This window comes from Phocoena phocoena, chromosome 10 (assembly GCF_963924675.1).
Source record: "Phocoena phocoena chromosome 10, mPhoPho1.1, whole genome shotgun sequence".
Lineage (NCBI taxonomy): Eukaryota > Metazoa > Chordata > Mammalia > Artiodactyla > Phocoenidae > Phocoena > Phocoena phocoena.
The window spans coordinates 91873877-92018055 of record NC_089228.1 but is presented as its reverse complement, the minus strand read 5'-3'; the positions used below and the strand labels follow the sequence as shown (position 1 = coordinate 92018055).

The window sequence follows — 144179 nt, the reverse complement described above, 5'->3', positions numbered from 1 at the left end:
GGGTAGCCCCATTGGGCATCCGTCACATAGCAGACAGGTGCTCTGTGAGATGGAATTAGTTAAGGGAAGAATTCAGGCACCGGCTTAAGACTCAAGAGGCTTAAGACCCTCCAAACTAGTGAATTATTTCTTAGAGAATTTCCCTGTCTCCTATCTTTTTCCAATCCTAGTCAACATCACCAAATTAACTGTTGTTATCATGATTCTGCTTCAAAACTGTCACAATCCCCCAGTGCCTGCCCCTTAGGGTTCAAACAACTTAGGCTAAGATTGAAGGCCTCCATCTGCTGGGACCTATCCTTTCCTCCCAGATCTGGGTCGCACAGCTTTCCATTCCAGCAAAGCTCACCCACTGTCCTTCATACATGTCCCATCCTTTATCACCTCTCCATCTTTATCCCTGCTGTCCTTTCATCTTGAGTGCCCTTCCCCCACTGCCCATTCTTATTGTCATTTCTGCTTGAAGACTCAACTCTTAATTCCACCAGGATGCATTCTCTGGTCCCCAGCACTAGAAGCAACCTGCCTCTTCTGCACATCCACAAACTTTGTTCATATTTCTCTTAGGACATGTTTTATATAGTCTTTCTTACACTGTAGTTATTTTTATACTCTCTTCATCATCTTACTATCTTATAAACCTAAGGGGAGGATTTGTGCCTCATTCACCTTTATACTCCATAATACTTTATACTCCAGTGCAAAATAGACTTAACTGAACGAAGTGCTCTATTAATGATTGCTGAAGTTAATGCTAGAGAAAAATAAGTCACGTTAGACTGGATGCTTGGAAGTTTCCTTTGAACCTGTAAAAATTGGTTCTTAAGGATATATTATTTTTGGCATCCCTGGAACATAAATGTATATATATAATTTCATTCATTCATTCTTCAGTATAAATGTATTAATTACCTACCAAATGCAAGGCATGTGCATGATAGGGACAGCACTGGCCCTGGATATTTGCAGTGTATGCATTCATTTAGCAATGTTATCAGTGACATAAGCAATGTCATTTTGTTTCCCTTTTTTCCAGACAAAGGGGAGCAAAGAGGCACTCCTTATCACCACTGTTGGACAAGAGCAATGTGTGATAGGAAAAACCTTCATTTAAGTTGTGACCTGTGGTGTTAGAATAAGCCTTGTAATGCACAGAACCAAATTAACGTGCAATTTAAACACTGACAGAAAATATTGGCTTTTTAGATACTCATCCTAGTGTTTGTTTGGAAATATTGCTTTAAGAAGTATCGATTACACCCACCCCTTCTCTCTTCTCTGTAATTATTTTCCTAGCATTCATTCAATGAAGAGCTTTAAGTCTACTTTTTCAGATGGAAATAAACTAATGAAAATTGAAAATCAATGTTTTCCTTCTAACAGTGTTAACAAAAAAGTAAAAATCTCCAATTTTGTAATTACAGTCAACTTATAAATAGGAATGGCCACAAATACGCACAATAAAAATAATTGGTTTAGGGTACATTTATTTTTAAACAATCAGGCAATTTTTTAAAAAGATGTATGTAAAGTGCATTTCAAAATATATTTTTAAAATGTCGTTACAAAATATGAGTGCATCTCAGCTTGATGTCTAGCTAAAGCGTCGCTTGTCCACCTCCCTCTCCAGCCAGGACCTTTATCCCTATCCTGGGGTTGGGGAACACACAGGCCCGTCTCTTGCTTCTTAAGGACCCATCATTTCTCCGCACAAGTGTTTGAGGATCCAATCTGTGGCTCTTTCAGCCAGGAGCCTCCCGGATCTTTCCAGACTTCTTTGCAATGCCGCCTGATGCAGCGAATTCATTTCTTTCAGAGCCTGCCGCCCTCTGCCTTCCTCATCTCCCTCTCTTTTCTCCCACGGCCCATCTGCCCCTCCCTTCCTCCATTCCCCTCTCCTCTCCGCTCCCCTTTATTTGCACTCCCCACCCGCGGAGCTTGGCTCTCCTCCCTTCCTCCCTCTCCCTCTCTCTCCCCCTCGGCTTGCCTGTATTTGGAGCTCCCGGAAGCCGCCGGCCACTCTCCCCAGGAGCGGCGTGACTGACACCGACTCCTACTCAGGGGGGAGGAGGAGGGGAGGAGGGCAGGCGGGAGGAGGGCGCGAGGGGCCGAGAAACGGATCGGCATCGCCCAGGACCAGACCGCAGGACCCCCAAGCAGGTAATCCGGAGCAGCCGGGCCGGGAGGGGCCGGCGGGCAGGTGCGGGGGGCGCTCCGCGGCCGCGCTCGGAAGTTGCGCTCAATGGGTGGGGTGCAGAGGGGCCGGGGCGGGCGGCGCGCGAGGAATAAAGACCGGGCTGGTGCCTGAGGGGCCACGTTGCCGGGGACGCGGGCGAACGCGGGGCCTTGGTGCCGGGGACCCGGGCGCGGGCGTGCGGGCGCGTGCGGGCGCCCCATCTGGGTCAGCGCAGCGGCGCTCCCTGCCCCCGCCGCCTGCCCCGGCGCGCGCTGGCCTGACCGGAAGGCGGTGCGGGCGCGGAGCGGGCTTGGGGCTGGACGGATGGCCAAGGCCTTGCGGCCACGCTCCAGGCTGGTCTAACTTTGGGGCTTCTCGTCAGTTTGGCTCTGAGCCTCAGAGGGGTGCAGGGTCGTTGGGGGGAGGGCTGTCATTGGACTGAATTTGACCCTAGCCAGGAAGTGCTGGAAAGGAACGGATCTGGCTTCACTGCAGAAACTGACTTGAGGCCATGAGTCACTTTAAAAAAATGCGAAGGCCACTGAGGCATTGAGGGACAGCTCCAAAGAGGTCACCTCACAGCTGGGTCTCTGTCTCCTTTGGGTAGAGGGTTGTTTGTGGAAGTAGCCTCGTTGTCATCACTTTGGGGACTAATAATCACATATGCAAACGGCCTTGCTTTCATTGCCATCAGAGTGGTATCCTGCAACACAGATAGGTTTGCAAGTTTCAGCGATGTTTGAATTGGTGCGTTCTCTAAAATGATTGAATATGGGTGACTACATTTAGTATATTGAACTAGGATTAGGTCCAAACGGCCAAAGCGGAGATGAACACAGCAAAAAAGATCAAGAAGCTTTGATTATATGGTCATGGGAATGCAAAAGTTATGGGACTTAAACCACCAGAGTTTACCAGAATTGTTTGCAGAGTACTATTTCTTTACTGCTTATATAAGACTTCTTTTTTATTTAAGGAACATAGCTTAGAATTCTTGGTAAAATTTCTAAGATCCCTTAATGTAAGATTCAACTGTGGAGTGATCTTTGGGGAAATTGTTCTTACAGTTACTAGAGTCTAATTAGACTGTAAGCCTCTTGAGGGCAAGCATGGGGTTTTGGGTAGTTTTTTACTGCACCAAGAAGTATTTGACTCACAGCATGCAATGAGCAGGCAATAAAAGTTTGTTAAAATGATTAACCCAATAGTTTGAGTGTGGCTGGATCATGACTTTTTGAAGATACCACATTATTTTACAAGGAAAGACTACGATCCCCAAATGTAAAAATCCTTAATAAAATTAGAATCGAAGTACTGTATAAATATTTATTAAAGTTAAAGAGAAAAAATTGAGAAATCAAGAGGATGACTGTCAAGGTGGTCTTGGCTAGTAGGAAATAGGTTTTTTGCTATTCATTGTAAAAGTGAGAAGTAATTTAACTTGTTGATATAGTAAGGTTTGGCAAACGTTTTGAGTAAAAGGCCGGATAGTAAACTTGTAGGTTTTCTTGGCTATGTGGTCTCTTTAGTAACTTCTCGTCTGTGTTGTTGTAGCTTAAAAGCAGCCATAGACAATACTTAAAGGAATGGTGTGGCTGTATTTCCCTTTATTCATGGACACTGAAATTTGAAGTTCGTATAATTTTCGCTAGTAATGAAGTAGTCTTCTTTTTTTTTCAGGCATTAAAAAATGTGAAATTCATTTTTAGCTTGGGAGAGGAGGGGGAGACACAAAAACAGGAGGGGAGAGGGGGCAGGTTTGTCCTGTTGTTAGTAGTTTGCTACTCTCCCCTACCATGTGGTAGAGTTTGGAGAGGAACCTTTTGGGAGAATTAATGGGCCAGATTCTCCGGGTGCCTAAGTCATACCCAGGCATTAAGTTAATGTCTTCAAGAGTAGCATTAACTTATTTTGAGCATTACAGCATTTTGTTTTGTGTTAAATATTTCCTAACAGATATCTTTATGCGTGAGGTTAGTTTTATTTATTTATTTATTAACATCTTTATTGGAGTATACTTGCTTTACAATGGTGTGTTTCTGCTTTATAACAAAGTGAATCAGTTATACATATACACATGTTCCCATTTTTCTTCCCTCCTGCGTCTCCCTCCCTCCCACCCTCCCTATCCCACCCCTCTAGGCGGTCAGAAACCACCTAGCTGATCTCCCTGTGCTATGCGGTTGCTTCCTAGTAGCTATCCACTTTACGCTTGGTAGTGTATATATGTCCATGCCACTCTCTCACCTCGTCACAGCCTCCCCCTCCCCCTCCCCATATCCTCAAGTCCATGCTCTAGTAGGTCTGTGTCTTTATTCCCGTCTTAACCCAGGTTCTTCATGACCTTTTTTTCCCTTAGATTCCATATATACGTGTTAGCGTAGGATATTTATTTTTCTCTTTCTGACTTACTTCACTCTGTATGACAGACTCTAGGTACATCCACCTCACTACAAATAACTCAATTTCATTTCTTTTTATGGCTGAGTAATATTCTATTGTATATATGTGCCACATCTTCTTTATCCATTCATCTGTTGATGGACACTTAGGTTGCTTCCACGTCCTGGCTATTGTAAATAGAGCTGCAATGAACATTTTGGTACATGACTCTTTTTGAATTATGGTTTTCTCAGGGTATGTGCCCAGTAGTGGGATTACTGGGTCGTATGGTAGTTCTATTTGTAGTTTTTTAAGGAACCTCCATACTGTTCTCCATAGTTGCTGTATCAATTTACATTCCCACCAACAGTGCAAGAGGGTTCCCTTTTCTCCACAACCTCTCCGACATTTATTGTTTCTAGGTTTTTTGATGATGGCCATTCTGACCAGTGTGAGGTGATAATCTCATTGCAGTTTTGATTTGCATTTCTCTAATGATTAATGATATTGAGCATTCTTTCATGTGTTTGTTGGCAATCTGTATATCTTCTTGGGAGAAATGTCTATTTAGGTCTTCTGCCCATTTTTGGATTGGGTTGTTTGTTTTTTTGATATTGAGCTGCCTGAGCTGCTTGTAAATTTTGGAGATTAATCCTTTGTCAGTTGCTTCATTTGCTAATATTTTCTCCCATTCTGAGGGTTGTCTTTTGGTCTTGTTTATGATTTCCTTGGCTGTGCAAAAGCTTTTAAGTTTCATTAGGTCCCATTTGTTTATTTTTATTTCCATTTCTCTAGGAGGTGGGTCAGAAAGGATCTTGCTGTGATTTATGTCATAGAGTGTTTTGCCTATGTTTTTCTCTAAAAGTTTGATAGTGTCTGGCCTTACATTTAGGCCTTTAATCCATTTTGAGTTTATTTTTGTGTATGGTGTTAGGGTGTGTTCTAATTTCATACTTTTACATGTAGCTGTCCAGTTTTCCCAGCACCACTTATTGAAGAGACTGTCTTTTCCCCACTGTTTGTTCTTGCCTCCTTTGTCATAAATTAGGTGACCATAGGTGCGTGGGTTTATCTCTGGGCTTTCTATCCTGTTCCATTGATCTATATTTCTGTTTTTGTGCCAGTACCATATTGTCTTGATTACTGTAGCTTTGTAGTATAGTCTAAAGTCAGGGAGCCTGATTCCTCCAGCTCCATTTTTTGTTCTCAAGATTGCCTTGGCTATTCAGGGTCTTTTGTGTTTCCATACAAATTGTGAAATGTTTTGTTCTCGTTCTGTGAAAAATGCCAATGGTAGTTTGATAGGGATTGCATTGAATCTGTAGATTGCTTTGGGTAGTAGAGTCATTTTCACAACGCTGATTCTTCCAATCCAAGAACATGGTATATCTCTCCATCTATTTGTATCATCTTTAATTTCTTTCATCACTGTCTCATAATTTTCTGCATACGGGTCTTTTGTCTCCTTAGGTAGGTTTATTCCTAAATAATTTATTCTTTTTGTTGCAATGGTAAATGGGAGTGTTTTCTTAATTTCACTTTCAGATTTTTCATCATTAGTGTATAAGAATGCCAGAGATTTCTGTGCATTAATTTTGTATCCTGCTACTTCACCAAATTCATTGATTAGCTCTAGTAGTTTTCTGGTAGCATCTTTAGGATTCTCTATGTATAGTATCATGTCATCTGCGAACAGTGACAGCTTTACTTCTTTTCCGATTTGGATTCCTTTTATTTCTTTTTCTTCTCTGATTGTGGTGGCTAGAACTTCCAAAACTTTGTTGAATAATAGTGGTGAGAGTGGGCAACCTTGTCTTGTTCCTGATCTTAGTGGAAATGGTTTCAGTTTTTAACCATTGAGGACGATGTTGGCTTTGGGTTTGTCATATATGGCCTTTATTATGTTGAAGAAAGTTCCCTCTATGCCTACTTTCTGGAGGGTTTTTATCATAAATGGGTGTTGAATTTTGTCGAAAGCTTTCTCTGCATCTATTGAGATGATCATATGGTTTTTCTCCTTCAGTTTCTTAATATGGTGTATCCTGTTAATTGATTTGCATATATTGAAGAATCCTTGCATTCCTGGAATAAACCCCACTTGATCATGGTGTATGATCCTTTTAATGTGCTGTTGGATTCTGTTTGCTAGTATTTTGTTGAGGATTTTTGCATCTATGTTCATCGGTGATATTGGCCTGTAGTTTTCTTTCTTTGTGACATCTTTGTCTGGTTTTGGTATCAGGGTGATGCTAACCTTGTAGAATGAGTTTGGGAGTGTTCCTCCCTCTGCTATATTTTGGAAGAGTTTGAGAAGGATAGGTGTTAGCTCGTCTCTAAATGTTTGATAGAATTCGCCTGTGAAGCCATCTGGTCCTGGGCTTTTGTTTGTTGGAAGATTTTTAATCACAGTTTCAATTTCAGTGCTTGTGATTGGTCTGCTCATATTTTCTATTTCTTCCTGGTTCAGTCTCGGCAGGTTGTGTATTTCTAAGAGTTTTTCCATTTCTTCCAGGTTGTCCATTTTATTGGCATAGAGTTGCTTGTAGTAATCTCTCATGATCTTTTTTATTTCTGCAGTGTCAGTTGTTACTTCTCCTTTTTCATTTCTAATTCTATTGATTTGAGTCTTCTCCCTTTTTTTCTTGATGAGTCTGGCTAATGGTTTATCAATTTTGTTTGTCTTCTCAAAGAACCAGCTTTTAGTTTTATTGATTTTTGCTATCATTTCCTTCATTTCTTTTTCATTTATTTCTGATCTGATCTGATCTCTATGATTTCTATCTCTATCTGATCTGATCTGATCTCTATGATTTCTTTCCTTCTGCTAACTTTGGGGTGTTTTTGTTCTTCCTTCTATAATTGCTTTAGGTGCAAGGTTAGGTTGTTTATTTGAGATGTTTCCTGTTGCTTAAGGTAGGATTGTATTGCTACAAACGTCCCTCTTAGAACTGCTTTTGCTGCATCCTATAGGTTTTGGTTCATCGTGTCTCCATTGTCATTTGTTTCTGGGTATTTTTTTATTTCCTCTTTGATTTCTTCAGTGATCACTTTGTTATTAAGTAGTGTATTGTTTAGCCTCCGTGTCTTTGTATTTTTTACAGATCTTTTCCTGTAATTGATATCTAGTCTCATAGCGTTGTGGTCGGAAAAGATACTTGATACGATTTCAATTTTCTTAAATTTACCAAGGCTAAATTTGTGACCCACGATATGATCTATCCTGGAGACTGTTCCATGAGCACTTGAGAAAAATGTGTATTCTGTTGTTTTGGGATGGAATGTCCTATAAATATCAATTTAGTCCATCTTGTTTAATATATCATTTAAAGCTTATGTGTCCTTTTTTATTTTCATTTTGGATGATCTGTCCATCGGTGAAAGTGGGGTGTTAAAGTCCCCTACTATGAATGTGTTACTGTTGATTTCCCCTTTTATGGCTGTTAGTATTTGCCTTATGTATTGAGGTGCTCCTATGTTGGGTGCATAAATATTTACAATTGTTATATCTTCTTGGATTGATCCCTTGATCATTATGTAGTGTCCTTCTTTTTCTCTTGTAATAGTCTTTATTTTAAAGTCTATTTTGTCTGATACGAGAATTGCTACTCCAGCTTTCTTCTGATTTCCACTTGCATGGAATTTCTTTTTCCTTCCCCTCACTTTCAGTCTGTATGTGTCCCTAGGTCTGAAGTGAGTGTCTTGTAAACAGCATATATATGGGTCTTGTTTTTGTATCCATTCAGCCAGTCTGTGTCTTTTGGTGGGAGCGTTTAATCCATTTACATTTAAGGTAATTATATGTATGTTCCTATTCTCATTTTCTTAATTGTTTTGGTTTCGTTATTGTAGGTCTTTTCCTTCTTTTGTGTTTCTTGCCCAGAGAACTTCCTTTACCAGTTGTTGTAAAGCTGGTTTGGTGGTGCTGAACTCTCCCAGCTTTTGCTTGTCTGTAAAGGTTTTAATATCTCTATCAAATTTGAATGAGATCCTTGCTGGGTAGAGTAATCTTGGCTGCAGGTTTTTCTCCTTCATCACTTTAAATATGTCCTGCCACTCCCTTCAGGCTTGCAGAATTTCTGCTGAAAGATCAGGTGTTAACCTTATGGGGATTCCTTTGTGTGTTATTTGTTGTTTTTCCCTTGCTGCTTTTAATATGTTTTCTTTGTATTTAATTTTTGATAGTTTGATTAATATGTGTCTTGGCGTGTTTCTCCTTGGATTTATCCTGTATGGGACTCTCTGTGCTTCTTGGACTTGATCAATTATATTTCCTTTCCCATATTAGGGAAGTTTTCAACTATAATCTCTTCAAATGTTTTCTCAGTCCCTTTCTTTTTCTCTTCTTCTTCTGGGACCCCTATAATTTGAATGTTGGTGCGTTTGATGTTGCCCCAGAGGTCTCTGAGAGTGTCCTCAGTTCTTTTCATTCTTTTTTCTTTATTCTGGTCTGCAGTAGTTATTTCCACTATTTTATCTTCCAGGTCACTTATCCGTTCTTCTGCCTCAGTTATTCTGCTATTGATCCCTTCTAGAGTATTTTTAATTTCATTTATTGTGGTGTTCATCGTTGCTTGTTTCCTCTTTAGTTCTTCTAGGTGCTTGTTAAATGTTTCTTGCGTTTTCTCTATTCTATTTCCAAGATTTTGGATCGTCTTTACTATCATTATTCTGAATTCTTTTTCAGGTAGACTGCCTATTTCCTCTTCATTTGTTAGGTCTGATGGGTTTTTGCCTTGCTCCTTCATCTGCTGTGTGTTTTTCTGACTTTTCATTTTGCTTATCTTACTGTGTTTGGGATCTCCTTTTCACAGGCTGCAGGTTCGTGGTTCCCGTTGATTTTGGTGTCTGTCCCCAGTGGCTAAGGTTGGTTCAGTGAGTTGTGTAGGTTTCCTGTTGGAGGGGACTAGTGCCTGTGTTCTGGTGGTGAGGCTGGTGGATCTTGTCTTTCTGATGGGCAGGTCCACGTCTGGTGGTGTGTTTTGGGGTGTCTGTGGCCTTATTATGATTTTAGGCAGCCTCTCTGCTAATGGGCGAGGTTGTGTTCCTGTCTTGCTAGTTGTTTGGCATAGGATGTCCAGCACTGTAGCTTGCTGTCGTTGAGTGAAGCTGGGTGCTGGTGTTGAGATGGAGATCTCTGGGAGATTTTCACCGTTTGATATGTGGAGCTGGGAGGTCTCTTGTGGACCAGTGTCCTGAAGTTGGCTCTCCCACCTCAGTGGCACAGCCCTGACGCCTGGCTGGAGCGCCAAGAGTCTGTCCGACACACAGCTCAGATGTGTAGCACAGGGAACTCTACTCAGTACTCTGGAATGACCTACAAAGGAACAGGATAAGCATTCTCTTCAGAAACCCTGCTAGTGTTGGAGGGTCTCCTGCAGAGGTGGGGGGCGGCTGAGGCTCACCGTGAGGACACGGACACGGGCAGCACGAGGTTTTATTTTTAATTCATTAATTATGTAATATACATAAGAATAATTTGCTAAGTTTATGTAAGCTATAAACATTATATTCAATGACCACCTGTAACCCTGTCACAGCTTTAAAAACTAGGGCGTAAGAACTAGATAATTGTGAAAAGGTAACCCACAAAATGGGAGAATATGTTTTAAAATCCTATATCTGGTAAGGAACTTGTATCCAAAATATATGAAGAGTTCTTACAACTCAACAATAAAAAGATAAATAACCCAATATAAAAATGGTCAAGATATCTGAATGGCTGTTTCTCCCAAGAAGATATACAAATGGCCAATAAGCATATGAAAAGATGTTCAATATCATTATTCATTAGAGAAATGCAAATCAAAACTACAATGAGATACCACTTCACACCCACTAGGATGGCTAGAATCAAAAAGTGAGTTAATAAGTGTTGGTGAGGATGTGAAGGAATTGGAACCCTTATACATTGCTGGTGGGAATATCATCTGGTGTAGCTTCTTTGGAAAACAATTTGGCAGTTCCTCAAAAGTTAAACAGAGTTACCATGTGATACAGCAGTTTCACTCTAAGTATATATATCCAAGAGAAATGAAAGCATATGTCCACACAAAAACTATACACAGATGTTTATACTGACAACATTCATAACAACCAAAAGGTAGAAACAATCCAAATGTCCATCAACTGATGAATGGATAAATATAATATGGTATATCCATACAATGGGATATTATTTGGCCATAAAAAGAATGAAATACTGATACATGCTACAACAAGTATGTACATTGAAAACATTATTCTGAGTAAAAGAAGTTAGTCACAAAAGACCACACACTGTATGATTTTCTGTTCATATGGAAATATTCAGACCAGGGCAGTGAATAGAGACAGAAAGTAGATTAGTGGTTTCTTAGGGATGGGGGTTGATGTGAGGGGTGGGTGGTAATAGTTAAAGGGTATAGCGTTTCTTTTTGAGCTGACAAAATGTACTAAAATTAACTGGTGTTGGTTTTGAACATCATCATATTGTACACTTCACATGGGTGAATTGTATCATATGTGAGTTGTATCTCAATAAAGCCATTAAAGAAAATAAACAGAAGGCTAGAAAAAAAGAACTAGATTGTTACCTATACTGTTGTATCTTTCTTTATGCCCTTCTCCTATGCCATTCCTTGTGCCCCTCCCAACCCTGGATTTTGTGTTAACCATTACCCGATTTTATCGTAAAATAATTTTATGACATATGTAAGTATTCCTACATAATTTTGTTTACCTTTGCTTGTTTTTTTGATTTATAAAAAGGGTATATATAGCCTCACTTTTACAAAACTCGAAATTAAGTTTTAAAGAATTATCCCTATTACTGTATGTAACTGTATATTATTTGTTGGCAAATATTCCACGGTTTGTTTATCCATTCTCTTATTGTTGAGCATTAGGGTTGGTTCCTATGTTTTGCTGCTTTGGAGACTCTTTTTCCATGTGTCTTGACACATGTGCAAGTTCTTCTGTGTGAATGTGAATATGCCATGTATTTTAATGACCAAAAGCGAAGTTGATTCTCCTTCTGACTTATACATTAATGGTATATCCCCAGCTTATTCATTCCCCCCAAACCACCAAGTGATTAGAACTGATATCCTGACTTCTCATCCCATTTAAATTCTAGTTGTAATATCTATTTTCTCATGTCCTCAGAGGTGTGGAAAAATACTATTCTAAAATTTTACAACTGAATTTCACAGCAGCCTCACTTAACCCAGTCACTTACAGGCATCTTCATCCTCTTATGTCACCTGGATTTAGGATAGGACAGAGGACAACTTTATTAAATCCAAGGGATATTATTTTAAGCGAGGTACATAAGTGGTTACTCAATTTCACTAACATTTTTCTTTGGATGTGTATAGTTCTGGGTGCTCTAGTGTTCCTTTTCTTTTAAAAAAAAAAAGATTTATTATTGTATTTATTTTTGGCTGCTTTGGGTCTTAGTTGCGGGCACACGCAATCTTCACTGAGGCATGCAGGATCTTTCGTTGCAGCATGTGGGCTTTTCTCTAGTTGTGGCATGCGGGTTTTCTCTTCTCTAGTTGTGGCACGGGCTCCAGGGTGCCTGGGCTCTGTAGTTATGGTGCGTGGGTTCCAGAGCGTGTGGGCTCTGTAGTTTGCGGCACACGGGCTCTCTAGTTGAGGCGCACAAGCTCAGTCATTGTAGCACACAGGCTTAGTTGCCCGATGGCATGTGGGATCTTAGTTCCCTGACCAGGGATCAAACCCTCATCCCCTGCATTGTAAGGTGGATTCTTTACCACTGGACCACCAGGGAAGTCCCTGGTCTAGTGTTTCTAACATGATTTAGTTTGGTTATCCTGGTAAAAATAAGCCAATTGGAAATGCGGTGTTTTAGTCTTGGGCTCTTTCTAGGTCTGCCCTGATTCAGGCTATGAGCTTTTGCTGTTCATTCAGGAGATTTCTACTTGTACTTGGAAGGGGGCAAGCACCCTAAGGTCAGAACAGGCTGTTGTAAAAGAGTTTTAGAGTTGTGTTTTTTTTATTGTGGTAAAACATACATAACGTAAAAAGTTACCACTTTAACATATACAATTAATTCAGTGGCATTAGGTACATTCACAAAGTTGTATAACCATCAGCACCATTCATCTCCAGAACTTCTTCATCATCCCAAACTGAAACTCTGTTCCCATTAACGATAACTCCCCACTCCCCTCTTCCTCCAGCCCCTGGCAACCTCCATTCTACTATCTGTCTTTATGAATTTGCCTATTCTAGGTGCCTCATATAAGTGAAATCATGCAGTATTTGTTCTTTTGCATGAGCTTTTATATCCAGGGAAATTCCATCTTGTTTTGTTTTTCTAAAGTACACCCTTTTCCCACTTATGGAAAACATTTTCTTTTACTGAGAAATTATGTAATAATTTATATTATTTCCCTTTCATTATACAGCCCTATATAGGAAGGGACATAGGAAGCTGTCTAAAACAAGAAGAAGAAATTTCAGTTATTACAGATGTGACCTTCATCTGCCCTGTCTACTTAATTAGACATCTAATAATCCTCGCTTCTTATTGACCACTTAGCCAAAAGGAGAAGGTGTAATAGTCCCCACTTTTTAAAATTTTGCACCTATGTGATGAATGGATGAATTAGGTAACCTTTGAGGTTCGTAATGGCTCCCAGCTTCCCAAAATTGAAAGGCCATTCTGCAATATAAAAGTCTAATCTAAAATAATTCTTGTTTTGTAAGAAGGGTATTAAAGAGCAGGAGAGTGGGAGACTGAAAACAGAAGTGTGGTGGTCCAAATGGTAGTGTTGAAGAGGAGGATGGTCCCGGAGGAGCTGGATGCTTCTACTCACCTCTGTCCAGGGGCAGAAAGCTCAGATATCTGACATAGTGAGTAGGTTGATGGAAATGTCCATTTAATTAGTTGCTGGCATTAGGTAGACTCAGTGCAGAAGTCTTTCCCCTGGCATCATCTTCTAGCATGAGAGAAGCAGTGGCGAGAGATTTTCGGGGGTTCAGTGCAGGTTCACACATATTTAGGCAAAATTTTTAAAGTTTGAGTATTGATCCCCCCTCTGTTTTCGTTTCTTATTTGTTTCTTAGTACTCTCATGGTGCCCTCTGACTGTTCAGAATTCCCGCTGACAACCCTCTATTCCCTCTCCTTCCGCCCTGCTTCCAATGGCCTCTCTCTTCATTAGGACTCCTCTCAGTGTCTCTTGTGAATGGAAGGTGGATGATTATCTAAATAAAGTTCTTCAGTAACTGAAACTTTAAAAAAGAAGTTTGTTAATGCAAATGAGTCTCTACGTATACAGAATTAGGGGTGAGGTTCATTTTTATGCTTCTTACTTTAGGCTGAGAGTCTTCAAACTGGGTGCATTTACTATATGCAAAGACTTCTCTAAGGTCCATGCACATGAGTGTTTGAAGAAAATAAATTTACAAATCTTCATCTTTCACAAGTGCTTTTTACCTAAGACTGATCTTCTAGAGAGTGGGTTTGTAACGGAGATGCAGGTTCCCTTTCACGCCTCCTTTTCTTTTACAGATCTTGTGTTTTCTAAATCTTTGTTAAAACAAAACAAAACAAACAAAAATAACCAACTGAAAGTTCAATCTAATTAAATTGTAAACTGATGTTAAAGGATAAATTTTAAAAGACAATGAAATCATGATTCTCATACATATAAAAAAATTAACATTTAAAAAAACATCTTAAAAAATGAGAGAGCCAGAAAGGTCTTACAATCAGTTGAAAGGAGACCATTGATGGGAATGCTAAAATAAATTTGCTTAATAGATGTAAACAAGCTTCCACCACAGTGGGAGAGGGAAGTCCAATGAAGTTCCACAGGATAAGTTGTATTTGCATGCCTATAGACAGTTATTACTTGCTTTACTATCAGTTTTCTGTAAGTTAACTTTTTAAAAATTAATTAATTTTTGGCTGTGTCAGGTCTTAGTTGCAGCATGCAGGATCTTTCATTGTGGCATGCGGGCTTCTCTCTAGCTGTGGCACACGAGCTGCAGAGCACATGGGCTCTGTAGTTGTGGCACATGGGCTCACTAGTTGTGGCACGTGGGCTCAGTAGTTGTGGCACGCAGGCTTAGTTGCCCCACGGCATATGGGATCTTAGTTCCCTCACCAGGGATCGAACCCACATCCCCTGCATTGGAAGGCAGATTCCCAACCACTGGACCACCAGGGAAGTCCCTACAAGTTAACTTTTATCTCTACAGAGTTGTAAAACAGCCTAGTCGTAGACAACAAATGGCTGAAATAACTCAGATGGATGAGTAGTTAGCATACTCACTAAATTTCAGTCTTCCCCAATTTTTTCTTACACTGGTGATTTAAATGATTTTGATATTTCATCACCATGTGATGTTTAGAATATAACTCAAGGAGTTCAAAAAATTGAATGATATTTCTATTACAAAATTTCATCCATTTGCATCTCAGTTCCAGCATTTACATTGATAAAAACAAAAATTGAGAATCGATGTTCAAGCTTGACTCATTCTAGCAATAAGTATACTCATCCACATATGCATGAGATAACTGAAAAATAAAAGAGCTCAAAAGAGAGGTTTCCAATTTTAAAAAAATGCTTTTTATCGACATTTACTAAATATTTGTCAACATTTGTAATATTTGTGTTGTTTTGATAAGTTCATTCTAATAAGAGTTACAGTGGTAACAATTAGAAGAGCACTCTTTTTACCATTGAATTTAAATAAATAAATATATATATATGCTTTTGATGCAGAAAAGTATGATAGGGTAATGAATAAAAGACATTAAAGCATAAACTATATAAAACTAGGATAAACTCTTATAAGGCAAAAAGAATGGAAATGTAAATTAAAGGAGAAATATAATCATGCAAAAATTTTTGACTGTCAGAGAGCAGCCTGTTTATGTATTCTTTTAAAATGAATGATGATGAATTTCAGTGGATGTATTTCAGCAAGTGATAAAATAGTTTTACATGTCAACATTTACAGAGTACTGGAAATTACATTCTTCACAATAATAAACATTTTGGTGAAAGTTTTTACATGTCAACCTAAAAATGTGCAAGAGGGATTTACAGATTTCTTTTAGGTTATATACAAGTAAGAATTTGAAAATCCCTTTGAGGCTCATCCTGCCTCTATTTTCTGACCAAAAATAAGAGTCTGATGTGACAAACCATTTCTGCAAGTTTAGTATTGATATATGAACCAATTCACTGATTGATACGGTGAATTCTTGTTCTACTAGATTTAGAGAAGACATCTAAGAACTAAAGTTCGGGGCTTCCCTAGTGCCGGAGTGGTTAAGAATCCGCCTGCCAATGCAGGGGACACCGGTTCAAGCCCTGGTCCAGGAAAATCCCACATGCTGTGGACCAGCTAAGCCCGTGCACTACAACTACTGAGCCTATGCTCTAGAGCCTGCGAGCCACAACTACTGAGCCTGTGTGCCACAACTACTGAAGCCCATGCACCTAGAGCCCATGCTCCACAACAAGAGAAGTCACTGCGGTACGCCCACGCACTGCAAGGAAGAGTAGCCCCCGCTCGCCACAACTAGAGAAAACCTGCACGCAGCAACCAAGACCCAACGCAGCCAAAAATAAAGAAATAAATTTATTTTTTAAAAAAAGAGAAAAGAACTAAAGTTCTTAATACTTGTGACAGCTCTCCAAAGAGAATGATAGCCCATCACATTTTATTTATTTCTTTTTAGGCAGTTATATCTTTACTCATTTTTCTTGTTCTTCTCTTGGAGGCAGCTCACTGTAATACATTACGTGTTTATGTGTATAATAACCAGACAGATAGCACTCTTTGGGTCTGTAAATGTATAGTTTTCACCAAGTTTGGGAAGTTTTTGGCCATTTTTTCTTCGAGTACGTTTCCTACCTCAGTCTCTTTGTCCTCTCCTGGAATTCCAGTGACATTAATATTAAACCTTTTAATGTTGTCCCACAGGCTTTTTAGGCTCTGTTCACTTTTTCCTTCAACCTTTTTTCTCTCTGTTCTTTAGACTGGATAATATCTACGTCAACTTTATTGATATTTTCCTTTGTCATCTATGTTCTGTTATTGAGCCCATCCCATGCATTTTTTACTGTTTATTGTATTTTTCAGTCCTAAAACGTTCACTTGTTTCTCTTTTATAGGTTCTGTGTCTCTGCTGAGAACTTCTGTCTTTCCATTCATTTCAAGAGTGGTTACCATTATTTCCTGGAGCGTAGTTAAAACAGCTCCTATAAATCTATCGGATAATTCCAACACCTGTGTCATCTTGGGGTTGGCATGTGTTAATTTTCTTTTCCTTTGAGGATTGATCACATTTCCCTGGTCTCTTGCATGTTAGATATTTTTTTATTGAATTCTGGACATTTTGAGTATTATGCTGTGAGAATCAGGTCCTTTCGAAATGCGCAGTTTTTTGTTTTACCAGGCAGTCAACCCAGTTCTGTCTTGCATTCTGTGGGCAGTGGTTCCAACATCATTTCATTTTTCAAAGCCTTTGTTCTGCTGCCTTGGGTCCCATGGAAGCACTGTTTAGGGGTTAGCATGGGACTTGAGCAGTGGGACTTGAGCAGAACTTACGTTGTAGTTCAGTTCTCAAAGCCTTTGAATCTGTCCCACGCATGCACAGCTCGGGTGAGACTGGGGTTTGCACTGGTTCATGCACAGCATCAAGGGACCCCCTTCTTTAGCTCTCTCCTTTCTGGGATTCTTCCCACACTCTCCTGCCCCTGTGAGCCTTTTTTTCCTGGTCTTCTGGCCAGAAAGACTGGGTTTCTTTTGAGGTTTTAGCTGCTCACGCTGCTGCAGTATGGTTTCCCCAAGACAGGGGCCATTCTCAGAGCAAAGCACTGAGAGAAAAGTAAGAGGGAAAAATGACAGGGTTCTGCCTACACTCTTTGGATCACAAAGGTTCCTTTTCCCTGCTCCTCTGGCAATAAGACCAGGTTTTTCTTGGAGAAATTTTAGCTGTCTGTGCTGCTGCTTGCTCTTCTACCATGCAGTTCTGTGACTGCAGCCACTCTTGGAAAAGAAAAATGGAAACAACAAAAACAAAAACAAGAAAACAAATAACCCAGACTTCCCTTCACATTCTTCCACTTATAGGGACCCCCTTTCTAAGTCTTCTGGCTGAGAAGAAGAGGGTTCTCGTGGAGTTTGTGGCTTGCACCCCCTGTGCAGTTCCAACCTCAAGTCAAATCTGAAGAGAAAAGAGGAGAAAGCCCAGAAATGCACTCCCAAATGGGTTCCTTTTTCAAGTTTTGATTGCCCTCCTCAATCCTCCTGCTGTTGTTCATTCTTCAGAGCCAGGAGTTTCTTCTTGCATTTTGAACACAGTTTAGAGATAGGTGGTAGTGAGCTTACTACTTCTGGACTGGCACTGGTAGCCCCTTCTCCTTCCTTATTCCCTTTCCCCTCTGTTTTCCCTGCACCCCACCATTCTTTCCTTTCTTCTTTGCCTTTTTTCACTCTTTCCTCTTTACTTTGGGCTCCCAGGTCCAAAGAGCAAAAAGGAAGAACTTCAGGCTTCCCTGGTGGCGCAGTGGTTGAGAGTCCGCCTGCCGATGCAGGGGACATGGGTTTGTGCCCCTGTCCGGGAGGATCCCACATGCCACGGAGCGGCTGGGCCCGTGAGCCATGGCCGCTGAGCCTGTGCGTCCGGAGCCTGTGCTCCACAACGGGAGAGGCCACAACAGTGAGAGGCCCGCATACCACAAAAAAAAAAAAAAAAAAAAGAAGAAGAACTTATAGTCTTTTGGTGGTCCACAGGTCTAGTTGAAAACTCTGATTTTGTCACAAGTAATAAATCAAAGTCAAGTATGGAAGTAGACCCAGGAGGCTGGAGACACATGAAATAGCAAAAAAAAAAAGTGTTGAAGGAGAGCTCTTGGGCCAAATTCATCACCTGGCTGTTTGAAATCAAATGATCCCACTTGCATTTGTTGAAAATATCCAGGTATAAAATGGGCCCAGCACTTAAGAACTGATTCTCAGAGTTACTGGATCTGTTATTCAGTTGTATGTAAATCCTACAGTGAATGCTAGAATTTTGAGTTTAGAAGGAATTTCAGCAAACCTAGTACCTTCATTATTCCAGAGAGACATGGCATTCTTTTTTTTTTTTTTTTTTTTAACATCTTTATTGGGGTATAATTGCTTTACAATAGTGTGTTAGTTTCTGATTTATAACAAAGTGAATCAGCTATACATATACATGTGCTCCCATGTGTCTTCCCTCTTGCGTCTCCCAACCACCCACTCTCCCCCTCCCACCCCTCCAGGCTGTCCCAAAGCCCCGAACTAATATCCCTGTGCCTTGCGGCTGCTTCCCCCTAGCTATCTACCTTACTGCGTTTGTTAGTGTGTATATGTCCATGACTCTTTCTCGCCCTGTCAAAACTCACCCTGCCCCCTCCCCATATCCTCAAGTCCGTTCTCCAGTAGGTCTGCGCCTCTATTCCTGTCTTATCCCTAGGTTCTTCATGACATTTTTTCCCCTTAAATTCCATATATATGTGTTAGCATACGGTATTTGTCTTTGTCTTTCTGACTTACTTCACTCTGTATGACAGACTCTAGGTCTATCCATCTCATTACAAATAACTCAATTTCATTTCTTTTTAAGGCTGAGTAATATTCCATTGTGTATATGTGCCACATCTTCTTTATCCATTCGTCCGATGATGGGCGCTTAGGTTCTTTCCATCTCCGGGCTATTGTAAATAGAGCTGCAATGAACATTTTGGTACATGACTCTTTTTGAATTTTGGTTTTCTCAGGGTATATGCCCAGTAGTGGGATTGCTGGGTCATATGGTAATTCTATTTGTAGTTTTTTAAGGAACCTCCATACTGTTCTCCATAGTGGCTGAACCAATTCACATTCCCACCAGCAGTGCAAGAGTGTCCCCTTTTCTCCACACCCTCTCCAGCATTTATTGTTTCTAGATTTTTTGCTGATGGCCATTCTGACTGGTGTGAGATGATATCTCATTGTAGTTTTGATTTGCATTTCTCTAATGATTAATGATGTTGAGCATTCTTTCATGTGTTTGTTGGCATTCTGTATATCTTCTTTGGAGAAATGTCTGTTTAGGTCTTCTGCCCATTTTTGGATTGGGTTGTTTGTTTTTTTGTTATTGAGCTGCATGAGCTGCTTGTAAATTTTGGAGATTAATCCTTTGTCAGTTGCTTCATTTGCAAATGTTTTCTCCCATTCTGAGGGTTGTCTTTTGGTCTTTATTATGGTTTCCTTTGCTGTGCAAAAGCTCTGAAGTTTCATTAGGTCCCATTTGTTTATTTTTGTTTTTATTTCCATTACTCTAGGAGGTGGGTCAGAAAGGATCTTGCTGTGATTTATGTCATAGAGTGTTCTTCCTATGTTTTCCTCTAAGAGTTTGATAGTTTCTGGCCTTACATTTAGGTCTTTAATCCATTTTGAGCTTATTTTTGTGTATGGTGTTAGGGAGTGATCTAATCTCATACTTTTACATGTACCTGTCCAGTTTTCCCAGCACCATTTATTGAAGAGGCTGTCCTTTCTCCACTGTACATTCCTGCCTCCTTTATCAAAGATAAGGTGTCCATATGTGCGTGGGTTTATCTCTGGGCTTTCTATCCTGTTCCACTGATCTATCTTTCTGTTTTTGTGCCAGTACCATACTGTCTTGATTACTGTTGCTTTGTAGTATAGTCTGAAGTCAGGGAGCCTTATTCCTCCAGCTCCTTTTTTCGTTCTCAAGATTGCTTTGGCTATTCGGGGTCTTTTGTGTTTCCATACAAATTGCGAAATTTTTTGTTCTAGTTTTGTGAAAAATGCCAGTGGTAGTTTGACAGGGATTGCATTGAATCTGTAGATTGCTTTGGGTAGTAGAGTCATTTTCACAATGTTGATTCTTCCCATCCAAGAACATGGTATATCTCTCCATCTATTTGTATCATCTTTAATTTCTTTCATCAGTGTCTTATAATTTTCTGCATACAGGTCTTTCGTATCCTTAGGTAGGTTTATTCCTAGATATTTTATTCTTTTTGTTGCAGTGGTAAATGGGAGTGTTTTCTTGATTTCACTTTCAGATTTTTCATCATTAGTATATAGGAATGCCAGAGATTTCTGTGCATTAATTTTGTATCCTGCTACTTTACCAAATTCATTGATTAGCTCTAGTAGTTTTCTGGTAGCATCTTTAGGATTCTCTATGTATAGTATCATGTCATCTGCAAACAGTGACAGCTTTACTTCTTCTTTTCCGATGTGGATTCCTTTTATTTCCTTTTCTTCTCTGATTGCTGTGGCTAAAACTTCCAAAACTATGTTGAATAAGAGTGGTGAGAGTGGGCAACCTTGTCTTGTTCCTGATCTTAGTGGAAATGCTTTCAGTTTTTCACCATTGAGGATGATGTTTGCTGTGGGCTTGTCATATATGGCCTTTATTATGTTGAGGAAAGTTCCCTCTATGCCTACTTTCTGGAGGGTTTTTATCATAAATGGGTGTTGAATTTTGTCGAAAGCTTTTTCTGCATCTATTGAGATGATCATATGGTTTTTCTCCTTCAATTTGTTAATATGGTTTATCACATTGATAGATTTGCGTATATTGAAGAATCCTTGCATTCCTGGAATAAACCCCACTTGATCATGGTGTATGATCCTTTTAATGTGCTGTTGGATTCTGTTTGCTAGTATTTTGTTGAGGATTTTTGCATCTATGTTCATCAGTGATATTGGCCTGTAGTTTTCTTTCTTTGTGACATCCTTGTCTGGTTTTGGTATCAAGGTGATGGTGGCCTCGTAGAAGGAATTTGGGAGTGTTCCTCCCTCTGCTATATTTTGGAAGAGTTCGAGAAGGATAGGTGTTAGCTCTTCTCTAAACGTTTGATAGAATTCACCTGTGAAGCCATCTGGTCCTGGGCTTTTGTTTGTTGGAAGATTTTTAATCACAGTTTCAATTTCAGTGCTTGTGATTGGTCTGTTCATATTTTCTATTTCTTCCTGATTCAGTCTTGGCAGGTTGTGCATTTCTACGAATTTGTCCATTTCTTCCAGATTGTCCATTTTATTGGCATAGAGTTGCTTGTAGTAATCTCTCATGATTTTTTTTATTTCTGCAGTGTCAGTTGTTATTTCTCCTTTCTCATTTCTAATTCTATTGATTTGAGTCTTCTCCCTTTTTTTCTTGATGAGTCTGGCTAGTGGTTTATCTATTTTGTTTATCTTCTCAAAGAACCAGCTTTTAGTTTTATTGATCTTTGCTATCGTTTCCTTCGTTTCTTTTTCATTTATTTCTGATCTGATTTTTATGATTTCTTTCCTTCTGCTAGCTTTGGGGCTTTTTTGTTCTTCTTTCTCTAATTGCTTGAGGTGCAAGGTTAGGTTGTTTATTCGAGATGTTTCCTGCTTCTTAAGGTGGGCTTGTATTGCTATAAACTTCCCCCTTAGAACTGCTTTTGCTGCATCCCATAGGTTTTGGGTCGTTGTGTCTCCATTGTCATTTGTTTCTAGGTATTTTTTTATTTCCTCTTTGATTTCTTCAGTGATCACTTCATTATTAAGTAGTGTATTGTTTAGCCTCCATGTGTTTGTATATTTTACAGATCTTTTCCTGTAATTGATATCTAGTCTCATGGCGTTGTGGTCAGAAAAGATACTTGATACAATTTCAATTTTCTTAAATTTACCAAGGCTTGATTTGTGACCCAAGATATGATCTATCCTGGAGAATGTTCCATGAGCACTTGAGAAAAATGTGTATTCTGTTGTTTTTGGATGGAGTGTCCTATAAATATCAATTAAGTCCATCTTGTTTAATGTATCATTTAAAGCTTGTGTTTCCTTATTTATTTTCATTTTGGATGATCTGTCCATGGGTGAAAGTGGGGTGTTAAAGTCCCCTACTATGAATGTGTTACTGTCAATTTCCCCTTTTATGGCTGTTAGTATTTGCCTTACGTATTGAGGTGCTCCTATGTTGGGTGCATAAATATTTACAATTGTTATATCTTCTTCTTGGATCGATCCCTTGATCATTATGTAGTGTCCTTCTTTATCCCTTTTAATAGTCCTTATTTTAAAGTCTATTTTGTCTGATATGAGAATTGCTACTCCAGCTTTCTTTTGGTTTCGAGACATGGCATTCTTAATGCAGAAATGCCAGTTTAATAAAGTAAAACATTTCTAGTCATGTTATGAGAAACAACTGACTATATGAAATGATATCCCCTTTTATGCTTTCAGTCAGTAGTGTTTCTGCAGTTTATTTGCTCTGTGGCATGGTCTTAGAAGTATAATGTTTGAGATGTTACCATCATTGTGTTTGGGGGACAGGAGAGGTGGTAACACATGCAGTAACAGTTCACGGTTGGGCACTCACTGGGTACAGATCACAGTGATAAATGCTGTAGAGCTTTCAGAGATAAATTATAAGAATGATACCTGGGCATCACTTTGTAATTCACAAAGTTCACTTTATCACCTCCTTTAATCTTCCCAAGCATCCTGAGGAAGGTGTTATTATTATTAGGTAGAGCTTCAGGTCCCTACTTGAAGCTGCCAGCTATCATCTCATATCACTGTCTGCATTTCAAACTCAGATGTCGAGAACTGAGCTCCCATCTTCATTAGCTGCCTTCACTCCCTGTCTCCATTTTTATTGGTACCACCCTATCCCGAAGCAAGACATCTAAGACATCCTACCTTCTCCCTTTCCCTCTCAACCTCATTTAATCCATTTAATCCTTTCTCAGATCTTGCCTAGTCTATACCTCAGATCTTCTTCAATCCACTGTCACGTTCACGGTGAATTCCCAAGTCTCTTCCCAGCTTTATCTACCACTCATTCTAACTACTCATCAATCCCTTGTTCCTTGTGCTTTCTTAGGTAGCTCCTGGCACATAGTGAGTGCTCAAGAAGTACTTTCTGGCTGTAATGCTTCCATATGGTTGCATATGCTGGGCATGGCCCAGGAATGCCTTCCTTACCTTTCTTCTGAACACCACCTCCTCATCCTTTGAGATTTCGTTTAGCCTCCCTACTTCCCAGGGCTCAGTGAGTACCCACCCTTCTCGACCCCCCGCACACATTCCCACGTGCGCCTGTAACATTCCTGTGCAACTCTATTGTAGTGTTTCCCAAAGCATGGGTCCTTGTACTCTGAAGTGTGCTGCTTAAAAATGTGTATTCCTGAGAATACCCAGAACCACTGAATTAGTATTGCTGGGAGGAGCCCAGGAATCTGCATTTAGGAAGCTCCATTTCTCCCCAGTGATTCTGATGCGCAGAAGAGAGAGGAGCAGTGAGAACTGTGCTCTATTCTGTCACCTATCTTGGCCTGTACAGCTGGTTCCGGGAGCGAGGGGTGCGGCCATTCAGAGCAACCTCTGGTTAAGTTTAATTACCACCTATGACTTTGTTGGGAGATAAGACTGGCAAAGTCCCTCAGACTTAACCGATTTTCAACCATATCTTTATAAAGAGGAACAGTACCTATTTTTGTTTGTTTTTCATAACTTATTAAGGTACAATTTTGCATACCATATAATTTGCCCATTTTAAGTGCACAATTCAATAATTATTAGTACGTAATGCATCTGCCACCACAATCCTATTTTAAATCATTTCCATCTCTTCAAATAGAAATTTTGTGCCTATTTGCTGTAACTCTCCATGCTTCTCCCCAGCCCTAGGCAACCACTAATCTACTTTCTGTCTCTATGCTTTTTCTAGATAGTCATATAAATGGAATCATAGAACACATGGTCTTCTGGTCTGGTTCTTTCACTTAGCATAGTGATCTTGAGGTTCGTCCATGTGGCAGCATGTGTCTGTGCTTCATTCCTTTTTATTGATGAATAATATTCCACTGTATGGATAGAGACCACATTTTGTTTATTCATTCATCAGTTGATGGACATTTGGGTTGTTGCCTGTGTGTGTGTGTGTGTGTGTGTGTGTGGCTGTTGTGAATGATGCTGCCATGAACATTTGTGTACAAGTCTTTGTGTGTGTGGAAATATGCTTTTATTCCTATTGAGTAGGTAACTACAAGTGGAATGGCTGGACAGCATGGTAAATATGTGGTTGACTTTTTAAGAAACTTCCAACCTTTTTCCACAGCAGTTGCACCATTTTACATTCCCACCAGCAATGTAGAAAGGTTACAGTTTCTTTACATCCTTACCAGCACTTGTTATCATCTGTATTTTTGGTTGCAGCCATTCTGGTGGGTATCTTCCCTTCACGTAGGGAATGTATAACCTGGTGGTTACAGATAGAACAGATAACCTAGTGGGCGTCTCATCGTGGTTTTGATTTGCATTTCCCTGATGACTTGATGTTGAGCATCTTTACGGGCAGTGTTGGCTATTTGCATATGTTCTTTGGAAAAATATCTATTCAAATATTTTACCCATTTTTAAATTGGAATACTTTTCTTCTTGTTGAGTTTTAAGTGTTCTGTACGTATTCTAGATACAAGGTGAGCAATACTTCTACTTTATGGAGGGACAAAAGGCCCATGGAAACCCTACTCAGGCTGTGGTAGCCTGGCCAGCAGGGACTCCATGGTTCTTCTTTTTCCAGTGCCAGGATGTGGCCCTTGAGGAACTCTGGAAGCATCTCTTTGACCTCTGCCTCCTCCACAGCCTAAGCAAGAGCAAAAGGGCAGTGTGGGAGCACAGGAATAGAAAGAGTCCGTAATAGCATATAGGAGTGTAGAAAGGTGGTCGGAAGGGGGAAGGGATGGAGCTCCTTTTCAGTAAAGGGGTCTTACCTCACATTTAGCTAAGAGAGTTCCCACTTCATGATGGGAATGTGACAGGGGTCTGTCCGGGTCCCAGTCAGCATTCAGAGTCTATGATTTTATGTCTTTGTCCTTACCCAGCCTCACCACCCCAAGTCAGGGCACAGCACCAGCCTTCAAGATATACTTAGATGTTCCCTTGGTCTCAGATTCCACTGGACTCTCTTCTGCTGAAATAGACCAGTCCGCTGTGTCCTGGTATCCTATAGCGCTGGCTGTCCCCAACAGCCAAACTGTCTGCTCCTCAAGGAAATCATAGTCCTTGAGAATAGAGTCTGTGTCTCATCCACTTGTGTAGCTCCAGCAACCAGCACAGAACATGGCTCAAAACATATTTGCATACAATTGTCTTAAGTCAGTGAATGAAGAAGAAGGAATGAGTTCATGTATTGGAAGTGAGAAAACTGATACTCAGGTTAAGTGATCTGCCCAGAGTCACACGGTTGTCACTTAAGGGATTGGGTCTCAAATTCAGATTCTCTGATGCCAAAAATGCTTTTCCCACCACATCAAGCTATGAGTCCCAGCCTCTTATCTTCAGAGATTCTAACTTACAGGAGAAATATTTATACTACAAGACTGACCAGGGATGGTTCTGAGGAGTGACGCCACCAGCATGGAGAGGGCAGATGGGATGAGGAGGTAATTTCTATATGTGGTTTGTTTATGTTACCCTTCTGTACTCTACTCTTGATTTGATGGACATGACAGGAAGTAAATACCTCAAGGGAGGTTATCTCTAATTTGTGAGACAAGGGATGACCTCTTGGAGGGTTGGGATTCGGAGAATGGGTGCAGCAGTGTCTAGAAGGGCCCTGGAAGAAGTGGAAATGGCAGAACTGTGGCAGAGAAGAAGGATTGGGGGCCTTCCATTTGGGAAGGGGTGAGTTGTCTCTGTGACGGGCTCTTAGGAACCTGGTGAGGTGTAGAGCTGGGGTGAGGGCCTTTGAAAATCAAGATGAAGTTTGCTTTTTTCTCCACAGTGGAACATAGAGGCTTTATAGGAATCAGTTGTCTAATCAGGATCTCATATATATTTTCTCCAGTTCTGTGAAAAATGGAAAGTGTTCTTTCACTTGTATAACTCTCTGCTCTCTCCTATTCTGATTACACTGTTTCAAAGCTCAGAGACTCTAGAAACTTCTTTGCAGTAAGAAGAAAATGGTGGCTTTTTTTGCTGTTGGTGAGAAGCAGGCACCAGAAATTCCTATAGGAAACTAAGGGAAAGATATGAAGGCGGGTACCTTGGCGATGTGAATGTGTCTCTTAGTGAAATAACTCCCTGGTTTGACTGAGCAGGACCTGCTTCCAGCCCCCTCCCACTACAGCTGGGCAGAATATGTATTTTAATCACTTTTGATTTTCTAGATTGTGAGCATTTGCTTAGCAGATAGTGAGGACTAACTTAATGAAGAAAACAGGCATATTCAAAGAGCCAGTCAATGAACGAATGAATAAATACCATGGTTTGTTTCTTCTGTACTGTATAATATTACCCTAATTAGTAATAGTGGCTCACAGGATCACTCCCCCCAGTGATTGGTAGTTTCCAGAGAAAAGAAAGAAGGTAATTGATATAGTCTCAATAAAGACAAATAACAAACTAGGAAAGTCTGGTATGATGATAGTTTAACAAATATTTATTTTGAATGTGGGTGGACTTATAGAGAAAGTCGTCCATTGTGATTATATTCTGCAGAGAGCTCACATATAAGCCAGCTGCCCCGCCTTACCATGAGACATTCTTCAATTTCCTGTCCTTCAGGTCTATTTTCTATGTAATCTTAGGCTTGTGAATTTTGGAATCGCTTGGATCTGGGTTTCCCTTACAGAACCAGGGGAGAAACTCACCACAATTATTTCTGCACCTTTGGCCTAGTGAGAACTTGAAACCAGCAACCTGGAAGACTTAGCTCTTTTATTAACCTGAAAATGTTACCAAAGGAGCATTTACTAGTTTTATGAATTTGCCATGGGAAATTTACAAAACTCTTTGGACAATGTGGAGTTTTTAAAATTTTTAAATCCTAAAGAAAAAGGAGCTATGGAAAGCCCAAATGTTCACATTAGGGGGAGCAAGGGTGCTCTTTCAGATCACAGGAGGAAGCCACTGAGGGTTTCAGTGGGAAAAACTAATCTAGTATCTCGTTTAATTTTTTTTATTTTTAAATTTTTAAAAAAATTTATTTATTTGTTTTTATTTTTGGCTGTGTTGGGTCTTCGTTGCTGCGCACGGGCTTTCTCTAGTTGCAGTGAGCGGGGGCTACTCTTCGTTTGTGGTGCGTGGGCTTCTCATTGTCCTGGCTTCTCTTGTTGCAGAGCACAGGCTGTAGAGCGCAGGCTCAGTAGTTGTGGCGCACGGGCTTAGTTGCTCCACGGCATGTGGGATCTTCCTGGGCCAGGGCTTGAACCCGTGTCCCCTGCATTGGCAGGCGGATTCTTAACCACTGCGCCATCACGGAAGCCCTAGTATCTCCTTTTAAATGGAAATTTCTCCTACGAAAATCTGGCTTTCCGCCTGATCTAGGATTATGTCGGTGAGTGGGCAGGTGAGGGAAAGGCAGTGAGTGGTAGCCAATTAATTAGTCAATCAAAAAATATTTATAGAATTCTCCATGTGTGCAGCAGCATGCAGACTCAATGGGAGATACAAAGAAAGTAAGATACAGCCTCAGCCCATGAAAAGCTAGGACAGGTCTTCTTGGGAGGCAAGGTGTGCATGTGCTAGCAGAAAAGATGGCACAAGGCAGTATTTTAATTGGGCAGTCTGTCTTGTAGATAGCAAGTGTGTAATACAAATAGGCTGTTATTCTGGACTTATCACCATTTATTCTGTGCCGTGGTGTGCCAACTGTTCAAAAGCAGCTATGAAAGCTGCTTTTATAACTGGTTGGACTGAGGAGTTAGGGCCTTAGCAGACCCCCTATCACTGAGCCTAAGATGGTTTGGTTGAGAAAGTATGAAGGATGAAGGAGTGTTTTTTTCCAAAAATGGCTCCACAGAGATTATGCTTGTGTCCTTCTCAGAGGACTATTTAAAAGCAAAAGAGTCATTATAAAAATGTTCAGGGGGGGAACTTTGTGACTACAAAATTACTAATTACCTAGCAAAATTTTTATTTTATAGTAACCATTACACACGGACTTGAGAAAACTCTTTTCGAAATGTTGGAGGAATAAGTACATGGAAGAGGAAAGTGAAATGTTGAAAAAAATAATAATAAGGGTGTACTGACCTGAAGTTTTCAGCTAGTCATTTACATTGGCCAGATCTAGATGATTGCTTAATATTTCAAGTACACGAAAACTTGATGTAGGGGTGTGTAGACCTAACTATTCCCATAAGAGCAATGCAAGATGGGATATCTTCATGACAGTAGCTAACATGTTTGTCACTGACCACGTGCCAGATTTTTTATGTTTTTACATGCATATTTATAGCAATCCTATGTATAGGTAGTACAAAGCAAAACAAAATCAGGCTCTTTTCCCAAAGCCCCCCTAGCTAGTAATTCCAAAGCCGGGGCCTCTCGATACTACCCCAGTTAAATATAAGCAAAGCAATTGAGACCTTATAAAAAAGGTTTGAAAGTGTGGGGAACTCTCCCTTTCTGAAAACTGCTGTGAAAAAGGATAGAAATACTGTTTCTCTTCAGGCTTTAAGTGTAGTCATTGGACATTGGACATAAAATTGGACAACGTTAGGGACTAAATATCTGTAATTTAACAATGGGTTTTATAAGATGGCCAGTGAAGCAAAAAAAAAATTTTTTTTAAACAATGACAGCTACCTTTTTTCCCAGGAAATTGTTTCTAGAACACCTTATTATTACAAGACAGTATATGAGAAAATACTGATTGGCAATATTCTTATTGAAGTGTATGAAGTTTTTGTAAATGTATGCAGTTGATGTGAAGAAGTTTGAATTCTAAATATTTAGAATGCTAACTTCTTTATTTGAAAGAAACAAACTTGTTTTATAAACTCATCCACAGACAAACAATATGCAATTGCCCATTCTCCAATCTTTTCTACATGCTTGAAAATCACTTATAAGAAAATATTTGATCAAAAACAAAACATATTACCATGAAAGTTCAGAACATTGGGGATAAAGAGAAGATCCCCAAAACTGGGAATAAAGAGAAGATCCTCCAGAGAGGAAAACACAGGTTACATCTAAAGGTTGAAGAATCAGAGTGGCTTTGAACTTCTCAACAGTTGCCTAGGAAGATAGAAGAAAATGGAGTGAAGCCTTTTAAATTCTGAGGAAAATATCCAGCCTAGAATTCTACACTCAGCCAAACCAGCAGTCAAAATATAGATATTTTCAGACTTGTAAGGTCTCAAAAAAATTGACCTTTCGTGTACCTTTTTTCAGAGGACAGTACTCTTCCCGGTTAAAGTGCCCCAAGAAAGAGGATGATATAGAATCGAAGAAACAGGTGATCCCACACAGGAGGGAGGGCAGGTGGAGGCAGAGCCCAGGTGACAGGTGTGCAGCAGGCCTGCAGAGCAGTCTTGCAGTTGGAGTGATTCTCCAGAAGAGATGCCTCTGAGAAGAAAAAGCTAAGAGAATTCCAAATGTGTTTGGCCCTTTGGAAAGGAGACTTATAGAACTGGGGGAAGAACTTGGAGATGAGTAATTATTTAAGTACAAAGAAAACCGAGAAGCTGAACGACACGGCTCTAGGAAAACAGGTTGTGCAAAACATGGAAGACAATCGTAGCACACCTCGTGACTCAGCTGTGAATAATCGTAATTATGTTAACTGATGATCGGTCACACAAAAATTGTGATATAACGCTATTGGCGGGGGGGGGGGGGGCGGTGGACAAGAGGAAATATGCATTAATGTGCTGGTGGCGATTGGGCAATAGAAAAGTATACCCTCATGTTTTTGGTGCGAACTCAGTGGATAATGCCTAAAACTGAAGAAAATAAACAAGACAGAGATAGAACCATGCTATTCAGAGATAAGGAGGTAATTACTAAAAGAAACAGCTGAAATAATTGAACATGGTTGACGCTCAAGACAAAGAATGAAAGGAGTCAGGGGACTGTCGTGTTTTTGTGATAAGCCTTGTAGAACTATTGACTGTAAATTCTTTGCATTGTTTGATTTAAAAAAAACTTTAAAAATGAAAGGGGGAAATTCAAATAAGAAAAAAATGACAAGGATGAGTTACACTTCCCGTTAGAAAGAAACTCAAAATACTCAAAAATTAATACAAAACAAGGAATTAAGATTAATCTCAAGTATAATTTCCTAAAACATTAAAAAGAGAAAGTCATGAAATTCTACGTTCCTCTCCCTTTTTCTTTCCACCCATCCTCACACTCTGGTCAAATGTTTGTTTATTCTCGATTAGCTGTAGATTATAGGGGAACCTCAGCTTGGGGTTGCCTTCTACTTGAATAGGACGACGAGGAAATCTGGAGGCCAAGTTTGAGCTGCATCATCTAACCCAGTCTCTTGATTCTCTAGCTGTGTATCTGGCTTCTCTTTGCTTCTCCTCAGATTCTTAGAATTTCTTACATCCAGCCATCCTGCCATATCCCCCTCCTCTGTTGGCTTCCTGATCCAAGCTCATCTGTCTGTCCACCTGGCCCTGACTTATTCCTTAGCCTGACCTTGCTGCCTACATTTGCTTTGACTGCCCTATCCATTTCCTCAGCCTAATTCTTAATTCCTGGCTCCCACCTCCTCATCCAAACTTGGCTAAATCCACTTTGGAAAACCAAGGCGAATGGAACTGCCTGGGAAGAATTTGGAGAATCCACAGCTCTGTCCTTTCTTCATTCTTGAGAGCCTGGCTGGCAGCTGAGGGCACATGTGGGGGGAAGTGTGTGTGTGTGTGTGTGTGTGTGTGTGTGTGTGTGTGTGTGTGTGTGTGTGTTGGGAGAAGAGGGCACAGCTGTCTTGGACTGTGTCATTTTCCCTGGGAATGCTAATGTGTATTTTTGATATCCTGGTATAGTCTTTCTTTTATTTGTTCTTCCGTGTCTCTTAGAAACTGTTCTAAAGTTTAAAACCCAGAGGCATCTTTCCAACTTGCATGAGTTGTATTTTGACCTCTTAAGAGGCTGTTGCCAGACTTTAGCTCCTGGTGATTTTACATGAAGTGACATCTGATTCGCTTTTAGACTGCATTCCACACCAATCTGCCCAGCCCTGCAGTTTATGGGCTCACTCCTGCTGTCTTTCAACATATGGAGCACTATTAGATAGTGTGAGTTTGAGTCTTGTCAGGGAGGCTGATTAAGCCACAGTCAGGGACAGCAGTCCTATGTGTGAAATGTACCAGGCCTTGCTGAACAGCTCTGGGAGTCGCTGGAGGTGGTTGGTGCTTCTCTGTTGGGGGACAGGGAGCTTGCTAAAAAAGCAAACACATTTTTTTCTATCGCGGGCTAGGTCTATGGTGGTAACATTTGGCACGTTGAGTAACAGGGAACATAGATAACTGTGAACAGATGGGCAACTATTAAAAGATTTGAGGGGCTTTTATCATTTCTCAATTGGCCTTCACCTACCTACAGGATACCCAGTTCCCTTGTAAGATTACGTAAAGAATTCAATTAAATTTCTTCTTCCTTTTTTTTTTTTTTTTTCAATTGCGATGGAAGCAAAAGCTCTGACGTTAAGAGGAAAAGAATAGATGAGAAACTTCTAATTTTGAATCCCCTTGGGATTAGCTGCTGATTTCAGCTGCGGGCAGAGAACACTGCCCCATATTTTGAAAGAATAGCTGCTGGCAATTTCAGAGGAGATGACTTTCCAAAATAGACAGTGAACTCCCCCATCCGTATCTGGTGACCATCTGACATTTGGACATAGAAGTACAGAGCCATCCACATGTCTTGATATGTATAACCTTGCTTTTAAAAATGGCAATGGCAAGTCATTATTATGCTTAAGCTCAAAACTAGCGGAATACAAAAGAGAAATGCATTACCTTGTTCCCAGCAGCAACAGAAAATATTTACACATCTTAGAGCAATAAAATTGCTCCATACTCTGGGGCAGTGTTGTCTCTGGTGCAGGAGCACGCGAGTCCTCTTTGGCTCAGAATGATACCAGGAAAGTTCATAAGGGTGAGAAGGACTCCGGACACTGATTAAGATGAGGCATGTTTCCCTCTCTGGAGCAGCAGCCTGATTTGGCCCAAACCAGTCATAGGTTGGTATGGTCAGAGTTATGGTACCTGTACACTGGATCTCATGAACCTGGCCAAATTCGATTGGGTTCCATTCATCAGAGGTGGCCTTAATAATATTACAATCGAGGGCCAATAATTTTAAAGTACTTGTCCTCAAGCTACTCAGTGTAGCTATATATAATAAAATCTGTTTGGAAGCAGGAAGGATAGATACCCAGCCCCACTTTTATTCTCAGTCCCTTAGCTTCAAAACCCATTTATCCCAGCCAAGAGTGCTGGGTAAATGAAGATCCCTGTGTCCAAAAACAACCCCACCTAAGACTAAATTTTTTCTAGAAAGAACTAGCAACAAAGGGAAATAGCCATTTTTATTATTTTAAATTAAAACTTCTACCATTCAGAAGAATTGTAATTTAAAATAATTCATCAACAAAAATGCTGGAACAAATTATAATAAGTAGAAGACAGCTCTTGGAGGGGCTGGTCTCTGTTGCCTGCTAAATGATGCAGTTTGATAAACTCATACATCTGTGCTAGGCTCTTTGGTTTAAGGTAATTGAGTAAACAAGAATTATCAGTGGGTTTAGCATCCCCTGGAGAATGATACTTTAACAGAAAGAATTATTGGAAGTAGTTAAAATATGCTGTCACCATTTAGCAGAAACGTTGGTAATATATGTTCAGAGGCTTTTAAGTAAATACTATGTATAAATTGTATCATAGAACAAAGAAGCATCCAAGGAGACACTTGATCATGGTGTAAAGAGAATGAATATTTGTGTATTGCAATATGAGGCTTGTAAACATCACTGAAGCAAATAGAAAATAAGCTCAATATAATTTGTTATTTTTTTTCTGCCCCAAGTTTTATGGGTTTTTGTTTTGCATTTCACCTATTTTCCTGACATGTAGAAGTGCTCTCTAGGTAATTAAAGCCGTAGCCATTCCGAATAATTTCTGTTTTCCTTCCTGCTGATGGTAAGTTTAATGGTGTCAGCTTGCTAATCCTTCCTGATGCTCACATGGCCTCCATTTGTGCCGGTGTTTTCCTAGGATGGCAGAGATGCAGGGGCTTATGGAAAGACTGGAGCAGGCCGTCGGTCGACTGGAGTCGCTGTCTGCAGGGTTACACCGGCCTCCTGGGGACTGTGGGGAAATTAACGGTGTCAGCGGAGGTAGGGCCACCAACTGTTGTCATTACTGATCTCTATGTGGGTCAGTTAATTTTGTCCCCATCATATAGTTCTCATGAATTATTTCTGTCAACTTTAACTCCCGTACTCCTTCCTTTATATGTGACCGTGACATTAACCAGATGCAAGCGATCCCTGAAAAAGAGAAAGAGAAAAAGAAAAAAGTCTCAACCCACAAGCCACAAAAATTTCCTGTATCTGCGCATGTTAAGAGCATAATCCATGAGCCAAATGTCATTATTCTTTCGTTTTAATGTTTATGCTGCTCTTCCACACTCAGTAACTAAATATATTATCTAAGTAATTATCAAAAAGAAACTAATGTTCCTTATTAGAATGTAAATTGGAAGGAATTATCATTCTGCACATTTTAATTTTAAAGAGAACAAGTCATTAAATTTAAGAACTGCAGTTTTAAAGGAAGAGAGTCTGATGTGAAGCCAAATACTACTTCGATGTAACATGACCACATCACATTGTTTTACTTTTGCCTATTCCTTACCAAACACGTTTTTTAAATTATATGCTAATACCACAATTTTTAAAAAAGATTTTAAAAATTATGTGATCAAACTTATAAAAAGTTAACTACTTCTTTAAAAAAAAATACCATGCACAGCCAGCTCTCTAAGTTATCTACAGTAATTTTTCCAACTTCTTCTTCTCTAAGGTTGCAGATTTAGCAAATAAAAATACAGGATATCCAGTTAAATTTGCATTTCAGATAAACTACATTCTTTTTTTTCTTTTTGATTAGAAGTGTGTTCCGAATACTGTGTGGGATATACTGCATGATACACACTTATTCAGAAATTTATTCACAATTTATTTGAAATTTAAATTTAACCAGGCGATCTGTATTTAATTTGTCAACTCTATTCTTGTCTCACACACATTTCCTTATCTGACCCATTTTGAATTTTGTCAGGCTTTTGGGGCTTGAGAAAAGCCTTGGGGAGGAGGGGGCTTCAAAAAAAGCTTTCACCAGGCAAGAGCCACATTGGTGCTTCTAGAATTTCAGGCGTATTTGGAGCTGTGCCTTGTATTACGTGCCCTGGGACAAAAATTACTGTGTGAGCACAAATGCACAGGCTGGTTTTTTTTTTCTCCCCCCACTCCGAACATAATGCTTTGAATGAATTGAAAGGGGGTGTTGTCTAAAGGAAAGCTGCCAGGGGCCTGTAAATTTTTTCCGCATCAAATGAGACATATCTATGATTTCATTTTAAGCCTCTTTTTGTTAACTATGGAGTTGGTATATGAGATTCAGTAGACTTTATTTGTAAGAAAATATTTTCATGTTCTCTTTAGTAACTTTGTTTCCTTATGCCTTTGGCATCAGGTGATCAAAAGACATTTCTCTGAGATTGCTGCCCACAAATATAAAGCCTGTGAACACATAAAGTTAAAATCCAACTCCCAGGAGACTGTGTAGTGTTGCTGAGTAAAAGGAAAAAAAAAAAAACTCCAATAATTTGAACCTCACTTACACAAAGAGGTAAAGACACTCTGTACTTTCTTCAAAAAAAAAAAAAAAGAAAATTAATAAGCTAAGCAAAATTGGAAGGCATATAATTAAATTAGTTAAGTATTTAAACATATATTTTCTAATATAACAAACAATTTCAAACCAGTTATTAAAGTAAGTTATCTTAAAACAGCTTAGCCAGCAATTTATTATCCTATTGATAATATGAAATGAAGAAGGATAATTAGTAAAATGTCTGAATGGTATTCATTCTAAAACCTTTTACTTATCCTAAACAACATCACTTCCGTTTCTTCTTAATTAGTCAGTTTTGGTGATTTCCTAAATTCTATTTTTAACAAATCCTTAAGGACAACCTCTCACCTTAAATGTAAACATCACCATTACAATGATGTTGTAACTAAAGTTAATTTTTTTTTTAATTTAAAAAGAAACTTTTAGAAGGAACCCAATCCATTACAAATCCATAGTATGCACAGACCAAAGAACTGCCTTATGAGACTGTTGTTATGATGTGTTTTATAATGTGTTTTTCCCCCACCCTGACAGCCAGGTGAGTTTGACTCAACAGTTGAAGAAATATTTTCATGCCTGCCAGTTGACAAGCACTATGACAGGTGCAGGGGAATCTATGATGAATTATACAGAGTCCTAATCCTCCAGAATCTTTGGTCTCAATGCATTACTATTCAGGGCCTCAAAAGCTTTGATTAAGAGTTGCCCAAAGGATGCAGGCTGGGGAGGAAGACAGGTCATTAAAGGCTGCCCGGAGGAGGTGTGAGCAGAGCTGAGTGATGAAAGGCAACTGATATTCCCTTTTATCATTGTCCATTCTGCTATGTAGAGGCCTCCATCACATTTGAAGAGCTTTCTCCCACTTTAAACACCCAGCAGAGACCTCTCAGACCTCTCCCATGGCAACAAGCAGGTTTATCTGTTTCCAAATGGATTCATAAGGAATCTTTGGGTTTACACCCCTTTTATGTTATAGGAGTTGGTACATACAGCATTTTGAACTTTAGGATAAGTCAGCTTCAATATCCTGCTTAGAAGTTAGACCGTAGGTGCAGAGAACTGTAAACAACTGTTTCTATCACTCTTTTGGCCTGTGGATATGGGCAAGTGGGAACCAGGGAAGAAGAAGGAAGCTTTGTCCTACGCATTTATGAGCATGGATATTCCTGTCCAGTATAAGAAAGGGACTCCTAAGTTTGGGTTTGGATTTTAATAGCCTGTACTGCTGAATTTCTCAATATTACCTTTCTCAGTATTAGGGATATGCAATCAGGGACTTAAGACAAAAAATTTTTTTGTTAATTAAAAAGCAGGGAAAGAAATGCAGAGCACACCAGGTTGGGCCATAGTCAATTCAGCTTTTGTAGTAATTTGGCAGATCAACATTCACTATGGATTAGCTCACCAGGCATTTTTGTGCCCACCTTTGCTGTCTGTCCCTCCCCTTGGGAAGTGAAGAAGGAGCAAAATGTGTGAAATCAGCTTGCTTTTCCTACTTGCCCAGACTTCATCATTACCTTTTAATTGTCCTGAATAATCTTGGTAACTATTTGCAAGGTGATTATAGCACCTGCACAGGTCGGTATAGAAGAACGTACACTGGCTTTGGATTCATAAGGCATGTTCAGTTTTTGGATCTGCCGCTTGTTTGGTATAGAGCTTTTAACAAGTCGTGTTCTGTTTGCATCTTCATTTCCTCATCAGTCAAAGTGTGACAGTGCTACTTACCTCATAGGTTTGGGGGGAGAATCAAATGAAATTATGTAGGTGAAAGTGCTTACTCTGAAGGATGGAAAATAGGAAAACACTGTTTTCTTGAGCCATTGAGAAGTGTTTAATAAGTACATATTGGGTGAATGAATGACTTAGTGAATAGGAAGAGAATGATATGAATGACATTAAACTTCCGTACTACTTATGGCAAAGCAGTACCAGCTTTTCACTAAACTACCGGGGAATAACAGAATGTTCTTTTTCCAAAGGTGTGGCGCCCTCGGTGGAGGCCTTTGATAAGCTGATGAACAGCATGGTGGCTGAGTTTTTAAAGAAGAGTAGGATCCTGGCTGGTGACGTTGAGACTCATGTGAGTACTTTCCTCCCCCATTCTCTGTGGAAAAGATGACTGCTATTAAAATTTTTTAAAAATAATGATCATAACAAGGGTTGGTGAGGGAATGGAGAGATTGGGACCCTTGTGCACTGCTGGTGGGAATGTAAAAGGTGCAGCCAGCATGGAAAAGAATATGGCGATTCTATAAAAAATTAAACATGGACCTATCATATGGTCCATCAAGTTTACTTCTGGATATATACCCAAAAGAATTGAAAGCAAGATCTCAAAGAGATACTTGTATACCCATGTTCATAGTAGCATTGTTCACAATAGCTGAAAGGTGGAAGCCACCCAAGTTTCTGTTGACAGATGAATGGATCAACAAAATGTGGTTTGTACATACAAAGGAATATTATTCAGCCACAAAAAAGGAAATTCTGACACATAGGAAAACATGGATGAACCTTGAGGACATTGTGCTGAGTAAATTAAGCCAGTCACAAAAAGATGCTGTATGATCTCATTTATCTGAGGCATCAAGAGCAGTCAAACTCATAGAAACAGAAAGTAGAAGGGTGCTTGCTGGGGCCTAGGGAGAGGGAGAAAAATGGGAACTTGTTTAACAGGTATAGAGTTTTAGTTTTTCGATGCAAACTAAACTCCAGAAAGAATTCTGGGGATCTGATGCACAGCAATGTGAATATACCTGACACCACTGAACTGTACACTTAAAAACGGTTAATATGGTACATTTTATGTTGTGTGTATTTTACCACAATTTTTTAAAAAAGTGCAGCCTGAGGAAAAACAAAGTCATAGAATTCGATAATCTCTGGATTGGTAGAGACTTTTAATGATATCTAGGCCAGCCTCCCAGTTTTAGACACCTTTTATGCATTTAAAAATGTTTAGCATCCTCCCTGAGGCTAGTTGTTATTTGCATGCATTTTATGAAAATCTAAAGTAAAAGCCAAACCGATTAAAAACCTAAAAGAGATTTATGACCAGGTTTTTCTTATTTATTTACCTTTGTTTCTTGCAAAGGATTGAATTCCACATCCATCTGCTTGTAGATTTCTCAGCAATGAGAGAGTCCCAGCAAAATCATTTTCAGTATAGACTCACGGAAAATCTGATTCTTGAATAAAGTTGTGGTTTGTGGTTAAAAACAAACAAACAAACAACAACAACAAAAACTTATAAAGGGATTCTCCTTCCCCAATTAGACTTTATATGCAACACTCAACACCAGTCTTCCAGGGGGTCTGGTGACTCAGGTTATACCATCGGTTCCAGATTTGTAATTAAATAGGTGCTTATCTCATCACATTTGCAATGTGTTTGTTCACCACATCTAAGAAAAATGAAGATTCTTCTCATGGCCTCCATTTTTATTAAACATACCTGCTGAAATACTCATTGGCAAAAGAGAGGAAGCGCTGATGTACAGGAGTTCTAGAAAAGTCTGTGTAGTAAGACATATTCACTCCTAATGTATCACAGAGCTCTAGAATTGCTCTGGTCTATTCCTGAGCTTGATGTTTTTGTTTACAGAAACCTGGTCTGTTGTCGTAAGGTAGTGGCTGAGCTTCTTATACTGTCATGATAGTACCTGCAAGCTAACATATAAAATGGAGTATTACCCCCAGTACACTAAATGAGATTCTTGAATGATTAAAGAACAGTTTACTCTCTCGAACACTATTACAATAATTATTATATCACTATTATAACCATTAATATTGTCATTACGCTTCTGAGGTACATAGTACATTATAATTCTTATTAGTAATAGCTCACAAAATTCTATAATTATTTTTACTGGGGAATAATGAAGCCTGTAAATATGTATATTTAACTTTGCATTTAAAAAATTGTAGGGTTTGCATACTAAGTAAGTCTCTTTAAGTTACATAGTAAACAGTTCCTTTAAATTCCTTTTAGAACAAAGTGAGTTATAAATAAAGTGTAGCTTGATTTATATTAAGTTTTTTCTTCTCTCCACTCATTAGCCTGAGAACAGTATGACTCGAAGGAATATTCTAATAATGAATATGTAATGCTCAAAGAAATTTATGTTTTTCACTAATTAGTTTTTTAAAAAGGAAGGAAGGAAGGTGGGGAAAGAAAAGGGAAGGAAGGAAAGAAAGAGAAAAAGAGAGAAAAACACTTGTCATCCAAAAATGTAGACTCTGTTTCTACAACACAAAGAAAAGTACAGGCAGCTATCATCCATCTGCCCATTACTTTAATACATTAAACAAGTAGTTTATTTTTTCTCTCTTATAGAACCATGTGTCACTGACATTAAGCTTGCAGCTGCTGCCTCTCACATAAGCCAGAAGTGAGGGTTGAACTTTGTTCCGAGAACACACCTGTTGCCTAGGAAAAAAACCCCCACATACCTGATTGTACAGTATGGAAATTTGAGAATGACACAAATGTGCATCATGTTAAATCCTGTCCCTCTGCTTAAAAGCTATTTCACAGATACTAATAATGAATAAGGGCAGCCGAACTATGATTTAACGTCTGTCTTGATGTGTTGGCTGCTGGTTGGGCTTAATTTACTGAACACTCAATAGTCTATTGACAGAACAGACCACAAAAAAGGGGAACTAATAGCTACAATTAGGAAGCTCTGCTGAACCGAAGAACATAACAGGTTTAGAAAAGATTAGATCTTGTAAAGCCTTCTTGTATGCAACATAAACCGAAGGGCTTATTTAAATTACCCTCCAACCCAGGAACACTGACGCAGCTTGGGCCCTTTTTAAGAAATAATAAACAATGCATACTTTTATAATAGATGTTTAGGGTAAATATAGTCCTCAATGTCAAAGGAAAGGATCCCCTAGAAACTGGGCCTACAGAATTCTAAGCCCTTGGTCAGCCATCATTTACCCTTAAATGGATGACTGTGTTTTTTTTGTTTTTTTACAAAGCTGTCCTGTTGCTATTCATGGTATATGGAACTAATCTTGGGTCTATTTCTAAATGATTTGACAGTCATGAAACAACTGCAAATCATATAGCTCTTCCTACCTCAAGCCCTTTTTGGAGATTTATAGAATTTACATTTTAATGTTTGTAAATGTCTGGAACATTTATTTCTTATCATGATTAAAATTGATAAAAAAGAAATATTCTTTTATTAATCAATAAAAATGAGAGAAACACATTTTTAACAAAAGGGCGATAAAATTCAATGAAAAAGTATAACACGCTACACGTGGTAGGGTTAAACGCTCCGCACAATATTATGTCCTTGAGTTCCTGAACTTTATAAAGGATGAACCTATTTAGACAATTATTATAGCTGTACTTTTGATGGGTCGTGATTACTCTTCTAGATGTTCCTAGGGTTTGTTATATACTTAAATCATCTACAAAATGTCTTGTTCATTTTATGCCACGCTGGTTGGGTGACATGTCCAAAGGGTGGGAAAGTAAGAATGATCTCTTCTTGTTTGTATTTGGATTTTAGAGCTGGCTCTTACTTTTTATAGAATGACCTTAAACTAGTCGCTTACCCTTCTCAGTAATGAGACTGGACGACATCATTTCCAAGGGCTCTCAGAGCCCCTTTGAGTGACTCACCCGTTGTCTCATGTAAAAAGCATGAGGGAGTTACTCAGTTGCCAGATGAAGAGCTTGAGATAGAACAGCATCATCACCATTAAAAAAAAGAATCCTGAGCCGTGCCAGGGAAAGTACCTCAATCATCTGAACTTGCAAGACAAGCCGAAGGAAGCATGTCAGAAAAAGGATACACAGAACACTAAGGACTGCTTTATGATGATATAGAAAAAAATCAGACTCCTTCGTTTAAAAAGACCTTGCGGCCTCCATGAGTCTGTCCTTCTTGGTCTTACAGGTTGTCACTTCTTCCTTTATGTGGACCTATCTCTAGAATAAATAATGAAAAAATGTCTACATATTTATTTTACTATTTGTATCCATATTCTTCCTTGATTTTAGAAGACTTTTGTGGGTAATTTGTACTCACTTAAAAAATGACCATTTGCATTTTTGGTGCTTTATAATCTGGGTCTATATAGAAACCCTCCTGTCCCCACCAAAAAAACAAAAAAATGATCAGAAGCACAAGTTTGGAGTTGACTCAATGAAACAGCCCATTCCGTACAGATCCTCCTCACTGTCCTGCTTGCCTTTGGCCAAGTTGGTCCTCCCATTAACGAGTTTCTTGCTAATAGCTTTAATCTGAACATTTATTTTTATTATAATTAGACATGAATACTTTGGCAATCTCAAGTCCAAAGGATCTGTACATCTTTCACATTCTCCAAATGGCAGACAAAAAAAATTGACTTGTACAAAGAATTCTGCATCTAGATTTCATGAAACAGGCTTTATATCAGGGATCTTGCATCTTACAGTCTTGGCCAGTTATGTTAGTCAGGATTATTAGAGAAGGAAATACCTTATAAATCATCCATTCCAATATACATCCTCATTTTTTTCTTTTTTTAAAATTTATTATTATTTTTGGCTGCATTGGGTCTTCGTTCCTGCGTGCAGGCTTTCTCTAGTTGTGGCGAGCAGGGGCTACTCTTCGTTGCGGTGCACGGGCTTCTCATTGCGGTGGCTTCTCTGGTTGCGGAGCACGGGCTCTAGGCACACGGGCTCAGTAGCACTTGGGCTTAGTTGCTCCGCAGCATGTGGGATCTTCCTGGACCAGGGCTCGAACCCGTGTCCCTTGCGTTGACAGGCAGATTCTTAACCACTGCTCCACCAGGGAAGCCCCTCTTTTTCTTTCTTTGTCGTTCTGCCGTCCTTACTCTCTCCCTCCCTCCCTCTCATCCTCCTTCCTTCCTTCCCTACCTTCTTTTCTTCGTTTCTCTTTTTTTTTTTTTTTTTTGCGGTACGCAGGCCTCTCGCTGCTGTGGCCTCTCCCGTTGCGGAGCACAGGCTCCGGACGCGCGCAGGCTCAGCGGCCATGGCTCACAGGCCCAGCCGCTCCGCGGCATGTGGGATCGTCCCTGACCGGGGCACGAACCCGCGTCCCCTGCATCGGCAGGCGGACTGTCAACCACTGCGCCACCAGGGAAGCCCCGTTTCTCTTTCTTTCTTCTTTTTCTCTTTCTTTCTTCAGAGAAGGAAACTACAACTTAGCGAGGTAGGAGATGTAGATGATGTGTCGAATGCAGCACCATGACCCTATGGCAGAGCCAGAAATCTGGTCTCCAAAGTCTCCATCCATGGTTTGGGAGATGCCAGGCTTAGACCCCCTGGGCTGCTGTCTTCCACTGCCTTTGTAGGCACCTGGATCGCTAGTGAGAAGCAATAGCACTTATCTGCCACCTCCTCCTGCCCTCTGCACTCTACAGCTATTACAGTTTGCCCTACTGAATTTCCACAATATATGGAAAGGTCATGACGAAGGTGGGCTCAGGCACAACGGGTGAGGAGAGGGTGGAACATCAGTGTGACTCATGTCTTTCACGTGTCTCCTCAGAGTAGCACTGAGTGAGGTGACAGGGAGAACAGTGACCTCCAGGATGGATGAACTGTGTCCCTTGTGGGTCTTCGCTTCTCCCCCATCACACTAGCCTTGTCTCAGCCTGGTCATCACTCACTGTGCTGTTGACACCAAATTTGCAGAATTCAGAAAGGTCACAGATAGATCCAGCTCTGTCATTATTTCTTCCCAAGAAGGCAGGGAATTTTTATTCTCAGCCTTGAACACACATTTTGCTATCCTACATATGCGTTGACTCACAGCCTATTCCTATTAAGTCACCAGCCTTAGTCGGACATCCCTGTGACTGCTTTTTTTTTTTCTTTTTTTTTAACGGTACGCGGGCCTCTCACTGTTGTGGCCTCTCCCATTGCGGAGCACAGGCTCCGGACGCGCAGGCTCAGCAGCCATGGCCCACGGGCCCAGCCGCTCCGCGGCATGTGGGATCTTCCCGGACCGGGGCACAAACCCGCGTCCCCTGCATCGGCAGGCGGACTCTCAACCACTGCGCCACCGGGGAAGCTCCCCTGTGACTGCTTTTTAATTCAAGGATGTTTGCGTTTAGAACATCTGATCCCTGTCTCTTTCCTTGAAAATTCTAGTTTCATAGCACATTCAGAGCCGTGGAGAGGCTCTAAATAAGGAACTGGACTTGGAATCTAAGCATCTCTTGAAGGGCCGCAGGCATCACTAACCTCCAGGATCTCCCTGTTTACTCCACCAAAAATAAAATACGTTACCAGAGTATTTTGCTGAAACAATGAACTAGGTTCCATGAATCTCTCAGGTTAAGATGAGATCTGTGCTTTTCTTTCTGCTTCTTAAAGGAAACCTTCTAAGAAAGCCTGTGGAGTGCCTGTCCTGATTATCCTCTTCTGTTCTGTGTTCACTGGCATTAGCGAAACTTCAGAAGAGCCAAAATATGCAGGGATGTGTTCTGATCGTGCTCAGGCTGCTGTGGTTGGGGGTGAGCTATGTCACCCACCAGCTGGGCCCTCTGGGCCTACACCTGGGGATAGGTGATTGGGTCTCATGAGAATGGTGTTGCTCTACTTAAAAGCATAGCAAGAATCTGCAACTTAGTCTGTGTCAGGACTTCCTGAGGGTGACCAGCAACTGTTCTCCAAACATTTTTCCCCTCAGTAATACCCTTTCAGAAGATTGTTTCCCACATCAGAGTTTAATCATGTTACCTAGTACTGCAAAATAGAGGCCCTTTTCCTTTTTTTTTGCCTTTTCCTTTTTTCCCCCCCTGTATTTCCTTCTTTCTAAAACTATGCCAATAATGGGAACATTTGCTGTTGTTTTCTTTCTAGACTTCAGGATAGTTGAATTGTTTGCCTGGAGGCTGCTTCAGCATCTAAAAATTAATACTTTGTCTACAAGTAATGACCTGATTTCATTTAGATTATCTTGTTATTTCTGTTCAAGCAACGATCCCCACAGAACACACCACACTCACAGACATGCCCACACACACATGTATATCCACTATTCACCTAAGAATTCGTTATAATTCTGTAATTACTACACATAAGAAAAAACAGTCTTGGTCAAATATATGGGTGTTCTGACCCAAGAGTCACTCTAACTGCAGGATATGTGTTTTCAGATTTCTTAGTGTGCATGAGGCAAGTACAAAACATGCTTTTTTACCATTAGTATGTTTTTCCCTTTCCAGTTGTATTTAGATTATGGTTTAACATGGTAAGTTTTAAAATATAACAGTTTATACATTCTATAACTCATTACCAGCCAATTCTTTTTAATATATCAAGTATAAGATGTTTTGGTGATGTAAAAAAAACAAACAGGGTATTCAGTGAATTAATAATTTATCACTTATATGTGTTTGCAATAGAAATCCTTTCCCTTTCAGAAAACGCTTTGCAAAATAAATATTTTAAATGGCAAGGTACTGGGAATGCTGATAGTTGACTTGCAATTGCTTTGATTAAACAGCTTAATATACAGAATAGGTGGTCTGATTTATCCCTTTGGGCCCACCTGTTGAGTGTTGGGATCTATTTCAAGGTTCCAGAAATATGCTGTTTTCCTCTTGCCCTCTCAGTGTCTAGCATAGTAGGTGGTTAATAAATTTTTGCTAAATGAATGATTGAAAATGAATCAAATCCTTAACAAATTATTGAATCAATGAATAGATGAATGTACTGTGGCTGGCAATTTGGATCAAGCAATATCCCAGATGAGGAGTTAAAAGAAAATCAAGGCCAGGTTTTATGTCCTGAATTAGCAAGTGAAATATTGGAGAAACATAGATTCTATAGATTTTTGTTTATTGTGTGTACACACGCACGTACACACACACACACACACACACACACACACACACACACACGTCCTGGTTTTGTCATAGCCCTGACAATGTATGTAGTACCCTCCTCATTCCCTTTATTCTCATTCCTCTTTTATAGTTGAGGAAAGTGAGCCATTGAAAGACTAGAGCTCTAAGGCACCTTAAGAAAGCTAGATGAGAGTTCATAAGTAATAGGAAAATCCATCAGTATAGTGACTTGTAGCCCAATAGAAATCTCATGAGTGCTATGTGTGACAGGATATTTTTGTGAACCTTACTGTAAGTATTTTAAACTGAAGGTCAGATTTAGAAAAGAAATAGGATTTTGTTTGGTTTTTCTGTTTGCATTGGGTTTGGGCATGTTGCTTTCCCCTTCAATCATTAACATTAAAATGATAGCCATCAGGCAAGAAATAACTTTGGAGTCTAAAAAGAAAATTGAATTTTTGTCCAGGACTTCTTGGCATATTTCCAATAACCAGCTCTCCCTGGTTTCAAGAGTCTTTAGTTTTATTTATATAATTTTAAATATCTGGGTGAAAAGTGAAAAACTCAGTAGATTGTCTCAATATGTCCAGTTCAGACAGTCCCAAATTTTAAATGGGGACTCCCACCCCAAAGTTTATCTGCAAGTTAGTTCTTAGAAACTTGGAAGACACTTGCCCACAGACTTAATGTAAGGGTTGGGTGGTTCGTTTTCTATGCAGAGATGCAGAAGAGTATTACTCCGTGTGTAGTGCACAGACCACCACCATCTGCAAATTCTGCTAATGGTCTGCTATGAGATGAGTACAAAAATTGTGAGTAAGACGTTGAACACTTTTATAACAATCCAACAGAGTAATTTTAAGGCTGCTAAGTCTGGTAGTTTAAAAGACTTGGACTTATGCTTTGTGTGTCTGGTTTTTATTCATTTTTCTAGTAAGGCTCTTTTATTTATTTTACAAAACTATCACTCCGTGATAGATGAGAAATTAAAAAGAAGATCTTCACCGAAGGTTTTTGGAGTAGCACTAGGTAATGTAAAATGTTAGGAAAAACTCTTCCACTATGCTTTTAGTTAAATGAAGCAGGAAAACAATCACATTAAATGAAAAGCAGTCATTTGTTATGAATGCTGATACCTAGGCGAGTGTGAATTTAATTAGAGAAGGACTTAGAACTAGATAGGGATTTCTATGCAGATGATGCATACTTTCAGCTGATGTTGGGCTTGGTTCCTTCTTCCTTTCTCTACCAAGCACAGAATTTTTCTTTTTCTTTATATGAGTGTATAATTACTCTCCTTTGATTATAAGAATAACTTTGGAATTGACAAATGGGACCCAAAAAAGGCAGGAAAAGAGATTTTCTAAGGATAATGGAGCAGGAATTGAAAGGAAGGTGTAAAGAGGTGATATATACACTTAAAGATTTGCCTTATTGAAAATAAAGTCTGGAAGGATACTTCTTGAATTTTTAGGGGGTAAACTTACCAAAAGCTTTTGCTTCCTAAACATCCATGTCTTTTGAACTTTTTATAACAAGCATGTATAAACTGTTTTCATCAGAAGGGGAAAGGAATATTTGGCATTTTAAGAAAAAGATCTTGGAATCGAGGTATTGCCTGGAAGGGATTTCACTGAGCAGCAAAAGACAAGTGAGAAAATGTGGGCACCAAATGGTGTTAATCCCACACAGCCTGGCTGCAGGGTGACCTCGTGGTCAGGAGTCCAAGATGCCTGGGAATCCATAGGGATTCTGGGAACCAGCGTTCAGCAAGGACTTTCCTAGGTTGAGTGTTCATAGTGAGATCTTAGTGTAGATGGACTGATGTCGGGTCTATATGGTTGACAAATGAGCAAAATCTGATTTGTAGCTAAATTTTATAGTCACTAGAGATCGACTTCATTTCCCTGACTTATTTAAGTTTTCTATGTTAGTGACAGAGGCAATTGTAAAGAAGGGGAAAGAGAACTAGCATTTATTGAGGACCTGGTATGTTAGGCACTTCGTGTAGCTGCCAACAGACATTGCTTTACTTGATCACTAGGAGAACCTGTTAAGGTACGTAAATTCGAGACAAAGAAGCCCAGTCTCAGTAAGGTTGGGTAACTTGCTTATAGCCATGCATTTAGCAATGAGCAGCATTGGATTCTGTCTAAGGCCTATCTGAAGATTTAAGCTCACAGTTTCTCTGCTCTACCACACTGCTTTCCAATAATTTCAGTCATTCATTATTTAGCGGTAGTTACTGAGCTTCTGGTGTAATAAAGGCCCTTCTACATCTGCACCCAGTGGCCTAGTCTTCAAGAGCCTATTGCCTACTTGGAGACCCAAGGCATGTACATATGCATGAAAGTTAAATAAGAGTATGGCTTAAATAGTACAGAATGAAAGGACAATGTTTAGCATTATAGTGCATTCTAGAATAAGGAGTACTTGTTGCCTCTAATTTTTCTGATTCATTAGAGCAGCCAAGTATCCTTTACTTGTATAGACCCAAAATTCATCAACTGTGAAGCAGTTCTGGCTTCCTGAGTCAAAAGATTTAGTTTAAACATGTTGATAAAATGCTTTAGATTCCTTAAATGTTAGAAAAGCAAGTTAGAGAATTCAAAGAAGGGCCAATCTGCCAAGTGTTTTGTAGCTACACAGTGATTGAATTTGAAGATGAAGTTTATTTCAGAGAATAGTTTTGTTCAGATTACAAACTTGTAACAATATTCTACCTGTAAGAAAAGCAAGCAGATTTAAATATACAATAGTGTTTTCTTTTTTTTTTTCCCTAGTCCAATGCCTTAAGAAATACTCACTGTTTTATTTATTTATTTGGCCGCATCGGGTCTTCGTTGTGGCATGCGGGCTTCTCTCTAATTACGGCATGTGGGTTTTCTCTCTCTAGGTGTGGCGTGTGGGCTGTGTAGTTTGCGGCACACAGCCTCTCTAGTTGAGGCACCCAGGCTCAGTAGTTGTGGTACGCGGGCTTAGTTGCCCTGCAGCATGTGGGATCTTAGTTCCCCGACCAGGGATCGAACCTTCATCCCCTGCATTAGAAGGGGGATTCTTCACCACTGGACCACCAGGGAAGTCCCAAGAAATACTCACTGGTTTTAATTATTTCAAATATTTCATTTTTAAAAATATAATTTACAATTAATTATTTAGAAAAGTTCTATGTTGGGTTTTTAAAATTACACTGATTGGTTTTATATTATAGATTTTGACAACTTTCTACACATTCTATTTTTGTGGCCTGCTTGTTTAACTTAGACCCTGTGCTCTGGGGCTCTTTCCATGTCAGTAAGTTGAGGTCTATACTATCACTTTTTAGTGACTACATAGTATTTCATTGTATGGTTACACTATAATTGATGTAAACAATCAAAATTGTATGTAGGGGAAATAATATGTACAAGAATGCAGAGCCCAAACGTGGGTGAGATGAGTGAGGTCCTAGGGTGTGACTCTGAGAGGGCGCACACCTGGGCTCCCCACCAGCCTCACCTGGTCCCTTCCCTGCAAGGATGGTCATCTAGTGGTATTTATAATCATTTTAAAAATTAGTGATGTTTGACTTATTTTCAGTTTTTCCCCTATTAGAAGTGAAATTACAGTGCATGTCCTTGTACAAATGCTATTTTATAATTGTACAATTATTTCTTAAGGAAAATTCCAAGCATTGGAAGTGATAGGTCAATGGTAAATGCTCCCTAATATTTATCGTCCCCCGTGCCCTTCCTCCCCACCACACACATTGTACTGATTCATACCCTCAGTGTCTAAAAGTACTTTAGGCTGTTTGGTGATAATTACAAACTAGGAAAATAAGAATTTTAGGGACACAATGCATGATTTGAACGCACATTATTATTCATGGAATCAATTTTTTCAAAATACTTTGCCCTCCATTGCACAAACAAGAAGATAAAAAACAAAGCTATATGTCCTCCTATAAAACATTCTTTTTGCAAAAGAAGACCATTTATCAGTTCTACCTTTTATCTATTTGACATGCCAGGAAAATTGTTTAAATTGCTTCTTTGGGGCTGGATGTGACATGTTCTGGATGGGGTTGGTTGGGTGTTACTTTAATGGTAACTGATAATGCAGCTGAGCTGTATAATAGACGATCTCAGGCATGGATATAGAAAGGACACATTGGAGCTGTTCCTTAGTGTCAGAACTGTGCACCGTGGCTGATGCAAATACTTATGTGAGCTGGAGGTTGTCAAGGCAACAGTCCTATTAATGAAGAATGAACCTCTTTTATTATCAGTGCCTGGATGATTATTTTTTTTTTAATAAAATGTGCCTAGTAGTCTCACATTGACATTTTCAATCTACCTACTCATCTTTCCTTTCTAGGCTGCAAAACTATTTAGCTCTGTTCAGTAAGCATGCATCTTTTCTCTGCCAATGAAAGTGGAATCACTGAAAAAAAAAATAGTCAACTGTAAGGGCAGTAAAAATACTAGTTTATAACAATTATCTAATATAAAATTATTGCCCTTTTGATATATGCTTTGGCTAAGATAGAGCCTGAAATTGACAGGGACTTAGTTGGTATGTGAGCAGGCCAGAGTCTTTAAATTCACATGTCTTTATGATTTAATGGAGTACTGCCAACATATTTATAAGTAAGTGGAGTGTGGCATGACTGCTTCCTTCTCCTAGTCAGACTGTAAATTTAGACTCCATTTTATTGTGTGCACACTGGATACTTTAAAAAAAAAAAAAAAAAGCTGTGGTTGAATTGTAGGCTTTAGGGAACGCTGTTGTCTTGAAGAGCCAGAGAGACATGTTAAGAGGAACGATGGTTAGAAATGTCTGAGTACCGAGCATTGTGCTTCCTGGGTTCTAGAGAGAAGGAAATCGTTTCTTTAAAAAAAAAAAAAAACTTTTCCTTTTTTTATGAGACTACTTCTTGTGTTTTGTCAAGCTAACTAAATGGGAAAACTTACCTTTTCGATCATGGTTATCAGCAATCCATTCCTTTCAAAATCAGATGTTTGTTGTCTGTTCCACACAACTGGTACCTTGTAGCTTGTTACTCACAGTCACTAGTCGTTCTCTGGGTTCATGACTTGTTTCCCCTGATTTATACCTCGTAGCACCTAGCAACATAGTAGGTACTCAGAAATTACTTTCTGTTTATGAAATTAAATAATAATCTTCTATTGTATTCAGTCATATCTTTTAAATAATTTTTTCTTATAATAAAATTTAAATGTTTGATGTAGAAATTTTGACAAATGTATGAAGAAGAAAATAGAAACCACTCATAATCCCACTACTCAGAGTTAACCACCATTGATATCATGGCATATTTATTTCTTCAGGACATTGTTCAAAATCCTGTTTCCTCCTTGATAAGATAGAATCAACACTGATCTGTGCAGGTCATATGTATAAGGACAAGTGACACATGCCAAGAAGGGTACAGGTAGTCCAGGGGAGATATTAAGATGCAAATTGAAATTAAGGGGACAGTTGTAGTCCAAGCAAAACTTGGCCCTTTTCCAGTGTCACTGTGGCAATTTTAGGGTCAACAACAAGTAGCAGTCAATCTGATTTCTCATTTCTTAACTTCTATCTTTAGACTACATTACTGACAAAACAGATTTTGCCCTCAGAACAAGTTTTAGCACAAGCAGATGTACAGTTTTCTTTGTTGATGGTAATCCTGGCTTGCTTCTTTGTGCCTTTTCCTATTGGCACATAGGGAAGAGAGAGCCGTTTCCCAAACTTACGCAAAATAGGTGAAAGTCCATGGGAACTAAAGATGTCATAGTGAAGAGACATTGTGTACTTGTATGTTTTTTTCTTGGCAGTGATGGGCCAGTTTGGGTGTTGCTTTAGTCCCCTTACAAGCATCTCCAGATAAATATGATAAAAATAACAATAATAAGAACAGAGAATAACGTCTCATGCACTGAGGATAAAAGCACATTTAGAGAACTTTGCTATTTTTTTTTTTTTTTTTTTTTTTGTGGTACACGGGCCTCTCACTGTTGTGGCCTCTCCCATTGCGGAGCACAGGCTCCGGACGCGCAGGCTCAGCGGCCATGGCTCACGGGCCCAGCCGCTCCGTGGCATGTGGGATCTTCCCGGACCGGGGCACGAACCCGCGTCGCCTGCATCGGCAGGCGGACTCTCAACCACTGCGCCACCAGGGAAGCCCTGGACAGTGTTTTTTATCGCTAGCATTTCTCTGGTACTTTCTTAGAATTTGTATCTCTCTGCTTATATTGCTCATCTGTTCATGCATGCTTTTTTTACTGTGTAGCTGATTCACTTTGTTATAAAACAGAAACTAACAAACCATTTTAAAGCAATTATACTCCAATGAAGATGTTAAAAATAAAAATAAATAAAATTACACTGGCCAAAATGAAAACAACAACAACAACAACACTGTAACAGAAATGAAGAATGGCTTTGATAGGCTTATTAGTAGACTGTACACAGCTGAGGAAAGAACCTCTGAATTAGAGGATATATTAATAGGATCTTCATAAACCAAAAAACAAAGAGAACAAAGACTGGGGAAGAAAACAGAACAGAATATCAAAGGACTGTGGGACAACTACAAAAGATGTAGCATCTGTATAATGGGAATACTAGAGGAAAAGAAAGAGAGAGAGGAACAGAAGATATTGAAACAATAATAACTGAGAATTTTCCCCAAATTACTGTCAGACACCAAACCACAGATCCAGGAAGCTTAGAGAACACCAAGCAGCATAAATGCCAAAAAAACTACACCTCAGCATATCACTTTCAAATTACAGGAAATCACATTTTTCTCAAGCTCACATGCAACATTCACCAAGATAAATCACATTCTGTGATAAAACACACCTTAACAAATTTAAAAGAATAGAAATCATATAATATCTGCCCTCAGACCACAGTGGAATAAACTGAAAATCAGTAACAGAAAGGTAACTGGAAAATCCCCAGATATGTGGAAATTAAGCAACACACTTCTAAAGGACTCATAGGTCAAAGAAGAAATTTTAAAAGTATTTTGAACTTAGGTATTAATTAGACTTATTGTGGTGATCATTTCACACTATATACAAATATTGAATTATTATGTCATATATCTGAAACTAATACAGTGTTACATGTCAATTATACCTCAATTGAAAAATATATTTTGGGGCTTCCCTGGTGGCGCAGTGGTTGAGAGTCGGCCTGCCGACGCAGGGGACATGGGTTCGTGCCCCGGTCCGGGAAGATCCCACATGCCGCAGAGCGGCTGGGCCCATGAGCCATGGCCACTGAGCCTGTGCGACCGGAGCCTGTGCTCCACAACAGGAGAGGCCACAACAGTGAGAGGCCCACGTACCGCAAAAAAAAATATATATATATATTTTGAACTAAATAAAAGGGAAAATTTAGGGGATACAGTGAAAGTTGTGTTGAAAGGGAAATTTGTAGTATTGAATGAATATATTAGAAACAAAGATCTAAAATCAATAATCTAAGTTCTCACCTTAGGAAACTAGAAAAAGAAGAAAAGAAGAAGAATTAGAGCAAAAATCAATGAAGTTGAAAACAGGAAATCAGTAGAGAAAAATCAACAAAATCAAAAGCTTGTTCTTTGAAAAGATCAATAAAATTGATAAGCCTCTAGCCAGGCTAATAACAAAAAAGAGAGAGGGGACATCACTACAGATACCATGGAAACTAAAAGGATAATAAAAGAATACTATGAACAATTCTATGCCCACAAATTTGATAAGCTAGATGAAATAAACTGATTCCTTGAAAGGCGAATCTGTCAAAACTCACACAAGAAGAAACAACCAATCTGAATAGGCCTGTATCTATTTTAAAAATTGGATTAATAATGAATAACCTTCAAAAATAGAAAACACCAGGCCCGGATTTGTTCACTGGTGACTTTTATCAAACATTTAGGAAAGAAATTATACCAATTCTCTATAATCTCTTTCAGAGGATAGAAGCAGAGGGAATACTTTCTAAGTCATTCTATGAGTCTAGCATTACCCTAATACCAAAATAAAACAAAGACATAAGAAAACTACGGACCTGGGACTTCCCTGATGGCGCAGTGGTTAAGAATCCGCCTGCCAGTGCAGGGGACACAGGTTCGAGCCCTGGTCCGGTAAGATGCCATATGCTGGGGAGCAACTAAGCTTGTGTGCCACAACTACTGAACCTGCACTCTAGAGCCCACGAGCCACGACTACTGAGCCTGCGTGCCACAACTACTGAAGCCCTCATGCCTAAAACCCACGCTCTGCAACAAGAGAAGCCCGTGCACCGCAATGAAGAGTAGCCCCCATCTGCCACAACTAGAGAAAGCCCGCATGCAGCAATGAGGACCAAATGCAGCCAAAAATAAGTAAAATAAAATAAATACATTAAAAAAAGACTACAGACCTGTATCTCTCATGAACATAGATGCAAAAATCTTCAACAAAATATTAGTTAATTAAATCCAAAAAAGTATAAAAAGAATTATACACCATGATCAAATTGGGTTTATCCCAGGTATGCAAGATTAGTTCAATATTCAAAAATCAATTAATGTAATCTATCACATCAGCAGGCTAAAAAAGAACAATCATGTGATCGCGTCAATAGATGCAGAAAAAGTATTTGACAAAATCCAGCACCCAGGGGCTTCCCTGGTGGCGCAGTGGTTGAGAATCTGCCTGCCGGTGCAGGGCACACGGGTTCGAGACCTGGTCCGGGAAGATCCCACATGCCATGGAGCAGCTAGGCCCGTGCGCAGTGGCTGCTGAGCCTGTACTCTGGAGCCCGTGAGCCACAACTGCTGAAGCCCGCATGCCCTGCAGCCCCAGCTCCACAGCGGGAGGGGCCACCGTAGTGAGAGGCCCGCACACCGTGGCGAGGAGTGGCCCCTGCTCGCAGCAAGTAGAGGAAGCCCGTGCGCAGCAACGAGGACCCAACACAGCCAATAAATAAATAAATAAATAAATAAATAATAAAATACATGAAAAAAATATATAACTTAAAAAAAAAATCCAATACCCATTCATGATAAAAACTCAGTAAACTAGGACTAGAGAGGAACTTTCTCAACTTATAAAGACTATCTGCAAGAAATCGACAGCTAATATCATACTTAATAGTGAGAAACTTGAAGCTTTCCCACTAAGATCAGGTACAAGGCGAGGATGTCCCCTCTCACCAATCCTAGAAATCTCTGCTAATGCAGTTAGGCAAGAAAAGGAATTAAAATGCACACAGATAGGGAAGGAAGATATAAAACTGTCTTTTATCACAGATGACATGATCTTTGTCTATGTAGAAAATTCAAAAGAATTGAGAAGAAACTCCTGGAACTAATTAAATGATTATAGCAAGCAGCATTTGTTAGATAATTCGTTAGAAATGTAAATACTTGGGCCCACCCAAACCTGCCGAATTTGAAACCCTGGGGCTGAGACATGACAGTCTGTTTTAACAAACCCTCCAGGTGACTATAATGAAAACTCAAGGTTGAGAATTGCTGGTGTAAGTCTTCTTCATGGCCCTTTATATGTCAACACAGATGACTTCATAATCCAACTTTGTAGGGTCAGTGCTTATGTTTATGTCTACAAAATTAAGCATCTTCAATCTTGTTTTAAGCAAAATCATGAAGTAGGTGAAACTTGTCTTTGGCATCCTATCACCTCTTTTTCTTAGCGCATTTTCCTGTCTTGCTTTCATCTATCAGGTCCCCTTTTACCTCTTCATTGGCTGAAACTCAAGGGGCTTCTCCTTTAGGGTAGATTAGATGGCCCTAAGGAATAAGATCTAAAAATACAATATCTCTAATTGTAAAATGTGGGACATTGGCAGACTCACTGGGGAGGAATGTGAAGATGGCATTGACAGTGACCTTCCCAGGGCCCAAAAATTGTACCTGATGAGCAGATGCCCATTCCCCTGACCTTCAGTCAGAGGAAGAGGATCCCCTTCCCTTGGCTGTCTGGCTGTTAGGAAGAGGGCTGATGCAGTTTCAGAAGATCTGGAAATGCCTTCAGCACAGGCACCCTGGCTGGATGCTTCTTGCATTTCCTCTAAGTATTACCTGTACCCTTTCTCCCAGTTGCACCTGTTCATTTTGCCATCCACATGGTACTTTGTGGCCTGTAGCTTCCCAATGAAACAATGGAAAGCTTTGATGAATATTCAGAGATCAATTGAGCTTCCCCAGTGAGTCAGCTCTCTCCCAAGGGGATTAGATGGAAATAAGTCATAGTAACTGGTGTCTGCTTGTCCCGAGGCTTGCTTTAAACTGATTACTGAAATTCATTCTCCTACTGTCTAGGACCACAGAACAAGATGGTCCACCAACCTATCTAAGAACCCCAGTTGCCTAAGTGATAATTGGCTAGAGTTCAAACAAAATGCACAGCCTTGCCTCTTACCCGAACTGTCCCTTTCCTCTCTGCACACACGTGCTCACAAGCAGATAGATGTGCATGTATACACACAAAGGTCACTGAGGCTCTCTGAGCCTGGCACATGTGTGATAAACTCAGCAAAAACCCTCAATTATTTGTTGTTACTGAAAATCCCTACGTTTGGCTTTTTCTTTCACAATGTTTTGAACTGCCTGAGCGAGCCAAATTCTCTCTTTCAAGTTATCAGAACTCAGCAGGTTCAGTGACATTGGTCCTAAATAGGATGCTGTCTGGTTGAGGGCACTCATGGAAATTTCCAGAAGTAAGAAGCAGGTAGGTCAGAGTATTTCAAAGGTGGAATGAAAATCCTTTGAAACGTGGACTGATGAAGTTAAAAATGAATGTGGTTTAGAGTCTGCTAATCGTGCCCAGAGTTCCAGGGAGCTGAAAGAGGTGCACAGCTGAATCCTCAGAAAGATTTGTCTATATAAGCAAAGCGGTAGGGAGAGTTGAAGCAGATAGCTAGATATTCAACCATTCTGTGCTCCAACCTCCACCTCTGTTGTTGAGTGAAAGGCCATGTGGGGGAAGAGACTAATTAATGAAATTGGCCATCTTGGCTAATCAGACCCGTTGGAAGATTGTTCTGTTAGCAACAGGCTAAATGTTGTTTCTAGGGAAAGTAAAAAAGGCCAGTAAAAAAAAAAAAAAAAAAAAAAAAAAAGGCCAGTGATAGTGTTCATCTTGGGATAACTACAAAATTATTGTTAATGCCACCTCTGAGCTGCAGTTTTAACTGTAGAAGTCAGGCAATCCCAAATTACTGTTTCCACACCAACTATAATTCAGCTGACTCCACAATGCTTGTTGTAGACAAGGACCATACTTCTATATTATCGTTGTTGGGAGAAGTGCAGTTCTTTTATTTATATCCAAGCAGTGGAGAGTTTTATTTCATAATCTTCTTTTGGAAATGTGGTCATTAGAGACTGACAAAAGTCCTTCTGATCCACTGAAAATACACATTTTGATGTATGGATAAACATTCATGTAGCTCAGAGCTTCACATTCATAAGATCATTGTAGCCTCCAGGACAGTAAAATGTGAAAATCCACTATCTCCCTAAGGAATATTCAGAATTTGAGATTTTGAGCAATATAATCCCAGCAATCAGGCTACCAGGACAAAGAGGAGATGGTGTACTCCAAAATGGAAAATTACCCTCATTTAAATATTCATAAGACTTAATCTGTTATGTTGATGGTGATGAATTTGTGATTTTAAATGTAAATGGTCTAGAAACCTTGGTTTGCTTTCAAGCATTTTCTTGTCAGTAGGAAAAAAAACGCTTGGATGAAAAATTATGAGAAAAGTTGAGCACTCCCTTTCCCTATCCCCTGTTCCATCAGGCCTTAGAAGATTAGGTAGAACACTCTTGTTTGAAATGGAAAATAAACCAATCTCTCATATGGTGGCAAAAGACTCAAGGAATCACCCACATGGTGGCTAGAAATAGTGTGTCAGAGAGGAACAGAGCATGCAAAGGAAAGACATGGGCTTGCCCTCAAAGAAAATAAAACAATGAACAGAAACAGATTCTTCACTATGGCTTAATCTTATTAGACTCTTAGACTAATAAGTAACTTAAAATTTAATAAGAGTATAAACATATTTTTTAAATAGCATAAGGTGATAGAACAATAAGAATGAAAGGGAAATTGAAGTCTAACAAATAAAAACCAAAAACAGCATGAATACAGAAATGAAATATAAATTAGAAATGTTCATGTATATGAGACCCTATTGAAAATCTGTTTACCAACAATAGAGAAAACTGTTGATATAATCACAGTAAATACAGATTACAGACAAGGAAATTAAAGGCAGAGAGAGGGAGAGAGAATCTAAATGATATGAAAACATTCAAAATTATACAATATGAGGATAATAATTGGAGTCCCTGAGTAGAGAATCTAACAAATGGAACAAAAGATATTTTGAAAGATATAGTAATATAAGAAAATTTCCCATAAATGAAGAAAGGACCAAATCTATTCCAAGAAATATAACACAGAATGCTCAAAATGCAAACATAACTTAGTAAAGCCGTTAAAATCCAAGGAGAAAGAAATAATTCTTCAGGTGTCAAAATAGAAAAGTCAGTTTCCCACAAGGGAGAAACAAAATCAAGGTGGCTTAGATTTCTGCGTTGCCACATTCACTGCTATGCTGTCTGTACATGGTAAGAGAGAGAGACCCAGGGATGTTACATCGAGCCAAGATGTTGTTAAAATATATAGATGACAGGGAGACATGCTTGAGACTGAAGAACTTAAGCAACTTTGAGACCTTTTTGAAGAACATACCTTGATAATGGGAGTCCAACCAGTTAAAAAAATCAAAATAACTCAGAAATGGAGAAGTCATGGTAAAACAACTGGTGAGAACCACTAGGTAGGTTTAAATGTAAAACTAATTCTCAATAGCTATGGGAATTAATATTACAGTAAAAATAATAACTAAAAAAATATGAAAAATGGGGACCAGAGATAGAAAGAAGTGGGGAAGTCCTTATGTTCTCATCTTTCCCAATAAGGAGTCAATCAGTATTGTCTAAAATTATATCATGTATTAGTTTAAAGTATAAACACATAATTATTCCAATTTCTTAATATTTTATATTTTTTTACCTTAGAATCATTCAGGACATAATTATTACAGTGCAGAGACTTTTATTTGAAGTTTATCAATTCTTTCTTTCATTTTTAGTATTCAATTATAATTAAAATGTATACTTTTTATTTTAAAAAATGGCACCTAGGGTGTGGTCCCATTTTACCAAAGTCTCTCTGCATATAGATCTTAAATGGTGGCTGCCATGATGTTCATCTCACATTAATAATGATTATTTCTAGGTTGTGAGGCATTCTTTTAAAACTTTAATCTTTGTACCTTATGGCCCTAAAAAATTATTCTAAATCATTATGCTTTGTCTTATGAGAACAACTGTGTGAATTTTCCTAAAAACTAGAAAAAAATGCCAAAAATGACTGATTGTGTGATACGATATTTGGAATTATTTTCTTCTTGGTACTCTTCTGTAACTTTTTAAATTTAAAAAATTAAAGAATTAGTTAAGCATGGGTAGAAGGTAAAGATAAGAGAATATGGTACCATGTGTTTAAAGACATTCCCATCTGCTCAAGGCCTTTCTGGGGTGGGGTTGAGTCCAGGTAGCCCTGAAATCTCCTTCAGACCAGTCTTAATGAACAGTGGTAGAAATCACTAGCTCTTGGTGAGCATATCTTTTTTTTTTTCCTTCTTATTAAAATTTTGTATTTTTAAAATTTTTATTGGAGTATATTTGATTTACAGTGTTGTGTTAGTTTCAGGTGTACAGCAGAGTGAATCAGTTATACTTATACATATATCCTTGGTGAGCATATCTTTATGGGGATGGCTTAAAGGACAATTTTCTTTCCATTAGAAGGTATGGAACAGATTGGGGCATGAAAGAGGACAGGAGAGACACCCTTTGGAAAACAATTGCACTTTGGGGCTCAAACTTTTTTTTAACAGCTTTGTTGAGATATAATTCACACATCATAACATTCACTCTTCTAAAGTATATGATTCAGAGATCTTTAGTATATTCACCAAGTTGTGAAACCATCACCACTGTCTAATTCCGGAACATTTTCATCACCCCCAAAAGAAGCTCCATACTCATTAGCAGTCACTGCCCATTCCTTCCTCCCACCAGCCCCTGGCAGTCACTAATCTACTTTCTGTCTCTGTAGATTGGCTTATTCCGGACATTTCATGTAAACAGAATCATACAAATGTGGTCTTTTGTGACTGGCTCCATTCACTCAGCATAATGTTTTTAAAGTTCCCCATGTTGTAGCATGGATCAGAAATTCATTTCTTTTGAATGCAGAATAATATTCCATTGTCTGGATATACCACATTTTGTTTATCCATTCATCAGTTGATGGACATTCTGGTTCTTTCTACTTCCTGGCTATTATGAATAATGCTGCTATGAGCACTTATTTACACGTTTTTGTGTGGACATGTGTTTTCATTTTTCTTGGGTATATACCTGAAGATGGAACTGCTGGATCATGTGGTAATGCTCCATTTAAGAGCTCAAACAATTAAACTTTCCTATTCCTTTTTGTTCCCAGGCAGAAATGGTGCATAGTGCTTTCCAGGCCCAGCGAGCTTTCCTTCTGATGGCCTCTCAGTACCAACAACCCCAAGAGGTAAGAGTGTATCCTGAGAGCCAGGGCTGCCTAGGGAATGGGCAGTGTAAGATAGAAAACAGGGAAGCAACAGAACCAGTTACTGTGAGAGACATCCCGAAAATGAGATGTATAGCACTGCAAGTTCTGTCCCTAATCCAGATCATAGTATGAAACATTTCTTCTGTCTTTATAATCTTACTATGGCCAAACTCATACTGCAACAATCAACATCACCAGTTTAAAAGGTCAATTTATTTATGTCATCTGTATCCTATTCTTTTTACTAGTCTCACAACCATTTTATAATCAAGGAAGTATTTGCTGCTAATTTTTAGTTCATACTTTGTGCTGCTTTGTTCTCAAAAACTGTTCACATCTGTCCTCACCTGTAAATTCTATGTATGAATTTGATTAGTTCCTATTTAACAAATAGCATTGTTAGGCTCAGTGTGTAATGAATGACATTATTCATTAAAAAGTAGATCTACTACCAGCATACCTTGTTGAATAAGAAAAAATAAGAATTGTTGTTTTGACTAAATATTCTGCATCTGAAGTTTGGTAAGAGCCATATAAATATAAAAGATAATTGAAATATAACAAAATAGTTTAAATTTAATAGCTCACTTCAAATTCTAAAACAAACACCTAAAGTTGAAAGAGTTGGGCTGAGAATCCTAGGAAGCTAGGATTTGACTTTCAGAGGGTGAAGCTCGGCTTCATAAAGAACCAAGACCTGGGACCTTACCCGCCCTGGAGCAGTAGGTCCCAGGCCTTCCTGTGCAATGCAACCACCTGGAAAAGTTTTTCTGAATACCAGTGCCTAGATCTCGCTCCAAGAGGTGCTGGTTTAATTGGTCTGAGGAGTGGTCTTGGCCTTAAGAGGTTTATGGATTCCACAGGTGATTCTAACGTGCAGCCAGGGACCTCCCTGGCGGTCCAATGGCTAAGACTCCACATTTCCATTGCAGGGGGCGTGGGTTCCATCCCTGGTTAGGGAACTAAGATCCCACGTGCCATGCAGTGCAGCCGAAAAAACCCAAAACCAGATAACTTGCAGCCAGAGCTGCCAACCCCCACCCTGATGGATGCATCATGTCCCTCGTGGGAAATGAGGACTTAGCACACAGTCCAGGCAGCAGGTCTGCAGGGATGGAGATAGTCTGTGTTCCATCGGGGATACAGTCTCCTCCTTGGCTTTCTCAATCCCTGACTTTTTTCTCTTTGCAAAAGAGAACAGTGAAACTAGGAAATCACAATGTGATACAGCCTTAGCCTACCCTTTCTGTGATTGAAGTGAGAGGAGAGGTGGCTTCATTGCATCATTGAGTCTCAGATGGAGGAAAGAACCATTACTTTCCTGGCCGGTGCTCCACTCAATCCCTTTTCTAAGCACAGAACAAGAGGGCTCTCCATTGGCCGTGCACATAAAAGTCACTCATGAAATACTGGATGATAAAGTGAGTGACTGAACAAGTGAATGAATATACTGGGACTGTGGCATCCCCACATAAGCCATAGTCAGACATAATGTGTGACTTCACATGGCTATGCAGATTCTTGGGTGTAATATCTGGAGTTGCCCCTTCTTACTCTACCGCATTCTTGATGAAAGGGAGAGGAATGGATGTTTCAGGAGACTCATATCCAGGAAAGGCATTCGTTGGAAATGTTCCCTATAGCACTTATCACAGTACTCCAAGAGTAATAAGCCCCAGAAGATCAGTAGGCAAAATAGAAGGCAATTTTTTGATGCCCACCTCCCTTTCTGTGCCCTCCCTCTTAACCCAGAGCACTGTCCTAGTTGCTTCCACTCAATAGAAAAGCAGTCCACCAGGCCTAGACATTCCCAGTGTGCATTCTAGAAGATACATCATAAAGATTGTCATAAAACAGATTGTATCTTCTCATAGGAACAATGTTATAATTGTCCATGCCTTCCTCTCTTCTTTCAGGAGAATACTAACTCCTGTAATTTTAACTCTCATTGATATATGATAGTGGTCCCCAAACTTTAGCGTGTATGAGAATCGCCTGCAGGGTTGTTAAGACACAGATTGCTGGGCCCCACTTACAGAGCCTCTGATTCAGTAGGTCCTGGTTGAGGCCCAAGAATCTACATTTCTGAAAAGTTCCCATGTGATGGTGATGCTGCTAGGCCAGGGACTACACCCTAAGAGCCTGTGGTGTGTGGATGGCTCTCAAAGTTAGCCTCTAGCTGCCTCTAGATGACTACTTCTCAAACTCTGATCTTCATCTGAATCACCTGGAGATCTTGTTAAAGTGCAGCGTCTGAGTCAGTACATCTAGGATGCAGCCCAAGAGTCTACAGTTTTAACAAGCTCTGGGTGATGCTAATGCTACTGGTCTGTTGCTACATTTTGAGCAGCGAGACAGGCGTCCCCACCTGAAATCCCCACCAGCACAAAATCCCTTCATAGTCAAATAGCAAACTCATGTTCTTTTCTCCTAGCATGTCTATATCAAAGCAGGCTGTGTTACGCTACGTTAACAAACATTTCCAAAATTTTAGTGACTTATAAGAGCAGAGGTTTATCTCTTGCTCACCCTACATTCCTATGTATGTATGAAAGTAAGGTGACTTACTTTCTAGAGGATGTTATTAAACAATTACTCATGCAATTATTTACTTAGAGTTATAATAGGGCTCTGAGAGAAAATGGTAGAAAATGAATCTTTAAAAGGAATATCAGGCATTGGGAAGGGAAGATATTTTAGGGTAAGAGGACTTCCCAAGGGGTACCTCCCATCATGCTAATGAAGGTGACCACTTATGCTGCGGAAGCATAAGGCAAGGCCAAACCAACATGAGTCACCTGTGGTCTACGGGTTGTGTGTGTTAGATGCCCAGACTGGGGCTGAGCACCTGGCCAGCTGGAAGCTAGCAACCTCTTAGAACATCTTTGAATCCACAGTGATGCAAGCATGCAATTAATCAGTCAACAAATATTTATCAAGTGCTTATTATGGGCCAGGCCCCCTAGGAGATGGGGCAGGGCTTAGGAAAACACATAGAGAGTATTAGATGGGAAGAGACCTTAGAAGGCATCTCTTGCAGCAATCTCAATTTAAAGATGAATCAGAAGAGGTTCAGAGAGAGGGTAACTGGTTTGCTCACTAGTCCCAAAGCTGGTGAATTGCCCCCCAGAACTCTCAGCCAGCATGCTTCACCACTACACAGCTGTCTCCAGCGCTCTTCACTGTTGCTTTAAGCCAGAGTGTCAGCCTTCAAAGAGATTAAATTTTGTAGAGGGTCACCATCAAAATGTAAAAGTATTTTATATTTACCAATTATAAGCAAACAGCCAATCAAGCAAGGTAAACCATTAGTACTACCGAAATTCGGGGAAGTAGGGATCTTGCAGACAAGGGTGATCAGGAAAGGCATCATGGAGGAGATAAAATGACAGTCCGAGAGCAGTAATGCAAGTGCTTCTGATGTAATTACACTAATATTAATAAAGTGGTGAATTTACTTAGCACAGACTCAAAAAAATATTTTCCTGGATTAAATATGTTTGGGAAAATCCCATATTCTGTTCACTGAAGAAGCATGTAAAATATTATTATTTAAACCTACATTTTCCCAGACTTATTTGACCATGGAGGCTTTTTGTAGAGGGACATCTGTTCATGTCCTGTGGAAGGCTGGTGTACATTTCTTTTAAGTTGTTCTAAATGCTTGATGGTCATTGCTTTTGGTAGATTCTAACTATTAGCAGGGATTCTAAGACCAACTCCAAGAGTCCCACGGCCTAACGTACATACATGCCCAGTATAATCCTCTCCCCTTGAGTGTAGGAATGAGCTGTGAATTTATGGGATATCGATCCTTTGATTAGGTTTATGATCAGGGTGATGGGATAGTCACTCCAGTGATTATGTAAGGTCACATAAGACAGTCATTGTGGCTGTAGAGAGATTCTCCTGCTGGCCTTGAACACATGAGCTACCACATTGTAAGAGGGCAGCCTCTAGAAGCTGAGAGGGACCCTCTGCTGACAGCCAGCAGTAAAACAGAGACTTCAGTCCCACAAGTGTAAGAAATCAAATTCTGCCAATGACTGTGTGCACTTTGAAGGGGACCCAAAGCTCCAGATAGAAATGTAGCCTTGCCGACACCTTGATCTCAGCCCTGTGAGACCGAGCGGAGAATATAGCTTCACCTTGCCCAGAAGCTGTGAGATGGTAAATGTATATTGTTTTAAGCCACTAAGTTTGTGGTAATTCATTATGCACAAATAGAAAACTCATCCAGATTGCCTTGATTCCCTCCTCCTTGCCAGACTCTAAAACAGTTAACTGGTTTTAAAAATAAGGCCGTGAGCCACAGATCAAAATGTGAAGCCACCCTACCGTTTGCTTCTTCTTCCCTGTCCCCCACCCCCATTCCTCCACCTTCACGCCTCCATTTATCCTGGAAGAAGATAAGAGATTTGCCTACAGCCCTGGTTGACAATGATGACGATCCAATTTCAAATTTCCTTTCTCATTTTGGACTAAGAAACACGTTTCTTATATTCTCTATTATGAAGGGTTTCAAATTTTTCAACCTTGACCTGTAGGAAAAAATGTATTTTATTTCATCACCCAGTTTCTCAAAACAACAGTTATCCTTATCATGTACAGTTCATTATGATGTATTTCATCTAGTCCATTCTATTGCTCTGTTCTTTTCTTCATTTTTAAAGACAGTTCATGACACACTGAATTGATTTCATGATGTATTAATGGGTCATCACATCTTGCACTTTGAAAGCACCCCTCTCATATCACAGACATATTACAACGCTCATGATATAGATCAACTTACAAAACATGTGCAGAACATGCTTTTCTTCTCTCCCCTTGTTGTAATTTATAAAAATGATCTTTGGGCAAAAGATTGTTCTAGTCCTTACATTATCTTTGTTAAGAATTTTAGTGACAATTTAAAAATCCTATTTGTGTGCAGAATTTTTCAAGGGACCCGGGCACACTCAACTCTTCATTTACTTTTATACCAGTTGGATCTAGGGAAAATAGGATATTTCTAATTCACAAGCATGAAAAGTGAAGTTCAGTGACACACTACTGACCTGGCCATGGGATCTAGACCTGGGCCCATTACTTTACTCGCCATCCAAAGTTCTTTTTACACTACACATAAAAAGAACTGCACTGCACAGTCATTTATAGGAGTTACCTGGCCAAATAAAACTGTAGAAAGTGTTTAGTTAACTAGGAGAGGGGAAATGATTTCTCTTGGCATTGAGGCATCTCATATCACCAGGGAGAGATCTGAAAGATAATCTTTAATCATCTCTACCATGAGTGGCTCCCAAATTTTAGCCTGAACTGAAAATGTAACTTCTACTGGACCAGTGCTTCTGAAGCCCTGGATGGGCATCACCCCCCAGGAAGGCTATCGCCAGGGGTTTGGGGAGGTCTTCCACCTGGACCCCACCACCTCTAGCCCTGGTTAATTTCGGACAGGTAGGAAGCACCGGTGTGGTGGAGAACCACATCTGTTGTGCCGTAAGTCAGAAGGCATTGCCTTCCTTCCTACGCACACTTTCCATATTTTCTCCAACATGCCTTACGCTGCTAAGACCGGACAATGAAATTGTGTGTGTGTATGTGTGTTTGCATGGAATTAATGTGTACCGGTTTCTGACTAAAGGGAAGTTTAGTTTCCAACTAAAGGGAAGATAATTTATGGTCATTGACTGGTCTGTGGATTTTATTCTATTAAAAAAACTGGAAGTCTGAGTTTTTTATTCCTCCAGAAGTGAGAGAAAGAGTTTCTACTACCCCTCCCTCTCCTTTTCTGTCTTTATTTGGGCTTGCATTTTAAAAGGAAATAGTGCCTTCCTGTGCGTGGAGCAAGAATCTAAAACATTTTTTGTCCTTTCATTGTCTAAACAGTCTGAGAAATTAGAAGGGAAAGGAAGATGAGAGACTCCTTCTGTCCATTCCTCCATCTAGTGATATGCGTGCCCCAACACGGTGCTCTGTTCAGAGCACTCAGTAAGGATTTTCTAAGGCATGGGGCAGTCATCCAATATGTTGATAATTTATTGATCCTAAACTAAGCAAGAAAGCCTAGTAAAAAAAAAAGAAAGAAAGAAAGCCTAGTAGCGTTAACCTTAGGACTTGAGCTAATTACGTCGGTACACTGGTAGATCCAGATTACTCATGGGTTTATGCCCATATGTTTGAGATTTTCATAAAACGTATTAATTTATGGGGATGGTTAAGAGGAGAGACTCTGGACTTGGGCCTACGTGGATCTGAGTCCCAGATCTTCTGCTCATTAGCTCTGCTAATCCAAATGCAAGAAAAACAAATTCATTGGTGTCTCCTACATTTGAGAATCTTTTCTCTTTTTCCGGGTGACTACTGACAAACTAATCTGGTAAAGTCCACAAGACATTCCCACTGAGTCACTCTAACCTAACCAACTTGTCAAGTTACTCACTTAGGAGAAGGCAGTTGAACTCTCTTTGCCCATGTTTCCTTATTTTCTCCCTTCCTTCCTTCTTTCCTTCCTTCCTTCAGCATGCAGGATCTTAGTTCCCCAACCAGGGGTTGAACCCATGCCCCCTGCAGTGGAAGCACAGAGCCTTAACTACTGGACTGCCAGGGAAGTCCCTCCTTATTTTTAAATAGGGTGAATAGTTCCTATCTCACAGAGTTATTGTGAGGATTGAATGAGAAAAAGCATGCAAGGGTCAGGTGACTGAGTAGGAGAATTCAGTATTAGGGCAGTCCAACTGCTTTAGGAAAAAGTCCCTAATTCTCAATGACTGAACATTGTAGACATTTTTTTTCTTGCTCACCTAAGGTCTTCTCTGGTGTTTTTGGGTGACAGTTTTCCATATGGTCATTCAGGGAGCCAGGCTTCCTCTGTCTTTCAGCCCCTGCCTGGCTCTAAGTCCTCAGCCATTGAATTGGGAAAGAGAACACAGAATCATTCCTGGGAAGGTTTTATGGGTCAGACCTGGAAGTGGCATGTGTCACCTCTACTTTCATTCAGTCTCTTGGACATTCCTAGCTGCAAGGGAGGTGGCAAATTTAATCAATCTGTACGCTGGGAAGGAGGAATTCACAGATTTGTTGAGCATGTCACCAATCTGCCAGAGTGGGTAACTTGGCTTGACTAAAATGAAGTCTTTCTCAGTGGAAATACCTTTCTAAACACTCAAGTGGGTTTTCCAGGCTAATCCCCAAGTTCCCATCCAGAGAAAGACAAGAAAACTTTCAAATCTAGCTGTTGAATTTATTTTTATTGTTTTTGGGTATATATAGAGAGATAGAGATGCATGTATATAGATATCTCAGAGTTTCCTTTAATTAGAATGAGTTCATCCTTTTTTGCCTCTGTAATGTTTTACCATAGGGTGTAAATTATTGTCCCATATTTTAAAATGCCAAGCAAAGTAGTCATGTGACTTTGATCTCAGAGCATGCCTTGGGTAAATTAGGTTGTGCTAGTGGCAGGTCTGGAAATTGTAAAGGAATAGCAAACGAATGAACAAAGCCAAACTCCTAAGTGTTCCTTAAGTCTGTGCCCAGAAAATGTCACAGTGTAGCTCAGTCAGGATTGCTGAATCTTCTTGAAAGATTTGGCCATGATTAGTGCTGCCAAGTTCTCTTGTTAGGGGACATATGACAGGTAACATAATGCAATAAAATAACTCTGGCCCTAGTGTAAAATGAAACACCTACTTTAAAAGATTGCCTTAAAGCTTTTTGTCTTCATGCAAAGCTATCAAGAAAATATTCTGTTGAGTAACTGCTATTAATTATATGTGCTGAGCGAGTATTTTTAATGGATTTTTAAATATGTAATTTTACATTTATCTGGAAAACAGGAAAATAAAACTGCAAGAAAAATTAACAGGTTTTCATCTTTTGTGTCATGCTCAGTTATGTTTTCATTTAACAGTGGTATTTCCCAGTGGACAGAATTTCAAAAAGGAGTAGCACTTTAGAATCTAACCAGTGACTCACTTTATGGCCTTTTCCAAATTAACTCTATATTTTCACTTCATAAATATGTATAAGTTTTGACTCATTGATATTGCTCAATGGGTGGTTCTCTTCATTACCAACCCAAAAGCACTCAAAGGCAATATACGCTTTAAATTTCTAGAGAAGAGATAGGCTTAAACCCAACTGAAACATCTGCTCAAATACAATCTATGAAGAGCAGGTAAAAACTGGTTACATACGGATACCTACAGGATTGAATTTTTTGTAACCAGCAGCTTCCTGAGTAGCATTTCATGTTACAGTTGGAGAAGTGAGGCGAAAAGAAGCCTTTGCTTTTCATATGAGCCTTCCCAGGGCCAGAACATTACCTTGGTAATTACATGCTGGCTCCTTGTGAAGGCTGGTGTAGATGCTGGTTGATGAAGAATAAAGCACGGGGGAAGGAAGGAGAGGAAGAGGTTTGTGTGATATCATCAGGGTCTGCTTGAGTTGACAGCCTGAAGCTACCCAGTCAGGGCTGAATCCCAACAGGAAAGCTAATCATTAGTTTATCAGAATGCAGAGAGGAGGATAATCAGAAAAGAGGGTAATTCTGTCATTCTTCTGCCAGACTGTTTGCTTTAGCAACATAAAGCTGTGAATGAGCTCGTGAGCTGTGACCATGGGTTAGTAGCTTTATAGGTATTTAGAAACCCAGGACTGTGGAGGCAGAAGGGATTTGCTAAGACCCTGTCCTGTTGGACATCACTCATGGTGACTTTTTTTTTTAATCTGATAAGGCACATTAGCTCATTTCTCTTTGTGTAAGACATGAATTAGATAATGAATGGCTTCCCAAAGGAAGTGAGGTGGTTATCACACACAGGGGATTTGGGGGATTATCTAAGGGGGTAAAGGTTAATAAAGAAGGATAATATCCTTTGTTTTATCAACTATTTCATACTAAGTTTGTTACAATTCCAGACTGCCTTGATGGCAAATTCTACATAAAGGTTAGAACTACGTATATGTCTAGGGACTTTTTCATACTTCATTTAGTCAAGTGTTGGGATCACTTTGTATTTTTAATAAAATGATTTTCAACTATTTCTCATTCTCCACTGTGAAGCTTCATATTTGCTTGCTAGACACTATAAATCTGATATTTCAAAATTGGTAGGGTTACATGTTTTTCTCTTGCGGCCTGATTCAAAAATTAATTTTAAAAGTGGTCATTGACGTCGTTCAACAAATCTTTTTAAAAGCCATACATATTTTGGCCTTTGGATTTGGTACTTGTTCATCATTTCAGTAGGCTTAATGTGAGTCCTCTTTGCAAGACATAGCTTCTATCATCTGTACAAAGCTGTATATGCGAAAATAGCAAACAGGGAGAAGGTAATTCCAGCTGACATTCCAGTCTGGATCCGCTGTCATAAATTACTTAGCAGAGGGCATGGTCCGTTACTTTTTATGGTCATGTTCTATATTTGTATGTGCTGTGGGTCGGATCACATGACAAAAGCATCATTTGATATTAGTGTTTATGTGCACCAACTAGTGAGGGCTGGATTTAAGCTTCACTGTGCAGCCCTTTTAATTTGTATACTTAGCTCTTAATTGAAAATGCAGACACTCCCCTAAGTACTAAAACTACAAATAATCCAGAATAAATTTTACATAATTGTTTTTAGGAGAAGACAAACTACTGCATATCCTAACTAATTGAAATGCACTATGCCTTCCAGAGATTTTAAAACGTAAATTTTGAACATGAACAAGTCAACATCGCCAGAATAATAAAGACCCATACTCACCACTTTACATCATCCAACCCCTCCCCTAAGTGGAACAAGAGAGTGTCTTACTGCTGATGGCAATTTCTTTTAATGAAGATACATTTCCCAAACTAATTGAGAAAAGAAAACACATATGTGCCTTTCCCCCCCTCTGCCTTCCCCATTGCTTTTCCCACTGCAGCTGAAAATTTAGGTTTCTAGCAGCAAACACCTAGAGAATGGACGATTACTTCTTTTCATAAACTAAACAGGAATAAAGAATGTCCGGTTTTGGTGGACTAACTGCTGTGAGCATTAGTGTTTCTATTTCTGGAGTCGCTTATTAGATAAATTTCCCTGTTAAGTAGTGACTTCAGATCTTTGTTATACCCTGTTCACCTTACATACTCCAGCCTTCTTTAATTTCCTCAACTCAATTTATTTCTGGGGGCTTTTTTTTTTTTAACCAAACATTTATTGGATCCCTCCTATATAGCAGTCACAGCATTTGGCATTTCTACATCTATCATTACCTCATTTGTATGAGAACATACTTTGGAAAAATAGGGTCTGGGTGATGTTATTTGTCATGATTCATATATTCCTGCACTTATCTTCGTTATTACTGCCCTCAGGCTACCACCACGACCACCATTCGAACTTTCCCACCCACTCTCCTCTCTTAAGGAACATATTCAGTATGCCTTCTGACGGTCTCTTTTTATCTTTGAACGTCCTCAGCACCTTTATGGTAGTTTCTGTCAAAACAAAAGTAACTTGTTTATTTTAGAAACATTCCACTGTTATTTTTTGTGCATGTTTTCCATCCCCTCAACAAGATTCTAAGAGCTTCAAGGAGCTTTATAGTTGATGTGTCTTTGCTTTTCATTGTGGTCTTAACTATATTTTATTTGATATCAAGTTTGATAAAAAGACAAGCTCTGGCTCCTGACACTTTTGGTTGGTTTGAGGGATAAAAGCTGTGTTAATAGATTCCAGTGGCACAGGAAGGGAACAGAGGAACAGAGTGAAATGATACTTTTATTTAGTGATACTGTTATCTTTTACCAAAAAAAAAAAAAGGAACTTGATATTTGGAGGTATGTTTGATACAGATTGAGATATCAATTGAGGTTATAACTGCTAAAATGTAAGTCACGGATCAGTCACATAGAATTAGCCTTGAAAATGTATTCCTTACAGGGGAATTTGGGAAAGGGAAGGTTAGAGGAAGAACAAGTGGTGTGGGTTAGTAAGGCATTTCATTTCAAGGATGCCGTTTCTCTTATGTACACTTTCACAAAACGAGTGCCTCTGAGGCTACCACAGAATGTTTCATTTTTGAATGTGTGGAGCGAATGACAAGAAATGATCACAGCCAGATTTGGGTGATAGATGTAGCTCAAGCATTCAATGATGTTAGAATATAGGTTCTGGGAAGAGTGTGCTGACTAAATTCACATGGGCTGTGGAGATCCAGCTGGCCTGATATTTAAATGCTGTTGAAAAAATGTTCCAATTAGATGGTTTCTTCCCTATACGGAGTTTTCATGTAGATTGTGAAGAATGGTACTTTCTTGAGGTGGTGAAATTGTGGTGAGTGTCCACCATCAGCCCTCTGAAGCTGGTAATTTCACAGTTAGAACCACAGCGACTGCGGTGCAGAACTTCAGGCTTTCTTCTGCCTTCGTCCACTTGGGTTCTCTATATAGGAGAATGGGCAGCACATCACCCAAATCAGATTTCAGTGATTCAAGCAACAGGAGTACCATCATTTTCTTTGGCTGGATATCCTGTGGTTGAATGTGTTCAGGATTCCTCCTGGAAAGTCATAAATTGGATTCTGTTTTCCCACAGGAATAGGGATATAATTTGAAACTTCATGTTTTACCAACCCGACAGCAAATGAAGCACAGACAGAGCAAACTACACATCATAAAAACCAAGATACAGCTAAAACATTATAATTATTTAAAACGGGGAAATGTGGCTCCATGTCCTGTAAAGTGGTTATAAATGTGCTGTTCACTTTAATTGTGAGTCCCTAATGAATTTTAACTGCATATGCCACACATAAAAAATCTATATTATAACTTACCAATCTGAAACTGACGATGGCTGTAGTGAATATTCATCAATAGTAATTTTACTTGACTTTTTTAGAATTTGAAGGATCTTTTTGTAGAGATGTACTGGATGATCCATTATCTTCGAAATATTTTTTGTGGGAAAACGAGAACACTTGCCTCTTTTCCTCTTTTGACAGGATTTCTCTGGTCTAGACAGAGACATTCAGAATCATTCTGTAATTCTCTAATACTGTACCTGAGATTGAATCATCCGTTTCAAAAATAACAACCAAAGGATCACAGCATTCAGAGATCTTATCAAGGAGTGTGTTTGGGATGGGACTCTTTCTTCTGTTCGTCCCAGTCAACTTTTCTTTGTTGTTATTTGAAGGTATATTTGGTACGGATTGAGGTATCCCTCTTTGCTGAGTCAGAGAAGAGCAATGGGAGGAAGGAGGGCAAAGAAGGATAATCATATCCCCCCCCCCTTTTTTTTTGTTTTTGCGGTATGCGGGCCTCTCACTGTTGTGGCCTCTCCTGCTGCGGAGCACAGGCTCCGGACGCACAGGCTCAGCGGCCATGGCTCACGGGCCCAGCCACTCCGCGGCACATGGCATCTTCCCGGACTGGGGCACAAACCCGTGTCCCCTCCATCGGCAGGCGGACTCTCAACCACTGCGCCACCAGGGAAGCCCCATATCCCCTTTTTTATCAGTTAGAAGGGAGGGAGGAGGTTTTAAGCCAGGCATGTGGCCGTGCACCTGGGAGCTTTCTAGCACATGGCCTCTCTAAACCACTCTGCTCTTGTTTTCTTCTTCGAGTCTTTGTCCATCATTTGTAGCCCCCAAGGCCCGGAAAGTGTTAGAAAGTAGGTGTTAATTAGTAAGAAGGCAGCAATAAAGGAGTGAAGCTGTAAAATACAGGGCTGCCCGTGCTGTTACAAGACGTCATCAAACCACTTTCATTTCCTTTGACTTGTTATTAATATCTTTATTTCGAGTCAGGTTACCCTAAACTTCGTTGTTTTCCCTGGATCGATTGACTCCTTAAGCTCTTCGGTTGTCCCTGGCACTGCATTAATTTGCTCGTTGACTTAGGTTGTGAGTAATCCCTTCAATTACTGCCAGTCAGTACCAGGGAGGGATTAATATAATAGAATGTGATTATTCAGTACTTCTGAGCGATGAACACCCAGCCCTGTGTCCAGTGCCCATTGTAGGTGCTCAATAAGAGACGGAGTGAATTAACCATCTAAAACCGACAGAACCCCAGACATTCAGGATGGTTAAGCCCTTCTCCCCAGATCACTTATTAAATGAATATCTGGGAACCTTCTCTTACCTTTGTGTTTGTGGAAACAGACAGTACGTGGAAAGTCAACCCCAATCACTTTTTACAGTGAGAGAATCTCAGGGAGTCTGGAAGAGCAGAGTCTTCTCTCCGTACTTATGGGATAAATGTTCTCGCAGAAAGGAGATTCATACTCAACAAGACCATAGGAAGACCTTAGCATAACTGTCTCCTGGCCTATGGGTTGGTTATAAAAACATATATTATTATTCCCACATAGATAAGGAATAAAGCACAGAAGGATTACTCATTTGGTATCCCTCAATAAGAGCAAAAGAGATTGAAAGCCAAGGTTTTCCAATCTGATTATGAATATATCACCTCAATCTCTCTTTCATTTGGCTTTTTGGTTCCTTTTTATTTTCTTAAAACGCTAATTAAATTGTGTTATTCCTACCTGAACATCAAGATAGCTGGCTTATAAGATCTCCCAATTTGTGGGTGTCACCACAGATTTCACCACTGAGCTTTTTATTGCTCTGAAGTGTTTTGAGTAGTTTTAATCTTGTTTGGTTTTTTCTGTGTGGGACACTTACTTTACTAATGCTGGGTCTTCAAGATGGATTTAGCTCATTTAAAAAGAGTACTTTGAGACGCAAGAGGGAAGACATATGGGAACATATGTATATGTATAGCTGATTCACTTTGTTGTAAAGCAGAAACTAACACACCATTGTAAAGCAATTATACCCCAATAAAGATGTTTAAAAAAAAATAAATAAATAAATAAAGTAATAGAATATGAAAAAAAAAAAAAAAAAAGAGTACTTTTGCTGAAATTTCTATGACCTGCTCATTTTCTTGAGTCTTCAAACAGGATGAACATTGTTCCATTTTGTCCCTGGTCTTTGTTTTGTTTTGTTTTTTAAAAAATGAGTTTAAGAAATTCTAAAGGAAATAACGTAAGGAACATTATGCTCGAATGACATATTATTTCACACCCTCCTCAGTTCTATGTCAAAGTATTTTTTCTGTTTTTCACGTAGAACATAATTAAATATTCACATTTTTTCATATCAACAAAATCCATATATTTATAATTTTAATAGACATACTGTATTCCATAATTATGTATGACATGATTTGATTGGGCATTCATCTATTTTTGAGTTACTTTTAGTTAATCATAAATTCTTATGATCCATATCTTAATTTTTTATTCTATTCTCGAAAAAATTTTAACCTGTACATGTAAAACATTATTTGTCTTAATAGAGCAGAATGAGTAGAGAGTTGCATCAAACAATAATCAGTCTTTATAAAGAACAAACCACCTCCAATGTCCTCTGCTAAGCTTAGGGAGAAATCCTGAAGAGCTGGGGTGGAAGAATAGTTTCAAGAGGTGAAATTCTAAAAGAAATTTAAGGTACAGGGGTTGGGCCATGGCTTGCCTCTTTTATTGATACTATTTATAAGAAAAAAAGTTTCTACCTGTATGATATTGCTTAAATGGAATTCAGTTAATACTGTTTTTCTAATATTTGTGAATATTGTATTATATGTGTATGTTTATTAAATGTGACTGTCTCCCTTATGTGATAGATTTTGGTGCAAGACCTGTTTTTATTGAAAAGAAAATATTTTCAACTCTGCCATTTAGGTTGTCTCATATACCTGTTAGTTTCTCCTTAACTACTGCAATTTCCATTTTTGTCTCTATTCTTTGTTCAGCTTTATTTCTGTGCTTTGCTCAGGCATGTCTTGAACAGTGTTTGTTATGCAATTACTAGTTTTATTTCTTCTTGCAATTTCCTCACTTTTCTCATATGTATTTTTTTATGTTGCTTGGGACATAAAGAGTTACTATTTTAGATAGAGTGTGTCTATTGCAATCCAATAGTGATCCCTCACTGCATTTTATTCAGGATCCTTTTTTTAATCTGATAGCATTATAAGTATCCTTGTTTGTTTGACCTCCTTCTGATTTCTTTGGAAACTTATCTAATCAATCATTCCCTTCTTTCTCTCCCTACTGACTCCTTCTGCTTAATCTGCAAACCAAATCAAGTTTCTCTCTCCTTTAAAAACACAAACAAGCAAGAATGGCTTCCTTGACCACCTACACCATCTCTTTCTTCCCCTTTACTGCCATACATCTTAAGAAGACTCTGTCCTCTCTCTCTGTCACTTCCCTGTCACTGTTCCGTCTCCTGTCATCTGTCTTCGCTCCTTATCATTTTACCAGAAAAGACTTTCCCATTGCCATGGTATCTTCCTAATTGACCTCATTCCATTCAGCCTCCTTGAAGAATTTTTATCAATGACCGTCACTCTCCTCAAAGTTTTTCCTTCCCTTGGGAATGAACTTTATTCTTTCTAAGTTCTCTGTTTCATTTAATTTCTTTCTCTGACTTCTCTTCTTTCCTCTACCGTTTAAATGTATATATTCCTTCAAGATTTCACTCTTTATCAGCCGAAGAGGACTTTCTCAAACATAGTCTCTCCCTGGTCAATTTCATCAATGTCCATGGTGGTATCAATCACCCCTATGCTAATGGTGCCAACTGTCCATCTCCAGACTCCAGGCCTTACTCCTTAGCCCTGGGTCTGGATTAACCCTTAGTGAGCCTCAAATGGACTTTATTTGGAGACACACTGACACTTCATCCAAACTCTGTTCTCCTTCCTGGTTCTTTCTCTCAATTGTTGGAACCCCAAACCACCCCGTCACCTGAGCTAGAAACTCTTAAGTCCTTCTGACTTCTCCTTGTCCTTCACCCCTCATGTCTAACCAATCTCTGAGTCCTGACAGCACCCTGACCATGAGAATCTATGGGATCTAAAACCTTTGCTTCATTCCCAGGGCCCTAATGCAGAAAAAAGGAAAGGGTGAGAGAGAAGAAAGGAAGAAGGAAGGAAGGAAGGAAAAAAGAAAGAAAGAAGAGGGAAGGAAGGAGAGGAGAATGAAGGAAGGGATAAAAGAAAGTGGGAAAAAGAAGGAAGGAGAGAGACAGAAGAGAAGAGAGAAAGAAAGGGAGAAGATAGACAAAGATCACCTGCTTTTTAAATTTTTTAAGTAAAGGTATTACAAGCATGCTTTTTTTAAAAAAAACTAAAATAAAGACATAAGAAGAAGAAAAAATCCCACCACTCACTGAAAAACACTATAGGTTTAGCCTCTTACAACTGGTCTCTCTGCCTCAAAGCTCTCTCTCTCCTCCGATCTGTTCCCCATTCCCTCATCATAGGTACTGTTACAAAACAAAGTGAACGAACAGAAAACAAAATTAATCTGGAATCCTGCCATTGTTTCCCATGGCCTGTGCAATCAATTCTATAGACTCCATAGGATGACATTCAAGGCCCTTTGCAATGTATTGTTTCTGCATCTGAATCCTCTCCCCAGAACTCCTCCCTGACAACAAATCCAGTATCCCCGTCACGCTGGAGGACCAAAGTTCTGGGAACATGTATGCTTTCATGCCTATGCATGAGCAAAGGAATGATGGGCCTGAAATGTCCATCCTTCTCTTCCTACTCCATACTTTTGTCATTCTAATAGATATATTCCATAATTTGATTAGCTATGCTTGGAAACACCGAGAGCTGCTGTCTTCAAGAGCTCAAGGTCTAATGAGGGCCAAAGATAAATCTAAATGGGGTACATTGTAATAAATGCTGAGCTGATGGGGGCTCCGAGGTAGCAGTCATGAACACTGCCTGCAGGTTGGGGAAGTTGGAGACAGAGTCACAGAGACGGGACCCCTTGAACCAAGTCTTGCAAGACAAGTAGGATTCAAGTATGTGAAATTTCATCTAACAAATGGAAAAGCCCAGGTATCTCTGCTGTTGTATGTAAGTGGGTTAAATCTTGGACAGTTCTCTCCTATCCTATCTATCAAAATGATGTGGTGCTAAATTTATTTTTTTTAAACAACAGATTATTGAATTTTATTTTTTAATTTAGCCAATTACTTTTTTGTTTTAATAATCAAGTTTAGGCTGTATACACTTACTCTTTGATTCGTTATTTGTCCTTAAGCCCAAGTAAACTTATCTTTAGTGTAGTCATTTACTGATTTCTCTTTTCATTTCTGTGTTTTCTGTGGTGGATTTTACATTCTTTATTTCTTTTCGAACTAGGCCAAAAGATAACCTTAAGTGTCCTATTTCTTAACATTTTAACATTAATGTATTTCAGAAAAAAATTTAATTGCTTCTATTTATTTCTATTATTAACGAAATAAACTTCGATTCCCTTTCAGGAAACAAAAGCAGTCTTGTGTTTCCCTTCTATTCATTCTGTGTAGTTATTATCTGAGATCCTTTTGAGGTTCTGTTAATACCCAATAGCTATAAGAATTTATTTGCTAATTTACCGTTTTCATTATTAATGAAAGGATTATTAATCCTTGCTTAATATTCTAATTCATTTGTTTCTCAAAGAAGTCTTGAAATCTCCTACAGTGACATAATGGGTTTGAGATTTTGTGACCCACTGTTTGTATTTTTAATTGGCCAGTTATTTTAAGTCCTCTAAGCCGTTTTTAAATTTTTTAAAATAAATTTATATATTTATTTTGGTTTTTTTGGCTGCATTGGGTCTTTGGTGCTGTGCACGGCCTTTCTCTAGCTGCGGTGAGCAGGGACTACTCTTCGTGGTGGTGCGCGGGCTTCTCATTGCGGTGGCTTCTCTTGCTGCGGAGAACAGGCTCTAGATTCATGGGCTTCGGTAGTTGAGACGCGGGCTCGTTAGTTGTGGCTCGCGGGCTCTAGAGTGCAGGCTCAGTAGTTGTGGGACATGGGCTTAGTTGCTCCACCACATGTGGGATCTTCCCGGACCAGGGCTCGAACCCATGTCCCCTGCATTGGCACGCAGATTCTTAACCACTGCGCCACCAGGGAAGTTCCAAGTCCTCTAAGTCTTAGTACATTCTCCTCTGCCTTCAAAGAGTAAGGTGACCCTGGTCAAGTACTTTCTTTTGGCTTTGTCATAGTTTCTCCAGCCATCCCACTTCTCCTCCAAAGTCTGAGGAGGGAAATCTAATTGCATTATTATCCTTATATCATTAAATTCCAACTTCCCTTATTTGTGATAGCTTTAAATCTTTGCCTTTGTCTTTTTTTTTAAGTGGTAGAAAAGAATGTGAAGGGAAATTCAGACATGGGAAATCATCCACCACTGAGTAGATTTATCTGGGTTCTCATGATGTCTGTGCCAAAGTTCTGTTTCCATTCAGTAAATTTTCTGCTATCTCTGTTCCTAACTTTGTGCTCATCACAATCCTTTCCTGACTCCATTGGATTCCTACTCTTCAAAGCCCGAGATTCTTTATCCTATTTCCTAGGTGTATTCATCTGCTAGGGCTGCCGTAACAAAATACCATAGACTGAGTGACTTAAATAACAGAAATTTATTGCCTCACAGTCTTAAAGCCTGGGATTCCAAAATTGAAGTGTTGGCAGGTCCATGCTCCTTCTGAAGTCTCCATGGAATGATCTTTTCCAGGCCTCTCTCCTAGCTTCTGGTGATTTGCTCGCAATCTCCTGTACCCTTGTCAACACATCACCCTGACTGCTGTCTTCGTGTTCACATGGCATTCTTCTGGTGTGTGTGTCTCTGAGTCCAAATTTCCCCTTTTCATAAGGACACCAGTCATAATGGATTAGGGACCCACCCTACTCCAGTATGACCTCATCTTACCTAATGACATCTATAACACCCCTCTTTCCATATAAGGTTACATTCTGAGGTGCTTGGTCTTAGGACTTTCAACATACGGATTTGGGGGAGACATAATTCAGAGGTTAATACTAGGTGTGTCAAGTACTCTTCCAATATTATTATCTGTGTAATGCAGCCATAATTTGGGCCAGTTGTTTGAGCATATCATGGTAACACTAACCATCTGTGCTTCACCAAGTCTCCTCTTTGTGTTTTTATTCCTTTATAATATTTGCAAGTTGTGCTCAGCTTCATATCACTCCATATTCCTCTGTAGCCATAACTATTTCTTCTGTCTCTCTTTGGAAGCTGTTGTTATTAGCTCATTCAGATGTGTTTGGGTGGATAGTCCCAGGTTCACATGGCTTTGCTCATTCCCTTTTAAGTTGCAAAACTGTTACATAGGACTCATGCTGTTAACTGGGGATTTTATTTGTTTGACTTATTTATTGTTTATGGAGTTTATCATATGTGTTTGTTGTATCTCGTTGTTTCTCTTTTTCAGGTCATTTTATTGGCAAGGGGGTTACCATCCCCCAAATTCCTTCTCAGGAGTCCAAGGTATATAACATACAGCTCTTTTCTTTAATTCTTTCTTTCCCTCCATTATTTCTTTTCTAATTCTTACAGACAGTTCTGTGAGAATCTTTGTGACTTCCTAAGATATCATGTGCACACATGTCAGTGTGAAGGACATTGTTGGTGTGCAGGTGGCCACACTCCAAGGAGACATGATCAGCAGTTGACTAGCCCTACAGGGTGCTGAGAGGGTAAGGTGCTGACAAAAGATCCAGTTTGACTGGGATTCATTATTACAATGGGATGGGGATGGGCTTAGGCACATGTGCCAGAGAACCAAATACTAGCCCATAAAGGGAAGGGGTGAAAGGATGGAAATTCAAACCTGCATGGAGCCCCAGGACCCCTCAAAATAGCATTCTCACATGTCCAGCTCCCACCACTGGACCACAGAGCCCATAGGAAGGCTGGCCTTAAAGGCAGTTTAGAGATCTTTCCCTGGTATTGCCAGCAGTGTCATTTTCACATCAAGAACCACCAGCCTGGGCTTCCCTGGTGGCGCAGTGGTTGAGAGTCCACCTGCCGATGCAGGGGACACGGGTTCGTGCCCTGGTCTGGGAGGATCCCTCATGCTGGGCCCGTGAGCCATGGCCGCTGAGCCTGTGTGTCCGGAGCTTGTGCTCCGCAACGGGAGAGGCCACAACAGTGAGAGGCCCACATACCGCAAAAAAAAAATAAAAGAACCACCAGCCCCTTGTTCAGTGATGAGAAAAGTAGACCATCCTCATAAACTAGGTACAAGAGGACCCTGAAAAAAAAACAGAGGAGCGTGCCCTAGAAAATAGCCCTATAGGTTGTCTGTTGTGTCTCTCCTATATATCTTCTGGACACATGCAGGTCACTTCTATTTGGAGTTATGTAAGTCCAATGGGAAGAGGGGTCCCAGCAAGCATGGTGAGAAAAACGAATCCATTCCCACGCCTGTGTCCTTGGGAGTGTGTCATCTGCTAGTCTGAGATGAGAACCATTTTTGCAGACCAAAATCGAAGATGATTGATTCCATTCGTTTTCTTTCCAGAACTCTTCCCTGACAGTGAGGATGTTTATGGGTAGGGAAAGGTAGAAAAGAATCATTTCTATACCACTTTCATGAGTCGGCTTCTGTGTATTCAATACTTAGATGCTCCTCCCCTCAGGCAAGCCCTTGGAATGAACTCCCCTGTCGTGAATTGTTGGAAACCACAGCCTGGCTCAAATGACCAAGGGATGCCTCTTTGTCAAACACACGCTGTGCATCTGGCGGCATCGCCGGGGTAACCTGATAGGGCTCACAATTTTAATTTTAACCAAAAATACATCTGCCGGGTTCATTTCAGCTGACAGGATAAATATCGTGTTTCTTTACCAGCTTGTAAACACCTTGCTTTTCATCTCAATCTAACATGTTTCCCTGGTGTTTTACAGATAGAAAAATCAAGTCGGAGCCATATGGGACTGAGCATGTGTGTTGTGTTTGTCAAGTGTGGGGGTAACTTTATATGGAACTGGGTCCCGTGCAAGCAACACATATGCACCTGACCAGGAGGTTTGGGTGTGGCGGCACCATAGAATTGTCTAGAATAAGAAAACCCCATAGGAAGTATGTTTTTGAGACCACTCAGCAGCTGCCTATGGACAGCTGGAGTTGTCCCTGTACAGATGAAGGATGGAGTGTGTCATTTTCTTGGGATCCACATCCCGTTGCTTCTCTTGACCCAAACTATTCTTAACCAAAGGTGGTTTTCTTTCACTGCCTTTGAAAAATCATTCTTTATGATTTTCTACTGTGAAGATTCTTCGGAATGAATCCAAAATGCAAGGCACAAATGCTGGTTCCAATTTCTCTACTCACAATAATAGTGCCAATAGAGAAGGGACAGTACTTGTTTTGTGAAGTTGGGGGAGTTCAATGGAGAAATCATTTGAGATAAGTAGACTGGCATATAGAAATAATTAAATAGATTTCCCAGTTCTGGGTTTTCCCCCCAATCCTAATTTAAATGGCACAAGTACTGATGACATTTTGTGTGAATATCTATGAGGGACCTTTTAATTTAAGGATCTCAGAATTCTTTGATCACCTATTAATTTTCACAGTGTCACGCTAGAGCGCATGGGTAATAATGTTATACTCCATCTACAGATGGAGAGATCAAAGCTCGCAGATGTTCAGTTACAGAACTTGCCAGAGACCTGCAGTGATCAGCTAGGCTCTTTCCAGCCCAGAGCACAAGCCTCTGGTTCCCAGTGCCACCCAGCTTTCCCCAGCCAGACTCAGTAACCAATGATACTCTGACCCAACAGAGCAAGTGTGCAGGTTCTAAGAATCAGGTCTAGGGCTAGCCCTGGGATACCATGGGAATGCTGGGTTTGGACCTCACCCTCTCAGCACCCTTTTCCTGCAGGGCAAGCTCCTACCTCCCATCCACTCCTCCTTCTTTCTTGTTCAGGGGGCCTTATTGCTCTTGCTTGACTTCCACTGACTCTGGAAGAGGGTCAAATGATAACTAAAGGGGTTGTTAACTATTAATAAGGTCACAGTTTTCCAAAAAGTATATGCATTTTGAAAGGAAAATCTGAACGGCAGCCAGGTCTTCCCAGCCTTACCACGTTTTCCCTGTTTCAAATGCTGTTCGAAGTCGCCTTGAAACTACACTTGCATGCAGGCTCTGCCAGGCCTCCACATAGTGCAGGGGCTTCTGAGGATGAGGAGGGAGGACGTGCATGTTCCCACCATCCACAGAGCCAGCGTGCTGTGAAAGCTTGAAAACCTGAACATCCCTTATATCTGGCAGACTCCTATGTTTGTGGCCAAATATGTTCTAAGAACCAATGTAACAGAAAAATCCTACAAAATGATGGGAAGTAAAACTCCAGGAATTTGTGAGTGTTGATAATTTAAAATTTTCAAGAGAATAATACCGAGAATACACAACTTATAATATTTAAGCATGCCCAGGGCATCATAAAAAGACTATAGGATTGCTTCTTATAAAAGAGCCCCAGATACCATCACGTGGGATCATTATAGCCTAGGGATTTGAAAACACTTGCTCTTACTGACTGTGACCATAGCCCAAAGGCCAGCTGAGGTCACTCTTCCCCTGAAGGTTCAGGTAAGATGTGTGTGAATTCTCACTCTGCGTCCTGTGGAAATAAATCCCGGGACACCTGGAAGTCCTTGTGTGGCGTGTTCTCGTGGTCGCCTCTGGTTTCCAGGATGAGCTTCTGTGGATGGCATGGCCATCTCTGTTCTGCTTGTGGAATCCTGTGGTTTTCCTGGACTTCATTAGCAGAAGGCAGTTGCCATTTTAAATAGCATCCTCCAGACAAGGAGCCTTGGAATCATCCTCCGTGTGTCCCTCTGCCAGCAGTTTTCATACTCCCCTCCTTCATCAGCTCAGCACTTGGTTGATGAGTGCCTACTAAGTGTCAGGTGCTTGAGATACAGCAGAGAAGAAACAGGTCCGTGCTTGTCCTACGTTCCTTTAGATCCGTCCCCATCTCCCGGTAGCCCTTGCCACTGCCCGCCTCAGCCCCTCGTCAAACCCTGTCAATGCCCCCACCTAACTGGCCTGACTGCCTCTGCTTGGTGCTTCCCTCTGCACCTCACTCTGACTCCCTCCTCCCTCCCAGACTAGTCAGTCTGCCTCTGCTTGGTGCACCTCTGCACCTCACTCTGACTCCCTCCTCCCTCCCAGACTAGTTAGTCTGCCTCTGCTTGGTGCTTCCCTCTGCACCTCACTCTGACTCCCTCCTCCCTCCCAGACTAGTCAGTCTTACCGTCTCTGTTTACAGTCCTGCCAGGGCTCTTTACTGAAATCCACATTCCGCAGCATTGCAGGTGGGGCCCCAAGAGCCCTTTCCTGTCTGTCTTGACAGCCTCACCACCCAGAACACCAGCACAGGATTTGTATTCCACGGCATCCAAGAAAATTTGTTCTTTTCTGCACACCCTGACTTTTTTATGCCTCTGTGCTTTTTGGGGGAGGGGAGATACTTTTGTCTACGGTTCTGTCAGCCTGGAATGCCCCTTCCCCTCACAATTCTTCTCATCCTTAAAGATGAGCAAACATGGCCCCCCTGGATTGTCCCACCTGATGCCCAGCCCCCTCAGACCAGCCCCTCCCCCAACCCTCCCGAGACTCGGTCGCACAGCACCCCCGGCCACTGACCGTGTGTTCACATGCCTGTCTCCTACATCTTGAGCAGCACAGTGCCAGGAATGTAGTCACTGTGAGAAGTAATAGTGATTGTTCAGTGAATGCTACACCCTGTTATTTAAAAAAATTCAGGTTACAAGCCAACATTAATTCCAGAGAGAAACTATTAAGCCCGCCTAAACCTCAGTTTCCTCTGTTGAACAATGGAGACAGTAATACTTCATTTCAAAGTCATTGCAAGAATTAGCATCCATCCTGGTAGAAACCGTCGTATCAGTCACATCGTGGCATCTCACTGAAGAGTGATTTGTGTGAGTCACTCAAGTGTGCACTTTGAGTTACCACAGTTGACCTCACATTATACCCTCCAGAAGTGTAGGGAGGAAGGGGGTCAGTGAATACGGAGCACCTGTTGCTTGACACCTGTGAGGTGGATACTATTCAGTCAGTTAATAAGGGGCAGAATCAAGACTAGAACCCAGGAATGACCCTGTGCCCAGGTGTGCTGTGCTACCTCTTATGCCAGAGGGTGTGCCCCCGCCATGAAGACATTCTGTTACTAGAAGGTGACACGTCTTTTGCTTGTGGCCCACTCGTACAAACAGAGAAAGCCTAGAAACTGATATTAATTCCAGAATTTATGAAACTGATGACCCACAAGAGAAACTGCCTTTAAACGAATCAGCAACACAATATCTACTATTCAGTACCGGTGCCATCCGGCAACAGTGTGAAAGTTCTCGGAGTCCAGCATGGTGTCCACACCTCAGGTGATGTGGGTGTGCCTGACGTTGATTTGGGGCAGCCTCTCCCAAGGACTGTCCCTCGGTGCCCCAGAGATTGTCAGAGCTCCCCCTCTGTGCTCCAGCTGATCTAGTATATACCAGGAGCATGTGGGTAAATGGCCTGGGATTCTCAAGAAGAGGAGACCTAAGTTTCCATTGTAGGCTCGCACTTTTGACTGTGTATCATGGGCACTCTGCTCTCAGTTCTTTTATCCATTATGATGTTAAAGCAGTAATTCCATTTTGTTGGCTATCAACGGCATATCGTTTCTTCAGCATCTGTGGTCAGTAAAATGTTCAAATAATTATGAAAATAATAGAAGCTCCCATTTCTAGGCTTCTGTTGTATCAGATGTTATGCACACGTGATCTTATTTGGCCATCATCATAACCTCACAGATGAGTATTACTCCTTTTTTCTCCAACCCTCTCCAGTCCCCAACAAGGGTCCTCCTGCCTGGTGTCACTCACGCCAATAGAGTGAGGCCGAGTGTGGTTCACAAGCAAAGGAAAGCTTTACTCTTGGATCAAAGAGTAGAGAGGTGCGCACAGGTGTTAGGGTTCTCGGCGGGAAGGGGACAGAGTTCGCCCTGCTCGTGGCTCTAGATCCCAATGCAGACGCAACATCTCAGCTCGCGGCCCCGAGATGAGGTGTCCGCACAACCGTCTCGCACCAAGAACTCGGGTCTGCACACAGCACCCTGTGAGCAAGTGAAGCTAGACTAAGCACAAAGGGAAAAAAAGGTTAGACTTTATTTTATTACCCAGATTCTATTTTTATTACCCGGGAATTATTAATGGGTTTTGCCGGTGACACTTTCATAGGCATCCTCTCTGGGGATCAGAGAGGGGCGTTAGCCCCAACTCACATGAAAGATGTGGTTTAAACCCAGGTGTGTTCTACTCCAAAGTCAATTATGCCTGTTTTTTCATTATGCCTAAGAATATCAGCTTTGAGAGCCAAACATACCCAGGTGGAAATCCCTGTTCTGGCCAGATGATCTTAATCAAATCACTAAGTATTTTTTGACGTTGTTCCTTCATTCATAAAACAGGAATAATGATGCCAATCTTTCCAAGGTTTTGTGATGTTTAGATAACATATAGACTACAAAGTACAGTGTCTGATATATAGTAGCCAATCAGTACTTCATTTCCTCCCTCCCCTTGAAACTGAGTCTCAGATGATACTCACCCCAAAGGGCTCGTGCAGACTTTTGTGGGGTTCCTAACATGGCCTGCTGATGAGGACCAAATCCCATTGGCTTAACTCCAGCCTGTCTCTATGTTTCCTCTGGGAAGAACGTTCAGTGTACCAGGAGGAAGGAAAGAGTTTGGCCTTTCGGCCTCTCCTTTGCGGAATTATATTTTGTACTTTGCAACGCTAACGTGTGATGCTTCAAAGGTACAGCTTAGATATTCAGAGAAATCTTCTAAAACCAACTATGGAAAATGTTTATATATTTTACCTCTCTGAAACTTAGCAACTTCTCTTAAGATGTTGGCCAATGTATTCATATTTTAACTTTTTGTTTTGGGGTCACCATAAAAAAACAAGGAACTGGTGATATTTCGTAAAGTAACTCTATGGGCTGGATAACAGAAGGACCCAGAGCTGACAAAAGATGCCTAAAATAAAAAACTAAATTGGTAAGACATCATGGTGATCAAATGGGGACTTGAAACTGCAGCTGGTGGCTTTTATTCTGTAATTCTAATCAGCAGCAAGCATATTTTCCTCTATCATGTGCCAAGGTCAAGAGTGTCTGGAATTGAAAGTGAACTATATGTAGCCTGTGAGTGGCTGAATTCAGGTGAGACAGCTGGGGGGAAAAGCAACTTTTATCCCCTTCTAGTTCCTGTTTTGCCCTCATGGATGCTCCGTATTCCACTCTGATCAGCTGCTAGCATGTGACAGACAGGCTAGATCAAACAGAATGAACCAAATGATCCGTCAAATATTGCAGCCAGCCAAAAATTCTATTTCAGCCTTTTTACATTAATTAAAAACTCCACAGCACCCCGATCCCTTTTTCCTGTTCTGCTCCTTTTTTCGTAGTATGATGTATTTATTATGTGTATTGTTTGCTCTCTGTTCCCTGCTTGTAAACCCTACAGGAGAGGTCTTTCTTTTCTCACTGATATGTTCCATATACCTAGGATTATACCTGGCATATAATAGGTGCTCAATAAACATTTTAACAGATTATAGGAACAAAAAAAAAGCATGATGAGGTTGGAGTAAGTGGACACCAAGCCAAAAAAAAAAGTTTATGAAGGAAAACAGAAGAGGAGGATGTAAAAGAAAATGTCTCATAATTTTGTTCACTTATGAATAAAAAAATATACATCAAAACAGGATAAAATATTGCCATCTTAGGTAGATAAGTTTATTTCTGCTACCCAGATCACAGATCACATCTGATTTCTCAGAAGGTTCATTTTTATTTATCACTTAAACATTAATTTGTTTATTCACTCACCTGTTACATGACAAGCATTGTATTTGGCATCAAAATGCAAGCTAGGTCACCAACATACAGTCATATAACATGATTGGGTCTACCCCAAATCAACTGTATTAAACAGTGTGTCTCCATCCATTACCTCAATTAGTTAAAATATGGTACAAATAAAGCCAGGTCCACAGATTTGATATCTCCACGGGCCAGCTAGTCTCAGGATAGAATGAGCAATCAGCCTGGCAAATTCACAAAAATGATTTTACCGCCAACCACAGAATAAACTCATAATCCATGCTAGCTGTCTTCACAAATGGTTGCTGCTTGCCAGAGCAGATGACTCAGCACAAGCCATCACCAGGAGAGAAACAGTACAGAGCTCACTCCTTGCTGACTGGGGGCCAAAAGCACCATTCTCATATGTGAGAAGCAGCACATTTATCCATTGTGTTACACTGAATTGAGAATGTGAGAAGATGCTCCCAAGCAAAGGCAAACTGTCGAGTGGAAACCAGAAAAAGACTCAGCTGGGGGGAAAAAGTTAAGGACATCAACAGCCACATTGCAGGTAATATAGTAGTGCATTGTGGCCCCTGGGAAAGGTTGGTTAAGGATAGATTAAACAGTGTGTCTGAATCTGAGCTCCTAGCCTTCTTGCTAAATCCTGTTCCTCCTGCAATGTCTCCTCAAGTGATGGCAACTCCATCCTTCTATTCTCTCAGGTCAAAAACCGAAGAGTCATTCTGGACTCTTCCTTTGCTCGGTAGCCCACCTCCAGTCCATAATCTACTTCTCACAATCTCCACTGTAGTCACTCTGGTCGCAGCTACCTTCATCTCTCATCCAAATTATTGCAAAGTCTCAAATATGATCTCCCTGCTTCCACATTACCCCTTGCCCCCCTGACAATCTAGTCTCAATACTACAGCCAGAGTGATTCTCATAAAAGAAAATCACACCATGTCATTCTTCTGCTCAAAACCCTCTGGTGATTTCCATTTCATTCAGGACAGAAGCCAGAGTCCTCTCAACAGCCTCATGATCTGTGCCCCTGCTCCCTGCTGCTTCCTCTCCCACCTCATACCCCACCACTTTCCCCCTCACTCATCCAGCTCCACTGGTCTGCTTGCCAGTCCTTGAACACAGGAGACACATTCCAGCCTTAGGAACTTTGCAACAGTTGTTTCCTCTTGCAGTGGTTGTATCTGCCTCCCCCAGATATCCACGTGGCTAATGCCTCCTCCAACTATTTCTTCAAATATCACCTTCTCAATGAGACTGACTCTGGCCCTATTTTTTTTTTTTTTAAACATGTTTATTGGAGTATAATTACTTTACAATGGTGTGTCAGTTTCTGCTGTATAACAAAGTGAATCAACTATACGTATACATATATCCCCATATCCCTTCCTTCTTGCGTCTCCCTCCCACCCTCCATATCCCACCCCCCCATCCCACCCCTCTAGGTGGTCACAAAGCACCAAGCAAATCTCCCTGTGCTATGTGGCTGCTTCCCACTAGCTATCTGTTTTACATTTGGTAGTGTATATATGTCCATGCCACTCTCTCACTTCGTCCCAGCTCACCCTTCCACCTCCCCGTGTCCTCAAGTCCATTCTCTACGTCTGCGTCTTTATCCCTGTCCTGCCCCTAGGTTCTTCAGAACCTTTTTTTTTTTTTTTTTAGGTTCCATGTATATGTGTTAGCATATCATATTTATTTTTTTCTTTGTGACTTACTTCACTCTGTATGACAGACTCTGGGTCCATCCACCTCACTACAAATAACTCAATTTCATTTCTTTTTATGGCTGAGTACACTGTACATATGTGCCACACCTTCTTTATCCATTCATCTTTCGATGGACACTTAGGTTGCTTCCATGTCCTGGCTATTGTAAATAGAGCTGCAATTAACATTGTTAATTATGGTTTTCTCAAGGTATATGCCCACTGGTGGGATTGCTGGATTGTATGGTAGTTCTATTTGTAGTTTTTTAAGGAACCTCCATACTGTTCTCCATAGTGGCTGTATCAATTTACATTCCCACCGACAGTGCAAGAGGGTTCCCTTTTCTCCACACCTTCTCCAGCATTTACTGTTTGTAGATTTTTTGATGATGGCCATTCTGACTGGTGTGAGATGATATCTCATTGTGGTTTTGATTTGCATTTCTCTAATGATTAGTGATGTTGAGCATCCTTTCATGTGTTTGTTGGCAACCTGTATATCTTCTTTAGAGAAATGTCTATTTAGGTCTTCTGCCCATTTTTGGATTGGGTTGTTTGTTTTTTTGATATTGAGCTGCATGAGCTGCTTGTAAATTTTGGAGATTAATCCTTTGTCAGTTGCTTCATTTGCAAATATTTTCTCCCATTCTGAGGGTTGTCTTTTCATCTTGTTTATGTTTTCCTTTGCTGTGCAAAAACTTTTAAGTTTCATTAGGTCCCATTTGTTTATTTTTGTTTTTATTTCCATTTCTCTAGGAGGTGGGTCAAAAAGGATCTTGCTGTGATTTATGTCATAGAGTACTCTGCCTATGTTTTCCTCTAAGAGTTTTATAGTGTCTGGTCTGTCCCTATTTTAAATTGAAACTCATCCCCCACATATATTTCTGATTCCCTTCACTTGACTTTATTTTTTTTTCCCTTATGGCTTTTAACAACTAACATACCATTTAATTTAGTTATTCATTATGTTTACTGTCTATCTCCTCCTGTGATCATTCATCTTATATGTCAACTTGCCCGGGCCATGGGATGCCCAGATATTTGGTCAAACATTATTCTGGGTGTTTCTGTGAGCATGTTTTTGGATGAGATTAACGTTTAAATCAGTAGACTGGATAAAGCACCCTCATGTGTGTGGGCCCCATCCGATGGGTTGAAGGCCTGAATAGAACAAAAAAGCTGACCCTCCCCTGAGTAAGGGAGAATTCCTCCTGCCTGACTGCCTTCAAACTGGGACATCAGCTTTTTCCTGCCTTTGGACTCAAACTGAACATCAGTTTTCTGGGTCTCAAGCCTGCTGGCTTTCAGGTGGGAAAACTTAAACTATCAGTTTTCCCGGGTCTCCAGCTTGCTGCCTCAGTCTGCAAATCTTGGGGACTTGTCAGCCCCCATAATCACATGAGCCAATTCCTTATAAAACTATATATGTAGTCACATCCTGTTGGTGCTGTTTCTATGGAAAACCCTGACTACTACACTCCCCACCATACTTGGACAAAAGAGGGTGGGGACCTAGGAGTCATTATGTTGTTTACTGCTGTGAATTACCTGTATTGTTTACTGCTCTACTCCACCTCTTTTGACCAGCCGTGGCGCATAGATGGCACTCAGTATATATTTGTTGAATAAATGAAGAAGCAAGTGGACCAACAGGTAGCAATCTTTAGATATATCTTTAGAGATATGGTGACACAGTCATCTCCATTTTATTACATAGTCAAGAGCTATAGGCTTTATATCTAATAACTGAGCCAAAGATCGAAGAACGGTCTTCCTGCACGTGCCTCATAGAAAGGAATTCTGGATGTACGTCACGTTTTTTGCTAGCTTCACACATGCTGTTAGCCATGCTTTCCCTTTGGGGTCAATGTGATAAACCAAGCACAGCAACCTACTAGCACTGATCAGACTTTGAGTGCATGTGATCTATGGTATAAGGGAGCCTTACATCAGGAAAAGCTGTGGGACGCTTCTGGACTTGGAAGCAGTCAGAATCCCTCTTGGGTAGTAAAGAAGCATCCCATGGCCGTGGGGCAGCACAAAGAGAAAAGATAGCTCAAGACTTGAAGACTAAAGGCAAATAAATGTCATTAGCCATCAGTTTGCTCTGCAGAAGGAATACTGTGATTGGGTGGCATTGTTTCTAAATGGTCTGCCTTTCCAAGCACAAGGTTAGATGTGTGCAAGGAGAAAGAGAAAACAGAGAAGATAAGGACAAAGGAGATTCTACCTGCCAGTGGTGATTAGGAGTGCGGGCAGGGCTGGCCAAAAAAAGACTGACTGTGAGACACCAACAGAAGATAAAACCTCAGTGCAGAGGGGGAGGGTTGTGCCAGCCATCCTCTCAGAGATGATTATAGCTCCTGAAAACAGCTGCTCCGCGTGCGCGTGTGTGTGTGTGTGTGTGTGTGTGTGTGTTGGAAATGAGAGAGAAGAGACTTCTTTGCCTCCATTGAATGCCCTTGAAAGTGTTTCCATGGTAATGAGCAAGGATAACTGGAGAGGAAGAGGAAAAATGAACACACGGTAAGCAGCCCGGCAGACCCCTGTGACTCCCTGAAGCCACTTCACAGGCTTCTGCTGGCAACCTTTCCCAGAGTCTGTTCCACAGAAAACCAGTGGGGGGGTGGGAGGGAGGTGTGAATCAAAGGTTCTGTGGGCAAAAAAACTTGAGAGACATCAGGGTAAACAAGATATATGGACTTGGGTAGTAACTCCTTTAGTATTCTGAGGTGGATCATGAGTTGCCAGAAGGGAGATGCCATATGCAGAATTCCTTCAAACTCCATGGATCAGGAAGACGGTTTGTGTTGAGCTGTTCACCGAACCAGGGCCGGGGCTCTGTTGGATGCACTGTGGGAAGCACAGCTCTTGAGAACAGCGAACGGTAGAATCTGAAAAAGGTTGTGGTAACCGTAAAAGAGAAAGCTCCTTTCTTATTAAGGACGATTGGAACTCTGTATCAGTAGCTTGGTACAATAATGGCAAATCCACCCCATGGGATGTCTTAAGACTTACAGAGCAGTTGTTGACATTTTTTGCACCTTCTGAGGTTGAACTGGAAACTGTAGGATTACATCATCTCAGCAATATTCTGCATAAATGAATCCCAAAGAGAAGATCTGGCCATCCCTCTACCATGGGCCACATATCTAGGGGAAAGACAGTGACCCAGTAAATGCAGTTGACTGCACAGGGATCCTTCAAGTGATGACTTTGGTAGTTTAAACTGAGATTTATCGTTACAAAGTGGACAGAACTGGGGAAAACCAATCAACATGGTGAATGGCATACAGTTAATACTCCGACGTTGGTAGACAAAAATTTATAGCACTTCGGGGAGGGGGAGAGATAAATTAGGAGTTTGGGATTAACAGATATAAACTACTATATATAAACTAGGTAAACAACAAGTTCTTGCTCTATAGCACAGGGAACTATATTCAATATCTTGTAATAACATAATGGACAAGAATATGAAAAATAATATATGTATAATGAATCACTGCTGTACACCAGGAACCAACACAACATTGTAAATCAACTGTACTTCAATTTTTAAAAACTTACAGCAGTTCAGATTTTTTTTCTATCTCAGAGAACTAATTTCTGATCACAGTATATTGTTTTAGATTTTATAAAGCTGGTAAATTTGAATGGTTTTGGCAATTCTCTCCAACTTTAGAAATTGTTAGTGAAGTCCCTGTGCGATTAAGTAAAGCACAGTGAGATCTACTGTCCAGCTTTAACGTTCAGAATCCCATAAAGTAAAATTGTGGGTGATTATAAAATTTATCACTGTCAGAAGCCAGATAGTACCTACCCAGAGAGAGGGAAAGTTGATGTCTTTTCAGCTGGGTCCATAAAATAAGCTGAAACAATGACAAAGTACAAGATGAGATTCTTCTCAACCATCCAATCTATTCTCTTATGCTTACTGTGGGTAACCAGGTTAAGTTTTTGATTTTCAACTTAATTTTCCCTTCTGGTTTCTCTCTGCCATGATTTCGTATGTCTTTATTTGTCATTGCCCATTATTGACCCACTGCTTCCTTCCCGGATCTCAAATAATGTAGCTAATGCCAAGTCCCTGCCATGAACCTAGCATTTTCTAGGAACCCATTTTGTCAAGTCCAGTCATACAAGAGAGAGACACTAGAGCTTTGTATGTGTCCCACGTACAGTCGTTAGCCAACACATGAATGAATGGAAAAGATGTATTTTCTCTGATTGGACTATTATCTTCCTGTACTATCAATGAAATTCTCTTCCTAACAGAACAACTATAATGAAAACTATAACTCTCATTCTGAGGAACAGTTAATGTTGTTTGTTCGTTTCTATCGTCTTCTGACCCCTGTTGTTGCAGTAAGATTCAGGAGATGAGATATTGTAAGGATACAAACTATTTGGGTTACTGTGTATACATTTAGATAGCCATTGAACATACCTACCATTCTGAGACAAGTCAAACATTGAGAGCTTAGAGAAAATTGTGGCCCACGTATCACATCAGCAGAACTGTGTTCTTGTTCTGATGAATAAATTGTAGGTTTTAGAGCGAGGGCTTCCCCAGATACTGCGCACAAAAACTAAAAATGATGACAGGTGGGGCTCACACTTGTGAACAGTGGCAAAGACTGAAAACAGGAAGTGGGAACTGACAAAGAAGTGTCCATTGTTCATTGGGTCAGTGGCCCCAAAATCCTAAATAAGGCTTTGCATGATTCTGAGAGGTTTAAATATATTGATAAGCAACAGTGTAAATTGTTACCTGAATAGTTTTTTAAAAAATGACTTTGGAGAAGGCTGTTTAGCTGTTAGCTGGTTTGCTGAATCCTTTGGCAGAAAAGACTACACTAAAAATGCCCAATTTGCAACTGTTCTACCTTTATGAGAAAAATACAACAATTTGACATCAAGCTTCAGTGCTACCCCTGAGGTTCTATCTGAATAGTTCTGTGTCCCAGGCTCCAGACCTCTGCCTTTCCAGCTGTTTTTTTGGGCAAATGTCAGTAAAGGGATATCATAGGAATGATCCTGGGCCCCAATGCAATATTAAATTATGTTTCACGTATATGGGTGCTTGTCATTACTTTGTATGCTTTTCTGTTATGTCTGAAATAGTTTGTTTTTCAAATATTATTACTGGGAAAAAATGTGCTGACGAGTATAATGGTTGTTGATAGATTTGTATTAAAAATTTAAGTAGGAGTTTATGCATGTTGGAAGCTTCTCTCATAAGTATCAGGACAATGCAGTTCATTCTGGAAAGCAGTTCATTCCTTTTACTCTTTACGAATGATTTTTTTTTAAGATTTATTTATTTTTGGATGCATTGGGTCTTCGTTGCTGAGTGTGGGCTTTCTCTAGCTGTGGTGAGTGGGGGCTACTCTTCGTTGCTGTGCGCGGGCTTCTCATTGCGGTGGCTTCTCTCGTTGGGGAGCACAGGCTCTAGGCGTGCGGGCTTCAGTAGTTGTGGCTCGTGGGCTTCAGTAGTTGTGGCTCGCGGGCTCTAGAGCGCAGTCTCAGTAGTTGTGGCTTACGGGTTTAGTTGCCCCGCAGCATGTGGGATCCTCCCGGACCAGGGATCGAATCCATGTCCCCTGCCTTGGCAGGCGGATTCTTAACCACTGCGCCACCAGGGAAGTCCCAAGAATGATTTTTTTAAATTGAAGTTTAGTTGATTTACATTATATTATTTTCAGTGTACAATATAGTGATTAGATATTTTTATAGATATTACATTTAAAGTTATTATAACATACTGGCTATATTCCCTGCACTGTACATTACATGCTTGTATCTTATTTATTTTATACCTAATAGTTTCTACCTCTTAATTCCCTTCCCCATCTTGCTCCTCCTCCCTTTCTCCCCTCTGGTAACCAGTTCTCTGTATCTATGAGTCTGTTTCTGTTTTGTTATATTCATTCATTTAAAAAATTTTTAGATTCCATATGTAAGTGAAAACATATAGTATTTGTATTTCTTTGTCTGAATTATTTCTTTAAGCATAATACCCTCCAGGTCCATCCATGTTGTTGCAAATGGCAGAATTTAATTCTTTAAGAATGATTTTTAAGGAATGAAAGCAAAAAAAGCCTTTGGGATTCTTGAGTGTATTTTTGTTTTGTTTGTTTGTTTGGCCGCACCATTCCGCATGCGGGATCTTAGTTCACTGACCAAGGATCGAACCCGTGACCCCTGCATTGGGAATGTGGGGTCTTAACCACTTGACTGCCCGGGAAGCCCCTTGAGTGTACTTTTAAGAGAGTTTAACAATCATAAAATAAGACATATATGTGGAATGTAAAGCCTTAAGAACATATAAAAATATTTTCTGAGGGATTTGTCATAATGCAATACAATGGCAGCTACCATAGCATCACGTACATTCATGGATCTCAGTTTTATTTATTTAGATTGATTTCTGTGACAGTTTTGCAAATGTTTTAAATTTTCAAGTTGTCTTAAATGTACAAATGTTTCTGAAAGTATTATCGTGAGGATATTCTGAAACCTCCAAAATGTTTCTGGACAGTGGAAAATTTTTATATTAGAGGAACAATGAAGGGAAATTAGTCTAGAGAAATATCTACAATTGCACCAAAGCAAGTTAATGAATTTAGCATTTCTGATTAAAAAAGTTTGCTTCTGACTTAAAATGATGAAAACAATTGCTTCATTTATTAGAATGTGCCCAAATGATATATTTTTAGAAGCAAACACTGTTCCTGATTTGGATAACCTTTGCCTGAAAAAAATGTTAACTATTCTTCTTCAGCTGAATAATTTATTCTGATAATTTCTGAACATGTTTTCCTGAAGCTACTTCCCTAATGCTGAGAAAGAGTCTTAATATTATTTGATATCTATAAATTTAATAGCACCTATATGAAATTTTTTTCTACCATTGAAGGTACAAAACTGATTAGTATGTTTTAAAACTTTTCCCTTCATTACAAAAGAAATGCATATACATATTAGAAAATTTTAAATATATGGATAAGGCAATACAATTAAATAAAAACTTTGATGAGTATCTTTCCATATGTTTTCTGTGCTATATACTCATATGCACTCACATGGAATCAACTGGTAAAACTTTATACAAAAACAACTAAGCCAAAGTAATAGTCGTTGATATTTGGTAGTATGGTTGGCTAAGATGTACTGCTTGATATAAGCTTTCTTAGAATTTTTTAATGAAGGTGGGAGTCAAATATTAAAAAGTCCAATTTTTACTTTAATGCTATTAAGTTTTCCTGAGTTGTAACAGTAATGTCTTTGTAGTATTTGTATTTAAAACATCCTTTCTAAAAATGATAGAGTTTCAGAGAACTTGCCAATATACTGATGGGTTTTTATTTGTTTTTGTGCTTGCTTGTTTTAACTGAACTGCTTAAATTCAGCTCTTACGATTATTCCTTATGGTCTTAACAGCCATTATTTTTAAAGTTATTAGTTTTGAAGATATCTCTGATAATTACACCTACAAGAAAAAAAATCACCATTTAGCAGTGTTTTTCTCTGTGTGGTGGAATTAAGGACGTTTATTGTTTACTTATGTTTTTCCATCTTTATTTTCCAATGTTTCACAAAGAGCATGTAATCAGAAAAAGAAATTATTTTAAAAGAAATAATAGCAGATTGATCCATTTTCTATCTGATGTAGAAACTACACAAGAACCATGGATTCCAGAAATAAGCTTATTTCAGTTTACTCAATGACACATCTTTGAGGTCAAACTCCCAGAATTCGTTCCATCCCCTTACAAAAAAGCATGAGTGGGAATTTGGTTTTCCTTTTTGGGTAAAGTTTCTACAGAGCTTGCTGATAAACTGAGATGAAGCTGATAATGGGTCTCAACTCTTCAACTTTAAAGCAGAAACTAGGGTCATAAAGACATGGAGTCCTGAAATACTCTCCAAAGTACAGTCCCATTAAGCTAAGATAGTGCTTGGAAACACTCGCTGAAACTTGCAATTTGCACATGCATCTTCTCCAGTTTGGCCATTTTGACCTTCTGTTAAAGCCACAGAAACCTGGGGGAGGGCAAGGGAGATTTTTCAGCTAACCTTCACATGAGTCTTAAAAAATGATTTTCTTTCAGGGAAAAGTCTCTCAGAATAAAAGAAACCTGAGTGATAAGTTAAAAAAAAAAAATCTGCGTGAGACCTACGTTAAATTGGCCGATTTAAAGTCATTCCAAAGCACACTAGCTTTTAGCTGTGTCTGAAAAGCTACCACCAATGCACACCATTGAAAAAAACCCAGGATGCCTCTGAAATTTATCTCCCATCAGTGGAAAGCCCTTTTGTAGCGTTAATTGACATCAGTGCAATTCAACCTGTATTTATTGAGTATGCTTAATACATGCTTAATACTTAAACAAGTGGAAGTTCCTCTAACAGACGCCCACCGCCCCGCAATTCACTTTTCCTCTGATATCCCATACAGTCAGCCTTGATGGAAATCACACCATAACTCGAATGTTCTCCATGGGTTTTTTTTTTTTTTTTTTTTTTTTCGGTACGCGCAGGCTCAGCGGCCATGGCTCACGGGCCCAGCCGCTCCTTGGCGTGTGGGATCTTCCTGGACTGGGGCACGAACCCGTGTCCCCTGCATCGGCAGGCGGACTGTCAACCACTGCGCCACCAGGGAAGCCCTCTCTCTGTGTTTTTGATTGCAGCTGTGAAAGTTCAGGATGAGCTGGAGAATGTCAGCCTCCTTTAAAGTACACGAGAAATCTGTTGGCACAGAATAAAGCTGCACTGCTTAGTAGGGTGGTGCACATAGCCGTTGTACTTAGTCCTCTCAGCATTACTTTTTTTTTTTTAATGAGGACAATTCTTCACGCAATTGCCAAACTAAGGCAGAAGGAAACTTTCTCAATCTTTTTGGTGCTTTCATCAGATAACCGATATAAAATATCTTCCAGAATACTCTGTCTCCTCAGACTTCAGAGTTTGTTCTTGTGAAGTTAGAGATAAACAAAGATGGCCTTAATAAATCTATCTAACATTGTAAATATACAGTTTCTGGTTCTTTTTCCCCTTGGGGCAGTAGGCCAGATATCACTAACAATTCAGATATTCTGGCCTTTCTCAAAAGTGTCATTACATCAAGAATATCATGGCTTAAAAAGAAATGAAATTGAGTTATTTGTAGTGAGGTGGAGGGACCTAGAGTCTCTCATACAGAATGAAGTACGTCAGAAAGAGAAAAACAAATACCATATGCTAACCATGTATATGAAATCTAAAAAAAAAATGGTTCTGCTGAACCTAGGGGCAGGACAGGAATAAAGACGCAGATGTAGAGAATGGACTTGAGGACATGGAGAGGGGGGAAGGGGAAGCTGGGACAAAGTGAGAGAGTAGCATGGACATATATACACTACCAAATGTAAAATAGATAGCTAGTAGCATAGCACAGGGAGATCAGCTCGGTGCTTTGTGACCACCTAGAGGGGTGGGATTGGGAGGGAGGCGCAAGACGGAGGGGATATGAGGATATATGTATACCTATAGCTGACTCACTTTGTTATACAGCAGAAACTGACACAACATTGTAAAGCAATTATACTCCAATAAAGATGTAAAAAAAAGAAAAGAACATCATGGCTGAGCAAATCACTGGAGAAAATTAGGATGCTTTTTACTAGTGTTGCCATAATTAATACTCAGCTGCCTTCTGGGAAAACCTATATAACGCACCTTTGATTGGGTGTTGAATTTGGACTAAAAAGAATCCCTTAAAGAGGGAAGTGTTCCCCTTCTAAAGAGTGAAATTGCAGGGAGGGCATTTAAACCTGACTTTAGCAGTCATTCACCAAGAAAATGGAAGAGCTGTGTTTGGGTCAGGGACTGTTTAGAGGGGTTTTGTTTCTTTGTTGAGAGTTTGGGGGTGTTTGTTTGCTTTTCCTGTACTGTCATTACACCCTCATATTAGTTTGCCAATGTTGCCAGAACAAAGTACCACGGACTGGGTGGCTTAAACAACAGAAATGTATATTCTCACAATTCTGGAGATTGGTAGTCCGAGATCAAGGTGTCAGTAGGGTTGGTTGCTTCTGAAGCCCCTCTCCTTGGCTTGCAGACGGCTGTCTTCACCCTGTGTCCTCACATGGTCTTCCCTGTGAGTGTGTGCATCCTCATCTCTTATAAGAACACCTGTCATATTGGTTTAGGGTCCACCCTCATGACGTCATTTTAACTGAAGCACCTCTTTAAAGACCCTGCCTCCAAATACACTCACATTCTGAGGTCCTGGGGGTTAGGGCTTCAGTATTTGAATTTGGGGAGGACACATTCAGCCCATAACAACCCTGATTCAGGGTCTTCCTGTCACACCTATGAGACCTTTCCTTTGTAATGGCCAGAAGGGAAAGTGAGAAGGTGGAAGGGTATTCATGAATTTTCCACAAGACCTGGCTAGCTTCTGCAGCAACCTTTTTTTGTTTTTCACCTCCTTCAGTATGGAAGAATTTTGAAAGTCCACTAACTTTGTAGACATTATGCTAAGTGAAGTAAGTCAGAGAAAGACAAATACTGTATGATCTCACTTATATGTGGAATCTAGACAAACAAACAAAACCCCACCAAACTCAGAAAAAGAGAGATTTGTGGTTACCAGAACTGGGGGCTAGGGGGAAGGGGGAGTCAGAGGAAGCTGGTCATAAGGTATAAACTTTCAGTTACAGATAAGTACTAGGGATGTACTGTACAGCGTAACGACTATAGCTAACACTGCTATATGATATGTAGGAAGGTTGTTAAAAGAGTAGATCCCAAGAGTTCTCATCACAGGGGGAAACTCTTTTTCCTTTTCTTTTTATTGTATCTATCAGATGACGGATATTAATTAACTAAACCTATTGTAGTAATCATTTCACAGTATATGTAAATCAAACCATCATGCTGGTTTGATTTGCATATATTTATACCTTAAACTTATACAGTGATGTATGTCAATTATTTCTCAATAAAACAGGAAAAAAAAAGTCCACTGAGAACTTTAAGAACACTTTGCTTTCTTTCCCTGTATTTCTTTTTGTTTCTCCCAAACAAAAACATGCCTCTCCAGCTGCAGATCTCAGTTAGAAAATGTTTTTCCTGACTTTGCATGTCAGTGATAGGAAAGAGCTGGTCAGTGAATCTTGTCAATCAGAGATTTTTAAACTGGCAGATGTCTTTGAGGTCTCCTGCTATTTGTCGAGCACTCACAATGTACCTGCCTCCTTACCAAGCACGGACATGTTCTTCTCATTTACTCCTTCTAACAGCCATGAGAAGTGAGTGCCATTATCAACAGTATTTTGGAGATGTGATCACGGAATCATAGACAAGTTTGGCCACTTGTTTAAAGTTCTAGAGCTTAGTACACTGACTTGCAAGGACTTCAACCCAAGCAGTCTCATCCAGACCTGAGCCTTTACTCTCCCTTGCTGGGGAACTAAGATCCCACGTGTGGCACGGTGTGGCCAAAAAAAAAAAACACCCAGCCTTATACATGACATGCCCTCTGATATTTTCTATTCTATTTCAGTTACTTTTTTAAAATACTGAATGTGACCCACTTAGCTGAATCTGTCAAAAACCTGAACTAGATGACCTAATTTAGACTCCCGTAACCCTAAAATCCTGTTAGCCTACGTGGATGTTTATTTGGAGCCTCTCTTATCTTAAATACACAGACTGCTTGTTTGAGGCAAATGAATATTACGTATTACAGAGAACATCTTTTTTACCCCCATCTGAGCTAACTGAATAATAGTAATAATAATAATCACTTCCATTTATTGTGTCCATCCCACGTGCCAGAGGTTTAAGACGTCACCTCTCCTGTAGCCTATAAGCTGTAAGTATTACTATCTCTGATTTACAGATGAGGAGACCAAGGCTTTGGTTAAGTAGTTTGCTCAAGGCCTCATAAAGTGTCAGAGCAAAGATTTGAACCAAGGTCATTATAATTCCAAAGCCTTTATACATTTCTTTTAGGGGAGGGCATATACAGGGTCAAGAAGGAGAAGTGAGGGCTGGAAGCTACTGCAGCTGAGCATTATTTCTTCCCTAATGGTTTGCTGTCCCTGGCAGAAACAACTGTCCTAAAGGATGTTAAACTACCATTGTAGCAATGATTAAAATCTGCACCTGGGAGCTTTTCCAATTCCCCCCGAAACCCAGGCCACCCCCAGACCAGTTAAATCAGAGTCTCTGGGGGTGGGGCCCAGGCCTGGTTTGTGTTTTTATTTTTAATTTATTTATTGCTGCGTTGGGTCTTCGTTGCTGCACACGGGCTTTCTTTAATTGCGTCGAACGAGGGCTACTCTTTATTGCGGTTTGTGGGCCTCTCATTGCGGTGGCTTCTCTTGTTGCAGAGCATGGGCTCTAGGCACGCGGGCTTCAGTAGTTGTGGCACACAGGCTTAGCTGCTCTGCGGCATGTGGGATCTTCCCAGACCAGGGCTCGAGCCCATGTCCCCTGCATTAGCAGGCAGATTCTTAACCACTGTGCCAACAGGGAAGCCCCCAAGGCCTGTTTTTGAAAGCTTCCAGGTGATTTCAATGTGTAGCCCAAGTTGAGAACCTTGAAGTTCAGTTAAGAACCTCTGAAGTCTTGGTTAAAGAAATTAAGGAGCTTTAAGGGGCTTTTCTATTTTAAAAGACTGTAAAATACTGCCAAAACCTCTTCAACTGCTTTTACAAAGCTGAAGTACAAACTGTTGCTGTTTCTTTGGAGGAAAAAAAAAAAATCAGATAACTGTATCTGCTCTTCCAAACCAAAGAAAGTCAAGAATGCTATGGGGAGATGCTACAAGCACCAATCTCTGTGATACTTCATAACTCAGCTCACATAATTTTAGAAGTGTTTTTATGTGACTAGAAAAGTCAGTTGTTGAATCAATTTATCAGAAGTGAGAGGGGTGGGACTTCCCTGGTGGCAGTGGTTAAGAATCTGCCTGCCAATGCAGGGGACTTGGGTTCAAGCCCTGGTGTGGGAAGATCTCACATGCCGCGGAGCAACTAAGACCATGCGCCAGAACTACTGAGCCTGTGCTCATACTGAGCCCATGTGCCACAGCTGCTGAAGCCCATACACCTAGAGCCCATGCTCTGCAACAAGAAAAGCCACCACAATGAGAAGCCCATGCACCGCAACAAAGAGTAGCCCCTGCTCACCGCAACTAGAGAAAGCCCGCACACAGCAACTAAGGCCCAATGCAGCCAAAAATAAATAAATAAATAAAAATTTTAAAAAAAAAAGTGAGAGGGGTGAGTAGCCATCAGCCAAGTTGTCTGAGGATGATGCTGAAAACCAAACCAGACTAAGGTGACTATAAATATTATAAGCTGTTACACTTTCTTGCAGAGAGCCTCAGTGAAAGATTTCCACTTTATGGATTAGTAACTAAGGTAAAAACCAAGGACCCTTCCTCACATCATTTTCCCACAGGAATAGGAAGATATCCTTTTACTGACTTCTACCTATCCCGATTTTAGACATGTGTTATTCTAGGCTGTGACCTGTGCATTCCATTAGAAAATATAACTTGATCTACACTCAGTTTCACTGTGTTCCACGCAGCGGTCTCCAAAACAGGGACTGTATCATACTGCTGCATTTTTTCCACGTCTCAGGAGACAGCATTAATAATGTAAGAAATCTCAATCTTCATACTTCAGAAAATGAAAACACAGTATGACCATAAGAAAAAAGTCTGCTGGATTCTGAAAGCCCGACAAGTGACAGGTGCTGAGTAGGCCTGCTTAGGCCAGCATGGGTGGAGGTGCTGTGCCTCCGTTCTGTCCTCAGTAACAGTGCTCAATGTTTGCTTCCAGAACGATGTGGCTGCACTTCTGAAACCAATATCGGAAAAGATTCAGGAGATCCAAACTTTCAGAGAGAGAAACCGGGGGAGTAAAATGTTTAATCATCTCTCAGCCGTCAGCGAAAGCATCCCTGCCCTTGGGTGGATAGCTGTGGTGAGTCTGGCTGGTATGTTGCCCCTGCACCTCGTCAGGTTTGTGGAGTGTTTGGGAGAACTCATGGCTGCCTTCAGGCTTCTCCATCCTCCGCCTGTTACATGAAAGGAAGATTCCCTTCGGGCTGAATACATCAGCTCTTTCTTACCCTTTAGAAGTTCAGGGCTTTGTGTTCTGAGATGTGGAAAGTGCTTCACTGATTTTACAGAGCAAGATTTGCCTCCAACTTTGAAGTCAACATCTGCATTGCTTCTCTTCTTCTTTAAGGCATTTTCTTTCTTATCCTATTATTTTTTTTCTTTCTATGCTTTGGTGATGGTCCTGTTCTCTCAGTCCCCCAAACCCGGTCCTTATGTCAAGGAGATGAATGATGCTGCCACCTTTTACACTAACAGGGTCTTAAAGGACTACAAACACAGGTACGTACCTTCTTTTATTGACCAGATTTTCAATTGATTGATTGTTAGACATTTGTCCCCAAGCTTAATGTAGTTCATTACTGATTCCTTTCAAAGTCTAGTTTACTACAAACATTAAGGAAAAATCCCATCTTTGCAGGTAAAGCAAAGTGGAAAGTGAAATCAATGATCCAGATAATATGTGTGTTTTAGAAAGTCTGCCTCAGTTCTCTGGTAATGAATAAACTCTCCCCACGTGAATGCATCTCACTCTGTTATGTATCCCCACGATGAGAGAGATCTGTGATGGTTTGTGATGGACCAGCCCTAAATGGACAAACCTTTTACATTGATCAAAATAGAATTGGTGAGAGTTCCCTGGTGGCACAGTGGTTAGGAGTCCACCTGCCAGTGCAGGGGACATGGGTTCGATCCCTGGTCTGGGAAGATCCCACATGCCACAGATCAACTAAGCCCAAACATCACAACTACTGAAGCCCGCGTGCCCTAGAGCCCGTGCTCTGCAACAAGAGAAGCCACTGTAATGAGAAGCCCATGCACAGCAAAGAAGAGTAGCCCCTGCTCTCCGCAACTAGAGAAAGCCCACGTGCAGCAACGAAGACCCAACGCAGCCAAAAATAAATAAAATTTAAAAAAAATAGAATTGGTGTGTGAGGAGAGAAAATAAACGGGGCTTAGGAAATGAAGTATAAATGAGGAACAGAGATGAGACAATAAACCAGGCCAATGAGAAGGAAACCAGAGATTGCGTTAAGGTGAAATACAGTTGGGTGGACAAGAGAGACGTCTGTAAGAACAGCCGCCATTCAAAGTGCTGTTGAAAGTACAGATGAGACTGAACCAACAGGTTTTGCCTGGAGAGCCAGCTTAAAAGGACATTGCATTCTCCAGCACAAATAATAGATCCTAGAGAGCTGCAAACTGGGGCTAGAATTGGAAATGGGACTAAATGGGAAGAGGCCAGAGCTGAATAGACAAGAAGATATCTCTGAACAGCTGAAGGGGTGTCATGAAATCCCTCACCTCTGATGATGTCATGGCCTGCCTTGTCAACAGCTGGCAAGATGTGATGTGGCTGATACGTCATCATGCAGGAAAGGAATGAAGTGAAAATAAGAGCAACAAAGTTCCACCCCCTGGGCACTGAGCTCAGAGTGAATCCCCCTCTGAACCCGTAGGTGACGGGAGTAGAAATGATCATCAGTCAGCAAATGCAGGGGTTCCTGCATTTCACTCACAGACCCATACTGTCCAGATGAAAGGAAACTTGAGGACCTGAATAGTCTGGGTAATTGCTTCAATTCACTTCTTTCTATTACTAACATAGATCTAAAAATATGAGCCAGAAGAACAGGTTTTAAGTAGGAAAAGAAGAAAACAACATTATAAGACAAATTTTGTATGGAATATAGAAAAATTGCACAGAATATGTAAATAAATACCTCCTGTAGTCCCAGGTCATTGACCAATGTTACATATTCAAAACTTGTATAACTATTTCTTTTATAGGTTATTTTTGGTTTTAATAAACATTGAGTAGATACAGAAGAATATTTATAAATATATGTAAGATATAAAAATTACAATACAAAAAATACCCATACATCCACCAATCATTTTTTTTTTTTTTTTTTGCGGTACATGGGCCTCTCACCGTGGCGGCCTCTCCCGCCGCGGAGCACAGGCTCCGGACGCGCAGGCCCAGCGGCCATGGCTCACGGGCCCAGCTGCTCCGTGGCACGCGGGATCCTCCTGCACCGGGGCACGAACCCACATCCCCTGCATCGGCAGGCGGACTCCCAACCACTGCGCCACCAGGGAAGCCCCACCAATCATTTTAAGAAATATGTACCAATACTTTATTTTTTTTACTAGAAAATAACAGTCACTCTCAGCAGTCCCACTCCTAGGTGTATTTCCAAAAGAAATGAAAACATGTCCACACAAATGCTTGTACATGAATGTTCATAGCAGCATTATTTATAGTAACCAAAATGTGCTACTGATGAATAGACAAATGAAGTGTATTTGTCCATCAACTGATGAATAGACAAATAAACTGTATATCCATACAACGGTATATTATTCAGCCATTTAAAGAAATGAAATATACAAGTAGCAGTATGGATGAGCCTTGAAAACATTATGCTGAGTGAAAGAAGTCAGACACAAAAAAACACATATTGTATGATTCCATTTACATGAAATTCCAGAAGAGGCAAATCCATAGAGGCAGAAAGTAGGTTAGCAGCTGTCTAGGGCTGGGGAAGTTGGGTGGAAATGTGGAGTAACTGCTAATGGGTGTAGGATTTCTTTTGGGGGTGATGAAAATGTTCTAAAACCACTGTGTTAATGACTGCACAATTTGAACTAAACTATTGAATTGTACACCTTAAATGGATGAATTGCCTGGGATGTGAATTATATCCCAATAGAGCAATTATACTAAACAAAATAAGACAAAATCCAGCCGCAGTGTTCCCATCCCCTCATAGAGTTTAGTCATTCTATGTTAGCAAAACAGGTCTTAGAGCTTTTAGGAAGCACAGCTCTCGAGACAGACTTCCGCCCACCTCTTTTCCTCCTGAGGTCTCTCCCACCCTAAGGAAACTTTGGTTAAATTACTGATATTCAGTAACAGACTCCCTGCACCCAGAGAACTGTGTTTGAGGCAATTGTGCCCAATGATATAACTCCAAATGTTGCCACTTTGTGTTGGAGACTATAGAACTGTGCAGTATGAATGAGAAGAGGCAAAATGGGCATAGAGGGAACCTACCTCAACATAATAAAGGCCATATATGACAAACCCACAGCAAACATCATACTCAATGGTGAAAAACTGAAAGCATTTCCACTAAGATCAGGAACAAGACAAGGATGTCCACTCTTGCCACTCTTATTCAGCATAGTTTTGAAAGTCTTAGCCATGGCAGTCAGGGAAAAAAAAGAAATAAAAGAAATACAAATTGGAAAAGAAGAAGTAAAATTGTCACTGTTTGCAGATGACATGATACTATACATAGAGAATCCTAAAGATGCCACCAGAAAACTACTAGGACTAATCAATGAATTTGGTAAGGTTGCAGGATACAGAATTAATGCACAGAAATCTCTGGCATTCCTATACATTAACAACAAAAAATCAGAAAGAGAAATTAAGGAAACAATCCCATTTGCCATCACAACAAAAAGAATAAAATACCTAGGAATAAACCTACCTAAGGAGGCGAAAGACTTGTACTCAGAAAACTATAAAACACTGATGAAAGAAATCAAAGATGACATAAACAGATGGAGAAATATACCATGTTCTTGAATTGGAAGAATCAATATTGTGAAAATGACTATACTACCCAAAGCAATCTAAAGACTCAGTGCAATCCCTATCAAACTACCAATGGCATTCTTCACAGAATTAGAACAAAAAATTTTACAATTTGTATGGAAACACAAAAGACCCCAAATAGCCAAAGCAATCTTGAAAAAGAAAAATGGCGCTGGAGGACTCAGGCTCCCTGACTTCAAATTATACTGCAAAGCTACAGTAATCAAGACAGTATGGTACTGGCACAAAAACAGAAATGTAGATCAATGGTACAGGATAGAAAGCCCAGAGATAAACCCACACACCTATGGTCACCTAATTTATGACAAAGGAGGCAAAAACATACAGTGGGGAAAAGACAGTCTCTTCAATAAGTGGTGCTGGGAAAACTGAACAGCTACGTGTAAAAGAATGAAATTAGAACACTCCCTAACACCATACACAAAAATAAACTCCAAATGGATTAAAGACCTAAATGTAAGACCAGACACTATAAAACTCTTAGGAGAAAACATAGGAAAAACACTCTTTGACATAAACCACAGCAAGATCTTTTTTGACCCACCTCCTAGAGTAATGAAAATAAAAATAAACAAATGGGACCTAATGAAACTTAAAAGCTTTTGCACAGCAAAGGAAACCATAAACAAGACAAAAAGACAACCCTCAGAATGGGAGAAAATATTTGCAAATGAAGCAACAGACAAAGGATTAATCTCCAAAATATACAACCAGCTCATGGAGCTCAATGTCAAAAAAAACAATTCAATTTAAAAATGGGCAGAACACCTAAATAGACATTTCACCAAAGAAGACATACAGATGGCCAAGAGGCACATGAAAAGATGCTCAACATCACTAATTATTAGAGAAAATCAAATCAAGCCTACAATGAGGTATCACTTCACACCAGTCAGAATGGCCATTATCAAAAAATCCAGAAGGGATAAATGCTAGAAAGGGTGTGGTGAAAGGAGAACCCTCCTGTACTGTTGGTGGGAATGTAAATTGATACAACCACTATGGAGAACAGTATAGAGGTTCCTTAAAAAACTAAAACTAGAACTACCATATGACCCAGCAATCCCACTACTGGGCATATACCCTGAGAAAACCGTAATTCAAAAAGAGACATGTACAACAGTGTTCACTGCAGCACTATTTACAATAGCCAGGACATGGAACCAACCTAAATGTCCATGGACAGATGCATGGATAAAGAAGATGTGGGGCTTCCCTGGTGGCGCAGTGGTTGGGCGTCCACCTGCCGATGCAGGGGACACGGGTTCGTGCCCCGGTCTGGGAGGATCCCACGTGCCGCGGAGCAGCTGGGCCCGTGAGCATGGCCGCTGAGCCTGCGCGTCCGGAGCCTGTGCTCCGCAACGGGAGAGGCCACAACAGTGAGAGGCCCGCGTACCGAAAAAAAAAAAGAAGATGTGGCACATATATACAATGGAATATTACTCAGCCATAAAAATAAATGAAATGGAGTTATTTGTAGTGAGATGGATGGACCCGGAGTCTGTCATACAGAGTGAAGTAAGTCAGAAAGAGAAAAACAAAACACTGTATGCTGGCATGTATATGTGGAATCAAAAAAAAAAATGGTACTGATGAACCTAGTGGCAGGGCAGGAATAAAAACATAGTCATAGAGAATGGACTTGAGGACACGGTGGGGGAGGGGGAAGCTGGGGCGAAGTGAGAGTAGCATGGACATATATACACTACCAAATGTAAAATAGTTAGCTAGTGGGAAGCAGAAGCATAGCACAGGGAGATCAGCTCGGTGCTTTGCCATGACCTAGAGGGTTGGGTTAGGGAGGGTGGGAGGGAGACGCAAGAGGGAGGGGATATGGGGATATATGTATGCACATGGCTGATTCACTTTGTTGTACAACAGAAACTAACACAGAATTGTGAAGCAATTTTACTCCAATAAAGATCTATTTAAAATTTTTTTTAAAAAAATGAAATGCAAGACAATCTGCTCTGCTCACATAAAAATAGCAGTTCAGGAAAGAACAAGCTTAAGTTGCAAAAATATGTCAGCATGAACAGCCCATGACGACTTCGACATCATAAAAGACCTCTTTACCTAGTCTTTTCTCGGAATATACAGAGGTGCCTATTAAGACACCTAAGTCTCTGCCGTTTTGCGTATCACCCTTGGAGGCCATTTTTGTTTTTATCTCAGTTCATCAGCTCCTGTTCTCCTCCCAGTCCCTACTTGAGTGTATCTTGGGCCCATGGGTGTGAGTGATTCTCCCCAGGTGGTAGTATAGCCAAGAGGGTTAGGGGTTCCCCTTTTTTGTACATATACAAAGAGAGTATAGTATTTGCTCCTCAATGTCAGCTATTAAGTAGAAAATGTACTTCTGACAGCATCAAGGACAGTTCACTTAAGCTTAATGGACCACCTGAAGAGTGTGTAATATGCTGGGGAAATGCAGCCACGGGTGTGGATTTATTCACCTCACTTCCACAAGTAGCCAGACCAGTCCCAAGTCACCGGTGAGCTTCCAGGATCAATAACCCAAAGCAAGCCCAATACTCCACAACCAGTCACTCAACACCCATTTATGGGTACACCGAAGCCGGCTGTGTCTTCCTTCTGTGTGAGCTCAGTGAGGGCTGTGGGGTGTTGCAGACTCATTGATGAGGCATTGCCAGTGAGGCAGGCTCATTGCTGCCTACCTGACAGACAGGGCCGTGGGTGGAGGAGGTGAAAGGCAGGCTTCCTTGTGGTTTACACAGAAGGGCTGTGGCCAGTGGACTCTGCATCTGTGCAACCTTTTCGACTGGCTTGGCTGGTTGCTTGGCTCTTTTTCAATAAATGAATAGAGCAGGTTAATTATTTTGACTTTCTAGAGGTAAGACCTCTCTGAGTCATAATCATTAAGAGTCACGTGTCCTTCCCATAGCTTCTTACAGGGGAAGTGGAACTGAGGCTGGGTTTGCAGCTCTGGAGGTATAGTTGAGTCCTTCTCAATTTGTTGTCTCTTAGAAACTGACTTCAGGTTAAAAGGCACCATATTGTTATGCCTTATTACAAGTTTTGCTAGAACTTTCTTCAAGTTAAAATCATACTGTAATAGTTAAAAGAAAAATGAATTTGCCTATGCAGGTTTGGACTTTATCCTTTGTTAAACTTTTTAATAGAAAAAAGTGGAGCCTGCTTTTTCTAGGATGCCTACAGACATGTGTTGTATGTACATACACCTGTACATATGCACATGTATGTATTAAATGACCATATATATAAATATATGGGTTTGGGTTTTGATTGTAAAAGTGAGAAAGTGACAATGAAATATTTCATAGATTTGATCATTATAGTCAGTAAATCTAAAGATGTAGAACAAAATCACACTCATGTTTTTCCTCTTTGAGGGGCAGATAATTACGACTTCAGTTCCCCATTTCCCTTTTCTTAAATGGCATGACTTAATACAATGGGATTCTAAACATGCTCGTGGTACTCAGAGCTTTTCAAGGAAAACAAAATATGTCCAGAGACAAGTCATTACTGACAAGAGCTTGAATAATAGAGATTTCCTTCCGTGATTGTCTTCAGATTAATGGCCCAGGTTTGTGATTAAATTTTTGTTAACTGAGACTTCATCATTTTCTCATTTACCACTACTTTATTCAAAGTAGGAAAAAATGTGTGAGTGGAAATAATCCAAAGGAAATGCAACTATTTTTGCCTACCTATAAATTTAATATTTCTAACAGTTCTCCCAATCCTGTATATTAATCCAGCTTTAAGAGTTGGATTAACATTTTACCACTTCTTGGTTCAGTAAAATTGGAATAAAAATACCAGTCATGCCCTGCCTCACTTGCATTTGTCATTATGAGTATCAAATTGAAGTAATTTAAGTGACTGTCCCTTTAGAAGTATTGAGTGTTACCCATTTGTAGGAAGTCATTTTTCTTACTATAGCAACTTTCCATATCAGCCCAGAATTCTCCAATTTGGTTATACTTTCAACCGAATAATTCCACAAATTATTAGAAAACAAACCAAAGGACGTTTTTTCTTTTCTGTACCATTCTCCTGCCTGAAAGTGCATTGTTTTTCATTTTGCATCAGAAGCAGTACGGAGAGAAATGGTCTCCCCTCCATGTTCATCTCCCCGTGAGAGATGACATGAGGATGAACTGACTAAGTTTGGTGGATGCTCTCTCCGTGGGCCTCTCCACTCCGCACTGGAGCTCAGGGCACTCAGCTCCTCTCAGGGGAGACCAGGACCACCATCCTTTCAAGGTTCTTTTCAGAATCAGTCCACACTGACTGGTCTAGAAAGACAGTTGTTCCAGGGTCATCTGGAGCCTTAGTTACTGGATTGCCATGTGCTCCCCAATGTCTTTAACTAGATCCTAAATCCACTCTCTTCCACTCTCTTTTATGACAAAGTGATTTACGCCATGTGGATTGGGTAAAGTCGTATTTGAACATATGGAGTGAACTTCAAGCATACATCAAGGAACACCACACTGCAGGCCTTACTTGGAGCAAAACAGTAAGTACCCAGCCCTCTTCCACCTGAGTAACAAAAGGTCATAAAACTATTCATTCTTGGTAGCCTGGCAATTTTAGAATTTACCTCAAGGAAAGCATAAGATAAAATATACATGCAGAAGCTGCTTATGAAAATGCCATTGTCATAGGAAAGTCTGGAAACTACCTATATGACACAGAAAAAGAAAATGGTTGAGTTGTCAGAAGAACCCAGTGAAATACTCTGGGGTCATTACGATACCACATATGGTGGTTACATGGGAAATGATTTACCAGTCAATGTTAAGTGATAAAGTAGAATGCAAAAGTTATGAGCACTAAGACGGCATATGTATTAAGAAACTGTGTGAGTAAAATCGAAGGAAACAAGAAGATTTGAAAATAGTTATAATTTTAAGAAGATAGAATTATGAATAGAATGTTTTTTAAATGTTTTAAATTTCCCTTTTGGCATTTTAAAATTTACTAAGTAATATGTTTCAATACTTCGGTAATCCTAGTGCTTTGAATGGTATTCTAGTCCTAGGATAAAATCCCAGCTGTGTCTGTTCCGACTTGAATTCCCACATGAGATTCTAATCTGACTTTTGCCTTCCTCTTCACCTTGTCTCTCCTGTCTTCCCCGTCTCACTGGCCCAGCACTACCAAACAACTTGTGGAATTCTGAACACATGCAGTGCTTAGAATGAACCAAATCAAAATGTCATTGTTTCAAAATTTGCAAGTCTCATGTTGTTTAACCTTTATTGTGATGTCCTGAACATATATCATGCTGTATGACCTGAGTTCCCTGGGGAACCCTCTTCCCCAAGACTCAGTTTCAACATCATCTCTTTAAGAAACTTCCATTGAGTGCAGTTCCCTGATGGTCCACTGGTTAGGACTTGGTGCTTTCACTGCCATTTGGGTTCAATCCCTGGTCAGGGAACTAAGATCCTGCAAGCTACACAGCTTGGCCCCCCCCAAAAAAAGAAATTTCCATTGATCTCCCTTGGTGCCCCATCTGGTTTGATGGCTCTCCTCTATGCCTCCTTCATATCTTCAGTATACCTCAGTCATATCCCTTTACATATAGAATTGTAATTTTTTGTGTGTTTATGGAGCTCTCCCACTGGATTGGAAACTCATCTCTGTCTCCAGCCCCTCGCATAGTGCCTGGCATGGAGTAAGTACTCAGTAAACAGTTTGAACTAAATCGTGAATTAGGGTACTCTTAGGATCGTCCCTGCTCTTTAAAATCTCTGCACTTGCTATAAAAAGGCTTCCTGTGGAAACTTCAGTCCATTAGAAATGAATGTTACCTTTCAGTTGTCACAGTGGATGGTCTAACCAGAGTAAATGTTGAGAAGATGAAGTGGCATATTTGTGAACTCAGTTTAAAGGTAGAACCCTCACTCTCCCCACAGTCATAACCAGCAGCTAACCTTCACGCAGAACGTCGCTTTCAGTAGCATGGGCTTTATACCAAGGCAGAGTTTGTGGTTTTTCAAAGCAGTGTAGGACTTCTACACTTGTTCCCCAACACTTGTGGTACAAATGTTAACACTGACCACTAAAGACTGATGCTTCTTTTTATTTTCTACTTTGCCTGTTTTCTCCATAAGAAATGCAAGATACAGTAAGTTGATTATTTTTCTTCTGCCCACAACATTATGATTCTGTAAAGAGAGTTCATAAACATTTGAAGGGTTTTAATATAGAAGGGTATGTGTGGAGGTAGGTGGGTCTTTGTGTAGACTAATTGGAATTATTTTTCATACATTTCAAATGAGATGCTGTTTTGTTATAGATCAATTTGTCATAAAGGGGAATTGTCACACGTTTGCCATGGAGATAGGACATCATGACAAAACAGAAAACTAAACATCAAGAGTCCTTGGATGTCTTATTATTTCATGATAGATAAATGGAAAAGGAATGAGAATCCATTTGTGGAAAATAATCATGTCAACAGACATTGGCCTATTAAGTCTCCAATAGTGCCCATGGAAAATGAATAGAAAATTACTTTTTAAATGGTTTGAATACCTTTAATGCAATGTACAAAGCTGAGTAATTATGTTTTGAATATAAAAAAGAAGGATCGATTATCACAGATAAATAAATGTAGTTGTTTTCCTTTGTTCTAGAGTGAACACCTATCTTTTCATCATGTTCGTTAGAAATATATGCTTTGTAACAATGAGTTTGAAACTTGTAAAGGCAACCCATGGTAAGAAATATATTTTACACACACACACACACACACACACACACACACACACCCTTCTCACAATACTAAAACAAGTTTCACAAAACAGTACTTTCTTCCACCACGTGGAATGCATTCAGATATTTTCTTTTGTGTTTTACTTCATTTTTATATAAGATCCTGGCTGAGACCCACTAAATTGATTCCGTGATGCACTAATGGGTCACATCCCACATTTTGAAAAACATGTTGTAAAACATAAATGTTATATAAATATAAATATTTATTTATTTATATAAAATATAATCCTTACAGCATACATTAGGAGGTATATGGATTGCCATGATAATAATGACAGCTGTTATTTATTGAGCACATGTTATGATGTGGGCAAATTCTATTTAAAATGGTAATCATTATAAAGCAGAGCACCTACTTCACTTCTTTCCTGGAAAAGTAGTATGATAAAGTTTTGGCCAGATATTAAAAGTGAGGAATGATTATGTAAGAAAATGTTGGTTCAGTGATAACATCATATATACAAAATCTTTTGACAAACTTTAAGATATATGCATAGAAATATATTTCCTAATATTTTTATCTTCTTCTTCTAAAGTTTGGGGTTAGAAAAAACTATTACAAAGTATATTATAAAAATTATAGTTTTTCATTTTAAATCTAAATTAGTAAAAACTATATGAAAGATTCCAAAACATAATCCCTAGAATAAATCAAACTGATTTCTTCTCATTTACTATGGCCTGCTGACATACCAGCAAAATAACTCATAAACAATTACAGCCAGTATCACAGTGTTATTGCAAAGAAGAGGGAAAAGGCTATTAGAATTATCTGATCAAATAGCTTTTGGGAGGAAAAAATAAATAAAAATCATTTCATTTATTTGCCCACTTATCACAAGTCTGCAAAAAGTATGCAGAAGGGTGGAGTGTTGGCACTCGTTGCCACTACAGTACTCAGAAGTTTTAAGAAATGCATTCCATCTCAGTGGACAAAGTCAAGAAGCTTATGGCGACTCAACAGCTCAAGTATTTTGAGTAACCATTGTTTTCTTCTATTTTCAAATTGGATTTTGAGATTTGAGCTCTATGGGGTGTTAGTGACCAACAGCACGCTGCTCTAGACTGAGTTTCCAAGCTTGCATTGCTCTAAGAAATGCTCTTTCCCTTGAGTTAACAGTTGGAACTGAACTTGCTGTTCCCACCTCCTAGCCTTTGTGTTCAGACTGCAGCTGTGCCAGGCAACTGTTGTGCCCTTCAGTTGTTCCACAAAATGTAAATCTTTGAGGCCAGCAATTTTTCAGGACAGTGATTGGAGAGAGGGTCCATGTGTGTGCACAAGTGTGCTCGTGTCGGGGTGGGTGCGTTTTGGGGGAGGAAGCAGCTGTGGAGTAATCTATCTGGAATTTCTTGTTACATTTACTGTGGTAAATGGAATCTTCTCATTCGGTCAGCTTTTTTTTCACATGACCATGGACTGGAAAGACTCTGTACCAGAAATGACTTGCAGTTTTCAGTTAGTTTAATTATTGGGAACCCTTTTCCATATTAATTTACAGTTTCCTGAGCCCTGGGTTTCAAATGCACTTTGTTGAATAAATTGATCTCTTGGCAGGAACCCAATAGAGACACTATTATTTTTCATCCCTTGCAGTTGGTCAGATTTGTAATATTCGTTGGCAGTTCCTGCAAATCAGATAACTTAAGCTGAAAGACAGAGGCCTGATCTTTACGCTTATAATGACCGCAATAACTGATTCTCTTTATGAATTGTCCAGATCAGCATTCCAACTTTTATTCTGTTCTCTGTAGATCTGGCCAGGAAAAGGTCATGAAGATAGTTCTATGAATAGGATACAGTGTGGTTGTTTTCTTAACTTTCTGGTGTGAAATTTGTTGACATATTTTTGTCCTTTTATGTGTCTTTCCAAATTAGTTTTGAGAATAGCCAGGGTATAATTATTTGTAGAATAGAATAAAACTACACATAGATGGACGTGTATAAAGTCTTATGTTGTAGTGATATAATTCTTTCTACTGATAATGTAGATTTTTTTAAATCTATACACCAGTTGTCATCCACCCTAACCTCCCCTGAACCTCCAGTAAATGAAATCACTGGGAGTGGTCACAATTATAGACAAGGCGGGGTTTGATTTTTCTCAAAGCAGGACACTCTATGATCACTCCTTTTCCCCCAGGTAGATATTTCTTTTCAGCCTTTTTTTTCAATGTAAAGGCCAAATGTCCATTAACAAAGCAAAAGTTTAACAGTTTGCTGGTGATCAAATTAAAACACAGCCAGAGGGTATCCTGACTCATAAATAATGTAGACTCTGTAGCACATGATTAAATATGTATGTCTCGTAAGTTTTCAAGTCTTCTGGCCTCTCTGGTTTCCTCTTGATTTTTACAAGCAAAAACTGTCCTCAATCTTTTATATCAAAGTTTTCATTTAGAACTTGTACCAAACCTGTGCCTTAGGTTTATTAATCAAGGTGAAACCTCAGCCGGTGTGTTGTTTGTCTAGACCACTAGCTCACTGAATACCTCTATAGGTCTACGGAGAGTGGTCTCTCCAGTCTACCTGACCATATCAGTGGTCAGTCTAGTCATCACTCCTGGGTTTTTAGCTCCCTTTGGGGACTTTGGGTAGACAGTTCCTTCCGTTCTCCTCTGGAAGAGATCCAGACTGCTCAGAGGGAGTTAGGGGTGTCTTTGACTAACAAAGGAGCTCTAAACACACAGATAATGAAGTTAGGTTGGAAACAGCTCTGAGTTCAGCCTGAAAGAAACTACAGAAATTAAACAAACGTTGCTTAGGCGCCCACCTTCTGTGCACCAGCTTCTCAGCAAGGTGCTGAGAACACAAAGATGGGTACGTGACACAGTAGACACAGTTCCTGTCCACAGAAACTTACATTCTAGCCAAAGAACATAAAAATGATACAACGTGATAGAATAGGGTGAATAGCATGCTAGAGGTAAGCAGAAGCACGATGCTTACATAGACAAGGAAGACGTGGAAGGAATACCCAATCCCGTAGTACAGTGTGGTTCCTGGGCCAGCAGCAATCTGGAGACTTGTTAGAAATGCAGAATCTCAAACATCACCCCAGACCTCCCGAATCAGAACCTGCATTTTAACAAGATTTCCCCAGGTGATTTATATGCATATTAAAATTTGAAAAACACTACTCTAGTATAGTCATGCTGGACCAAAGGAGTCCGATTTGTGGGAGACTCAAGGAAGACCATTAGTTTTTACTCATTCATTTGTTTAGTAATTCATTTACTTAATAACCATTTATTGGATACCCACCTTGTACAAAGCACACACCAGACATTGTATTAATGCTACAGTTTCTGCCATCAAGCATCAGGTTTTAATTACAATGCAAAAAAATAAATAACAATACAAGGCCATGTTGGAAAATAAACCTTGCTAATTAGACTTCTGGGTGGGCAGGAAGGGCAGCAAAGGGCTACATTTGGTATGAGTCTTGTTTTGTTTTGTTATGGTTTTTGGTTTTGTTTTGTTTTTATTGAAGTGTGGTCGATTTATAATATTATATTAGTTTCAGGTGTACTGATTTGGGTCTTGAAGGACAGTAGGAGTTCCCTAGGCAGACAGTAAAGGAAAGGGCAGTTCTTAGCAGAGAATTCAGCAGACAATTGGGCACAAAGGACATGAACTAAGTACTTAGACAGAAAAGCTGTTAGTTTTGCAGAGCTGAACATGGCAAGAGATGAGGCCAGAAAGGCAAATTGGGGCCATATGGTGGAATCCTTACGTGTTATCCTAAGAAGATGGGTCCATATGTGGTGTGCAGGGTTTTTTCCTTCCCCACAGCCTTTTTTTTTAATTGAAATAAAGTTGATGTACAATATTATGGTAGTTTCAGGTGTATTACATAGTGATTTGACCTTTGCATACATTACAAAATGTTCACCACAATAAGTCTAGTAACTATCATTTCCTAAAGTTATTACAATATTATTAACCATATTCCTTGTGCTGCATATTACATCCCTGTGGCTTATTTATTTTATAACTGTAAGTTTGTACCTCTTAACCCTCTTCACTGATTTTGCCTACCACTATCCCCCTCCCCTCTGGCAACTACCCGTTTTCTTCTCTGTATCTATAAGTCTGTTTCATTTTGTTTTGTATGATTGTTTGGTTGTTTTTTTAGATTCCACATATAAGTGAGATCATATGGTATTTTTCTTACTCTAACTTATTTCACCTAGCATAATACCCTCTAGATCCATCCATGTTGTCACAAATGGCAAGATTTCATTTTTTAAATATTTATTTATTTATTATTTATTTTGGCTGTGCCGGGTCTTACTTGTGGCATACATGTGGGATCTAGTTCCCCGACCAGGGATTGAACCTGGGCCCCTGCCTTGGGAGTGTGGAGTCTTACCCACTGGACCACCAGGGAAGTCCCAAGATTTCATTCTTTATGTCTGAGTAATATTGCATTGTATATACTTGATATCTTCTTCTTACCACATCTTCTTTACCCATTCACCTGTTGATGGACACTTAGGTTGCTTCCATATCTTGGCTATTGTAAATAATGGTGCATTGAACATAGGGGTACACCATAGGTTTTTAAGCAGAAAGTTACTCACTGTAAATAATGATCTAGTAATTGTCCAGGATAAATGGAAAAGGGGAGAGACTAGAGGCCCTAATACATGTTAGGAGACTTTAGTGGATGCCAAGGATGGGATAATGAGTATGTGACCTTGAGTGTAACAAAGGCAATGGAATGCAAGAGATGAAATGGACACTGAGTTGGAGGACAAAAAGAGAGAGAGAGATCAAATCTAAACTCAAAGTTTCCAATCTGGAAGTCCGGGAGAATAATAGTAACATCAATAAAAATAGGGATATCGACAGGAGGAGCTGGTAGAGAAGCAAGAAAATATTCACCTGAGGGCTTCCCTGGTTGCGCACTGGTTGAGAGTCTGCCTACCAATGCAGGGGACGCGGGTTCGTGCCCCGGTCCGGGAAGATCCCACATGCCGTGGAGTGGCTGGGCCCGTGAGCCATGGCCGCTGAGCCTGCACATCCGAGCCTACGCTCCGCAATGGGAAAGGCCACAGCAGTGAGAGGCCCACACACCGGAAAAAAAAAAAGTATTCATTTGTGTTCAAATTGTACTTTTAGAAAGTAAAAAAGTTCAAAAAACAAAGAAACAAGTTCAAAAAACAAAGAAACAAAGTTCGAAGTTACAAAGTCCGAAGTTCTTTAAAAAATATATATATATATTCACCTGAGTTTTCACCATGTTGCATGTGAGGCACATGTGAGATGTCCATCTAGATGGGGAGGTGGAGCAGGCAGGTGAAATGCAGGTCTGAAGTTCACTGAAGGGGGAAACCTAGAGATGATAGTTAAACAGAAGAGAAGATAGAAAAAGAGAATATGATGAAGGATAAAACCTGGGGGGACACTGTTACTTAAGAATGGAATAAATCGGGCTTCCCTGGTGGCGCAGTGGCTGAGAGTCCGCCTGCCGATGCAGGGGACACGGGTTCGTGCCCCGGTCTGGGAAGATCCCACATGCCGCGGAGTGGCTGGGCCTGTGAGCCATGGCCGCTGAGCCTGTGCGTCCGGAGCCTGAGCTCTGCAACAGGAGAGGCCACAGCAGTGAGAGGCCCGCGTACCACAAAAAAAAAAAAAAAAAAAAAGAATGGAATAAATCAATCAAAGAGACAAAAACAAGAAAGAGGAGGAGAACTAAGAGCTGAGGGTCTCAAAGCTCTAAGAACAATGGGTTGGCTGATCAACTGTGACAATCTGGGGAGGGTAAGGTTAGAAAAAGGCTGCCAACATCTATCTTATTATTGACTTTTAGAATGCAATTTCTGAAGGGCTGGAGGTAGATGCAGTTTTACAGAATCATGGTGCAAAAAGATTTTGTGTAATGATCTCTTCATTACTTATGGACCAGGTGTCTGACTTGATGGATTATTGCTTATAGCTTCAATTTCTGCCTTTTGAAGTCTGGGGATTATTGGTGGGTTTTATTTTTACCTTTGCTATATCTTCAGTAAAGTGTAGGTCAGAAATAAATATCTACAATTTCATACACAGTAGTTTAGAGTTAGCTGTACTATGAAGCTGTAAGCAAGCTTTATATTTAGGACTATTTTTATTATCTCATAAATACCTTTGAGTTTTATTGCTAGTTGATAACAATACATAGATGTTTTTAGAGTATTTATTCTCTCCATAAATCACACAGTAGTGACTTTTAAAACTGCCTAATTTAATGATGAAGGTTATTTTATTTACTAGGACTTTTTTATAACCAAGAACTCAAACTCTCTAAACCTGGGGGCCAGCAAGTTAATAAATGTTCCTAATTTATTTAAACCATCACCCTGGGAGTATTTTAATTAAGGTGTGTTCATTTAGAATTCTTTAAGGCATAGTGTTGAAGGCAGTGGTGTAATTGGGGGTGTCCTGTTGACTACTGTCTCCTCCAACCCCTCTTAGGAAAGTCAGGAGGCTGTGGTTTAAAGGTACAGGCAGAAGTGCTCCCCAGAGCAGAGCTGGGGGCGCCTGGATAGGAGGAGACTCTGAACTCGGTGGTCAGTCCCAGCCCAGAGCGAGCCAAAATGCCCCACCGCCACCCCTCCACCCCTAGTTTTCATTCATCCCTGAGGTGCCATGCCTCTGGGTCCAACCTCTTAACTCCCTGGGGAATGCCTCAAAGCCTCCACTGCCTGCGGCTGGGCCTCCCGGTAACTGCCGCCAGGGCTGTGTGGCTTTATCCGCCTCCCTGTCCCTCCCCACCTCCAGTGAGCAGGGCGATGGCAATTGAAATTTGGGGCCCGTCCTTTTTAGGATACTAAGTGATAGCAAGTCTTCCCTCCTCACAAGTGAATTTTATCTTTTCAAATGGCCAAAAGCCATTGAGACCCTCTTTGGAGAAGGATTAATTCAAGTAATAACTCTTTTCAGTCAAAAAGAGCAGAATACAAAGGCATGAGTGATTACTTGGTATGTGTGTTTTTGTAAACAGGTCTGAAGGCAGTCCTAAAAGAAAGTTTTGAATACTGGTAGTTTTTTATTAAACAAGTGTGTCGCATCAGAAGCTAATGCTTTGAAAGACGGTACTTATGTGGATCCGTAAGTTCTTGTGTGATTGCTAACAATTCAGTTGCATTTATTTGTTGTAATGACAATGTTCATGTACCCTCCTCCTGGAATCCCCTTCCTCTTGCTTCCCTGTGTCAAATCTGACTCATCCATCCTTCAAGGTCTATTTCGAATGGTCTTGTCTCCCAGAAGCCTCTCTGACACCCTTGCTTGTTACCATGCCCTTCCAAGCTGGAAGTTATCCTTTTCCTCCGCAGAACCTCTGTAGTATCTTAAAATCTGTACTTTTATGATGCTTAGCGCTTTCTACCTTATAAAGCAGTTACTTATTCATGTTGGTAAATATTCATGAAGCACCTACCACGTTTCAGGCACTGGGTGCATTACTGGTGACATTAAGATGAATAATGAGTGGCTCTTCAGAGCTCGGGCTCAAGACACGACCAAACCCAAATTCACAGACAAATAATTACGATATAATGTGAAGTATCATGATAAGGGTGTTCCTAATGAGCCCTTGCAATAGAGAAACAGAAAATTTCCTCTTAGGAGAGTTCCAGGAAACCTACAAAAAGAAGAGAACTTTGAGTTGAGCCTTGAAGGGTATGTAAGAGTTTTCCAGATAGTAAATTGGGGAAGAGCCTTCCAAACAAAGGCACAACCTGAGCAGAAACATGAAGGCTAAGAGCCAGTTGCCTGCTGTCAGGGAGAATGGAAGTGTCTTTTCTCTCCTCTGAGGCTGTGAGCTCATTGAAAGCAGAGTTCTTTCTCATTCTGCATGGGGTCTGCAGCAGTGACTGGTACAGGGCCTTAAATACAGACAATGTCCAAACACTTTTGCTAAATTGAACACAGTAATTGGTAATTGCATTTCTTCACAGTGAAATTTCCAGAGGCTTATTCCACTAACTACAGACTGTGTTCATTGTTTAAGAGCCACGTAAATACTGTTCCTTTATTTCTTATATCAAATGATGGTAATGGAAATGTACAATGCATTTTCTTATAGGCAACGGCAATGCCTTCCCTGCACTTGTCCCTTGCCGTCTGCATGCCCCTAATTCCCAGTTGGTATAAACTCAGGAAATACAAACTAATATTAGATTAAGTAAAAAGGTTTTCTTAAGAAGGGATGGAGGGAAGGTGCAGATCGTCTTCTAAAGGTAAAAGAAACCCTTCATAGAATATAACATAGAGCTAAGTCCAGATTTATTGGTCCAGGTTGCACCCTTGACAGAAGCTGAGCTAATCACAGATACTTTCCCAGACCTTTCCTGCAAAATTTGGAACTGAAATTGAGGCAAAAGTTACTTTGTCTTTAGTGCACCTCAGCTATAAACCTCAGGAGATGCTGATGCTTCTATTTTTTTATTTTTTCCTAAGTAAATAATACAGAACCAAATGTAAGTCATCTTTACAACAGCTCTCACTTTGCCTCACTCCCCACCGCTGCCGTTTACCAAGGATGGATAATTTAAGAAATACAGTTATTTCTCTATGATCCTAAAATCCAAAAGCAAAACAGAAACTTTAATTCAATGATTGTTCAGATCTAGGCTTTTCTGGCCGAATGAAGTCAGAGTCCAGATAATTCAAGCCACACATCACTCTTGGTCTTACAACTGTTGGCTATCTATAGTTTGTCTCTTTGTTGGGTATATTCTGCTATCTTTAACTCTGGAAATTTTTCCCATGGAAAATTTAATTTTATCTTTCCTTTTTTTATGAGAAATTATATTTTCAAGCTGCCAATGCTGGCAGACAAGAAGAAAAAACAATCTGGGAATCCTAGATTTGGTCCACGGAGCAGTAGCAAAAAACAGGCCAAACCAATCATTAAAGCTACTTATGAAGACAATTTATGCAAAATAGCTGGGTCACTTGAGCAAATTAGGTTGTGTTCAACATATTCTCTGGAATCTGCTCTGAGGACTTGGTCTGCTTTTATCAAACATCTCTGCTTTGGGCATGTACAACAGGAATCACCACCTGTGGTTTTTGAAGGGCCACATCCAGATCTATAAATTAGGAAACAGTAAGCATAAAAACACTAAGTTACTGGTTTCCACAAGCTGATATAGACTGTGTAAGGTATTCTCAGGCTGTTTTCCAATTTAAAGTTGTTTTTCCTTCTCTGAAGGGACTTTGTTTCTTGTTCTTTTTTCATCTACCGCCATATTTCACATCTCTCCAGATTATCAAAGGAATAACATACAGAGACCCCAGGAGGGTGGGGAGAATGGGGATGAGGAAACCATCAGAAGTTATTGGCGAAACCATGAGATTTGGGTTTTTCATTACATTTCCTGTTGTACCTCTATCTTGGGCTAAGGGAGTTTGGTGTCTTGCCTCTGAAGAAAAGTGATCAAAATGGGCCTTACATTTCCTTCTTAATTGTGGGACCATCTTTTTATTTTGACAGTATATAAGTACCCTTGGTATTTTTATGGAAACTTGAAATTCGAGTAGTATTCTGTTACCATAGATGAAATAGGAAATATTCCCTAAATTGACTTTTTAAAAATTGTTAATAAACATATGCTTAAAATATTATATAGCTCTTCATTGTAATATTTTTTAACAATTCTGTTTTCTTGGAAAGGCCCCCAGAAACTTTGCTTTCATTGGCAGAAGTCTAAAAATTATAGGTAGTGATAGAAATAAGAGAACAGAGATTAAAGTCACAAATTCACTTTGGTTTATACTCGTGTATAAAGGATGATTATCTGTTTGTTTATGTGCAATCTTTTTTCTTGAAAATGCTTGTCTGCCAATAAAAGTGTGGTATAAATATGCATGTGAAATTTGGACATACTTATAGAAATTGACAAATTTGGAAATGTATCAATTTCACCAAGTTCTTGATCTAAGTATACCTTTCAGAAAATAGAAACTAGTTTTGATGGCTAAAATATAAACAAACCCTAAACCATGAATTTGTGAAGTATTTTTACTGCTATGAAAACTAGTTTATGTATATAGAAAGTTAGTCTTTAGTTCTGAAACTGTAGTTCTTTCTTTTAATCCCTCCCTCCTTTTGTGGTATGTGAGAGGTTTATCATTATCCTGTTTATATGCCATGTTACATTAAGATCATTTCAGATTCTTCATCTTTGGAAAAACTAATAAACAGCATTGGCAAAAGGCTCAGTTGTAAAACACTGTGACGTCCTATAGTTTTAGCAGGTTAAAGTAATAAGTCTAAGTGTATTTGTGACTGAAATGGCTTTGTGATTTTTAAACGCTTTATTTGTTTGTTTGTTTATTTATTTATCTTCGGCTGCGTTGGGTCTTTTTTGCTGCATGCAGGCTTTCCGTAGTTGTGGCGAGCAGAGACTGCTCTTCGTTGTGGTGCAGTGGCTTCTCTTGTTGCGGAGCATGGACTCTAGGCGTGTGGGCTTCAGTAGTTGTGGCACGCAGGCTCAGTAGTTGTGGCTCACGGGCTCTAGAGCGCAGGCTCAGTAGTTGCGGTGCACTGGCTTAGTTGCTCCGCGGCATGTGGGATCTTCCTTGACCAGGGATCAAACCCGTGTCCCCTGCATTGGCAGGCAGATTCTTAACCACTATTCCACCAGGGAAGTCCCTGAACACTTTTAAAGTGTACAATTGGGCACATGTAATGTACCTGGAAAGCATTAAGTGTAAGCCAGGCGATTAATGGACCAGGCTGTCTCTGAGATGGACAGCAAAAGAGAGAACCTGACCAAGAAACTGAAGACAGCCATCTGTGTGTGTGCGTGAAGGGGAATTGAGGTGGTGGCCATAAGGAAAGGATGGGGGGTGGGCAGGAAACCCATAAACAGTGCCACTGCATGTCGGCTGTTTCATTTTGTAGCTTTATCTGTGATCTCCACAAATACTTAAAGATGGTGGCTCAAAATATTACTGTCACTAAGCTAGTTTTATATAAGAAACATCATAACAAAAGCTCTGCTGTGAGGGACAGAATCCATCTGTTCCAAGAGACTGTCACAGGGGTGATTTTGATTTTCTTGGTCTCTGCCTTTTAAGAAATTGGGAAAAACACACACCAAGATGTAGGTTGCCAGGCCTGCTCTTAAAGGTGGAGATTAATATTACGTGTATATACATTTCTCCCTCAGTCTCTCTTCATAAGACCTGTGTCCTCTACAGAGCATTCGATGGTGTGGCCCTGGCCTAAGTCGTTCTCTGGCTCTCCTGACCCCACTGTCCTGAGGAGAGCTGGCCACACCCTCCTTTGTGCTCCCAGCGTTCCTCTTCACGTGACACACGACACATATCAAACTGAATCTGCAGCTCCTATTTTGTGCACTCGACACTCCCGCTAGATTATGAGTTTAACAAACAAGACATATGCCTACTTCTTCATCATATACCCAGTTCCTTGCAAGGTAGCTCTAGGCAAATGTGGAATGGACAAACGAGCCTACTTATTCTAATTGACTTTCAATCTATTAAAGAGGTTCTGTTTAGACCAAATCATCTGCTACCCCTATTGCTGAATTTGAAAAATCTTAGACTTTAAAAAGTGAAAGTTGAAAATTCCCCAAAAATGTAACTCTTAAACAGAAAATCTTAGATGGAAAACTTTTCTTTGTAGCTGATTTTTTTTTTTTTTTGCCTAAAGAGCTGTGTTTCACTTTTTTGCTTAATTTTATCACAAAGACATAAAACCTCCATCTAAAAGTAGTCTATTAGTCTTATTTTCAACAGACCCAACAAAATGGAGAATTGGAGTCCCTTTTGCAGATTATGTAGATCCAAAGCTAGATTGTAGCTGAATTAACTGGATAACTAAGACAGTGGTATGGGCTGTGGGAGATAGAAGTGGTTGTTAATTACATGTGTCAAAACAATGTGGAGATTTCATTTAAGAACTAGAAATAGTTTCCCTTTCAGAATAAAACCTAAATTCCAAAGTAATAAAATGAATATTTTATTAAAATTTCAAGTGACATTTAATGGAAAAAATGCTGATGCACATTAATGCATAAATATATTCCATGTAATACAATTATAGAATTTTATATATATAGTATATATAACCAAAACATTACGAGCTTTCCACATGCCACATACAGTGGTTTCATTATTTCATAATTATAGTTCATATATTTAAAGGCAGAGGAAGCGGCTGTTCCCAGGACAGTTGAAATTAATTTAGAGAAAGGGATTTGCAGACGTTTTAAAAAGTCTTTGTGCCGCCTCTACCCCGACTCCAAAAAAAAAAAGTAAATAATCAAACATCTCTCAAAATTAATCTTAAGAGAGCTTTCAGAAGCAGCATTGTTAGGTTTTGTGCTGTGTTCCTACAACACAAACGAACGCTTGCACCCTAAATGTGGCCACTTAAAATCATAAATGGCTTTTTTTTTTTAAGTTGGAAACCATTGTTACAATGGCTTTAATAAAATGTGTTTTTCAGTTGTTTCCAGTTTGGGGTCTAAGATACTTCAGACTCATTTCGTCAGGATCAGGTAGCATCTTTAAAAAGCAGCTGTGTGGGGGTCGCTGCTCCTTCACTCAGGTTAAGCCTTTCCCCCTTCGACTTCCTTCATTTCGGCCCTCACCTCACCTTTACTTTCCAGTCTGTGTGAACTTGTGCAAGTCACAGGATATCATAATTCTGTAGGTCCTGAGTTTCTAGAAGTGTAATTCTACACTGTAGAAGTAAAATTGTTAGGGTAAAACACACCATAGAAGATTGTTTTATTAAGGGTTTTTTTTTAGAAGGACCGGAAATACTCAGATAATTTGCAAGGGAACGGCATCTTTTATTAAATGTCTTTTATTCTGTATGTGTAAATCTGACCCCATAGCCTCTATTCCAGGAAATGAATGCAGTCTGCAACCTAATTAAAGGTTATCCCCTGTGAGTCTCCCAGGACCCTCTCAGGTTCCTGGTGCAGGCTCCGAGACGGAGTTGCCCACTGGAAGTTTCCGTCTGTATCCCTGCACGGCCTTGACTCACAGTGTGAGCTGGGCCAGATCTGCCCCCCTGCCAGTGCTCCTTTCCCCTCTTAGCTAGTCTTCCCACAGGGCCCATATCCCATTGAGAACAAGAAGCAGCAGATCCCTCAACAGGCAGCCGAGGTTGTAGGCTTGATCTGACCCACTACTTCTCATTCAGTCTAGACAACCTGGTGCATTACCTCTGCCATGAGATTTTATCTAAGAATGGATCACACCCAGAGGAAATGCCCTTAAATCTCCAGTCCCCGGCGGGGGGCGGGGGGGCAGGTCCCCATCCCGGAACAACTTGGACACTAGGCAGGAAACTGACATTTGGGTGCAAGTACCCCATTACTGGCACCCGTGGGTACTCAGGAAAAGTGAATAAGGCAAGAGTCCAGTTGCTAGAACGCAGGCACAGAGTCAGAACAAACTAGCGGCCAGGGTGACTTGATGCTGAGATGCCAGTGTCAGTACTCAAGACATATCCCCATGGGATCAAGCCTGGCTCCAGAGTTGGCCATAGGAGCCCAGTCAGCTGCTAAGGCATTAGAGGGAGGGAGCAAGGAGTAGTGGAGATAAAAATTAAATTATTACACCGCCTCCCAACACTTCACGTATATTTAAGACAGAGGCCCAAGAGCAACGTGACATATGTGTAGGGTCGCCCACACCTCTGGTTGATTTGACTAGTGGCTTTCTTTTTTTTTACATCTGAATACAGCATAAAGGATTTCCCTGAAGAAGACTTTAGAATCAAGCAGATACGTGCTTGAATTATGTCCCTGCCATTTACTGGCCATTTAATATCGGGTCATACTTTCTGACTTCCTGCTTTATGTTCTGTGAGGGGGGGATTTCAGTCCTAGTAATGTGGTTGTGATGACTAAGATGAATCTCAGCACAAAGCATGCCGTGGTTGTTCCCAAACTTGTGCGCACATTGGAGTCACCTATAGGGAGCTTCAGAAAATGCCCATGTGCTGCCTCCCCAGAATGTTCCTGCCACGTGGCCTAGGCTTGGCAACTTCTAACAGATCCCCAGATGATTCTGATGTTCAGACAACTTTGGGAACCCCTTGGCATAGAGCCTGTCCTACACTGAGCATTAAATATGTGTTAGATGAGTGGAAACAACCAGAGCCTGGCATGGACGAGCTTTTCCAGAATTCCTGGCTCCCTTCCCTTCCCTGCCCGTCTCCCCTCTTTCACCGGGGTGCGTGAAGACAGCGTCGGGCTGTGATTCCAATCAGTGCGGCTGCTGCTCATGCCAGGCACGTGAGAACGCAGCAAGCCCTGGTCCCACCTGCCTGCAGGAGGAGAAGAGGAGGCGAAGATAAGTTCATCACGAGGGGCAGCCCGTGAGCGCCTGGTAAGGGACTCTCTGAGTTTGCTCTCGAGGACACTTGTACGATGAAGCCCCTGGGCACTGCTTGTCAAGTCACCCTGGAAACTGGAGCCCAGGTGTGTGTTCTCACTGGGGCTGACGCAGGAATGAGCCAACGCACAACGGATAAGCCAGTGGCAGAGTTTCAGCCAGTCCTGAGTTCTCCTCTTTTTTTTTGGCTTTTAGAGTCAACACTTGTTGCAGTAAAATCCTTTGTTAGGTGTTCCTGGGTCAGCCATCTGAATGTATCAGAGTTCCAAGAAGCTGAATATGTGGCTTATTGGTTTCAGTGTCCTTTAATGGCTCTTGGAGAGAGCCATGAAAGAATGAATGCTGAGAGCTAGGGAACCATCTAAGTCATTCTAAGATTTAGAAGCCGGTGTTGTCTCCCCTTTCCACAAAATAGGAGAACTTTAAAGCTGCAGTGTTTCACATGTGGGAGAGGAGCCTGGCCCTTCGCTGACTATTTGAGTTATTATGTGCTTGTGAGTAAAAGTAATATGTCGTGGCTCTGAGTGTCTGGAACTGGAATATTGTGTGATGTGCAAAGCTTATATTTTACACTTTATGATTCAGAGCAAATGTTCAAATTTCACCCCAGTAACATAATAGGAAATATTTAAGATGCTAAAAAAAAAAAAAAAATTGGTCTCAAGAACTGTGCAGTCATTTTCTACTTGACCCAAGAATCCTGATGGAGTCAGGCTGTTTTTCCTTATAAATAAAAAAAAAATATCACAAATTATCATTTCAGGAGATGAGACCTCCAGCCTACTCAGTTTTTAAGATGTGCATTCTCAGTAAGAGAAGAACCTTTTATTTTCAGGATAATTCTACACTAAATAGGGATTGTATAAGTACTTTGAAAATAGTGTGGATTTTTTATTTTCAGCGGAAAACTACCACAGATTAAAACTTCCTGATATTGACACTTTGTAATACTGTGTTGTTTACGAAAATAAGGATCTGCTGTCTTTGTTAATATTTAGCACTTATGTGATGTTTTACATATCGTATTTCGTACTGAAAACATATAAGCCTCAGGCACATTTTCATCACTCTCAATTTTTATAGTTTCTGTTTTTTTACTTGAATTAACTTCTCATTCTTTGTCATAGTCATACAGTTCTACTTCAGGGTTTAAAAGTAAAATGGAAAAAAGAAAAGTAAAATGGTACATAACACAAGGTTATTGTATACGTGTGCTTCTGTCTTACTAGTTTTAAGCTCTGTGACAGCTTCGTCTGTGGGGTCCTCTCAAAACATTGAAGCAAATCCCTCTATTGTCTATCACCTTTTACTGACATTTGAATTTGTTAGAACTTCATATTGAAAACAAAGATTGCACTTCACATAGCAGAGAAAAGAATAAGCATAGGTCTTTCTCAGGCAAAATACAATTTTCTCTGGTTTACGAACAGTCAGCATTAGATGAACCAAACCATCAGAAGCATCCTGGACCCTGATCACCTTCATGTTTGACAGGCATCCAGGTCACATGTGGAGTTCTTGGGGTTCAGTTTGAGGCATGCATACTTGAAAAATGAGTTGCAGAGAAAGAGTTTCAGTGTCTCTTTCTTTAGCTGCTCATGAAGCTAGCCACTGAATATTTTTCCTCTCTCTCTCTCTCTCATTGGTGGTTGTAATTCCCAGTGTCCCCAAAAGGATCCTCTTACTAGTTGGACCACTTTTTTCTTATGATTATCAATTGGCCAAAGCCCAGTTTCATTCATATCCTGAGCTTTGGACATGAGCCTATGAATATGGCTTTGTTTGCCTCTGAGTTGGCAGTGTGAATCTGGCACGTGCAGTTTCTACTGACAGGGCTATACAGCTACGTGATGCTCCGTGTTCCCAAGGCAAACCCCCACTTGGTCCCAGGTCTTCCCAAACAGACCCATGATGCACAGGTATACCCCTGGGTGCCCTTTGTGAATCTCGAACCCCACTCCCTCATTGACAACAGGTTCTAAGTGATGTTGGCAGAATCCCAGCTCTCAGCAAGGGTATCATCTCAATAGAGTGCTTTCCGTCTTCTCTCTCCCACAGGGTCCAGTAGCATCAACTGCATCAGCGTTGTCTGTCCTCTCTGTTGGGCCTGGCCTTCCTCCACCTCCACCTCCTCCAGGGCCACCTCCACCCTTTGATAGCGAGGGCAGAAGAGAGGAGTCCTCTCCTTCACGCTCAGCTTTATTTGCACAACTTAACCAAGGGGAAGCAATTACAAGAGGTGAGAAAACCAGACCTTGAGGCTGTCTCCCTCTGGCTTCAGGCACACAGATTCCTCAGAGCCCACGGTGATGGATACATCATTCCATCCCAGTCCCTACTACATGGAGAGCCGTGTGTTTTTCATCTCAAGGTAGATGGGCTCAGTGGGCTGTCGGGTGGATCAGAAAGAAGAACTCAGAGATTCTAGGTTCTAAATGGACCACTGCACTGTATCACCACTTCAGCCCTTGATGCTTCAGCACCAGCTACAATCAAGGCATCAAGATCAAGTGAAATAAAAATGACAAATAGTAGAACCTCTGTCCTCAGAGGTGTATGGGCTTGTCAAAGAATTGTATCATTGAACTACCTTTGTGAATGGTTAATATTTTTAATCATTTACTTAATAAATTCATGTTGCCAAAAACTTTATGCAGATGTATTTTTGCTTTGCATGGGTAATAGGAATTATGGTATAAGTGTTCTTGTGTGCTGTGCTGGGAGCTAAGAACCAAAACTATTTCTGTGGCTGCAACTGGCTGCATTGTCCCCTCATCCACAAAGGAAGGGAATGGACTCATAACCCTTAAGTCGATTCCGTACTCTGACCTATGCTCACTGAAATGCCCTAACTTTTTAGACTGTATCTAGGAAATGATTTAGCTATGACAGAAGTAAATCATGGAATGCTTTCTGGCGAGGGGGTTTGCATTTTGCATAATTTTTATCTATTAGCTTATCTCCTTCAAGAAGAGGTTCCTCAAGGGGAATTTCCTGACAGTCCAATGGTTAGGACTCCAAGCTTCCACTGCAGGGGGCAATGGTTCAATCCCTGGTCAGGGAACTAAAGTCCTGCAGCCTATGTGGTAGAGCCAAAAAAAAGAGGTTCCTCAAATTAAAAAATACTTACAGGGCTTCTGTTAGCTCTAAACTTACATGGGTCTCAGCCTCTGCATACTGACCTTGAGAAAACACTCAACTGTTATGAAAATAGCATTACCTGTGCTGTTTACATCATGTTGATACAAGGAGTTAGGGACATTTCCCTTTGCATAAAATGTAGGAAACGTGTCTATGTGTTACCTTCCCAGGGCTCCGGCATGTTACAGATGACCAGAAGACATACAAGAATCCCAGCCTCCGGGCTCACGGAGGACAAACTCCGTCTCCTACCAAAAGCCACACTCCAGGCCCCAAGTCTCCCCAGTCTCATCCTCCTAAGAAACATGCTCCTGTGTTAGAGTTGGAAGGGAAGAAATGGAGAGTGGTGAGTGAAGCCCTTTAACTTTATTTCTGACATACTCTGATGAAAGAAACAATGGCTAAACTGTTTGCCAGGGCCTTAAGGATTTCCCATTTTTTCTTCAACTTTTTAAAAATTATTTTTTAAATTGTGGTAAAGTACACATAACACAAAATTTACCATCTTAACATTTAAGTGCACAGTTCAGTGGCATTAAGTACATTCACACTGTCGTGCACCCATCCCCACCATCCATCCACAGAACTCTTTCCATCTGGTACAACTGAAACTGCACCGCTTAAACAATAATTCCCCATTCCCCCTCACGTCACCACCTGGCAACCACCTTTCTACTTTCTGTCTCTATGAATTTGAATCCTCTTTCTGGAAACTTTTAATCTGTGCCCCATTCTGATCTACTGTAGGGTGTTTCGTCCTATTCCACTGGCCGAGGTGCTGATACAACGTACTGCGTCACCCACCACTTTCACAGTTGTCTGAGCAGGACAAAGACACTTTGAATGTGGATGGAAGCTGGTGCCCCCTGCCAGTTCAGGGGCCTTCCCTAAAGATGGAGGAACAAAGTCCTCAGAAAGGTTGTCATGGTCCGAAAGTACACTGGGACTTAAGACCACTGTTGTGACCTTTGCTAGTTTATTTGTCCAACTCCTACTTGCAGGTAGTACTGCAGCATCAAGTCCAGACTCAGCGGCCAGACTCAGCCCAAAGCCCTCACATCCCTGCTGCAGCCCCCGCCCACTAGCCAGCGTGCCTGCTGCCTGACGTTTCACAACTTGACACCGACCCCCCTTCCGAGCAGCCGTTCCTCTCATTCCCAACATTACAGTGACAAAGTCAGACCTGCGGTTTGGTCTGTTAAGAAAATGGTTCCTAAAGGAAGAACATGTTGAGAAGCTGTAACTGGTGAATGCTCCACAGTGATTTCAGCATGCGGTGGACTTAACTTATGCATCCTTATATTTAATATTTGCATATGTTTTAATTTTAGGAATACCAAGAGGACAGGAATGACCTTGTGATTTCAGAGACTGAACTGAGACAGGTGGCTTACATTTTCAAATGCAGCAAGTCTACTCTACAGATAAAAGGGAAAATAAATTCCATTACAATTGGTAGGGCAGGATTGTGGGTCTGTGCCTGCTGTGATAAGCTGCTTTGTATAAATGTGCTGAATGGATTTAGTAGATTGTTTTTTCCCCAGACAGCTGTAAGAAGCTTGGCCTTGTGTTGGACAATGTGGTGGGCATTGTGGAAGTGATCAACTCCAAGGACATTCAGATGCAGGTAACTGACCCTCTCAGCCATTCCTGGCCCCCACTGCCTATGGCTTTGCCTAGACGTCCCCTCTGCTTACAAGGGCCCTCCATGTCCACCTGTAAAACTCTTATTCTCTTTCCCTCTAGACACAGGTCTGTCTTCACCTCCTCTCTGAAGCCCTCTCTTACTTTTTGGACAGTGTTAATTCCCCGTTTTCAACCTCTTATAACACATCCTATCTTGCACAGCAATTACTAGTTTACCATTTCTGTTTCAAGAACAGCCAATTAATCTTTACAGCTCCAGAAATTTGCACAGTACCTGAACATAGTAGGTGTCCAATAAATGATGAATGGGTGATTGGAATAAATCAACTAATGAGTGAACCGAAATATTAAGAGGTTCTCCTAGCATAATAGTACCATGCGGAAGAGAATTTATTTCCCTCAGGAAAAATTGGTTCTGGGTAAAGTTTTTCTGAAGAGTCAATGAGGTTATCAGAAAAACAACTTGGAAAGCAGGATTGAAATTGAATCTGCAAAACAGAAGAAAATCTGCACTGTTTTAGCAATATTTATTTAGCCAAATGGGATTTTATAATATGCCAAAAGCTAAACGACTTCTTACTTTGGCCACAGCTATAACTACTATCTTTGATTACACTGTTTTCGTATTGTTAATCACCCCTTATTATCTGATGTTTCCTGATAATGTTTTTTAAAATTGGCTGCTAGTTTTATAGATTGTTCTCTTTGGTTTTACTAGGCTTTTCACCACTGCCCCTTTTAACTAGAGTAGTACATTCAATAGTTGGCACATACATGGAGATGTATTTTAGGACCCTCCATGTGGGAAAAAAATATCTAATCTCTACCTCATACCATATTTAAAAGTAAAGTCCCAATTATAAAAAGAAATACTTTTAAACTTTGAGAATAAAATACAAAAGAAAATCAGTAGAAAAGCAATTAGGGTCAAAAAGCACAAACTATAAAGAAAAGGACAGGTGAATCTAACCACGCTAAAATTTATGTGTTCAAGAGAAGACATCACATACAAAGCTGAAAGATGGGGCATGGATTGAAGAAAGATACTTGCAATGCAGATAATCAAAAAGGATTTATAACCAGAATTTATAAAGAACTTAACACAGGGCTTCCCTGGTGGCGCAGTGGTTGAGAGTCCGCCTGCCGATGCAGGGGACACGGGTTGTGCCCCGGTCTCGGAGGATCCCACATGCTGCGGAGCGGCTGGGCCCGTGAGCCATGGCCGCTGAGCCTGCGCGTCCGGAGCCTGTGCTCCGCAACGGGAGAGGCCACAACAGTGAGAGGCCCGCGTACCACAAAAAAAAAAAAAAAACTTAACACAAATCAAGAGGAAGACTAACAACTCAGCAGAAAAATGGGCAAAGAATATCAGGGCAATTCAGAGAAGAAAAAGTGAAGTATTTGATAAATATATGAACATATGCACAACCTGCCTAATAGAAGAAGAAATGCAGATTAATTAGCTATATCTTCTTACACTCAACAGTTTTGAATTCAGGCTGTCCTTACTTTGCAAGGGGCATGTTAGCTGAAACGCACGCGTATCCGAACTGTGCAACTTGAGGACTGCCTGTATATTAAAAAGTCTCACGGTACAAGCGTTGTTATGAGAACCCTGATACATCAGTGTTGGGAGAGTAAACTAGTACACTCACTGTGCAGAGCAAATTGGCACCATCTAATAAAGTCAAAGGCAGTCATAGCCTGTAACCAAGCAATTTCACTCTTAGGTGTGTGCACTAAAGAAGCTCTAGTACAAATGTTGATGAGACATGGATAAATGTTTATTGCAGTATTATCCATAATGGCAATAAAAACAAAAACAATTTAAATGTCCACCAGCTGGTAAATGAATAAATAAATCCACCTAATAGAATACTGTACAGTGGTTAAATAAATGAATGAGCTACACTTACATGTATAAAAATAGGAAAATCTCAGAAGGAGCCTTGAGTGACAAAGGCAGATTATAGAACAATAGGCACTGTATAATGTGTCCCTTTATATAAAGATCAAAAACATGCAAAACAATACGCACATTTTAAATATACTCATGAGGGCTCAAGTTCACCTTACGCAAGAGACAAACCTGCTGTGAATTGTAAATACAAAATTCAGAAGAGTAGTTACGTCTGTGGAGGGAAGGAAGGAGGACAGTGAGACGGGGGATGGTAGAGAGGGGGCTTCAACTATATTGTAAGATGATAGTCCTAAAAAAAAGGCAAATGAGCCAAGATGTTAAACTCCGATAAAGCTGTTTAACAGGCATATATATATTTACATTGTTGTTATATTATTCTTTGTATGCTTCTGTGTTTGAAATACACATGTTTAAGGCTATGGGCCTTAAAGCAATCTGGAAGGATAAATCATGGTTATCTATCCAAGAGGGATAGAAACTTGGCAGCGTGGTTCAGAAACAAGGGAGAGACATTTTACTGAACACTTCAACCGTCTGGATGTTCAAACCAAGCGATTGTCATTACCTATTTAAAACATTTAATAAACTATTTTAAAAGGGCCTGGACACAATAAAGACAGAATGCAGATTAGTGCAGGCTGCCTGGGGATGAGGACGGAGATTGGCTGTAAATGGGCATGAGGGGTATTTGGGGGATGATGGAAATATTCTAAAACTGAATTGAAGTGATGGTTGCACAAATTCACTAAATATCATTAAATTGTACACTTAAGGCAGGTGAATTTTATGTTTTCACATTTTACTTCAATAATGCTGTTAAAAAAATTGAAAGGAGGAAAAGCGCACAGAGGAAAGTTCATATGATTTAGTTCAGTAATTCTGTTTTTTTGCAAACTATCCTAGAAAAATAGTACAAATTATGGGAGAGAGGAGACTAAGATATTATGTGGAAATTTTTTTAAACGTATAGAGAAATAAATTTAAGAAAAACAAAGAATACAGGTACATGTATTAAATGCTAGAGCATTGGCCTGGGCAAGGTCACATATCACCTGTCACTCAACAGAGGAGCTACTTTTTAGTCCGGTTCTCCTGATAAGAAACAATCTCTGTTCTCAAAATGTTTACAGAGTACCAGGGAAAAAAGGCATGTACTGTATATAATTTACTCTAAGGAAATATTGACTAAAAATGATGTGGAAATGACAATTCTTATCCCCTCAGGGCTACTTAAAAAGTCTACTGCTTTTCAGATTTTCAGATACATAGATATTTTAGCATTTTATGTGCTAAACGTGCTATCCTCATGTGACCCCACTCTGTCTCATAAATGAATCTCCTAAGACACACTGACAATTTACTTCTTTCCCTTTGCTTGCCTGGTATTCATACAGTTCTGGTCGCTATGGAAATGCTCTTCATCATTATAAAATAAACCTAGAAATTGCCAAAACATTACTGCTGACACATTCTTGATATATACATATAGATATTATTTTATTTATGGCAAAGCCCTGTGCTTACCTGACCTTAAACTACCTCTGCCTTTTTTTTTTTTTTTTTTCTTTTGGCACTGGGGCTCAATTCCAACTTGGTGTCCAGTTTCTGTGGGGAGAGGAGAAAACAGAGAAGTGTAGTGACCTGGCTAGATTCCCCTAAGGAATTCTTTACATCACCTTCACCATCACAGGAGTTGCTCCTTTAATTTGCAACCCAGCCTTTTCTTCAGGGTGAAAGAGGAGATGATGTTATCGCTTCAATTACCATTACGAGAAGGAAAATTATGTAGTTGTAATATGGTCGTTGGGGGAATAGTCTGTGCCTGTAGAGATTTGGGGGGCTGGAATATCTGAAAACTGACTGTTAAAAAAGAAATTTAAAACTGATCATAATGTTTATAGCACTTGATATTTGTAACAATACAAAGAACCACCTCCTCTTGTGTGTGGTACTATTTACCTATACAGTGAGTAGCCTGAACCAAGTCTCCAGTTTGGGCTCCTGAAATGAATACATTTCAGAATACCTAGACACTCATTATCTCATTTAAGCTCCACATTCAGCCAGTGAGATTTTTATCTAGCAAAGGACTTAATGTGAAAAGAATTGTAGTGTTTCTTATTTATTCTTATTTAGATTCAGGAAAAATCTTCTCAATTACAGAATAATTTATTTACTCTTAAATGACAGTATTAGTGCGTGTTTTAATCCAAGTTTCCTAGAGATTCGTCAAAACTAAAATTTTAAGCACATGAAAGCAAATGCATCTTGTTTCTTTTATCGTGAAATCAAATATATGTTTCAAATCCACTAACGGGGTTGTGAAACTTTTTCTGAACATTTAGCTGCTGTTTTCCAATTAGTCCCTTTATTTTGTGTCAGGAAAGAGACCCTGAGGTTTGAGAATCCCCTTGTGTGGTCCTTTCATTCTGTCCCCAAATGACACGTACTAATTCACCCTGGAGACTTGGTCATTCAGCCAGCCTCTCCAGCCCTAACCCAGCCATTCCTAATGCTTGGTTAGGCCTGTGGACTGTACTTATTTGGGGACATTGGAATTTCTGTTTATTTGCTTTGGCCCTAGATTTTTTTCCCTTCTATTTCAGGTGATGGGGAAAGTGCCAACAATTTCCATTAATAAGACAGAAGGCTGCCACATATACCTCAGTGAAGATGCGTTAGACTGTGAGATTGTGAGTGCCAAGTCATCTGAGATGAATATACTTATCCCTCGGGACGGTGATTATGTAAGTACCTTTGAAAAGACTGTGAAGAATTTTTCATTATTAACATTCTTAGAGACTGATTAATCACCTCCCAACCTGTGACCTTCCTTTGGAGAATAATTCACAGGCAGGAGAGGAATTCAGAGAGTGGCTTTTCACCTATCTGCTCCCCTGTTAGTTTCTTGACTATGCCCGGTCCTGGATCTGTGATTCTCAAAGCATTTTCCTAATAACTACCTTAACGGGCTAGCTCTTATCAAATAGTACACCAGGCATCTATCTGAGTTCATATTATTTAGGACCAAATATTTTCCTTTGCTATGGTGGAGGCAAACAGAAAAGAGGGAGAAGTGCTTTGGGGGAAAAAAAGGAGGGAAAGGAGGTAATAATAAGTGGACCTATTTGTATAGGTATTCTCACGTCAGTGGTTCTCAAACCCAGCATAAGAATCAGCTGGGAAGCTTGATGAAAATACCAGCTCCCAAACTTCACACCCAGAGGTTAGATTCAGGAGGCTTGGAGGGGGCCCAGGAATCTGTAGTTTTAATATACCCAGGTGATTCTGATATTATCAGTCCATCCAGTGACCCTTCTAAGAAACGGTAGCCTAAGCCACCATGTATTTTCTTTGTCTCCTCTCCCCAGCAAAGCAGTTTCTAAAAGAAGCAAGCAGATATTCTCACACATTGAAAAGGAAGTATAAATAAATACATTTTCTGCATCATGCAGTGTGATGGACTTGCTGGTTGTTGCCATTTGAAAGCAAGTTATTACTTCCTATTAGTTGTTCCTTTTTTTTTTTTTTTTTTGATGTGGACCCTTTTTAAGGTCTTTATTGAATTTGTTACAATAGTGCTTCTGTTTTACCTTCTGAATTTTTGGCCAAGAGGCATGTGGGATCTTAGCTCCCCAACCAGGAGTCAAACCCACGCCCCCTGCATTGGAAGGCGAAGTCTTAACGCCTAGACCTCCAGGGAAGTCCCTAGTTGTTGCTTCCTAAAAGTGGAGAAGTAAATCCAGAGATCATTCCCTCTGGTTCTAACTGTGCAAGGAAGCAGTGAACTGGGAAGGATGGGAGAAAACGTAACTTAGGCACACCTTTGAAAGAGGACCCCCCCATTAGCCTATGGGTCAATCACCAGCCGTCTACACTGCAGTCAGCACTCAGGTTAATCTCCTTAGGCAGACAACTGGATTGCTGCCATGTTCTCCTTTCCCCACCTGCCAGTGAGCACTACCCAGGCACACACCACATATTTCAGTTCAGAATTCATTGTTTAAGTCTAAAGAACAAAACTCCACAAGCATTGGACCATGCTTCACTAGGTATCTGGACAGCCTAACCCTGAGCTAGAGAAATATCTCCTCTTGGGCTTTCCACCTAAAAAAAAAATACTGAAGAGCTAAAGCCAATACAGAACAGCTTCAGAAGAGGAAAGCTAAAAATTAGGATGATTCCTGGCCTTTGCAGCTGTTTAAGCAGAAGGCTCAGCTTCATGGAAACTGGCTGGAACTGCTAAGAAAAGCAATGGGGGTTTGGACGAGCACTGCAGACTAAACTAGAATCCCTGGATGTGGTATCCAGACATCTGTATTGGTTAAAACTTCCCGGGTGATTCCATTGTGGAGCCAAGATTGGGATCCACTGACCTAAAGGATGAGTATAGCTCAGAACCTGAGCTTTTATGCTGAAAACGTAGTCTCCCCTCTATAGGTGAATTATCTTCTGTCTTCAGTCCATGGCCCACTTCACGCATTTTCCAGCTGGGGGTAGTAGGGAGCAATACAGAGGTCCTGCCACGGGCATTGTAATCTCGAAGTAGATGGTGGGGATGATTCATTCTGAAGGGAATCAGTCTCCCAGAGAAGGTCTGTCATCACATTACTATCATGTCACTCCCAAGAAAGACTGGGAACAGCTGTAGTGCAGTTACCATCAAAGAGGTGCCTCCACTCTGGGGCATTCTCCACCTGGCCTGGTACACCAAGCCTGGTTTATTCATCAAGAAGAGCCCCAGGGGCTTCCCTGGTGGCGCAGTGATTGGGAGTCCGCCTGCCGATGCAGGGGACACGGGTTCGTGCCCCGGTCCGGGAGGATCCCACGTGCCGCAGAGTGGCTGGGCCCGTGAGCCAAGGCCGCTGAGCCTGTGCGTCCGGAGCCTGTGCTTCGCGGCGGGAGAGGCCACGGCAGTAAGAGGCCCGCGTACCGCAAAAAAAAAAAAAAAAGAGCCCCAGAAAGGATGTTAGCCACACACACACGCGCGCGCGCGCACACACACACTACGTTTCTCAGACTGTGTCTTCTTTACTTTCTCTTAAGACTATCACAGATTTCACTCAAGGAGAATTCACCACTCATGATAGAAAGGGCCTTCCCTTTAAAGTAGTTAAATAAATAGCTTCTTCCGAAAGAAACAGCTGGACCCAACATCTAGGAAGATACGTGTTAGTGTGTGTATTCCAGTAGATGTGAAACATCACATCTCACCGACAGATGAGCACAGGCACCAGCTTATCACACTGCGGTACAGGAAGTCCAGGGATGTCACAAAGCCAGGGCTCAGGGGACCGCTCCTCAGCTTCCTTTCCTGCCCTCTCCTGCAATGACTGGGGAATCACTCTCCAGGAAAAGGAGAGAGCCCAAACTAATTTTATTTTGACTCTTCTGCATTTTTCTTTGTGTTTGTGTGTGTGTGTGTGTGTGTGTGTGTGTGTAGGGGTGTGTGTGAAGGGGGGCATGTATTCCCCAATGGGAAGAGTAGGAAAGCAGGATGAAGGGTAACAAGTTTATATATAACTTGCAGCACATTTTTATATTTCATCACAGGGTAGACATAACGCCGGGATAAAGCCCTTATTCAGACTGGGGGCCAGCAGCTTTGGCATCCCCTTGGAACTTGTGGGAAATGGAGATTGTCATCCTCTTTCCCAGATCTACTGAATCAGACAGTCTGCCTTTCAGCATGATCCCCAGTGCATGTTTGAGTCTGGCGCAGGGTCAAGGGTAAAAAGTCTCAGGTTTGAACTTTGGCTGCTCAGAGGCTTGACCTCTCAGGCCTCTGTTTCCTGTAGATGGCGTCTCAATAATATCTAGCTCTTACAGTTCTTGCAGAGATGGACTGAGTTCACGTATATCTGGTGCTCAGCAGAATGCCTGGCTCTTAGCAAGTGCTAGCATCGATGAGGATGCTCTTAGCAAGTGCTAGCATCGATGAGGATGCTCTTAGCAAGTGCTAGCATCCATGAGGATGCTCTTAGCAAGTGCTAGCATCCATGAGGATGCTGGCAGGCAGTCACAGAGCTGACACGTGACCATGCATCGATGAGGATGCTGGCAGGCAGTCACAGAGCTGACACGTGACCATGCATCGATGAGGATGCTGGCAGGCAGTCACAGAGCTGACACGTGACCATGCATCGATGAGGATGCTGGCAGGCAGTCACAGAGCTGACACGTGACCATGCATCGCTCCCTGATGCAGGTTTGGGTTCCACAAAATGTCTTTGTCCATCATGTGACACTAATCAGCCTTCCGTCTGTTTGCAAAGCCTTGGTTTAAATAACTTTGTTCTTCTGGCCTTTTTCCAGAGAGAATTTCCCGTTCCTGAACAGTTCAAGACAGCATGGGATGGATCCAAGTTGGTCACTGAACCTGCAGAAATTATGGTTTCTGAGAGACCACCGAACCCCCTGACCTGAATCCCCCCCATCAAAAAAACAAAAACAAATAAAAGCAGCATTAAAGACCTAGAAGTTGCAGTAGCACCTACTGCTTTAGCTTTGGCCTTCAACAATTCTGTGCTATAGAAACAGCATAATTTCTGGCACGCCTTCGTGGGCATTTTGGAATATTTAACGTTTCTTCATGATTTGCCTTTGTGTGTGATTTGAGTTCCACATGATGACTTGTGAGCGTTCATACATTTAAAGGAAAAAAAGAGAACTCTGTTCCCCTCATATCATTATCACAGTAGTTAAGAGGTAAAAATATTGCATGACTCACTCATGTTTACTTGCTAGTTGAAAAATAAAACCTTTGAGAATCTAAGATGTACATTTTTATCTTTTAGACAATTTCCATATATTTGGTAGTAGTATGCTCTAAAAAATGTACGATTTTTGTTTTCTTCTTTTTACCACCTTTATCAGCATGAATACACTGTCAGCCTGAATACATATTTCAACCCATGTTTTTAAAAAAACATAAGTTCCGTACTAAGAACCACATCCAGTTTCTTGGTCCTTGAAAAGACCTTTATTCTTTGCAGTTACCAACAACCAAAAGTAAACTCTAATGATTTATCTTAAATACTTTTCTGCCATGTCACTTGGAAAACTTTTACTTTTCTGAGATTTTTTTTTTTTTTTTTTTGCGGTACGCGGTCCTCGCACTGTTGTGGCCTCTCCCGTTGCAGAGCACAGGCTCCGGACACGCAGGCTCAGCGGCCATGGCTCACGGGCCCAGCCGCTCCGCAGCATGTGGGATCTTCCCAGACCGGGGCACGAACCCGTGCATCATCAGGCGGACTCTCAACCACTGCGCCACCAGGGAAGCCCTACTTTTCTGAGATTTTTATGCCAAAAGATTGATAGGAAAAAGCAGGGTGATTTTTGCTCTATAATACCTCACAATGTTGCTCTAGGAACAAGCTCAGTTGTTATTTTCCAATTTTGAACCTGTGAAATATCAGATGCCTTGTAAGTGATGTCTTTAATGTTTTATTATAGACTTTCTTCTTTTCCACTTGCCAGACTCGCTAGCCAGTCTCAAAAATGAAAATGAAAAAGCCATAGTTATATTACAACTTCTAAAACCTAAGGGATTGTTTGTTGGCTTGGCTTGCTGCTCCTGTTTTGCAGTGTTGATAGTACATGCTTTTTCAACGCGAGAGTAACTCTGATATTCCTTTCTGTCTTGTTAGTACATAGTGCTGGAAACCTGCAACTTCTTGGATTACATGTAATGAATTTTAGTATAATGCTTGCAGACCCAATACAAGCATATATATTGTGCCTAGTACAGCCTTTGGAATACATCATTTCCATTTTTTAAATATCTTCTATAACCGTATAGTATTCAAATTACTAATGCTTGTGTACCACAGTTTTGCTAGAAAAGTTTTTGTCCGTATGAAGAATGTTGTGGCTTTAGTAAATACCTTTTTTTCAGCTGTAAACTTATTCTGAAATAAAGTAAAATTCTAATTGTTTAAATACTGTGATGAATTCAGGGTGTTAAAATATTTTCCTCTTTGATTTGCTCCTTGCTCATATGTCAGCTTTAGAAAATGCAGCTGAGATTTTCTAGTTGAATTAGAGAATTTACCCAGCATGCCATCAGTTTCCCTGAAGAATAGCTTCTTCTAGATAAATATCAGATAAAGCCATTTTCAGTTGGAAGAACTGTCAGAAAAGTCTAGAATCAAGTTTTTTAAAATATTGCATTAGTTTAGTTTGAGGTGTACAGCATAGTGATTCAGTTATATTTTTTGCAGATTGTATTCCATTATAGGTTATTACAAGATATTGAATATAATTCCCTGTGCTATGCAATAAACCCTTGTTGCTTATCTGTTTTATGTAAGGTAGTTTTTATCTGTTAATCCCATACTTCTAATTTATCACTCCCCTGCACTCTCGCCTTTGGTAACCATAAGTTTTCTATGTCTGTGAATCTGTTTGTGGTTTGCATATATCACTAGATTCATTTGTATTATTTTTTATTTTAAGTTTTATTCATTTTTATTATTTGTATACATATAAGTGATGTATAGTATTTGTCTTTCTCTGACTTATTTCACTAAGCATAATATTCTGTAGGTCTATCCATGTTGCTGCAAATGGCAATATTGCATTTCTTTATGGCTGAGTAATGTTCCATTGTATATATATACCACATCTTCTTAAGCGAGTCATCTATTGATGGGCGCTTGGTTTGTTTCCATGTCTTGGCTATTGTAAATAGTGCTGCTATGAACATTGGGGTGCATGTATCTTTACAAATTAGAGTTTTTGTTTTTTCCGGTTGTATACTCAGGAGTGGGATTGCTGGGTCATATGATAGTTCTATTTTTAGTTTTGTAAGGAACCTCCATACTGTTCTCCATAGTGGCTGCATCAATTTACATTCCCACCGACAGTGTAGGAGGATTCCCTTTTCTCCACACCCTCTCCAGCATTTATTGTTTGTAGACTTTTTGATGATGGCCATTCTGACTGGTGTGAGGTGATACCACATTGTAGTTTTGATTTGCATTTCTCTAATAGTTAGCAATGTTGAGCGTTTTTTCACATCTCTGTTGGCCATATGTATGCCTTCTTTGGAGAAATGTCTATTTAGGTCTTCTGCCCATTTTTGGATTGGGTTGTTTGGGGTTTTTTTGATATTGAGTTGTATGAGCTGTTTGCATATTTTGGATATTAACTCCTTGTAGTTTGCATCATTTGCAAATATTTTCTCCCATTCCATAGGTCTTTTTGTTTGTTGACGGTTTCTTTGCTGTGCAAAAGCTTTTAAGTTTGATTAGGTTCCACATGTTTATTTTTGCTTTTATTTCTTTTGCCTTGGGAGATTGATCTAAGAAAATATTGTTACACTTTATTTCAAAGAATGTTTTCTTCTAGGAGTTTAATGGTGTCATGTCTTATATTTAGGTCTTTAAACCATTTTGAGTTTATTTTTGTGTATGGTGTGCGGGAATGTTCTAATTTCATTGATTTACATGTAGCTGTCCAGCTTTCCCAGCACCACTTGTTGTAGAGACTGTCTTTTTTCCATTGTATATTCTTGTCTCCTTTGTCATAGATTAATTGACGGTAGGTGTATGGGTTTTTATTTCTGGGCTCTCTGTTCTGTCCCATTGATCTATATGTCTGTCTTTATGCCAATACCATGCTGTTTTTTTATAAGATAAATTTATTATTTTTTTGACCAAAGTGCAATGATTTTTAAATCTTCTTAGACAGCTATGAAAAAAAGTATTCAAGAAAATAAAATACAAATGGAAAATTTAACCATTAGATTTCTTCTACCATGCTGTTTTTATTACTGTAGCTTTGTAGTATAATCTGAAGTCTGGAAGATACCTCCAGCTCTGTTCTTTTTTCCTGGGATTGCTTTGGCAATTCTGGGTCTTTGGGGCTTCCATATAAATTTTAAGATTATTTGTTCTAGTTTTGTGAAAAACGTTGTGGGTATTTTGCTAGGGATTGCACTAAATCTGTAGATTGCTTTGCATAGTATTGTCATTTTAACAATATTAATTCTTTTAATCCAAAAACACAAATTATCTTTCCATTTCTTTGAATCTTCTTCAGTTTCTTTTGTCAGTGTTTTATAGTTTTCAGCATATAGGTCTTTCACCTCCTTGGTTAAGTTTATTCCTAGGTACTTTTTTTTAACATGATTTTAAACAGGATTTTTTTTTTTACCTTCTCTTTCTGATATTTCATTATTAGTGTAAAGAAATGCAACAGATTTCTTATTAATCTTCTATACTACTACCTTGCTGAATTCACTTATTAGTTCTAGTAGTTTTTTTGTGGAGGCTTTAGGGTTCTCTACATAGAATATCATGTCATCTGCAAACAGTGACAGTTAGAAT

At 40.2% G+C, this 144179-nt stretch overlaps 1 protein-coding gene across 1 annotated transcript; it reads left to right on the top strand.

Annotated features, from left to right (window-relative positions):
• Positions 1-33567: 33567 nt before the first annotated feature.
• On the top strand, positions 33568-140274 carry CAP2 (cyclase associated actin cytoskeleton regulatory protein 2). The gene is made up of 12 exons (XM_065885115.1): positions 33568-33688; positions 37193-37293; positions 59630-59707; positions 102074-102217; positions 102551-102636; positions 110387-110492; positions 129198-129378; positions 130451-130626; positions 131612-131735; positions 131825-131907; positions 136455-136595; positions 140164-140274. The coding sequence occupies exons 1-12, from the start codon at positions 33568-33570 to the stop codon at positions 140272-140274; spliced, it is 1452 nt and encodes a 483-aa protein (XP_065741187.1).
• The last annotated feature ends 3905 nt before the right edge of the window (positions 140275-144179 follow it).

What these genes read in the sequence shown, in the direction of transcription:
- CAP2 (XM_065885115.1), top strand. Translation starts at nt 33,568, where the DNA reads ATGGCAGAGATGCAGGGGCTTATGGAAAGACTGGAGCAGGCCGTCGGT. An exon ending in GCCTTACTTGGAGCAAAACA is followed by an intron (nt 110,493 to 129,197) that starts GTAAGTACCCAG and finishes TCTCTCCCACAG; the next exon opens with GGTCCAGTAGCATCAACTGC. An exon ending in AGGGGAAGCAATTACAAGAG is followed by an intron (nt 129,379 to 130,450) that starts GTGAGAAAACCA and finishes TTACCTTCCCAG; the next exon opens with GGCTCCGGCATGTTACAGAT.